This window comes from Electrophorus electricus, chromosome 16 (assembly GCF_013358815.1).
Source record: "Electrophorus electricus isolate fEleEle1 chromosome 16, fEleEle1.pri, whole genome shotgun sequence".
NCBI lineage: Eukaryota > Metazoa > Chordata > Actinopteri > Gymnotiformes > Gymnotidae > Electrophorus > Electrophorus electricus.
Window position 1 is genome coordinate 11975393 of NC_049550.1, and position 110000 is coordinate 12085392.

At 40.6% G+C, this 110000-nt stretch overlaps 8 protein-coding genes across 21 annotated transcripts; 6 read left to right on the plus strand and 2 right to left on the minus strand.

Moving 5' to 3' along the window:
• The first annotated feature begins 8041 nt into the window (after nt 1-8041).
• fgf8b (fibroblast growth factor 8 b) lies at nt 8042-13094 on the plus strand. The gene is made up of 5 exons (XM_027009644.2): nt 8042-8569; nt 8664-8700; nt 9404-9590; nt 11778-11884; nt 12160-13094. Exons 1-5 carry the CDS (start codon nt 8538-8540, stop codon nt 12433-12435), a joined length of 639 nt encoding a protein of 212 aa, XP_026865445.1. The 5' UTR covers nt 8042-8537; the 3' UTR covers nt 12436-13094.
• Nucleotides 13095-15283: 2189 nt separating this feature from the next.
• dpcd (deleted in primary ciliary dyskinesia homolog (mouse)) lies at nt 15284-18827 on the minus strand. 3 transcript variants are annotated; one of them, XM_027009617.2, is made up of 7 exons: nt 18460-18535; nt 17806-17907; nt 17527-17607; nt 17322-17446; nt 17029-17162; nt 16467-16569; nt 15284-16024 (listed from the first exon to the last, which is right to left on the minus strand). In XM_027009617.2, exons 2-7 carry the CDS (start codon nt 17894-17896, stop codon nt 15920-15922), a joined length of 639 nt encoding a protein of 212 aa, XP_026865418.2. In that variant the 5' UTR covers nt 17897-17907; nt 18460-18535; the 3' UTR covers nt 15284-15919. The 3 variants fall into 3 exon arrangements, with proteins under 3 accessions (XP_026865418.2, XP_026865434.2, XP_026865426.2); XM_027009633.2 differs by lacking the exons at nt 17806-17907; nt 18460-18535 and adding an exon at nt 18811-18827 and having other exon boundaries at nt 17527-17577; XM_027009625.2 differs by lacking the exon at nt 18460-18535 and having other exon boundaries at nt 17527-17577.
• Nucleotides 17901-23733, plus strand: poll (polymerase (DNA directed), lambda). The gene is made up of 9 exons (XM_035535036.1): nt 17901-18339; nt 18416-18550; nt 18956-19253; nt 19704-19812; nt 19998-20330; nt 20558-20731; nt 21180-21308; nt 22162-22330; nt 22712-23733. Exons 2-9 carry the CDS (start codon nt 18448-18450, stop codon nt 23071-23073), a joined length of 1677 nt encoding a protein of 558 aa, XP_035390929.1. The 5' UTR covers nt 17901-18339; nt 18416-18447; the 3' UTR covers nt 23074-23733.
• Nucleotides 23734-24318: 585 nt separating this feature from the next.
• Nucleotides 24319-33135, plus strand: wbp1lb (WW domain binding protein 1-like b). Of its 3 annotated transcripts, none has more exons than XM_027009586.2 (4): nt 24319-24743; nt 28275-28390; nt 28953-29114; nt 30983-33135. In XM_027009586.2, the coding sequence occupies exons 1-4, from the start codon at nt 24676-24678 to the stop codon at nt 31582-31584; spliced, it is 948 nt and encodes a 315-aa protein (XP_026865387.2). In that variant the 5' UTR covers nt 24319-24675; the 3' UTR covers nt 31585-33135. The 3 variants fall into 3 exon arrangements, with proteins under 3 accessions (XP_026865387.2, XP_026865371.2, XP_026865381.2); XM_027009570.2 differs by having other exon boundaries at nt 24320-24743; nt 28303-28390; XM_027009580.2 differs by having other exon boundaries at nt 24321-24743; nt 28306-28390.
• A 9268-nt stretch (nt 33136-42403) lies between these two features.
• On the plus strand, nt 42404-52911 carry as3mt (arsenite methyltransferase). 5 transcript variants are annotated; one of them, XR_004777008.1, is made up of 13 exons: nt 42405-42610; nt 42822-42858; nt 43129-43256; nt 43524-43674; nt 44473-44609; nt 44917-44986; nt 45068-45149; nt 45374-45505; nt 46127-46269; nt 48906-49037; nt 51401-51526; nt 51910-51948; nt 52404-52522. XR_004777008.1 is itself a non-coding variant. In XM_027009510.2 (12 exons), exons 1-11 carry the CDS (start codon nt 42591-42593, stop codon nt 51500-51502), a joined length of 1134 nt encoding a protein of 377 aa, XP_026865311.2. In that variant the 5' UTR covers nt 42405-42590; the 3' UTR covers nt 51503-51526; nt 51910-52381. The 5 variants fall into 5 exon arrangements, 2 of the variants coding, with proteins under 2 accessions (XP_026865326.2, XP_026865311.2); XM_027009510.2 differs by lacking the exon at nt 52404-52522 and having other exon boundaries at nt 51910-52381; XR_003410585.2 differs by adding an exon at nt 52791-52911 and having other exon boundaries at nt 42406-42610; nt 51401-52488.
• Nucleotides 52912-53194: 283 nt separating this feature from the next.
• Nucleotides 53195-79307, plus strand: cnnm2b (cyclin and CBS domain divalent metal cation transport mediator 2b). Of its 4 annotated transcripts, none has more exons than XM_027009448.2 (7): nt 53195-54819; nt 71433-71576; nt 72035-72172; nt 74114-74283; nt 74634-74727; nt 76584-76762; nt 78601-79307. In XM_027009448.2, the coding sequence occupies exons 1-7, from the start codon at nt 53340-53342 to the stop codon at nt 78811-78813; spliced, it is 2418 nt and encodes an 805-aa protein (XP_026865249.2). In that variant the 5' UTR covers nt 53195-53339; the 3' UTR covers nt 78814-79307. The 4 variants fall into 4 exon arrangements, with proteins under 4 accessions (XP_026865249.2, XP_035391084.1, XP_035391085.1 ...); XM_035535191.1 differs by having other exon boundaries at nt 76709-76762; nt 78601-78776; XM_035535192.1 differs by lacking the exons at nt 76584-76762; nt 78601-79307 and adding an exon at nt 75374-75731.
• A 4226-nt stretch (nt 79308-83533) lies between these two features.
• Nucleotides 83534-102673, minus strand: nt5c2b (5'-nucleotidase, cytosolic IIb). 3 transcript variants are annotated; one of them, XM_035534775.1, is made up of 18 exons: nt 102520-102673; nt 100444-100573; nt 96184-96257; nt 91512-91629; nt 91254-91349; nt 90871-90962; nt 90319-90376; nt 89620-89713; nt 89370-89423; nt 89154-89237; nt 88952-88993; nt 88656-88763; nt 88218-88284; nt 87829-87999; nt 87362-87413; nt 86932-86992; nt 86396-86572; nt 83534-84921 (listed from the first exon to the last, which is right to left on the minus strand). In XM_035534775.1, the coding sequence occupies exons 2-18, from the start codon at nt 100542-100544 to the stop codon at nt 84682-84684; spliced, it is 1689 nt and encodes a 562-aa protein (XP_035390668.1). In that variant the 5' UTR covers nt 100545-100573; nt 102520-102673; the 3' UTR covers nt 83534-84681. The 3 variants fall into 3 exon arrangements, with proteins under 3 accessions (XP_035390668.1, XP_035390667.1, XP_035390669.1); XM_035534774.1 differs by lacking the exons at nt 100444-100573; nt 102520-102673 and adding an exon at nt 96970-97560; XM_035534776.1 differs by lacking the exons at nt 90871-90962; nt 91254-91349; nt 91512-91629; ... (1 more) ...; nt 100444-100573; nt 102520-102673 and adding an exon at nt 89818-89861 and having other exon boundaries at nt 90319-90356.
• Nucleotides 102674-104084: 1411 nt separating this feature from the next.
• inab (internexin neuronal intermediate filament protein, alpha b) lies at nt 104085-109615 on the plus strand. Its single transcript, XM_027009493.2, has 3 exons — nt 104085-105623; nt 106264-106388; nt 106709-109615. Exons 1-3 carry the CDS (start codon nt 104583-104585, stop codon nt 106962-106964), a joined length of 1422 nt encoding a protein of 473 aa, XP_026865294.2. The 5' UTR covers nt 104085-104582; the 3' UTR covers nt 106965-109615.
• Nucleotides 109616-110000: the final 385 nt, after the last annotated feature.

Genomic DNA, 110000 nt, shown 5'->3' on the forward strand with positions numbered 1-110000 from the left:
ACCATCACCTTTGCTAGGGACAGATACTGCCAGTCGGTAAAAAAAATTGTTGCTCTGACACTGTAACAAAATTTAGCTTACACATATAATCACACCTGAGTATATAATCACAATCACTTTTAGAGAAATCTGGGCATACTGAGTCACGCTCAGCATGCACAGCAAGCACACATACCCCACACACATACCCCACACACCCCACAACTGACAGAGCCTGTCAAGTGTCCCTTAAGCCCCCATATCAAATACATCAACCTCCTCCCCAGAAACACACACACGCATCCACACATGCATGCACAGACCAAAGGCAATGTCAGAAAGTGTGAGAGAGCAGCGGCAAATCACAGTCAGGTGCTTTCAGCACCTGCGCAGCATGCTTCTGACTTCTGCACTGCACGGAGGGACATGTCTGACATACCGGCCCAAAGCTCCAGAACTCTCTTCTCCCAATCCAAAACACAGAAAACACCAGAAAACAAAGGAGAGGAGAAGAACATAGATGGATTTTACTATTGTCACTTGTTTTAAATACTCAGTCTGTTTTAATGGGAGCTGGGAGTTCACCCAAATAGGTTTTACTGATAGGCCAAGAAACTTTTACTGAGAGAGGTATTTGAAATCATTGATCAATACGATTGATTTCTAAGATTAATCACTTTATGTTTTATTTGAACAACTCATTAATAGACTTGTGGGAAGCAAGCATAAAGCTGAGCAACATGTCTGTATCACTATGTCAGTACGTGTGTGTGTGTGTGTGTGTGTGTGCATTCTTTAGTGATTAACACATCGACAGTCCCAAACTGAGCCTGTTGAACGATGTCATGTGTGTGTGAATATGAGCGTGTGTGTGTGTGTGTGTGTGTGTGTGAGTGTGTGTGGGTGAAGTGAGACGAGATAATGGATGATGGACATCTGAAGAGGGACAGAAATATCCAGGAATGCACCAATATGGGGAGCCTCACATTCTGCTATGTCTGTCAGAACCTTCTAAAATAGTATTCTATGCCTCTTAGAACCAACCAGATATATTTACTTAATAACAGAAACAGAATTCACCCTAAAACAGTGTACTACACATATCAGACAACTCACAGTCTATTGGATCATGTGATTTCAATCACAACAAAATCTGCAGACTCCGAAAGCTAAGGTCACGTGACAGCAGATTTTAGAGATGACTTCAATGTATTGCTGGCATTTGGTAATGCAGTAAAGTTCATATGTGCTGTAGCATTGGCCTTTGGGTGAGAGAAAGCAGAGTGGACAGATCAGATGGAGGTGGTGTCAGCTGTGTTAGAGCTGGTGGTCTCATAACTACCTCATGACAGTCCCCTTTCCAGATGAGGGTCACAGCACAAGTCAGAGTCCTGTTTAACCCCCTTAGTCACACATCCTCACGCCCATTCACACACACATCCACATCCCCCCCTCCACACACACACACACACACACACACACACGTGTGTGTGTGTTGGAGGGGTGATTCATTCCCCAGGTTGGTTGTGGATGAGGAGGCTCGATTCCATGATGCAATAGCTGATTGTTTTTTATTGTGACTTTTACAGCTGCAGAGAGACTAATGCATCATGGGATAGCTGGACGCTGATTAATCAAGCATCTAAAACCGTGTTTAGAATCCTTATATGTGAAGTGAGAGGCAAAAACAGATCCTAGATCACATTTAGACTTTACAATGTGGAAAAATGGCATAGGAGAATGTCATCAAAATAAATGTGTGTGTGTGTGTGTGTGTGTGTGTGTGTGTGTGTGTGTGTGTGTGTGTGTGAGTGTGAGTGTGTGTGAGTGTGTGTGTGTGTGTGTGTGTGTGTGTGTGTGTGTGTGTGTGTGTGAGTGTGAGTGTGTGTGTGAGTGTGTGTGTGTGTGTGTGTGTGTGTCTATGTGGGTGAGATACTGATGGGCTGTCAAAAAACTGCCAGTAGCAGCCAACGGAAGACAAGTGATAGAAGACTGGTGGATTTGGGTAAAGGAGCCCCTTAACGAGGACACTTTAGAGGAATCAGCAGGGAAGAGTCCAGATTGACCCATGGGGGTTTGGCGCAGTGTGTGGGGTTCAAATCATAGATGCAGAAGCACTAGCTGAACCTGCACATGGTAAAATAATTAGGGCCGCCTTTGATGGGGAGAAAGCAAACAGCACCACTCTCAACACCCCTCCACATCCACCCCTCCACCCCAGATCACTTTCCTCTGAAATGCTGCCCAGCCGACTCCCTCTCTGCTTTCTCGCTTTGTTTTGCATGCACACGCACACACACACACACACACACACTCACACACACACACATACTTTCTCTTTCCTTCTCTATCTAGCTAATCTCTTGATTCGTGTTGTAACTTTTCAGGATGGGCCAGTGAATTGGAAAAATCCAGTAAAGGCTTTGATACACATTTCATATTCAGGATCATTTTATGGGATTGTTCGATCCTAATGCTAGCCAACATGATAAAATTATATCACTTTTTATGATGTCATCTTTCGTTGTTATAAATTTTAGGACTTAAAATGTGAAGGAGTAATCCGTCATCCAGTAAATATTACATATGCATACATTTTAAAGATTTGCCTCCGTGAAGCGCTTTAGTTTTTTTAAAAGATGAGTATTAAAGTTACATGTCAATCGATAGCTCTCACTCAGTAACAAAACAACTCAAAAGACAAAAAATTGGCCTACAAAGCTCAAAATATGCACTTCAAGAGTTGCCCGTTTCATCTTAGGCCTTGCGTGGCGTTCTTTCCTCAGAGGAGGAAAAATGATGTAGCAGTGACAAGGTGACCTGCTCCAGAGTGAATTCTGTACCCCTCCCACAGCTTATGAAGACTTCAACCTTCCTGCAGCCCCTCAGCAGAGGACAAGCGTACAACCGTTCAAACCAGCCCAGCGCCGATCCCATTTACCTCCACGCTGGCCGCCCACAGCTCAGGCAAAAGGGGATCATGGGCTTTTTTTCAAGGGTTGTGTGGATTTTGCAAAAAAAAAAAAAAAGATCCAGAAATGCGGTCACATGTGAGGGCCCCTGATCGATGGTGCACCTGGGACAAATCCAGTCCATTTTTTAAACACTTATTTCTCTCCTGACTTGCAGAAGCTCAGAGAGAGAGAGAGAGAGAGAGAGAGAGAGAGAGAGAGAGAGAGAGAGAGAGAGAGAGAGAGAGAGAGAGTGGTGGTGGGAGGCTTTGGCTTGGTTGACGATATCTGTAAAAGTAGTGTAGACAAGCATAAGTGGTGAAAGAAAGAACGAAAGAAAGAAAGAAAGAAAGAAAGAAAGAAAGAAAGAAAGAAAGAAAGAAAGAAAGAAAAAGAAGATAAGTGTGGGAAGAGAAACAATGACCAGAATGAGTGAGACTGAAAGAATGGGGAGAATAAGAATGTGAAGACAGAATTAAGGAGGAGAGACCTTGGATGGAAAGAGAGATAGAAGGAGAGTGTGGCAGAAACAGATAAAGCCCCAGAGGGCCATTGAAGTTCCACCTTTTCTTCTCAGCCCTCTGTTTGGTGCTCCTAGGTCTACACAGCTGTTTGGACACCAGGGGCCACTTTTCTGCACCCAGATGAAAAAGAAAAAGGCTTAAAGCAAACTTGCAGGTAGACCTGCAAAAGTAATCACCCCGACCTGCGCCGAACTGAAAGTCACAAGAGAGGGGAACAGAGGAGCACCAGAAAGTGAGGGTGGCGTGCGCTCGTGTGTGTGTGTGTGTGTGTGTGTGTGTGTGTGTGTGTCGGTGTGAGAGTGAGCATGTGCAGGGTTGGGATGGGGGGGGGGGGGTTGTAGACCAATACCAGGAATGGTATCTGCTTTTATTGACTTTGTTAAAGCATTTTCAATGCTACTTCCTATGTGTTTACAAGACAGTAAATCAGAGTATTTTCGGAGGAATGGTGCTCTGTGGGGGGGGGGGGGGGGTGTCTTCCCGGTCAGAGGAACTGGGATGAGCTATGGCTAGCAGCCTCCAGCAGACCAACCTTACTTCACCATCACCCATTCACCCATCACCCATCACCCATTCACCCATTCACCCATTCACCCATCACCTATTCACCCATTCACCCATTCACCCATTCACCCATCACCCATTCACCCATCACCCATTCACCCATCACCCATTCACCCATCACCCATCACCCATTCACCCATTCACCCATCACCCATTCACCCATTCACCCATTCACCCATCACCCATTCACCCATTCACCCATCACCCATCACCCATCACCCATTCACCCATTCACCCATCACCTATTCACCCATTCACCCATCACCCATTCACCCATTCACCCAACACTCATTCACCCAACACCCATTCACCCAACACTCATTCACCCAACACTCATTCACCCATCACCCATTCACCCATTCACCCATCACCCATTCACCCATCACCCATCACCCATCACCCATTCACCCATCACCCATTCACCCAACACTCATTCACCCATCACCCATTCACCCATTCACCCATCACCCATCACCCATTCACCCAACACTCATTCACCCATTCACCCATCACCCATTCACCCAACACTCATTCACCCAACACTCATTCCTGGCTCAAGGTCTGAGGGACAAATACGTAGGCCCACCACATGACAAATTGTAATGGAGAGTTTGTTTAAGCACGCTGTTGTTAAGAAACTATTAGCTGTGATGGGGTGTTCACAACAAACTTCTGAACATGTGATGGGGCTCTCTGCCCTATACATGATGCAGTAAATTGAACCAGAAATAATAGTGTTGAGTGCATTTGGCTAGCCAATGTTAGCCAACTCTGACTGAGCCAGCACAAAGATGCTGAAATGGAACATATGGAGTGATGAGAGAGAGAGAGAGAGAGAGAGAAAGAGAGAGAGAGAGAGAGAGAGAGAGAGAGAGAGAGAGAGAGAGAGAGAGAGAGAAGGCCTCTCTCCAAGTAAAATGAGAGTTCACTGTCATTTAGCATACCAACAAAACTTGAGCACTTAGTCACTACAAGTCTCTCCTGTAGTTATATTAAGTTCAATAGCAGACTTAGGGCCTAGGACCTATATATAATGGGTATAAACATACACACATATGCATACAGTATATATATATATATATATATATATATATATATATATATATATATATATATATATATATATATATATATATATATATATATATATATATATATATATATATATATATATACTGTGTGTGTGCGCGTGTGTATTCCTAGTGATGCCTTTAACATCACTTTATAAATCTTAGTAACACTTTTTCTGCTTATACATCTAAAACATTTACACTAAACATCAACATATCTATAAACATAGAAATACATTTTAATAATGGAATTGTCTTTGAAGTGATTGTGACGGTGATGTCAGCATTGTGCTGCCAATTAATTAAATGCTTTCATGCCTTCCTCTCAGTTGTGGCATAATCTTCTGTTTTGTCAATCTTGCTCTGTAGGGCCTCAATTTCATAGTCTATGTATTTTCTTGGGGTTTGTGTGTGTGTGTGTGTGTGTGTGTGTGTGTGTGTGTGTGTGTGTGTGTGTGTAAAGGAAATAATACTTTAATAAATGGAGTCTACTACTAGATGTTTCAGACATTCAGTCACTCCACTCCTCTTCTAAGTATAACCAAAGTCTACAGTGCCAATTCTCTCTCTCTCTCTTTGTATGTCTGTGTCTGTGTGTGTGCCTGTGTCTCTCATTCTGCTGTATCTATTGATGCTGCCTTCTTGCTCCATTGATACCAGGCTTTGTAAAGTACGAAAAATGTGAATACCAGTGGGGCCTAGGAGGACTCCAAAAGAAATGTGATGACGGACAACGTTTGATGATAATGATGATGCAGTGTTTGGCTTGGTGTCAAACCCTCAATAGGCTAATTTCACACACATTCAGATCCAGCCTCATCCACTAGCAGGATCGCAAAAAGTAAAAAAACATTTAAAAAAATAAAAAATAAAAAAGCATTGTCTTCTTCCCAACATCATTTCTGGTTAACCACTACTGAATTACTTTTGCCTGTTCAGCCACAAACGGGAAGCAGAGAGAGAGAGAGAGAGAGAGAGAGAGAGAGAGAGAGAGAGAGAGAGAGAGAGAGAGAGAGAGAGAGAGAGAGAGAGAACTCAGAAACTTAACATTTTATGATGTTGGAATGAATTTTAAGGACTCAAAGACATTAGAAAATTTCATCACCCAAAAGGAAAGTTTTCCTCGGCGTGATTTCGGCGGTGACGTAACGCCCACTTTGCATGGTCTTATTTGCATAATACTATACGCCTTCAAACGTTACGTACGTCGTTAGCGACTTTTAATTTCTTGGGTGAGATCTCTTTAAGTAACCAATAGCCAGCCTCAAAACATACCACAAGTGTTAGCGTCTAACATGACCTGCCATTTTAAACTATAGCATCTATAGCATCTAAAGTGAACGAAATCTCCAAACGCGCAGGCTGTAATGTAGCCTGGAGGCCAATGTGAGATCTAACCAACTAGTAAAGCGAATCACTCCAGGTGGCAAACTCACTTGGTTCTCCAGCCCCTCTGGAACTAATCACGCAGGTACACGATCACTCTCCAAAGACTGGTGGGGCTGATTTATAGGGGCGACGAGAATCCTGATCATTACGTTTTCTGTACCGGCGAACTGCTGGAGTGCCGGTCTCGTGAATACGAAGGTGTGAAAATGATTCCCTTTCGAGGTTCCGTGCGTGGGAACCGAGGTGTGGACGGGCATCTGTGCTATGCTGCTTATTGATCCATATCATGATTTTCTTTTTGTTATTCAGGCTTAGTAGCTGACAGTTTGGTAAAAAAAAAAAATCTATAATGGTAAATGTGAGCAATGGTTAATGTCTCCGACGGCCTTTTATCAACGACTGCCACTGACATAAAATGGGAAATAAAAACATTTTTAAAAAATCATTGTTTCTCTGCAAAATCATACTTCATACGTTACTGTCGTTAAATATCTATAAATATAAAGCATACCATACCTTCGCCTTTCATAGCCTATAAACTGGTGAAAAGGGCAAATTAAACATTAAACGATAATTATATTGCTAAGATTCAAAACTATGGTGAACGAATAAAAGTAACGCCATTTTTGTCATGTGTTTTCCTTGGTTGGTATAAATATGCAGAGGCTAATGAAACACGGAGGTTATTCAGCAGTGACATGACATAACATCGTAGCCTATTTGTGGCCAGGTGATATAATAATCGCGGCTGGAGGTGGTAATAAGTTACCAAGGAATTCTTCTGTAAACAATCTTATTGTTTAAATTCAGTTGAAGTTCCCAATTTTCACGTTCGTTTTGCAACCAAACGTCTGCAGCAGTGGGGTCTAATTTTATAAACGAGATGGCCTAGAAATGACACGTTTAACAAAGAGTTGACATCCTACGTCAAACTATATAAAAATGGTCTATTTCTGCTCCCCACAAATGTGCAGTACTGATACGAAGTGGATGGGGTGCTTTAATTAATACTAAGGGAAAAACATGACATTTCATAAATAAGGCTTAACACAATAATTCCTTGATGCGTTTATTTTTCTGAAGAATGGGTCTCAGATATCTGTTATATAAAATATATTTAATGTATAAAATATGCTTAATTGATTCATTCTCAAACTATTTAAACTACTCGGGGGGAAAAATGCCCTGATTTATACTGGAGTTTCTGGAATAGGTTTAAACGAACCTGTTTCCGTGTGAGTCATATTTTCAAGCTATGAAAATGCTCAGATATTTTAGAAATTCATTGGAAGTTCGCTCCTCCTGCAGTCGCGCCGACTGTTTTTTCTTCTTCTACACCACTGCTGGGGCTTAAACGTTGAGGGGCGCGTGCGCTGCTGTTTTGGAAGGAGCGCGAGCGCACCGCGGTCGCGTCCTTGCAGGTCAAACACGTGAAGCGCGGGCGTGACGTTGGAGTCTCGCGAATGAAAAGAGGCGCTTGCGGCATCGTTCGTTTTGGCGTCTCGCTAAACTGGACAAGTTTTTAACCGGGCCGTCATTAAAAAAAAAAAAAAAAAAAAAAAAATCTCAAAACGGGGAGTGATCTTCTACTGTATAGACTGACTGTTTAGTTAAAGTGTTCAGTTAGGCCTGTATTATTCGTGGGTAAATTAGGATCGTAGAAGATAATGCATATGTTACTGAACGATCATCATATATGCGACGCAGAATACTGGAGATTATTTTTGTTCGTAAAAAGTTATATATTCAGGTCTTCATAGTTTTATTGATAATATTGATGTCAAGATAGGGCGAAAATTGTGGACGCTCTGGAACAACAGTGCTTTCATTCGCGACCTGATTTTTGGATGACACTGTGTGAGAGGGGTACGCTGGACGAATGAGTTCATGGATTTACACAGACTGTCATCTTGTGAAATGTCATTCAACTAAACCGTATATGATCAGAAAGCAACGGAAAATATATTGTAGTTTAAATTTTCAACGGGACAAACTATCCTCTCAGAAACAACGGAATCCATGAGGGATTTATATCAGGGGACAGTTGCAAGGGATTCAAAATGAAGCTGAAATCTTCTCGATTAGGTTATCTGTAAGTACATTTCATGACTTATATTTACCCAATTAATTATTTTAATTATTATAATTATAATGATTCACTCATTAACAACCGCCCCGTTTTTCAGGTTGCTCCAATTAATGACGCTGTTTTTTTACACACAGGTAAGTTTCTGCAACAGCATATAACCTCCAAACTGGAATAAAATACTGCTTGTTTTTTTATTTGTGGAGTGCAATTACACTTCGGTAAAACAAGAATCGTGGGAATTTTTTAGACTAAGGGAAAGCTTTGTTGCATAATAATAATTTGATTGCGGTCTATGTGTCTAATAAATGTGTTATAAACGTTCACTCGTAATTACCGAAGTCCTTGGCAAAATGTCAAACATCTTGAAAAGACGTAACCACATACCCTAAAGGTAATGGTAATAACATGTGGGTACGGCGCATGGCTGAAATGAAAAAGAATCGTTAAGGGAAATGGTCCAGCGAGACAAGGGTGAAAGATCGCTCGTGGTAAAACAGCCTATCAGAGGCACGTCATCCAGTGAGAGGACAGCGCGCTCGGTGCACTCCAGCTCCCAAGCGCACTTTTGACTTGCTGTTTAATGTCTCCTAAATCATTTCACCGTCTAAATATCATAGGCTGCGGTGTGCATTATTGGACTACTTCATTTGCAGAGGCCAAATAAATAATTTTGATAAATATAAACGGTTTCCCCAAAGACATTTATATTGTCATCTGGTTTATCGTAGGTTTAGGCTTAGCCTATAGGATTTAATAAATCACGACTTTAGAGGGTATTGTCGTTTCCAGTTTTTTTTTTCAATGTATTTAACATTTGCCTCGCGGTTTATCCTATAGACAGCCATGCAGTCTGTGTCCGTCCCGAATTTCAAGCACCATGTAACGGAACACAGCCGTTTATCGGACAGGATGAGTCGAAGATTAACGAGAACGTATCAGCTGTACAGTCGGACGAGCGGAAAGCATGTCCAGGTCCTTGGAAACAAGAGAGTCGTCGCAAACGGCGAGGATGGTGATATCCACGGTGAGTGACATGCCCAGTCAGGCGGTTTTGACCCTTCAATGTATGTAAATCAATACACAGTTATTTCAAATTAGGAAATTACCGAACATTCCTAAAACATTCGAGAATTGGAATATATTTAGGGGAGACTATATCTTAAGTATTTTGAAATGTAATCCGTATTTTTAAATTTGGTGTTCTCGGGAAAATCCCAGTGAGTCTGGAAAAGACATCAATACTCATCTTACCGCTACCTTCCTAACATTTCCCGAGTAGCTCTCTTTCTAATAGAATAGAAATATGACCAGCTAATTTCTAACCTTGAAACAAATCTTTGTACATTCAAAGTCTGAAAACAAATGTGGTTTATACATAAAAATATGTCAGGATATTTATAAGCATCTCTAAATGTATAATTTAAAAGTTAAATTCATGCAAAGTATTTATTCCACACAAAACTTGTTTAAATAATGATTCATAAAATGCTTTTGATGTAAATATGTTATTTTAAAAGTCAAGTAAGCTTATAAAAGATCTTTGTAGGTCTACTGTGTGGAACCTGTTTTACGGGTAACTGAGTGAGAGGGCTTTTTGTCTAGCCAAAACAGAATGGTTAGAATCCCATCCTCTGGGAAGGAATTCCTGGCTCCAAAGTATTTTGGAGTTGCTAACTCTCTGTGTCTCAGTGCCAGCCACACCATTTGCCTACCTAGATGTGTTGGACACTGATGCTTTCTGACTCATTCAAATTCATTTATACATATTTAATTAGATCCTTTAATTATGCATACTTCAAAATAAAATTAACCCGTCTAACGCAAGAAAGAAAAAAAAAACAATTTAACAACAACAGCAAAATAATAATGATGATGGTGATGATGATAAAGATAATGATAACACCAAAATCACAACAGAAGAAACAAAAAGGTTTTGGTATATAACTTTTAATATCTTAATATTTTACACCTTTCAATTGATCATGATTGCTTTTAGAGTTCAAAAACAATAAATGGTTTGCTATTGATGTTATAAATCCAGTTATAAGGGCAGTAAAGTTCCAGGTAATCACATCAAAATAATAAGCAGAAAATAAGACAGTAACATAAAAAAGCAGAAAACCATTTGGCACAACGTAAGTCCACATCGCAATTACTACATTTGTTGACCTTTAGGGTATGCTACAAAATTATTTCTACGAACACCAGGTTAGAGAACTATGTGAACTAGACATAGATGGTCTTTTTCTTTCAGCATTTGTCCATGGTACAAACGTATCAAGCTACTCCACATAGTCTTAGCTCACCTAGAGCATAGCACATCCACACACTTACCGAGCTACTCCACATAGTCTTAGCTCACCTAGAGCATAGCACATCCACACACTTACCGAGCTACTCCACATAGTCTTAGCTCACCTAGACCATAGCACATCCACACACTTACCGAGCTACTCCACATAGTCTTAGCTCACCTAGAGCATAGCACATCCACACACTTACCGAGCTACTCCACATAGTCTTAGCTCACCTAGAGCATAGCACATCTTCTTTTTTGCACCCCATGACCAACTTTGGCTGCCAAGAGGGAAAATGGTGGGCATTTGAAGAGCGTGGTGATTGAGATCTCCCAAGAGCCAATAGAAAGCAAAAGAGTACATTCAAGCAACAACACTGTTTCAGGTTGCACAGGAGAGTTCAGTCTAACTAGATAAGAGCTTGTGCTGAAAAATGAGATCATATATTAATATATTATTATTTTGAATCATATATTCGAAATTAGGATCACAAAAATCATTGACAGAGAACTTTATGCCTCGATCTGTCAAGTCTTACATGCGCTATTAACTATTACATGATCATTTTATTTCCACCACATTTTATAAACTGCTTTATGTCACTGGATTTATCATCTTCTAAGCTGCATTATTTCTGATTGTTGTATAAAAACAGATCTTTAGAATTATACGAAAACTTGAATTATTTTAAATTATATTCAGCAATCTGTTCATTTATTAATCTAGATTGAAAGTACAATGTTATGCCAAAAATATCAAGGATTTGCTTAATATTTGTCCAGAAACAAATCCGTTTCAGTGACTGCTATATCTGACATTTCCAGCCAAACTCATTGTGTATCTGACGTTTCCAGCCAAACTCATTGTGTATCTGACATTTCCAGCCAAACTCATTGTGTATCTGACGTTTCCAGCCAAACTCATTGTGGAGACGGACACGTTTGGGAGTCGGATTCGCATCCGCGGGGCCAAAACAGGCTTCTACATATGTATGAACAAGAAAGGAAAGCTGGTTGGGCGGGTGAGGCACATCACCATTTTTTCTGGCTCAGTGGGACAACTGAGCATTTCTTTTATGTTTCAGTCTCTTTTATTTCAAGCGTCAATTTTAATGCAAACTTACATTTTAAAAATTACCAAAATTTGACGGTACATACTTGAATTCATTTAGATTCATTTTTTGTTGTTGTTGAAAGAATCAGCTCGTTGGACTTTCCGTACTTTCCCACAATACATTGAAAATCTGCACAGTGATCTGACCTGTCTGACTCTGACCCGTTTCTGCCTCCTGTGCAGCGGAAGGGCCGTGGCAGGGACTGCATCTTTACTGAGATTGTCCTGGAAAACAACTACACGGCATTGCAGAATGCCAAATACAAAGGCTGGTACATGGCCTTCACGCGCAAGGGCCGGCCCAGGAAGGCCGCACGTACCCGTCAGCACCAGCGGGAGGCGCACTTCATGAAGCGTCTGCCCCGTGGGCACTTGCTAACGGAGCCCAGACCCTTCGACGTCGTCCCCTATCAGTTCAGCAAGCGGTCTAAAGCAGGTCATCGGCCTGGCGTGAACTGAGGACAACCACTGGCACATGCATGCACACTAACACACACACACACACACAAACAGACATGTACACTGCCACTTATTGCAGAGCAAGGAAACACTTCTCTATGAAGACCTCTCAGTCCTCTTGTACAATAGCTTGAACAATCAAACAAGAATGCTATCTTATTTTGAGTGTAAGTCTAAGTTAAATGCAGATTTACAAAACATCCCCACAGACTCATGAAGAGACGAAATTGTTTTTCTCCTTGCTGTTGCTGTCTTTCTTGAGCAGCTGTAACAGAAGCAAAATTAAGAAACCTAGGCATAAGCCTAGAAACTGTTGTGAAATCAGCTTAAATTGAGAAGACAATGTTAAACTAATCAGGAAAGGCCACTGGTTAATTAATAGTTGTCGGCGGATCTCTGGGAATGGGACAGTACAATACACACATGGCAGCTACCGTACACTGATCAATCGCAGTCACATGATTCAGCAACCTCTCCGGTGAACTTACAGAAGTTCATTTATGAAGTCTTTCAAGATGCATCCGTCTCCTCTCCATTCTCAATTTGAATATATATTTTTATTAGAAAAAGTTTTAAAAGGATGGAAATATTTATTGTAGAGTGTGTATTAAATCTGTAAGTGTACTGATTCAGAATGTTTCTCTTTTCATTTAGAGTGAATGCCGCTTCTTGTTGAAATGTTTAAAATATAGACTATGATTAAATTAATTATTTCCTATAGAATATGAGTGTGTTGTGCATGTGGAGTCTTTTCAAGTCCCTCTTAAATGTTTGTGTGACTGGTTTTCTCATAAAACTCCCAAGCTTTGTGCTGAATGTGTGTGGGCACCATTAAAAACAGGAGGACAGCAAGCAGAGGTTAAAGTTGAAAAGCTCTGGGGATGCCACTTGGGCAAATTAGGAGCCAGTTTCTTTCAAAGATTGGTAATTCAACGTGCAACCATACGGGGTCTGAGGGAAAGGAATGAAAAGCAAACAAAACAACAAGGGGCATACTCAGGTCTATTGAAAAGGTATACCTCCATGACCGTATAGCTGTCGCGGGGGGGGCGGGGGGGGGGGGTTCTGGCAGCCAAACTCCTGGCAAAAAAAGGCGGTTAGTCCCAGATAACTGCGAACCAATATCTGTGACTGGCTAGGCCCGACTGAATGTGCTCAGCAAGTGAGACTGGCCCTTTTGAATAGCTCTGGGCCTTTTGCTTTGGAAGTGCTGAGGTCAACCCAGCAGTGCAGCCCACGAACAAAGGCTACCACCGTGTAGTCGCATTTCTGCGACCCGCGCACCGTAACCCTCTGATCAAATGCCCCCTTTGTGGGCGGAAGAGAAAAGGAACATGTCATACAATGGCCGGGCCCCGAATAATGACACAAGAAGGGGTCAGCTATCGAAGGAAAAGCAAAGTGCAGTCGCATAGGGGGGGTGGGGGGGGGGGTAGAGAGAGAGAGCGAGAGAGAGAATTTAGGGGTGTTGCAGGGTGAGAAGTGGCAAAAAAGTTTCAATGATGGAGAATGGCTGGGAAGAGGCAAAGGGGGCACAGATGGATGAAAAGGAGCGAAAGAGAGTGTCTCTGTTGAGGCAGCTGAGCATGACCATTGGGGCCTAGGGAGAAAGAAGTGAAAGAGAGAGAGAGAGGGAGGGAAAAGTAGAAAGAAGAGAGAGAAAAGAGGCGACAGAGAGGGGGAGAGAGGGAGAAAGAGAGAGAGGGAGGAAGAAGAGACAGTAGACAAAAATCACATCTTGGACCCTGTCACTCTGATGCCTTTTTTCCTCCCCAAGTAAGTCGGACACGTTTCTGCGTACAGGACTGCATTTGTGAGTGGCTTCGAAAAGCAACACAGGAACACTGAAGCAGTGTAAATCATGGCGTTGTTCTAGCTAGTGCCAAAAGCTGTCTGGCCCAGGCCACTCTGGCTCCATTCAGAAAAGCAGATGACTTGTGTTTGTCATTCGGAGGAAGGGCTGGTTCTGTCACTGCTGCAAACCTTTTGAGAATTTGCGCAATTCAATCAATCAAATGCTACAGCACCAATTTCCTTTGGAAACATGAATTAACAGCTTTTCACAACTTCCCCTATCCAAAATGTTTAAAAAAATATTTTTAAAAATCACTGATTTCACCAAATGACTGTAAAAGCAGAAAACATTTAAAAAAGCTCTTCTCAGTCAGAAGCCAACTCCAGCATGGAGGTCATAAATGTTGTGCAACCACCCAACGCTGGAGATGACAGTCAAACATAACTAGCAAGCCAGACGGCTTGTCACCACATTGTAAGAGGAGAAAGCTCTTGGCTATAAGTTGGGACAGGGGCTGGGGGATTTATAAGATCCTCCGTCTCTAGACAACCTCTCAATCTTAATGTTTGTGCGTAAGAGATTTTAGCCTAATCTGTCTCAAGCATCAAGCCAAAGGTCTCCCCTGGACATTAACAATTGGTTGATTCTGGAAGCTATGATGGCTAGGAACTGGAGCATTCCATCTTTGGGCAGAGGGAGTGTGAGTTGAGGGCTTAGCCAAGAGTAGATCTGTTTCTGGAGAGCTCCAATGATGTGTGCAGATGTTTGGACAGCAACTTTGCTTGTCAACACAAGCTGGATAATGATGCACAGTTGCTTCTGTCTTTTCATGGACAAAATAATCACTCACACATGGGTTTTTGATTTCAGTGTTGCAATCCTGTTACTGTGATATGTGCAATTGGTCAATAAATCTATAGATTTGAATGCAATAGCATATATTTTAAAGAAATAATCTACATAGGAAGAATGGGTTGCCCTCTAATTTTAGTAAATGTGCTCTTATTTTTTTATATATTTTTTTAATGGAATGCAAAGCAGTGACAAAAATTCTCAAAGGCAATTGCAGGTATTTATTCCTAGATTTACAATTCATTGACACTGACAAGACTGTAGAGAATTGGCTATGATAAACAATCACTTACCAACCTACCAAATCATAAATAATCCATTAATAATCCATTTCATCCCCTACAGTACACAGTTTTACATTTTGATGACAGCAGTTAAATCAAACTAACCTTTCCTTGTCTCCTATGGTCGAACAAGTTATTGTCTTGCAAAACATATGTTAAAATGCATTAAAGTAAATAAGTGAACTTCCTGAAATGCACATTTGGTTATTAACCACTGAGAATAAAACGGTATTCTACAAATGAAGGGAGCAAATTAGAGGATTCTACACACTATGTAATAAACTGATGAGATAAAATTCACACCTTGTTGTTAAGGACAGCATCCAAAATGATCCTTCTAACAAGCCTTCAAAATCCCTGTACATCTGAAACAAAATGACCACCAAAAAAAAAGAAAAAAAGAAAAAGAGAACATCTATTTCAGCAAGATACTATTACATGCTTTGCCCACACATGTAAAAGACCTTTTACATAATAGAAGGCAACACAGATGCTGTACAGAAAGGCTGTGAACAGATTCCCATAGTTCAGAAAGTGAAGAGTCCATGCCAGTTCACTGGGTTTTGCAGTCCACGTCTCCGTCATTGGTCCCCTTCAGTTTTCTCAGCTCCCTCATCAGCTCCTGCTCCAGGGCTAAAATCTCCTTGGGCTTCTTATACTACCACAGAAATGAAAGAAATGCTAATAAAACCTGTGAACGCCACTAGGAAAGACATAAAAGCAGATCCGGTCGAGCATTTCAGGAAACACAATAGGTTTTGCTAGCGTCTCTCCTAGGTTGCTAATCTGAGACTGTATCAAACTAGTAATAAGGCTCAAATGAAATCTGAAATAAGTCTTCCCCATTTCATACACAAAAGGTTTTTAGGCAGGCAGACTACACACTGAAGGTTTTAACACTGAAAGTTGAAAATAATCTACACAGACTTTTGCAGATTTTAGGGTAAACAGAAGATGAAATTACTTTTTAAAAAAGACCATTTTGCTTGGGCCTATTTATCAGCCTGCTCTTTGAATATAAGAGCAAAACGCGATATGAAAAACAGTCCGGGATTACCTCTAAGCAATTGTGAGTAAGGAGGAGCAGGCTTTTAACTTACGCTGATGATTAAAGTGTTGTTGGCGTGGGTATAGCTCAAGGCTGAGCTCTCCAGAGGCAGCTGGCAACGGTCGAGGTCTGGAATACTGAACTTTTTGTAATACCTGGGAAACGAGAGTATGAATAAAAGCTCTCAATCGCTCACTTAGGCCAACAGTGCCATCTATAGGAGTAGCATTGTAACAAAATTTTCTGGGACTCAGGAATGGTGTGTTGTGGGAAATATTACAGAGTAACATACAACAATTACGCATTTGAGTGATGCAAACCTTGGGGAACCCCTGTGATCTATACATCAGGAAAACCATCAAAGGCAGCAAATACATTGCCCAAAGTAATTATTTCAACGCAGTTCTTCAATCACACATCACACAATAAATGCATAACTAACTAAGAAAGTCTCCAATGCAAATTAAGCATAAGATTTGAAATGAACTAGTAAAAGGGTAAACAAAATTCAGAATCTGAGTTCTGGGTTAGAACTAACCCTGACCTGAGTATGAGGAACATCGTGTATATTTATAAAGTTATGAAATGAGATAAAGATTTATTGGTTAAATTACTTTTTGTTTGTGGTCCGGATGATGCAGCATCGTTCCGCAGTCTCCACTGAAACGTTGTAGGTGTCCATGGGGTAGGAAATGTTGCGAACTCTCCACCGGAAACTGCTCTTTGTGTCCTTACGCGCGAACAATGGCTGCGGAGGTCAAAATCAGTAAACAATAAATTAAAAAAAATTAACATTATGCAAGAGGAACATCCGCAGCAAATTTTTGGGACAATTATATTTCACACAATGCATGCATGTATGTATTCAACAGCTAACTTTTTAAAAGAGGCGACCAAACATAGCTACATTAGAGCTGTTCTCGCTTATCGTGTCTGAGTCCACGGAAGGCATCGCGTTGTGGCTCGTCTCACCCACTTCAGTGCGCCACTGGCCCTGTCCTCCGAGGTTGTTTTTAGAGCGCAACCTTCGCGCTGCCAAAAAAAAGGAAATTCATTTTATCAAATGGAAACGGTTTTTATTTTTAACAAATCAGTGTTAGATTTACACTTACACACAAGTGCGTCAGTATTCATGTCGTACTCTTCAGCCATTTCACTGCCATCTGTAAACAAGTAGTGTATTTTCCTTTTTCCTGTAGAGGCATTATCAAAATACCTTTAATAACCACACGTTGGTCATGTTCATTAACCTAGCTATCATAACTAGCTACTAGCTAGCAGGGTGATGCTCATTTTAAGGTAATATATAAAGGTTATATATAAAACATTGTTATATAACATTACCGCGTGTTCAAAATTATTTTACGGAACAAAAAAAATCCAGCACATACCATCACAAATTAACGCCGTTTTCTTAGAAGTCTTCAAGATATCTGACCAACATTGTACAGCCATGATGCAAAAGTTCCTTGACACAACCATGCGAAATGTTTCTATGGTAACGGGAGTCAACGAAATAAATTCATATTTCTAACACATATATTTACATCTCGATATATATTTTTCATGACAAAATAAATTATTATTCTGATGTTTCTTTCTTTTTTAAAACTTTCAGTAATACGCGCTCTACCGGTTGCAAAACTAGAATGACCCGGAAGTAGAGGACACGTTTCAAACGTATTAACTAGCTAGCTAGTACGACAAACATGTCGTTAAAACGAGAAAAAACGTGAGCTAACTAGAAAATGTGTACAGGTTAATATAAACACTACATAGCTAGCTAGCGCCATTATTCTCCGGGATCAATGACACTAGATAACTAGCTAACCTAGATAGGTAATCCCAGCTAGCTTTAAGATACAAAACCAGTCCGCTCCACTGGTTATAGGGTGTAATGTCTGTCTCTGACTACTAGCCTAAAGGTAAGAGTAGGATTTTGTCCAGTTTGCTATCGTTATAAACACTGAATGATTCTACACTAGCTAGTTATTTGGTTAGTTCTGTACAGTGTCCCATTTGCGTTGCCCGAGATGGAGACTCACGGTATTGTGAAAGCCTTCCCAAAAGTGAAGAGACACCGACCACATGAAGCTGACCCTCCGCTCAAGAAGATGTCGGTTGAAACAGCGACTGGTATTTTTTTTTTTTTTTCACTTATTAAGTATAATGATATTATTTGCTATTACGAAAAAAAAGATCTATACTGGCCCACATCCTTTGCACATCTGCTCACTTAATGTAACAATGATATGTATATGCATTTATTTAGTTGTAACTAAGAAAAACAGTAAACCATTTGAAATGTGTTTAGCCTACCATCCATGAACAAGTTGTCACATCTCCCAGAAGTGTTTGAACTCTGAAATTATATAATGTTTGGGGAGCAAACATGCCTCCAGTTTGTGATCCCTTGAAAATATGATGCACTGGAAAGTGTAGGTTAGATCCCTTCAGTTCACTCCACCACAGAATAACCCCCCTCCACCCCAGCATAACCCCAAAGCTGTTCTCATGACATCTTTTTTTTTTCTGTTCCAGGGAGTCTGTTTCAGGATCTCGTCATACACATTGTCCCTGCTGGCATAGGAAAAGCCCGTTCAGATATATTCCGCCAACAGCTTGTCCAGAAGGGGGGTCAGGTGGAAGCTGCTTTCAGTCCTAGTTGCACTCATGTGGTTGTGGACGAGTCCGTGGCTGGGGAGAGGGCCTTGAGGCTCCTGGGAATGAAAACACTACCCCCTGCTGTGCAGCTGGTGAAGTCTGCTTGGCTCAGTGCTTGCATTTCGGAGAAAAAGCTTCTGTGCACCAAAGACTACAGGCTTCTTCTACCTGACAGGTAGTGCTCATTTAAAATCTTATGAAAGCTGGTTGTTCTTCCATTGTTAAACAATTTTATGCTAATGCCTTTCATATCTCTGTATGAAATGTAAGGAGATGGTGAATAATGGAAAATGTATATCTTGCAGAGCATAAGAGCTGTATGTATGTATGTATGTATGTATGTGCTACCACTGATGCTAGAGAAGCTACAATTTCTATAGTAGAGTTTGAGAATTACACTTTGCAGTGTTTTGGTGGTTATTTGTTATCAGTGCATTAAACCTATGCCTACATTCAGTGATGGAGCACTGTTTGTAGTATGGATACAAGCTAGTTGTTAATACCTTGTTAGAATGTGCCGTGTTGTGTTTTTATGTGAGTAAAATGAAAGCACTGAATAGGTGTGTGCATGAATACAGTAGGGATGCTGTTGGTGATCTATTCCTGTTATGTGCTTTGTCTATAGTGTGCATGTTGAACAGTCCCAGGAAAGTGTGCTGGGCACCATCACTTATTCTGAGGAAACGGCCCTGCCAGCCAGAGTAGTCCCAGCTGACCCTGGAGTGATGGCAAACGTGAGTGATCGCTCTTGTTTGTATAACCCATCTGCCATTTGTGCTTGTTTACTTCTTTGGGTTACTGAGTGTCTTAGAGTGACAGAACTGATCAGCCCTTGCTGTTTGTGTGCGGATGTTTGTAATGACCATGGGGCAAAAGCTGACGCCGGATCAGTTTAACGAATGCGGCCTGTGTCCCACAGACTCCAGAGACCCAAGCTGAGCATCTCGAGGAAGACGGCGTGTCACAGAATGACTTGGAGGCTTTAATCAGTGGGGTCAACCAAGCAGCAGGAGTGCCAGATGCTGCATCAGGGGAGGCCCTGAAAAAAACAGAAAAGACTGCCTTGCCAGGAAACTGGGTTTGCGCCCAGTCATCAGAAGCCAAGGCCAAAAACCACAACAAGTGCATTACAGACAAGCTGGAGCAGCTTGCCAAGGCTTACACCAGCACAGGAGATAAGTGGAGAGCCCTGAGTTACACTAAAGCCATCAATGCACTCAAGCGCCACCCCAGTCCTGTCACTACATACGAGGTCAGTCCAGCTCCAAACTCAGCCACATAGAATTTATAGCACAACTTTTGAGTTATTAAAAAAAAACAACAACTCTAAGTAAGAGCAAATGCTCATGCACATCTCACCGCAGCATAAAATTTACATGACTAGATCGGATCAGCAGCAAAATGTGCGATTTGTGTCCCTAAGTTAATAGCATCTGTAGCATTGCTAGTGTGTCATTGCTATTATCTCACTGCTGACAGGAAGCATATAGCATCCCTGGCATTGGCAAAGCTATGGCATGTAAGGTAGTGGAGATCATGGAGAGTGGCACCCTGAGGAAGCTGGACAACTTTGGGGAGGCCGTGACCATCCTGGAGCGCTTTACCAACGTCTGGGGTGCAGGTGCCAAGACGGCCCAGCTTTGGTATCACCAGGTGAGAGTTGTAAGGGGGCAAAGAGTCCCCCAGTCTGGAGTGACCACAGTTAATGCTGCTTGTAGGTCATGATTTTCCTGTATCCTGTACTTGGGTATAAAGTAAAAGCTGAACAGATTGTTAAAGTTGTGTGTGTGATTTGTGCTTTGCATCTTGATGACTGGCCATTTTTTTAAAAAACGCACATATTTTGTGCCTTCACATACAAACAAAAACACCATTAAGAATACAAGTGCACTTCTGTACTTGAGATTTGGAGTAACATTTTGTCACGGTGCCAGTTAAGTTGTCCTGTGTGTTCTTGGCTGGATGCAAGTATATCTTTTGAAATTCAGCTACTGTTGGTTACCTTTTGTTTTGAATGGCCATCTGCGACAACAAAGGGCATGAACCTAGGATGCACATTTTGGAGTTCACCTGACAGTCTGTACTGTGCTTACAACTTAAGGGCTACCGTACGTTGGAGGACATTCGCACCAAAGCCACCTTGAATCATATACAGCGAATCGGCCTGAAGCACTACGACGACTTTCTTGATCGGATGCCGCGAAGCGAAGCAGCTGCCATTGAGGAAACGGTCTGTACCATCATCCCAATCGCCAGCTGGCTATAACTATAACCGAGTCATGAACTACCATTATTCTAAAAGGCTCGCTATGAAGGAAACAGCCAGGTGTGCTCGTCTAAAAAGCTATCTGGTGGATTTATCAGTGTCGTATAATAAAACTGGTTTCGCAATGTGCAAGCAATAAGAAAAAAGGGGGGGAGGGTGTAAACATCTAGCTGGGAGAGGACTGTCAGTCATCCTGCCTGCTTGATGGTAAAAGCAGAGGCTGTGAGTGTATGTCTCCTCCCGGAGGGGCTCTTGAAAGTTGGCGCATTATTAGTCAGAAGCGCTCTCCATATCCTGCCATGTCTAGGGCTGAAGCCAGTTGTTTTCTTACACCCCCCAAATCAAATGGATAGAAAAGCACAGATGAAGAAGATTAGGATAGCATGTGTCTTCACGTTATGACAGGATGACATGTAGCGCATGTAACCTTTCCATCTCAAGTGAGCACAGGCCCTAAGGCACGAATGCAGAATAGGGAGACCAAGAGTATTGCAACACTTCTTGGCTGGAACATAAATTAGACTTCAATTTAGAACGTTCACATATAATTCCATTAGCTACTGTAGGAATCATGATATGTGTGAACTTCGTTTAGCACTTTTCAGCCAGAGGTGGTAAAATGTCATGAACATAATTAAGTAATGCTTCTATTGTTAGATTGGTCCTTTTTATATAGATTTTTTTTTAGGTATATCCCCTTCCAGGGCTGCATACTTCTTATTTAGATATTTTGCTGCTTTGCTACAAACAAGAATCATTAACTCTGTGTGAACTCTGAGTGGATAACAGTTATGTATATGTAGCTTCTGATTGGCAGGTGAGGAAGGCAGCCCTCAGCGTGAATCCGGATCTGCTGGTGGTGGCATGTGGCTCGTACCGCCGTGGGAAGCCTACTTGCGGGGACGTGGATGTCCTCATCACTCATCCAGATGGCAGGTCGCACGAGGGTGTCTTCAGTAGAGTCCTCCGCATTCTCCACAAGAGCGGTACGGTATTCAGCTGTCCCGTGTAGGTTTATTACGAGTATGCGTTTTAGATTATTGTGAAATTGAATCCACAATAAAATGCAAGATTGCTTGTTGTTACAGTTCTGGGTTGATGACTATAATCACTATTTCTGATGCTTGTCTGCCATTGCAAGATTCATTGCCTCCAAACATAAACATATATCATAACTGATCATCAAGCAGCTTTGCTGCACATGGAAATGTTTCCTATATGTATTTACATGTTTTTCATGGTGGATAAGGAACAAAGCTGTTACTACCTGACAGCACTTTTGCTTTTCACCATTACCAGTGACATTAGGAATGCTGAGTTTCCAGCGCCCCTGTTCCCAAGAAGTGCTCTTTTATTTTTTCTTGCAGGCTTCCTGACCGATGACCTAGTGAGCCACGAGGAGAACGGCGATCAGAAGAAATACTTGGGCGTGTGCCTTCTCCAGGGAAACGGCTGGCGCCACCGCAGACTGGACATCCTCACGGTGCCACACCAAGAGTTCGCCTGCGCTTTGCTTTACTTCACTGGCTCTGCCCACTTCAACCGCTCAATGCGCGCGCTAGCCAAGACCAAGGGTATGAGCCTGTCTGAGCACTCGCTCAGCTGCAACGTGGTACGGCAGCGTGGCGTGAAGGTGGCACCAGGCAAGCCACTGCACACGCCTGCAGAGCGCGACGTATTCCAGCACCTGGGCATACCCTACAGGGAGCCTCAAGAGAGAGACTGGTAGCAGGGCACCCCCCCCACCCCCAAGAACTGCTCCCACCCACTTCTTGATGTCGGCACTGAGAAACTGAAACCAATCTCAGAATGGCATGGAAGGGTTGCATATACAAGATGCTGACAATTTTAGTTTTTAATCATGATTAGATTTTTTGAACGCAATGTTTTAGTTAATGCAGAGTCTTAGGAACCACATGCTCGGTCTGTCTGTCGGTCGGTCTGTCTAATATAATATAATATTTATAATATATCTATCTCCGAGCATAAATGCATGCATAGATTAAAGTGAACTACAAAGGTATTTCCTACAGCTGGACCTGAGACTTGTTGCTATAATAACTGTTTGTTTTTATGACTACATTATGAATTGGAATGTATTTTGGTATTTTGTATCTTTTATTAAAAATAAGGATTGTAGGGGCCATAAAGATTACTAAAATCATGTGAATAAAAAAGAATGGCTAGTTAATAAATTATTAAATAAACTAAAATAAGCGCGGGTCAGTGTGTCATAGTATTACAAAATATCATTATCCTCGTACCATTTCTTTCCCAGGATTTTTTTCACACTAATATAATTTAAATGCTGTGAATAAATGTCAAATCATTTGCAATATACATCAATCATGTTAATCCTTCAACAAAATTAAAGGGATCTTTTATCTACAGAAAGATAAAACTGATTAATACTGCTTTGTCTGTCTGTCTATATCAGTGCATCTATGTATGCATTTTTATAAATGCATATGTTTATGTAAACGAGTGTTTGTCTGCTCAACTTTGGTTAATTCTGATTGGCTCTCCCTGACCACCTGAACAATTCTTTGAACCTGTATTTCATTTTTGTCCTTTCAAGATGTGTACGTCACTGGATATGACTACGGCACACCCCAGTCACTGTGCGTCACTGGATATGACTACGGCACACCCCAGTCACTGTACATCACTGGATGTGACTAGGACAGACCCCACTATTCCAGAGTCTGTTAACGTCACTGGATATGACTAGGACAGACCCCGCTATTCCCAAGTGTGTGTTAACGTCACTGGATATGACTAGGACAGACCCCGCTATTCCCAAGTGTGTGTTAACGTCACTGGATATGACTAGGACAGACCCCGCTATTCCCAAGTGTGTGTTAACGTCACTGGATATGACTAGTACAGACCCCGCTATTCCCAAGTGTGTGTTAACGTCACTGGATATGACTAGTACAGACCCCGCTATTCCAGAGTCCGAAGAATGTCACTAGATATGACTAGGACACACCCCGCTATTCCAGAGTCCCTTTTAAACTCACTTGCTATGACTAGGACAGACCCCGCTATTCCAGAGTCTGTGTTAACCTCACTGGATATGATTGGGACACACTCTTCTATTCCAGAGTTGACGTTAGAAGGAGCGTCTTGTGTAACAGCTGGGACGTCCCGCGGCGCTGAAGGGCCTGTAGATAACCCAGCACGATGCCATTCCTGCTCTTATGGTCGAGTTATAAACGAGCAGGAAGGCGCGCGTGTTTGGGTTTTTTTTTACGCTCTTTTTGATGAATAATCTCTCTGTTTTTATCTCAGTGTTTGTGCCTTGACCAAACCCAAATTTAATAGCTGTATGTATGCAGTATGTCCTTATTTTTGTACGTTGCTGGACCTGTCAGCCAGACAGATGCAAGTGTTGAGGTGAGAAAATTTGCACGGTGTCTCTTCAGTCCGTCGGATCAAAGTCCGCCTGATGATCTTAAAGTCTTGTAGGTTGTTAAATCAGAATACAACGTGCACGTTAAAAAAGGGGGCGCTAGCTAATTAACCCAGTGTAGTGTACGAAGAACCCGAGACGTGTTGTGCTAGCTAACCTAACTAATAGACTTGCTGAACGCTGACGGGCCAGTACATTTTTCACGGATGTAAATGAGACCAATATACCCAGGTTCCAACAGAATAAAGTCGCTCGATTAATTTGTCATCTTATATCGACTGAATCGTCTAGCTAGTTAAATGTGAAAATATTCGACTTTTCTTGCTGACTTAGTCTATCTAGCTACCCATTTTGAGAGCTAATAAACACGCATTATGGTACGGAAGTTGTACACCAGTGTTGTAAACAAGTATTTTCGAAGATGCGGTGACTTTGGTTGTATATCGCTAATCACTTATCTGCGTTTTTATTACCACAAACGACCAGTTGTGAACAACGAACACTGATTTAACACACATTGCAGTTTCTGCCATTCCACAAGAGAAAGTCGTATCGTACATATTATAGCTACCGCTGCCCATGTCTCTGAACTCTTGAGCCCTTTTGGAGAATAGCAAAACCAGCTAATACTAATACAAAGAACGATATTAATTTGTCTTTGTATGGTTTAGAACAATTTATTGTGAAGCACTTAGTCGTTTGGAGTGTTGTGCATTGGTTCAGTAGCCTCCAGTGTACTGTTTATTTGTTTAGCAAATCAGATGTCAAACCCAGACCCCCCCCCCCCCCCCCCCCCCCCCCGAAAACTCTTAAGCTGCTTAACTTTGGTCAGAAACCAGTATAACTCCACTTACAGTAGTAATGAAAAGGTTAACCCACTAAATTCTGTCATTTGCATACAAATGTGCCACATGCCAGTTTCAACAACAAATTTGCCCAGCATTCTGAGACAAGAGTCAGAAACATCTAACATCAAAACATGCCATGATGGCTTTTGAAAGATGTCAAAGAGGAGATCAGACTTTTCATGGTACATGGTACTTTGGTACATGACACATTATATGTGTTTCAAGTCAGCAGGTTTTTTTGTTATTTTAGAGATATACATTGCAAATGTAGTATATATGCTGTAATGTAGTATATAAGGAAAGTACTGAATAGTACTGAGGTATTCCTTTAAATGCATACTTGCCCAAATCCTTTATGGTGGGTGTTCCAATGGCTGTTGGTGTGATCATTCAATGTGTGACAAGCATGATTTGTGAATAGTGCAACCTCAGAGCAGGGCTTTCAACGTTTCTTATCCCACCATTAAAAGATATGCCAGAAATTTACACACAAAGCCACTTTTTAATTTTAGCCACTTTTTTTGATATTTGGCCTTTTGATTTACTCTGAATTTGAGTGAAAACTAAGATGTGGATTATTGGTACAGACACTAGGCAGTCCATTAAATAAACTATTAAGTTGCCAAGGGGAAGCAGACATTTCCAGCAGACATTTCCATTCAATGGCACTTCATATTTTGTCCCTTACACCTGAAACACTCTGTGTACTGGCTTGAAAACAATGCTAAGCAGTGATATTGGACTGGTTAATGTTTTCCACAGTTTTCAACGGCTTCTGATTATAATTATAGTTTAATACATTTTCTGATATGACATTTTCTGGCACTGAAACTTAAGATGGTTAAAATACCAAAGCCCAAATGAAATTGTTGTAGATAAGTTAGAATGGATCCTATACACCAGAAATTATTCCTGTTTTTTGGGAAGGGTTCCATTCATCTTGATTGTGTTTGTGTGGCTGTTTGTGATACAGGTAGTAACACAACTTGCTTCTTGTGGAAACCTCTCATGTGAACATGAATGTCATGTTACGGTGGTTGGTTGTGGACTTGAAGCAAAAGAGAGGCAGAGTAAGATGGGTCAATCTTAGAAGGAATCTTTTGAGTGCAAAATTGCTTAACTTGATCTCTAGAATGCTTTTTTAAAACTCGGTCAGAACCTGGTTTGAAGGAGTCACACCTTTATGCTTCATACTCGTAGTTGCGCCAGTGCTGTGTGTTCATGGTGGGTGGTACACCACGCACACACGCACACACACACAAAAAGTACACTCCCAAATAATTAATGCAGTCTTGCTGTGCATCACTTGGGGGAGTGAAACATCCAGTAAGAATAGTACAGATATGACTTTGGGAACAGAACACTATGTTTCTTAACTAGGCACATGAGGAGGCCTGATAATGAAACATTGCAATATTTTGTATATTTGTGATTGAGAACTGTGGGACATGCTTGTGAGTGTGTGAGAAAGAGACACAAAAAGATTGGGATGTGTGTGTTCATCATTCCTCTGTTACCCCTCTTCTCCTAAAAAGGTTCAGAAGAGTAGGAGTAGTACACACACACACACACACACACACACACACATACGCGCGCATGCACAAAATTCTCACTCCTCTGCCTTGGAAATTTCCATAGAACAAAACTGGCTTCTTATATGAGGTGATGGTTAGTGAGTGAGTGAGTGAGTGAGTGAGTGAGAGGGGGAGAGAGAGAGAGAGAGAGAGGAGGGGAGGGGGAGGGAGAGAGAGAGAGAGAGGGAGGGGGAGAGAGAGAGAGAGAGAGAGAGGGAGGGGGGAGGGGGAGAGAGAGGGAGGGAGAGAGAGAGAGAGGGAGGGGAGAAGGAGAGAGAGAGAGTTTGTCAGGGGGTCAGGGATGGGTATTTGGTAGGTGAGTGAGTGTATGTGCCTCTCTCTCCATATCTCTTGTATACCTGTGGACTGAAGGGACGTGTATGAAGTGGACTAACACTGGAGTAGCATGTCTCTGCTACAGCTGCCACTAAACATGGTAGATGGCTAAATAAGTGTTATTAAAATGTTATCATTAACTCGCCTCCTTCATGGAACCAGACGCCCACGTGATGGGAGTCTGCTTTCATTGAGCTTCTTTTTGTGAACAAACTTTATTTTTGAGGGAGTGTGGGCCTTTCTAGGTTTAGGGTTTGAGATTTGAGTTTTTGTATGACTAAGAAGTGCACTTGAATAAATACAGATCTACACAAGTTTTGGGTCACTGAAGTTGTAAGACCTTATTATTTTCTTACTGTACAGCACAGTTGTTAGCATATTGTTGCTATTTTTTTCTTGTTGTTAATGTGTATTATTTCTAGAAGATAAGTTAATGAAGGACTTTCAGAGAACTTTGTATCTATGTTTTTTTTTAAAAAAATGTAAGTTTTATTGGTGGTGATATTCAGTTTTGCCAGCTTGTTTTTAACGTCTTGTTGACAGCTGGGGGTTTGGTTAACGATTTGTGCGGTTTCAGTCGTGCAGTAACAGCAGATAAGTGACTGAGTTGCTCCTAAAGGTATTTAAAGCTCATCAGGAAACTGCTAATTAGAAATACACAGGCACGGCTAGATGGTTTTGGTGCATCTGAAACGTCGGTCTACTTTTCCCGTTTTTGAACCGTTTCCTTGTCTAACGTTCCCTTGTCTGAGTGTAGTGTGGTTGCCTCCCCTCCCCCGCCCCAGCAGGTACGGCAATGTGCAGGAGGACGCAACCACAGCCACGCGTGTGCGGATCCCTGTTGCGTGGAGCTTCACTACTACCAGCTCTGGTGTGAGTCCCGTTTTACACTGCGCCTGTCAAAACAGCAAAAGGATAAAAGTGGTTTTAAATAAATAAATGCAAGTTGGAAGTCTGGTAGTGGGTGGGAGGATTATTTCAGATGGAATAAAGAGCTTGTAAATTAGCTGAAGAATCTTGCATGTGGATTGCTAGTTACAAAACTTGATCTAGTGAAGATGAATATTAGATTTATTGCCTATACTGATTTGGAAGCACTAGTTTTGTAGCTATGTCGCTCCTTGTAATTATTTTCCTTATAGTCATTTTTTAATCAGAGCAATGTATTTGCATTATTTTTATTGAGTGAGCACCTAATGGAACCAGTCTGGAATGCATTTAAGATTGTACATTTCTTTAACTTTAATTGGATAAATCAGATTTGAACTACACAACCTGCCTTAACCTACAACCTGTGTCGTGCGCATCTGTGCATGTGCTTGGGTGTGAATTTGCGTTTGTGTGCGCATTTGCATCCACGTTCATGGATATGTGTGTGTGTTTGTGTGTGTGTGTGTGCACGCGCAAACGCCTGTGTGTATGCTTGTTTCATCAGGGTTCTGGCTAGTGTGGGCCATCATCTTCTTCCTGAGTTGCTGCTGTGTGTGTCATCACCGTCACGTCAAGCACAGGTTACAGCAGCAGCAGCGTCAACACGAAATCAACCTCATCGCCTACAGGGAGGCTCACAACTCCACCTCCCCACCCTTCTACCTCCGTAAGAGCCTGTCCTCATTTCTGCTACATGGCCCAGACATGACAACATTGTGTGGCACATGTGGTAAGGTATGGTGTAACGAGGCAATATTCCTGCTTTTTCTACACTGGAAGCTTGCCCAAATCTTGCACTGGTTAGCTATATGTACAGTTAAAGCCTTAAGCACCTGCAGGTTACACTGCTCTAATTCCATGTGTGTTTGAATGGATGTGGCCATAGCCACTCCTGTGCAAGCCAACACGTGCTGAGTTTGCCGCTGCCTGCGTCCAGTATCTGTAGTGTCGCATACCGTCACAACACCAACAGTGGCTTTTATGGTAGGCCAGAGGTCATTTCATTTTCCTACTTTGCATTTTCTTAGGGCCACCACATTTCAATTGTGTGTAGACACTGTTTCAAAAGCTCAGTGATGACATTTCACACTGAAATATTTACCCAGTTTGTACCAGAAAAAATCTATTTGAGGCTTTCAAGCCTGTTAAGGATGACATCTGGTCATTGCTGTTGCATGCTTCAGTTATGTAACATGGGCCACTTTTACAGAGTGCACTGACATGATTTTGCATGGGTGTCACATCACAAACGGTAAACTTTGACCACTGAGACAAAGTGACAAGCTTTTGTGTAGTAAGAAGGGGCTGATTAATACTGTGCTGGGTAAAATAGGACCAGCGTAGAAGGAACCTTCTGCTCATGTTATGAGATGTTACTGGAGTGTGTTTTTGAGTTGTTGTTTTTTTTTTTCTTTGTACTGTAGTGGACCTCACCCTGAACAGCAGTTCAGAGGTCAGCAGTCCTGTTCTTGACCAAGTCCTTCTATCAGTGCGTCTGTTTGTTTTTGGATCGATGGGCCCGCTCCCAGAATCCTGTGAATCTGCAACTTCCCACGTGTTTTTACTGGTAGTGCATCATGGGAAACTGACAAAAGCTGAAACCAAAAGAGAGAGAGATACAGCAACCAGAGCCTCTGTCAATGTTGATGTTGTTGGCTGGTGTACCGAATGCACGTGTTTGCCTGCTCCTACTTAAAATATAATATGATGAAAAAATTTGTTTAAAAAACAGACTGTATAAAAAAACATTTAATCTTCTCGAACAGGTTTGCAAACTATGTATCTGGTTTAAATGTGTCTTGGTTTAAAATTAAGTTTAAAATTGGTTTAAAAAGCAATTTAAAACAATATTGAAGGTTGTTTACTATCCTCCTGGACCTTGTTTTAAAGTCACTGTAAATCAGAAATCATAATGCATTTTATTTCCTTACTGTGAAGTATTTCTGAGTGAAACTGAAATGGATCTTTTTTTATCAGTAGGCATTTTTTTGGCTTGTGAAAAGCAGGTGTTTCAAAACTAACATGGAGTCAGATCTGGACACTAGCTTGCACTCTATCGTGGAGGATAATGAATCCATGTTTACACTCTATACCGTTCAGTATATAATTCCGTATGTAATTCAGTGCTAGATGGTCAGTAGTTAGCTGAGGAAGATTATTTTAATTTTATAACATTGAATAAGAAGGCAGAACGTTGCTAAAGGGTATGCTTTTATGTTAGAATTTTTGTATCAATCGCAAAGTGTACATGAGTTGTATTCTTAAAACAAACAAGTAGAATGTCTTGAACACAATCTGGAATTTTACTGTACATTTACTTCCTCAAAATGTAAAAATTCAAGTCACCGGAGCATAACCATGGTATTTTAGGTATTGGGTACAAAAATATTTGTCGCTAACAACCAAATACACACCTCCTGGTATTAACACCAACTAGCTAGGAAAACATGTTATGACATCGGTTTGGTTTTTACCCACTTTCCTTCCATTTTAACGTAGCGAAGTTTTAGAAATGATGTTTTCTGTTCATTTCAGGGTTTCTACCAAACACCCTTCTCCCTGACTATGAGGAGGTAATGAATCGTCCTCCCACACCACCACCACCTTACAGTGCCTCAACCTCAGCACCCACAGCCTGTACTACCAGTGAGCAGCAGGAAACACACTGCTCATCGAGACAGGTTCCTCCACTGCCCCCAGCATCAGAACTATTGTGCTCTAGTCCCACCATAACGGGCTACCATGCTCACGGAGGACACTGCTACAAAGATGGCAGCAAGCCCCAGATGGGATCAGAGCAGGGCAGCTGGAGGAATGTTACTAAACCCATGGAGGGGAGCTGCAGCACGAGGAAGCAGAATGTGTGCAGGGAGGGCCAGCGGGAGGAGGAGGAGGTGCCAGAGGAGAAGGAGTGGAGCTCGAGGAGGCAGCGACACTTCACAGGAGACTCTGGGATCGAAGTGTGCAAGTGCACGCGAGGCGCAGAGGGCTGTGAGCGCAAAGAGCTCAGAACCCTACGGAGTGAGGAGCACCAAGAAGGCTTTGAGGAATCCTGCAAGGGCTGCAGCCTCCACGTCTGCTGTGCTGAAGATCAAAGCAGGGTTGTGGCTGAGCAGTGGGAGGGGCTACTCTCATAACCCCACCCACACTGTCATGTTCACATATCATTAATAGAACTGGAGAGGCTTCACCGTACTGACACAGAGTCTCAGAGCTGAGGGTGGCAGTATCAAATAAGAAGTAAAAGAAAAGGTGTAGATCTGATGGAACAGTGGTTTCATCGTCACTGACCTCTGTTGTTGTGGTCTTTGTGTTTTGACTAGTTTGTGTGAGTGTAAGCAAACTGACAATCAGAGAATGCCTGATGACATTTTTCTTATGACGGCATATGACTGATGCGCAAGCTCATATTTTCAGCAGTCTTAAAATAACAAACATGGGTGAAGTGCAGATTGTCTTTAGTTCAGTTTCTCTCTTTGAGGTGATGTCACCCACTGGCTCAGAGAGATAACTCCTCCTGTAGATACCAGTATGGTTTGAGATGGACAGTGACTTGAACTTCAGCTTGGGACAGACCTCACAGGCCAGACCAAGCTGTAATGTTTATATAAAGATACCAGTAAAAGTGTTTGTTTTAATGTGCCTAGGGAACTGTGATTTAACTGAGCGTTAAATCATACATGTGTAAGACAAGGCAGAAGCATTCAAGTACAGCAGTGCTGCCATTATCATGCTATACAGGTTAAACTGATGTTCTAAACATCAAACTGATGTTCTAAACCTGTAATTCCAACCAACATTACTATAATTTAGGGTTTTAATTGTTTTAGGATGACTTGCAAAAGGCCCTTAATGTAAGTGTATTTTAACAAGCGTGAAAGTCAGTATGTATTAAGCTAAAGTGTGTCCATGACAATAGAGGGGAGGAATCCACCTCTGCCAGTGCAGAGGATGTCCCACAAGCATGAACTCAGGTGAGTTTAAGGTATATAAAGTCCCCACTGGAAATTGCTCAAATCAAAAGGTAATCCCAAACATAAAGGAAACACAGAAGAATGCACTTCCAAGTTTAGGTTCTGTGCCAACCACAAGTCAACCACGCCCATGTCCCTCAACACCTTTTTTTCTTTGATGCCATTAGGAGAGGTAACCAGAGGCTGGAGGGTGAGATGTGATTATAATAGCATGATGCCTTTATAAATGCACTTTAACTATCCTGACAAATAGGACAGGTAATTCCAGTAACACACTCAAGATCTGTATTTTACTGACAGCTCTGATGACAAACGTGTGTTAACAGCACAATGACTTCTTTATTTTAATTTAGAATCTGTTCTCCTAATGCTTATCGTAAACAACTTTATTTATTTTGATGTTGGGCATGTCATGAATATTTGTGTAATGAAAGATTGTAAGCCTAGTAAGTGTGTCCTATAACTAACAAAACAAAAAGTATATTAAAAAAAAAATCCAAGATGATGTTTATCTATAATTAGCTATATTCTCAATTACCAGTTTTGTGAGCGACCTCAGACTTGTTGAGATGATAAAGTCTAATTTATGGGTTCTTTCCTTCATGTGCCAAAGTTTGCAGTTTCAACAGCCCACTTATGCAGATGGGGATTTTCATTTGCCCAGAAAGAAAACACCAGTTATTATAAAAATAATAAATTATGCACTAAGATTAAGACTGTTTGTGTCTGTTTGTTGATGATTTAAGGTACTGGTCAAATAAATACATAGTAGATGTTGCAGACCTTTGTGAAGGAAACAGATTTCCTGCATTATAGTATCTACCATAGATAACGGATGAGACTTGGGTTCTGTGACTAACGAAATCTATAAAATCTCCATGGTTTACATTAGTACTTATTTACAACAGCCATATCTAAGCACTTTACCAGAATGTAGAGTAGCTTTTTAAAACACAACAACAACAAAAAACAATATGAAGATGGTGAGTGATGTTAAAGTGCATTTTAATTTTGATCAAATTTTTGCAAACAATTTAATAGCAAACCTAGAATTTGATTTTAAAATAGAATTTCCATAGGCAAAATCAAATCACTCGAACATGTTGATTAACAAAGTTTTCAATCAAGCTAGAAATGGCTAAACTAACCCCCATAAAAAAACAAAACAAAACAAAAAAACCAATCTTTTGTTTAAATGTGTGAAATAAGTAAGCAGATAATCGAAATGATGGAACATAGTTAAGACTCTAAAATGATGGGGGTAGAGGGTTGTGGGCTGGGTTTGCATCAGTCAGCGTAGCTGGGCAGTGCTTGTGTGTCGGTGTTAGTACATTGATTTTCATAACCTAGTCCCACTCTGTTCTTTGTTTTACAAAAATCTATAATAAGTATTGTCTGCCCAGTTTAGAAAACTTACTTATATTTTATCCTTGATGTTGTTAGTGATTTGCTCATAGTATTAATACTGTGAGGAAGCTGAGAGAGATGAAGATGACAAGTCTTGGGTGCTTTGGGTTGGTCTTAAGTATTCCTCCAGCCTCAGGCGGATGGCTGCAACATTTCTCCCCAGTTTCCTCGGATCGTCCACATCCGCTGCCTCCGTTTTCTCAGAGTCACCAGTTACGTCAGGCTGCACCATTACTCCAGCAGACGAGCCTGATGGTAATGTGGGAAGCGGAGCAGTGCAGAGCTGGTCATACCCAGTAGTGTGTGGGAATGGACGGGCTTTCACTGGCAGCTGGAATACGTTTCCTGATTAAATCCATGTTAAATGACTGTGACATCCTGAGAATGCTAACATTGTTAACTGTATATTATCAGACATATATTTAGCACATATTTAGCATATATTTAGTGAGCCCCTGGGCCCATGATGCCTCATTCCGCAGTAAGAGTGGCTGGAGGGTTAGGCTTGGACAAAATGAACGTGAGTCCTGACAGGAAATCTAGTACTACGATGTGGAGGCAGCGGGGGACTTTGAGGTAAGAGGCTGAGCTGGTGCTGAGGTTAACAACGAAGATATTCTCCAGCAGACTGACCACGATTAGTGCCAAACATATAGAGAAGTATACATCTGTGGGGGTGGTGGTGTATATGTTAACAAGGCGTGTAGATGTGCACGCACATACTTCTCACTGAAAGTCAATTTGTGTATTCAGGTGACTTGTTGGTTAGACCTTATTTTGACCCCAGCATGTCAGAGACATTGTAGGAAGCTGTATGTTATATTGTAGGCCAGTGCAAATTAATACTCTGGACACTCCATACTTATAAGGGGTGTGTCTTGGCTTGTGTGAGGGAGGACATCGTTTATCATTAGTGGGAAGACGGTGTAGACCAGGATGAGGGTCATTCTGACAGCAGAGCGATCCCGGTTTTCAGGAGTTAAGAAGAAGCTGAACAGGTCCAATGTGATGAGGAAGCCATTCTGGATTAACAGGTTAACCACACAGAGTGTGAGCACCTACTTCACATTAATCTATAACAGTGTAATGAAGAAGCCACTTGAGATTAACAGGTTCACCACATAGTGTGTGGGCACCCATTTCATGTTAATCTATAACACAGCCAAACAGGTAAATGACAGAAGTGAAAGCCAGCTATTATGGATTTGTAGACAATGTACAATGCACACCATTTTCTCTATTTCACATACGTTAAATCATAATTTATGTTGGACTGTGTATAATATTTGTCATGGTGTTCTGTAATATAACTACATGCACCATGGAAAACAACGAGGGATAAAAAGTGTACATTTCAGTTTAAGATGCACAAAGCAGTGAAGAACATGCTCTCCATCCTGTCACAATAGTGAAGAATACACCCTCCATTACATCACACTAGTGACACAAATCACACCAGTGTGTGGGATATAAAAGCACCATGCAGTATGTCCAAGTGTTCTTGGATACAGAGAAAGGTGCTGTATATTTGTAACTTTATATCATATCACTAGTGAAGCAAACATACCCCATCACGTCACACTAATGAAGAACACAGGCTCCATTGCATCACACTAATGAAGAACACAGACTCCATTACATCACACTAGTGAAGAACACACACCCCATTACATCACACTAGTGAAGAGCACACACCCCATTAGGTCACACTAGTGAAGAAAATGCACCCCATTGCGTCACACTAATGAAGAACACACACCCCATTATGTCACACTAGTGAAGAGCACACATCCCATTAGGTCACACTAGTGAACAGCACACAGCCCGTTAGGTCACACTAGTGAAGCAAACACAAGCTCCATTACATCACACTAGTGACTGTACTGCTGTTGTAAGGTTAATGAGATTCTAGGACCTTTATTTTAGCTTATCATATTTCATTATGTTGCTTACATCCATCCCTCTTATAGCCCATGCATTATCACTTCTCTCTTTTGAGCACATATTCAACCTGAAATAATTTTTAAAAAGACGGAAAGCATACTAATTGTTAGAGTGCACACTTACTCACATAGTATATCATTGCAGAGTATTTCCTTTGGGAAATGCTTAACCTGGAGTTGGTTGCTGTCACTCCTATCCGTTGCCACGCCCCTTCAGTATGACTAAACGTGCTGGATGTGGTCATAATAGAGTTTTCTGATTTAGAATTCAGTCGGATATCATGCCCTGAGAGAAACATGACATCATGACTTCCACAATCAAATAAACAAACATTTTTTTGTGGCACGTCTTTAACAATTTGAAATAAACTAAAAATGACATCCAGTGTCATCTTCATGCAAATAGGAAGTGAAGGTAAGTGAACAATTCTGGACATCAACGGGAAACCTGTAGATGTTCATCTTACACAAGCTGACAACTCATTTTGGCTCATCAACATGAACTATCCCCCTGGAGGAGACAGAAACATATGGTACAGCTGGACTTGTCTTCTTCCACACTGCAGTAAATGAGAAATAAGCAAGTATCAGTCTTTTTCATAGACCCATGAAATGCCTTAATAAAGGACCTTTGCCAGAATATGAGTTACATGTCCAGTGTATTTTCTTTCTCTCTTTTCCTTCAGTATTTTCCTGTTTTAGATATTTCAGTTATACTAATTTAACAATGAAACATAACAAAAATGCTCATCCTGTCTTTACTGTAGAAATACACCAGACCCTTCTGGCCTACTGACCTTCCTGCCCCCAAGGAAAATGTTTTTTTAATCTAAACTGTTTTTATGATAAAGGCATTTCTCATAACTAAATATTATGAAGCTCGGTGCAGAAGTCGGAAAACTCTTTCTAATAGAGCTCCGCTAGTACATTTGGTGTAGAAGGTTGAGCATGGTGCTGGTAATACTAAGGTCATGGGTTAAATCTCAGAGAGCATACTGTTATACTGATAAAGATGTAAGTCACTCTGGATAAGCGTGTTTGTCAAATGCTGTAAATATAAGTTGTTGAGCACAGCAGAGTTCTCTATGAACACAATATCCAGTACATGACGTTCACTCACAACTCAGATATAAGTATATCGAGCATCCACAGCTCAGACTTTGGGTGGGACATTTTCGAGGTTCCACACTGAGTAGCGTTCCAACTCAAAAATGGCACTGTCCAGTCCTGTCAGGATTCAGTAATGTTTTGTTCAATAGTGGAACAACAACTAGGTGATCAGATATCATCAGAAAAGCTAATGCGAATAAACAAGAGTTCTGAAAATGTATGTTGTCAGCAGCTGCTTCTGTACATCCTGAAAAAAAAAGAACAAATTTGTCCTGAGCCCTCTAACTGCAGAAATTAAATCAAATGAAAGGCATCGAATTTCTATGGAATAGATCCTAAGCATATTTCTCCTGATGGTTCAGTAAAGATAAGGAAAACATGGAATGCTCACCACCTCCAGGATTCCAGCAATAGCAAAGCCCAATGTAATGTTCAGTGTGTCGCATATCTTACTGACAGGCCTGTCAGTTCGATATGCAGATGCTGCTGTACAGTAATAGGCATGAGGTAGGCTTGTGGTCAGAAGTCCTGTGGTCAGAAGGAGACCACTGAAGAAATGTTACATATGTTCTAACAACTCCATTGAAGTCAACGCAGTACTGGTTTATTAAATGCTCTTTTCACATATGATTCTGGGTCCATATACACCACAATCAGTCTACATTCTTGAAAATGAACAATTAGTCTTGAGTGGTTGAGAATTCTAAATGTTATAAATAATTTTGGAAACTCTGTTGTGGATATTTTATACTGAATGTGTTACATAGAGTAAATTTGTTTTGAGTAAGTCAAGTTATAATCATTTCTCTTTTGGTTTTAACAATAAAAAATTAATAAAAACTGCAGTGTCCTGAAGTTAAAAATGTAGAAGTAAAATTGTACTTTGCTTGCACAACTAATGAAGGACCTTGGACTAAAACATTCTGTTTCTACGTCAACCTTGTGTACTCTACAACACTACAATTTTTACTACCTCTCTCTCACAATATATAATGTAAGACGTACACACACACAGTTACACAAACATACAAAAGCTCCTAACGTAAAATGATGCCAGTACAATGCCGGTACAATTCTTACCAGTACAATTCTCACTGCCATGACAAGTTAAGTTGGTTTGGATTTTTTAAAGCTCATATACCTGGGAATAGCTGGTTGTACAGTCTGCTCCCATCTATCGAAGCAGTTCCCTTTGTTCTCACTTTATATATGGAAACTCAAATACAGGATTTTATTTGGAAAAAGACCAAACGTGACCCATAAGGGTGTAAATTCTTGGTAATCCCCTACTTTACATGATATTTGACTTCCCCTTTGTTATGTTTACAGTGCATTAATACACTTATTTGAAGTGATCATTGATGATGTGTCTCATAAGTGCCTCATATTTGTTTAGAATTACCTCCACAGACATATTTTAGCTATGCAGTACAGCATACAAGTGCCTCGTGATCTGCCCTGACCTAAGTGTCCAAAGTGATCAAGTGACAGTAATTCAGTGGTTGAGGTACCTGCCTTATAATCGGAACGTTGCTGGTTCAAACCCTACAAGTGGTCAGTGTCAGACCCCTGAGCAAGGTCCTTAAGTTGTAGTCTGTCATAGTTGTAATTTGCTTTGGATAAAAGCTGCAGCCAAATGCTGTAAATGTAAACAAGACAACTTCAGCTGACTAACAGCCTAAATGCAGATTTGACTGTTGGGAGGCCACAACACATGCTCTCTTGGTAAAACACATTGTTACAATGTATAGCTAATAAAGTAATATAAAATGTAATTACACAAAAATGAACAGGAACAAATTCCTGAAGACACATAGCCATTTTATATGTAGTGATTTTAATCTTCATATCTATTCAATTTAGACTACCTCATGCAGTTGTCAATGCATATCCAAAGAGTTATGTGTACAGTCACAGCAAATAGCATGTACAGATGAGCATGGTGTAACCAAGGCTTAAAAGAAACCTTCTGTGATTTGGATAAAGCTGAATAAACAGGAGATGATGGCCTAAGCAACAGCGAGTTGAGATGCAATACCTCATGTAGTGATGCGTTCTCTATAAGTGAACTGACTTCCATAAATATGACCCATCCTCATGTGATATTAAACTCCTTTTTAATATTCTTAAGTCATAAGATTTTATTTTTCTTACATCATAAGTATGTGAAAATGATGCACGAATTGAGAGTGGGAGGCCAGAATTCAATTCAATATACAGGGTACAAAGAAATTGTCACGGTTGGCCGGTCCACCACCAAGAGGGACACACCCACATCAGACCGGGCCGTACCGTTTCTCTACCTAGTTCCCAATCACCTGAGTACTGATTGGAGACACCTGCTCCTCATCAATGTGTCTCCCTATTTATGCACCGGCAGGTCCCAAAGAACAATGCTGTGCATTAGTGGCCAAGAGGACTATGGAGCTCTCGCGGTGTGTCTCACATGAACTCTTGGTGGATTACTTTATTACGTACCTTGATTGTGATGGAAAATAAAGAGCACGTTAGCTCAACTTCACCTCTCTCTTCCTCTTTGCCGTCAACGTCACAGAAACACTGTTAGTATTTTACAATTATTAATGTTGATTATGTGCTGTCTGATGGCAGATGAGTATGATGGTATCACTGAATTCATATATCTTCCTTAGGACACCCCCCCCCCCCCCCCCCCCCCCCAAAAAAAAAGAGTGTGTGAAGTATATGAGATAGTTGCATTGTTTCCTTATCTTGAGGACCCATATTCACAACATGGATATGGTAGTAAAAGTACCATTGCAACATTATGCATATATTCATTCTTTGAAATGTTTATTTTATGTATTAGTATAAGTTTATATGTAAATATGTAGGAACATCACTACGATCCAGAGAGCAGGTCTGAATACCTGGCATGCAGATTGAAACCATCAGTTACATATTCTTGACTACTATCATAATGATATAATGACCTGTGAATTGTGATGACGCAGAAGAATCAGCAGATGCATTTTTAGCCTTCTCATGCTTTCTGGACACAACAGTATTTCATTTTACACTACCAAAATACCCAGTACTGCGTCAGGTATCGCTGAAGAGTATGGTGTGTTTTTTCATGTCTATGTTTGTTGCATTGACGATAGAACAAGACTACATACTTATGTTTGATGAGGTTTCAACCAACAAATCCTTGGTGAGGTGTTCTACCACCTTTAAGAGAAGACTGATGGAGGAAAACCATGAACTTGTACCCACCACAGAATTGTTGGATGTGCTGCACAATACTGAGTCAGCTGCTAACACTGTGAAGGGTCTGACTACTACTGTTTTATCTTGTCAAAATGGTTTACTTTCGTTTACTGCTTATTGTAGGTGCACAGTGTGAATTTTGGTAATGGTAAGAGTTCTTAATTGAATGTAATTGTGGTATTGCGTCAACTTGACATTGGTTTAACTGATCAGTATGCCAGGACAACGACATCTGCTGTCTTGCTGCTGCTACATCTGCTACCACCATCTGCACAAGGCCTAATGAGACTAGGAAAGACGTCTGTATCTCAAATAGTAAATCAGCCCATCGCATTTCAAAAGGTACGTTGAACAGTCATCTGAAATCAGAGGTGATCTGATGCATCTTCGGAAGTTACTCAGTACCTATACTGAATATCTCTTGTAGGTTGGAATCAGTGCACAGCAGCAAATAGACAGGTATCAGCCCAAGGAATCAGCCCCACCTGCTTGCCCTTGGATTCGCAATGAGCATTTGTTCTTCTTTCATTGTGATTGACAAGCATGTGCTTCCATGCAAGGCGACAGATTCAATGGGAGCCTTTGACAAACTCTTTCAGGCCCATTTCGTCTTTGGTAAATCCTACAGTTCATACTTGAACATTTTACAGGTGGGAACCTTTGCATGCTGGAAACAAAGGAGATACAAAGAGTTGCTGGGTTAAGAGCAAGAATGGTGTGATAGTGAAGATCTGTTGAGGTGGGGCATTTTCTTAGCAAAAGTATAGGGTATTTTCTTTGACAAAGTGACTGTGGAAGTCCAGTCGCGTCAAGCACCTTAAGGCAATTTGTGGACTCTATACAGGGAGGACACTTAATACCTGTAGTGCTACTCATGTTGAATTGTCAACTGTAAATGTAGGTATCTAAGTCGGAGTTATCTTTGCCAGGGATTGTAAATAGTTGTGCATCTGTAATTGCTGATCTAAAGGCAGCAGATGTAGGTCAAAGTGTAGAGAACTCTGTTGTGATTTTCATGGAACATATTGTTCAAGATATCTAGCAGCATGCCAAAGAATTTGCTGTATGTTTTTGATCAGTTTTATAGAATACTTTCATAGTTTTAAATTCTGAATACAAGTCATAAAAACTTGACAGAGAAGTGGGAAACTGTAGAACAAGTTGCATGTGTAATGGGCTCAGGATTTGACAAGACAAAACAAAAAGACTGAAATATATGAACTCAGATAGTAGTGCAAGGCAAATTCAGTATTCATGTATGTTCTAATTTCACCTACATTGCAGTCAATATGTTGCAAAGCACAGGTGCCTGAGATTTTTGTGATGGGTCATTTATTAAGTAACCCTCTATTCACACAGAAAGATACACTGAACAGATCCAGATGTTCTAAGACTATTATGAGGTTGCAAACCCTCTTGGTTCCAAGTGAGGTATTCCCAAATTGGGCACTATATATTTTACTTATATATAGGATCTTCTCTCCAAAATGGAATTCTTGTCTGGCTAACATACTCCTGTGTGCCTCATTTCCTGGTCAAGGTCATAAGTGTCAGTGTTATCAATACAGAGATATCATGAAATGTATACCTGCAGATAAGTTCATTGACAAAAGATAACGAAGGATATCATAAATTAGAGCCATCTAAGAGCTAATCTCTGATGGAAGTGGACACCTATATATTAAGAATAGCAAGCCTATAACAACCATGTGACTCTGTTGCACTTTCTTCAGCTACTATGGAATTATTGTAATAGGGAACCAATAGTTTCCATTTAACTACTTACTAAACTATTTCCCTATAGGATATGCTAGGAGTGATGTTACTTTGTATTTATGGAATTCTCATTTTTAAATCTACTCTAGGCACTATAGAAGCAGCTGACCATAAAATTACTCCAACTATTGTATGATCTAAACCTGCCGTTTATATTATCCCGTACTCATTACATATATATATATATATATATATATATATATATATATATATATATATATATATATATATATATATATATATAAAAATCAAACTTTCAAATTAAAAATAGTAACCAATTACTGAGAGGTTTAATGGCGATTTACATTCGAACAGGTGTATTAGATATTTCGCGGCAGCAGTTTTGTGACTTTTGAAAAGGATGTACATGCTTGCACTGGACTTTCCTATTCCTAATAACTGCCACAGATATTCGTCTTTACACACAGCATAGCGATCCATAACACCCTCATATACATGTAATTTCGTCTGTACACAAATGGTCCACTGCACAAGTAATGTTCAATTGGCGTCCATACTGTTGAATCTTGCCCTCTAGCCAAGCAAGAATGCGCGCGTTTGCAATAATGCGCGCTCTGGAAATGTAGTCAGCGCCATGGCTTCCTGTGGTTCCTCTGCACAAAATCTGCCTTGACAGTACACTAGACTACACGAAGGCAAAGACTTGAAAAACTCGTAACGTTTAAAAATTCGGAACGATCTGCCATGGCGGACACATTTGGCAGGTAACTTTTGAAACTAATATGTAGGCAGGCTATGCTGGAAGATAGGTTTACAATATCATCTTGAGTTCTTTACGACTTGACATGCACAAGTTACTTCGGCTATTTACCATTAACTTATGAGATGGCGAATATAAACATTTAAGTCTTCCTTGATAGTCGTATTGACTTAAAATTAGGCTACTACAAAATTCATTGCGTTATGTTTTCGCAGTAAACAGACTGACGTAGCGGTCCGTGACGACGTCAAGGTAGGGTGTAATTTTGAAGCCAAATGCTACAAAAATCTGTAGGGACGCCTGAAAACGTCTCAACACTGTTTATAAAACGCAGGCTACACGGAATAGCATGGCAGATATGGCTAGTGGCTTAGTTTCATCGTTGGAAAGAATTGTGCCAGAACACTGAATAAATTATAAAAGCTGCCTAAATGTGTTGCCTGTGAGAATCAACAGGAGAGTAGCCTACAATAATTGTGTTGTAAATAAAACGTTTTTTGTTTTTTTTTGTTTTTTTTGCAGGATTACTATGGTAAAATACTGAAAAAAACCGCTGACCTAAAGAGCAAAGCGTGTGTCCCGGGGGCAAAGCCCACGCGTGGCTACATCCGAAAAGCTCTCGATGAATTGCACCCGGAAGTCATTGCGAGGTGGTTACACTCCGTCAAACCTGTCATGATAGGTTTACAGTCTATATAAGCAGCATCATTTTTGCACGTATGATTTGCTGTAGGCCCAAAATGCTCAGGCTCCCTTAATATGATTCAAAGTTCTTTATGTTCTGAGTTTGCCAGCAGCTGTCTTTATTAAAGATAAAGCCACAGTTGCTCGTTAGTTATTTGGCGCTTGCAAGCCTCAAAGTCCTGTCGCTGGGCTCCCCCTGCTGCTCGTCCAAGTAGTGCCACTTTTGCTCTTAGGTACTACGGCTGTGGCCTGCTGGTTCCCGAGTGTGTGGCGGGCTGCAGGGTGCTGGATCTGGGTTGCGGCAGCGGCAGCGACTGCTATGTGCTCAGCCGCCTGGTAGGGCAGAGCGGACACGTCACTGGAATTGACATGACAGAGGAGCAGGTGAGTCGACTACAGTGGTTAACGAAGATTGTGTCCCATGTAACAACCCCCCCCCCCCCCCCCCCAAAAAAAACACCCCCAACAAATCCTTTTCTTGTGTATTTTTGCATTTCATTTTCCAGATTTCTCTATTTCACATATTTCTTTTTGTTTCATTATACTTGTTTCTTTATGTATAGTGTGTAAAAGTAGTCCTAAGGCAAGTGGAGCCCCTATATGGTGTCAGATTATTGCAGAACACTGAAGAGGGATGTTCCTTAGGCCGAATATAGATGAAAATCATACACCTGTGCATTTTAGGAGTACACACCTTTGCGTGTATTAACAGCCTTATATATGAACAGGTAGTATATACATTTTGTAAAATCAAATTGTGCTATCATTTAAAACACATACCTGACAGAAACATTCTAAAAACAGATTCACAGTCAGTGTAAATTGTATCACTTTTTACACCTATTTTAGTTTATGAGACAGAAAAGTTAAACTTTTGTTGCCCAGTTCTAGTGACATCAAACAGCTAACTGGGGGTTCACACTTTAGACTGGACATACTGTAACTGGGGGGGTTCACACTTTAGACTGGACATACTGTAACTGGGGGGTTCACACTTTAGACTGGACGTACTATAACTGCGTTTTTAAGACATGACCAGGATGTTAGGGCAGGACAGGTCTCATGAAACCAGAACAGTACAGTTGGTATATTTGTTTAGAAAAATGAAAACATGTAAGTATGGTCTCATCACTGAGATACTCCATTCTATGAGTCTACTAACCTTGGGCATCTGTCTCATAGCTGGAGGTCGCACGGAAGTACATGGACTATCACACACAAAGGTTTGGGTATAAAAAGCCTAATGTGGACTTTGTTCAAGGGTACATAGAGACTTTGAGAGAAGCAGGAGTGGAAGAGGCATCCTATGACATAATAATGTAAGACTTTTAACATCTCTCTTTATTTATATGCACATACAAGTAATATGGATGCAAAAACAAAACAAAATAAACCAAAAAAAATGCATATTCATATCAGAAAAACATAATTTTAATCATGTGACATTATAATGACGTTATAATAATGACATTATTGTAACATGTTAACATTATTGCAGTTTAGTGACTCTGTCATCACTAATACCCAGTATAGTATTTGATGGAAAAAGCAATGATTCTGGTAAGTCAAATTATAATTTTATTTATTTTTCATTTTTATTTTATTTTATTTTATTTTTATCAACAGATCAAACTGTGTGGTGAACCTTTCCCCAGACAAGGCTAGTGTTCTGAGAGAGGCCTACCGAGTGCTAAAGGTACTTTATCATAACAGTAAACTCATCCTGTGTATTACTGTATAATAGGAAAAATGACTGTGGTGTTTTGGATGTGTTCAGAATGGAGGAGAGCTGTATTTCAGTGATGTTTATAGCAATGCCAGAATCTCAGAATCCCTCAGGGCTGATAAAGTGTTGTGGGGTAAGAAAGTGAAATTTCTTTGTGACAGTAGTCTACAAGATTATTATATACTGTACAAATAATGTACAAATAATCTATAGGATACCTACACATGCACAAGGAATTTTAGCATTTTTTGAATGCAGTTTTACGCTTAACAATCTTTACAGGTATGGTAAATGTAACACAGACAGAATGAGAAGAACTCAAAGATGCAGTTAGTAAGTTTTGCATATCTAATGCAGGTGAGTGCTTGAGTGGAGCATTGTGGTGGGAGGACCTCATGCGATTGGCTGAGGAGATTGGGTTTACTGTACCCCGATTGGTCTCTGCCAACATCATTTCAATAGGCAACGAGCAACTAGAGAAGATTCTAGGTAAGAGGCTCATGGCAACAATATTTTTCTTGATATTATAACAATAGGCTTTTATGGATTATGTTACTTCCGTTTCAGTGCAGTACAGTAGTAATTTGTTGTCTTGTCCTATTTTCGAAGTGTCACGGTACGGCCTCCTCCTCCCCTAAATGTCTCTGTGTGTGTGTTCATCTGCTTGGTCACGCCCCCTCGTGTTTCTCACCTGATCCTTGTTATAGTACTTGTATACAAGTCTGTTTGTATAGTACTTGTATATAAGTCTGTTTGTATAGTACTTGTATATAAGTCTGTTTGTATAGTACTTGTATACAAGTCTGTTTGTATAGTACTTGTATACAAGTCTGTTTGTATAGTACTTGTATACAAGTCTGTTTGTATAGTACTTGTATATAAGTCTGTTTGTATAGTACTTGTATACAAGTCTGTTTGTATAGTACTTGTATACAAGTCTGTTTGTGTAGTACTTGTATACAAGTCTGTTTGCATAGTACTTGTATATAAGTCTGTTTCTGTTCACCGTGCCTCATCCCCACATCCTGCTTAGCCTCCTCCCGTCACACCAAGAAGATGCTTTCTTACAGTAAACGTCTAATTACTTAATATGATGTGAATTATATTTAGGTGACTACAAGTTTGCCTCTGCCACATATCGTCTCTTCAAATTGTCAAAGAATTCTGAGAAGAAAGGCTGTCTTGTCATGTATGATGGAAACATTATGGGCTCAGAAGAGAAATTTGAGTTTGATGCTAAGTATACTTTTAAGGTATGTATTAAAGTCCACAACATGATACAATACTTGAAAAATACACAAGATACTGAAATCTAATGTCAAATTATTTGCTCCCAAACTACAAGTTCATTTGTATGGAAGTATATTGTATTGTATTTTGTCTCATTTATAACATTTGTGAAACTGCAGTGACCTGACATTAGGCTGGATATCTTGAGAATTTAATATTTAAATATTTCACCTTTATGGTGACTAACTATATATTCACTTACCAGCCACTTTATTAGGAACTCCATATTAATAATCAGTGGGAATGCACAATGAGTAGCCTCAGTTCTTTGTGTCGTGGATTCCGCAAAGTGCTGGAAATATTCCTCTTGAGATTTCGATCCATTCTTCTGCGTCATGAAGGAGCTCTACTGGATTCAGGTCTGAAGTACAGCGTACTCGTGGTGATGGAACAAGACTGCAGTGATACGGGCTTTGTGTAATGGCCAGCATTATCATGCTGGAAGTAGAGATTATGAGATGGGTAAATTGTGGTCATTGAGAGATGCACATGGCCAGCAACAGTACTAGGCTGTGGCAATCAAACAATGCTTAATTGGCCCAAGTTGTTGCCCAAGAAAACATTCTTCACACCATTACACTATCACCAACAGCCTGAACTGTTGACACATACACTTAAACAGATATTACATTCTTTAGCTCAACTGTTTATGACTGAGTGTGACGTAACCAGGCTCAGTTTACTGTTACACCATTTCTCTTATTGAGGCAAGTTGCATCCATGCCTTTGTTTGGTTTATGTTAAATTCTGGCTATACCATCTGCATGTCACAACAGAAATTGAGTTTCATCTGGTCATGTAATGATTTTCCGATCTTCAGCTGTCAATCTTCAAATTCCCATTCTGGACAGACAGAAGTGGAACCTGATGTGAACTTCGACTGTTGTAGCCCATCTCTTTCAAGGTTTAACCTACTGTATGTTCTGAGATGGTTTTCTGCTCAACATGGTAATAAGGAGTGGTTGTTTGAATTCCTGTAGTCTCCTGCTCAAACCAACTTGCCATTCTCCTCTGGCAGTCCATCCTCAAGGCATTTTCATCTACAGAACTACCGCTCACTTGATGTTCTGCTTTCTCACACCACTCTTGAGATCATAGATGATCAGCAGTTCACAGATGATCAAACCCACCAGCTGGCACCAATAACCATTACAGGATCAAAATTACTCAAATGGCATTTTCACCTGAAGATTAACTGAAGATGCATTTGCATGATTGTTTGCTTTGTGCTGCAGCCACAGGATTGAGGCTTTATTGGAGACACTTTATTGGAGACACCTATGTAATAGCATATAGAACCTCCTTTGGCCTATCATTTGTCATGGTATAGATTCCATTAGGTGTTGAAATCGTCCTGCAGGAATCTTGGCCCATGCAGACAGGATAGCTCTCTCTCTCTCTCTCTCTCTCTCTCCCTCTCTCTCTCTCTCTCTATATATATATATATATATATATATATATATATATATATATATATATATATATATAAAACATTCATAGAAGAAAGTTTAGAGTAAACAATCAACCTGAAATGTTGGAGGAAACCCACAGAAACACAACATGGAAACTCCACCCAGATAGGGACTTTAACTCAAGACCCTAGCACTGTGAGGATAGCATGCTAACCACCAAGCCACTGTGCTGCCTGGATCAGGGAAGCAAGGAAAATTGACTGTCATGTTCTTTGAACCAATCCATGACTATACAACCCATGTGACATGAGATTGTCCTGCTGAAAGTGTTCTTCTGCCTGAGGGTAAACAGCTGCAATGAAAGAATAAACTTGGTCAACCACAATGCTTATGTGAGTCCTGCTGTCCAAAAGTCCATCCACAGGCATCAGAGGACCCAGGATTTGCCAAGAAAACATTCCCACATCATCGCTTCACCTCCACCAGGCTGTTGACAACTGATTGGAAGGGCTCATCGATTCAGGCTGCTTGCGCCAAATTCTGATCTTCCTGTCAGCAAGGTGTAACAGAAATCTGGATTCATCTGACCAGATGATGCTTTTCCACTGCTCAGTGATCCAATTTTTGTGCTCTTTTGCCAACTCTAGACTTGCTTGTCTGTTTCTCTTAGACAGCAACGGCACTCAAACTGGTTGTCTACCTATTATAGACCATTCATGCTAAGGAACAATGAGTTGGGCATTATTGGACATGTTATTGGAGCAACAACATTGTATTTGGCTGCAAATTGCTTGACTCTGCACCGCCTGTTCATCCTCCACTGACCCCTTTTGTTAATAAGTTGTTTACATCCACAGGATTGCCTTTCACTGGATGTTTTTTCTTGATCACATTATTTACTGTATACTATTGACACCATTGCACAAGAAGGCCCCACAACATTAGCAGTTTTTGAATACTGGCCCCGGTTAGTTTAGCACTGGTGATACTTGCTGCTTGATGTCCTGTTTCTCTCTCTCTCTCTCTCTCTCTCTCTCTCTCTCTCTCTGTCTGTCTGTCTGTCTGTCTGTCTGTCTGTCTGTCTGTCTGTCTGTGTGTGTGTGTGTGTGTGCGTGCGTGCGTGCTGTATTGTAGTTTCATGGGTGGGCAGCCAACCACAGAATGTTGGCCTGTGTAAATCTTTGCAGGTGAATGAGGTGGTGGAGGTGGATGGGGATACAGCGGAAATCTTAAAGAGCTCCAGGTTTGCAGAAGAATTCACATTCCAGCCTCAGCCGGGCTGTAGGGCAGCATCTGGAACATGCAGGGCTGAACCTGAGGTTTGTGCTGCATCATGAGCTCAGCCTGGTTATGCCTCAGTGTAATGTCACCATATTCTGTTTGCTGTTACACAATTTGTCTTATTGAGATTTCACAATAAGGCATAATCCGCGATGAGGGTAGGGAAGAGCAAAATTGAGTTCTGTTAATAGAGAAACTTGATGCAAAATAAACATGATACATGAAACGTGAAACCACAAGTACAGTTCAGTTTAAAGAAAGCCCACTGTGCACAGGAAAATGACACAAAACAATAAGACAGTTTAATATCCTCAAAATGTTTTTTTCCAAAAGACATGCTGGATCTGAACACATAATATCTACTAAAGGGCAGGACAATTTTTCTTTGCTGTTATAACTGAATATATGCTATGCTGTTTTGTGACTGTGAATATAAGTTTATCGTGCTTTGTGGAGAACCCCAAAGGAATAAGGTGTATACTAATCTAATACAATTCAACCTAATATATTGGGTCAATAAAAGATCTGATGGTAGCCGGTTATAGAAAAATGAGCTGCAATGGAAAAGTTAAATAAAGAGCAAAAGGTGGTTTATCTAGTAGCTCTAAACTAGTATAGGAACAGATCTGGTGAAAAAAACCCCACTGGCGAGGTCTACTGATAAGTGTCTGTATTCATTTTCTGGAAAGGTTACTGGTATAGTCAATAATCACAAAACTTTAATGTTCAAATTTTACGATGTGAAAAAACTCATCCAGTCCTGGTGATTCAAATTTTTCCTGGATTCCATGGAGCACATAGCACAGAGTTCAAAGCACACTCCCAGCTTGTGCTGCTAGAACGCCAAAAACATATTATGCCCTGGCAGTTGCCTGCCTGTCCTGGAGTTTGTTAGCTTAGTTGTGTCTGTCTTGCCACGAGGATGGGAGTTCATTATAGCCAAACCTGTGCTGCAAGCAGCACAACAGGCACAGACGTGCAAGGCCAGACAGCTGTCTCATTGTCTAGCGCAGTGGCTACACTAATAACCTTCTAAGAACATCGCCTTTTCTGAATTGCTCATGGTCACCCAGGCCATTTAGACACAAGACGAAGGGACTGTTTGGAGTGTGGGACTATTTATAATCACACAAACACATATACATCCTTCAGTTTAATCTGTCATAGGAGCAACAAACAAAGTCTCTGCCCTTAGTTCACTGCAGATTATGGCAGTGCTCATCTGGGGATGTGGCTAAACGAGTTTGATTTGGTCTCAATTTTATTTGATAGCCCTAGACAACAACAACGACAACTATATATATATTAAAAAAAACCATAATGTAGGAGGTGTCTGAAATGGAAGCTTGGTGCTCTGTGAACATCAAACTTTTGAAAGCTTCCCACACAGCCAAATATCTTGTTTTCCTATCCCTGACGAAGGCATATGTTAGTCATGGTAATTTACTCATAACCAAAAGCTGAATGAATGAAGACATTTATGAGCTTTGTTTTGCGCTTAACACGTCTTCATATAGAATACACACACTGTGGGCAGAGCCAAAACCTTAGAGTGATGTGAGTGTTCACACAGCATACAGTGAAACGCTATACACTACAACAAAGTTCAGCAGACAGTTAACGTTGGACTCACTGCTCTGTGGTGGTGAGGCTCCAGTGGAGGTTGGCAGATGCTTGTTGTATATTTGGATGCTTGTGAGTGCTGCCATGGATTTCCATTAGCCATATTATTAACTTCCACGATTTTGTGTTTGCATGCCCCCGTATGACTTGTGGAAACAGAACGTTGCCGTGTGCGGAGCAACCCCGGCATTGTGTCATGGCTGCTGGCTCTTTTGTAGGAGCCGCTGGTCTGTGGCAAGCTGCACCTAATCTCGCCAACAAGATAAACAGTGGCAGACAGTAAACTCGTTTTCCTTGTCATGGAGGTTTCATCAGTGTGCAAATCCCTTGTCTTTTGTTTAAATGACACATAAGTAAGCACCACACACACACACACACACACACACACACAATTCTTGATCTTTACCTCCAATCAGAACACCCTGAAATTCTGAAGCAATTGTACATTGAAACTCTAGAATTAAGGTTTATAGTAGAGTTTTAAGATCATGGCCATCACACATTACTTTGAAGTAATTTTCGATTTATGGAATCTTGCAGGCTTTTGTGTTGATTATAAAACAGTTTTTAAAAGGACAGAAGAATGATGAGTGCTCACACAGCAGGCTGTCCCTATCAAACCCAGTACCCTGCTACTAGGTGTTCATTCACTGGCATTCCACTGCAGTGTAGGACTGTTCATTGTGGTATGATTAAACTGCTGTTCAGTTACGTGGACACCTAAGGCTTAATGGTATTCATTTGATCCACTGAGAAATATTCTGTGGTCTCTCTTTAGGTCATGCTGGATCCATTTAAACAGGCACAGCAGTTTGGAGGTGTCACTGTGGCTTCATCCACCGGGGGGTGCTGTGGTCCCCAGGAGTCATGCTGCGAGTAAAGATAGAATAAAAAAATGCCACAGGATAGTATTATTAGTATCTGTATTATCGCTCGGCATGAAATATGCAACCACTTAAATGTGTTATATGATTTGGTAATATAACACACACATAATATTGGTATAATACTAATAATTCTCCATGTCAATTATTAGAATGGTTATACGAGAAAAGCAATTGTTCGTGTATGGCTGTCTGCATTTTTCACACTAAAATTGTAATAGCTTTCATAGCACATAGTCTAATTCATCCATATCGGATGGGGAATTATTGCCAGATGTTGTAATGTAATATATATGTAATATACATCTCTTTCGCTTTCTTACAGTATTTTTATAACCAAGTGGTTATTATAGTGGTTATAAGTGGGGTTTTTTTGTTTGTTTGTTTGTTTGTTTTTTTACAGAGGAGACAAAGCAGATGAATTAGCAAACAGAATAAACAGGTGAGCAGGGGCGCAAGCTGCCCTTCACTGCAGACCTGAGGCGTCAACTACACAGGCTATCCTGTTGGTAGCTGTTGGGGTACAGGCTGAACCTGGAGTGAATTTTGTGTATACATCTGCTATTCTGTACTGTAGGTTTAGGCCAAAGAATGTGGTGTTTGGTGGGATTATTATAGAACTGTATTGTTATTCATGCTCATATTCGGTGGGTATGTATTCATTTTACGGTGTTTTGCACGGCTGCTGTCCAACAGAGCCTGACGAAGACCAATCATAAAGACCAGTCATTATTCAGTAAAAAATGGGGGGCGCTCAGCTGTGCAGCTGTCCTGTGTTTGTCAAAGAACTCCTCAAAGACCATCTGTTGTTACTCTGTGTGATAAAGCATTCTTTAATTCTACATAAAAGCAAAATGTCGATGGGTGATCACATACATTTGGTGTCATTAATTGCAGCAAAGGTCTTTGTAACTGTTGAACATCAAGGGACAGAAGAGTTGCACTCTATTCAGTGCTGATGTCAAGTGTAAATGCATCACAGGTAGCAACTCATTCTTGTTTGTACAGGTTTTCCCACAAAGTTTTTTTTTATATATATATATATATATATATATATATATATATATATATATATATATGTGTGGGTGTGGGTGTGGTTGTGTGGGTGTGGTTGTGTGTGGGTGTGTGTTCTCTTAAGTAGAGGCCACAAATCCTTCCTTAGAAATATAAATGTGTACTACATTTATATTTCTAAGGAAGGATTTGTGGCCTCTACTTAAGAGAACACATTATTTTAGATTAAATTAATATGTTATAATAAAGTTTTATTACTTTCCTTTTCAGGTTCCTAATATCACCCCAGTTTATGCTTTAAAGGGAGTTCACAGAAAGGTTGCTAATAATTAATGGAAATTTTTCTCGTAACAACGTAACAAATGGGGGGAATTAAACTGTTAAAATGGAATATTGTGTCGATATCGCATCATTTTATTATCCTTAATTATTTTTATTGCGTCTCATCTCAGAATGCTGTCATATTTGTTAATTACTTACCCAAGGTATCAAAAAAGTCACGAGGAAACTTCAGTCAATGGTCATTTGCATTCACTGTCCCTGCTGGGCGTTTTCATTCGCTGCTCCAGCCGTCAACTCCCCGCCCCCCGAGCTGCGGCGCTGCCGGATTGGCTGCTGGGGTCGCCTGTAACCGGGACTTCGGGAGAGGCACGAGTTTGCGCCGCTCTCGCTGAAGTGCAGTCAGTTTCAGCCGCGTTGTGGAGCCAGGCTGGTCCCAATGCACAAGGCAAGGCAACGCACAGCTGCGATGAAGCCGGACTCCGATTGGCTCTGATTTTTAAAAAGCCATTTTCATTCAAGCGGTTGCCCATTATCAACATGGCAGAGCCGTCGGTTCCAGTACCCACTGCAAAAATGGCGTCACTTATCCGGGTCCGAGCCCTGACTCTAATTTTCTTAACTGTCAGCAGTTGCTTAATTACCCCGACGAGAGGCAAAGAAGGAGGGGGAGAGGAGACCGTTATCATTGGTTTGAGACTGGAGGATACAGACGACATTTCTTTTATGGATAAGGGATATTTGCGGGTCAGTGAAAGGTCTCGGGTGAAATTGAGGGTGTACGGGCAAAACATAAACAACGAGACGTGGTCCAAAATTGCCTTCACAGAACATGAGCGGAGTCGTGTTGTCGCGAATATCGACAGCTCCTCAGGGGACAACAAGAGCCAAGAGGAGACGTCGGTTTTGAATCCATGTGGCATCCGGACATCGGATATATTAATTCTCCCGAACATAGTTTTAAATCGCAAGACGTCCGGGGTTGTGGAAATTGAAGTCAAACCTCTGCGAAAGACGGAGAGGAGTAAAGCTTATTACCTGTGCGTCGCAACCTCGACACCTGCTGGCACGCACGACCCGTGGACAGAGAGCACCTGGATTTATCACGAAGGGGACGACACCAAAGTGATCGTGGTCGAAGAAAAAAAGTTTTTGCTTCCGTTTTGGCTCCAGGTGATCTTTATTTCAATGTTGCTCTGCCTTTCGGGTATGTTCAGCGGTTTAAACCTGGGGCTGATGGCACTGGACCCCATGGAGTTGCAGATCGTCCAGAACTGTGGAACAGAGCGAGAGAAAAACTACGCCAGGAAAATCGAGCCGGTGAGGAGTCAAGGGAATTACCTGCTTTGTTCACTTCTGCTGGGTAATGTTCTGGTGAACACTACTCTGACCATTCTGTTGGATGATATAGCCGGAAACGGACTGATAGCTGTTGTGATGTCAACTATCGGTATAGTTATATTTGGGGAGATTGTGCCTCAAGCCATATGTTCGAGACACGGGCTTGCCGTAGGTGCCAATACAATATTCTTGACCAAATTCTTTATGCTGCTAACTTTTCCCGCGTCGTACCCGGTTAGTAAACTTCTAGATTATCTCCTTGGACAAGAGATTGGGACCGTCTATAACCGAGAGAAACTTTTGGAGATGCTGCGGGTTACTGATCCCTATAACGACCTAGTGAAAGAGGAGCTGAACATCATTCAGGGCGCGTTGGAACTTAGGACTAAAACCGTGGAGGACGTGATGACTCCGCTGCGCGACTGCTTCATGATCACTGCTGATGCCACTCTGGACTTCAGCAGCATGAGCGAGATCATGGAGAGCGGCTACACACGCATTCCCGTCTACGAGGAGGAGCGGTCGAACATCGTGGATCTGCTGTTCGTGAAAGACCTGGCGTTCGTGGATCCCGACGACTGCACCCCCCTGAAAACCATCACGAAGTTCTACAGCCACCCGCTGCATTTTGTTTTCAACGATACCAAGTTGGACGCGATGCTGGAAGAATTCAAGAAAGGTGAGAATCGTTTTCTATAACGGGAAATGCGGAGGCGTGGGTAGCAAAGACCTTCGGAAAAGACACATATGTATCAGTCTTTTTGAGATTATCGCCCTTCAGGAGCGTGGAAGCACAACAGCGGGCGATTTCTCAGTAGAATTGTACGCGTCCATATTCACGTCCTTGGTACGCATGATATTCCTTTGGTTGGATAAACAACATCAAGGCTAGAATGTGATGCTTCTTACAGCACCGAGAACTTACCTCTTTAAAAACACAAACGCACTGTGTACATGGTAGTAATTCCGGAAGCGACTTATTCACGGTGATGGCCAGATCATGATTCTAGTTGCGATAACAGCCCTTTGATAGTCGGTTTGACACATATTATGCTATTGCAGCTATCAAGCAGTCTGAAAGAGCCTAGATATTTCATTATTCTTGAGGAAATTAATTCGTTTTGTTTGAATGCATTTATTTTCTCATGAGTATATGAATATGGACTTGGTTCTTCCAAGCAGGTGGTGACAGTGGTTCATTAAACAACCCAACAATGGCTTCGTGAATTACACATCAGATGGTCAGATGGTGGGTTCATCCCAGGATGAACCATCAGTTCAGGACCTCTGGGAATAGATGACTTGGGTGCCAAAGGCCTCCAGAAAGTGAAATTGCACACGAGTTTCCAAACCCATGCCAGAAGCTTTTGGTAATTCAGAGGTTGCACAGTGATCATCACCTCCTCGTCCCTTGCTTCTGTTTAGATTGTGTGTGTGTTTTTATTTAGCGGTAATGCTTACAGCTCTCGTTCTTTGTTTCTTTTAATATCTGAATGCATTACTGATTTGTGGGAATAGGACAGACTAAGGTGATCAGATAAGGTGACTTAGAGCCCCCCCCCCCACTGTCTCTCTGTCTCTCTCGCTGTCTCTCTCTCTGTCTGTCTGTCTCTGCCTTCTGCTACTTTCCATAGCAATTCATAACCAATTAAAATAAAACATGACAGAAGTAGTATTTGCATGAGATACTTTATGCATACACATCTTTTTAGGTTAACTGACAACTTCACCCAACCTTCCTTTCTGACTTGCCCTCACGTTTTATCACTGTCATTACATCTGAGTGTGTTCGAATATAATTTCCAAAAATGTCTACAGAGTATCTCATCATGTTTTATTCATCAATGCCTTAACTCTCATGGGTCAGTAAGGGTAGAATGCTGCTATACAAATGCATTAAAAAGCATCTGACTTCAGATTATTCATAGAATGAACCTTAGATGTAACAAAGTTAACATAAGTTATGGGTTATACTTAATAGTAGATGGGCAATAAGAACCCATAATTTATCCTGATTTATGTGTGAGGGCCTGAAAACTGAAGAATTTATGTATAACATATGTGTGTGTGTGTGTGTGTGTGTGTGTGTGTGTGTGTGTGTGTGTGTGTGTGTGTGTGTCACCAAAGATTTAAGATTCGGGACATATTTGTTAAATACTTGTCATACATGTGATTTCACACATATTCCATCTCAACCCATGAAATGTTACTCATTCTGTCTTTTGTACATTAAAGCAGAATAGTTCATAACAATTAGTTTAGTAATTATATGCATATACATGGACTGAGTCACACACTTGTTTATTATAAAACAGAATTTCAAATGCAATTTTTATAAAATGTTTTCAGTTTTGTTGTTTTTTTGATACATGTAGTTTTCATGTTTTGTCTGCGATCTGAGACAAAACGTAGCTTAGCCTTGAGAATGAGCTCTGAGTTCTGAATTGCTTGTGTCTTAAGGAGTAGAACATGGGGCCATTACAAGAATGTTAGAAACCTGGGGTTATGTCTGTGTGTGTGTGTGGGGGGGGGGGGGGGGGGGGTGTGTATGTGTGGGTGAGTGTGTATGTGTGCGTATATGTGGGGGTGGGTGTGCATGTGTGGGTGGTTGTATATGGGTGTTTGTGGGTGGGTGGGTATGTATGTGTGTGCACTCTTTTTTTTGGCAATTTTGGCCTGTCACCAGAAAGAACCTCGCCATTGGCTGTGTGTATTCTAATGAGTGATTAAGGTGGTGGGGGTCAAAGTTTCACGTCACAGTGGCCGTGGTCAGCACACACACTCTCGGTTCAAAGTGCTTTGTATGGTAAGTCACTGTTAATTAATCTATCGCCGCTTGTGGAGCAAGGCAGCCCTCAATAGCAGGAACAAAAACACCACGTCCCACCAAGGAATAACCATGCCACTTTGATGGAGCTTTTTGAGTTAGAAGATATTGTTGTCACTCATCTTTTCTTAGTAGTTTGAAATAAAACCCACATGGGCCACTAAGACAAAAATATGTGTGAACACATTTAGGTTGAAGGAGAAAAAATGTTTGTCTAAGGTGCTGACCCAAAAGAGAGTGCCCTCATGATTTCATAAGGCAGACTCCAAATTCTTGGAGCAACATTAATTGTTCCTTTATGAGGTATGACAGTAAGTTTGTCATACAAGAAAATGGCTACCTAGCAGCGGTTTTTGCATTTAAATAGAGTCTGGACCTGGCTCAATGCAGGTCTTTGAAGTCAGTTGTGATTTGATTAAGAGCTATCCAATGGTTATGATTCACAGCTTTGTGACTAAAAGTGAAATTTTAAGCCTTGGATTGTGGAGCAACCTGGTTCCTAATTGGGATGGTATTGGGGCAAACGGCAGTAATGTTTTAGTCAGCTGCAATATTACACGTACTATTCAGTCAATTCAGCTGAAAATATGAGTATCATAGTGTGCAAAATATTATAGTTCCCTAACTTATAGACTATCCTTATGACTTTCTCTGTTTATCCATTTTCTTCTTTAGTTGAGGTCAGCGCTCTTTAACTGCATTAATGTAATTTACATAAAACAAAGGCATTTTGCCTGGAATGTGTGAGCAAACTGCTTTAAACTTTATTTCCCTCTATTATGTGGACTGATATGAACTTTTCAGGGTAATTTGAGTCCTTTGCAATATTGTTATCAGTGACACACAGAGGCTACTCTGTGTGAATTCGTGCCAGGTGAGACAACTTATCACCTCAGATGGGGCAATGATCTCTCAGAGGCTCAGGACGTGCTTCCTGACTGGTTATTTTCTCTCTCCCTCTCTCTCCCTCTCTCTCTCTTCTTGCTCATCACCTTCTTTGACCTTTTTTTTATAGTCCCCTTGTCCACTATGCTTTCTCACCATTTTCTCTCTGATGTTTCCTCAATTTTCACAGTTGTACTTTAGGATCAACTTTAGAGTAATTTCTTACAGGTTTAATTATTGAACATTCACCTTTTGAATGTGCTTCATTTGGGGTTTACATGTGCTTCTTGAGCACTGGGTAAAAACATCCAAACGGTTCATATTTTTGTCTTGTCCTTCTACAGCCATTCATTATCTGGTTCAAGTGTGCTTGGAACTAGAATATGTACTGCTCTTGAACCGGTATCGTGTTCTTAAAGTATGTGTCTTAATTGGTTCGTTAAGATTTTAAGATGATAAGGTGATAAGAAAATATAAGAACAAGATCACAGACTCTAAAGCCTTCCAGGATCCTACAATAAGATTCTCATATCCTGTCTAGAATTGGGTGTCTGTATTCACAAATAAGGCACTAATTGTGAAGCTAATCCATAATCAGAGTTAGGGTTTGTCATTTTAACACAGTGATGTGAGCTGTGATTTAGAGAATTCTAGAGCTCTACATAAGTTGTGGTTCTTTACAGAACCTCTTTAAAAAGCTTCCTCGTACAGGAACGAACTGAAGTACCATACATTATTTTACTTTCAGATGTTTTCTTGTGGAAATCAAGCAAGGCATGACATTTTAATCAGATTTTCAACATTTACCAAGCAGAGGAGGCTAAACATCATAAACTTCTAAAGCTTCTGTAATCTCTGAACACACATCCACTGTAGGCTGGATCGGTTCTGTTTTGCAACAGCAGAAGCCATGAAATAACCACAGTGCAACATTTAATCTCCTAGAGCAACAACAGAAAAATTACTCTGTTAGCAAACCCAGAGCTAGATTAGCAAAGTCCTCAGAGTAATGCCTTAATTTAAATATATACGTGTGTATTCAGGTAATGCTCGACCAAATAAAAGGGAAACAGTAATGAGCAACGTTAAGGGCAAGAATATGGCAGTGATGAAGGTGTCTATGGACAGGTGACCATACCAAATTCAACAGCTTCTTTTATGTGCAACAGTCAGTGGCTTGCTGTGAAGTTTAGTGATGTAATGATCATGACTATGGTCACACCACTGTCCACATCACTCCACCTAATGGATGCTTTTGTTTCATTATAGCCTTCAACATAACTCAGGGTTTACATTACATTCCTTGCACATTTATTAACCTATAAAATATCTCTGCTACAAACCCTATATGTGATATTTACAAACCATATATGTGATGCAACCATATTCCTGTATGTAATAACTACTGAAACAAACTAGTTGCTAGGAAAAGTCTTTTAAAGATCTTAGTATGTGTCATTCTTTTTTTTTCAGTAGTCAAATTCATATTTTTGTACTTGCAAAAATGCAGGAAAAACGTAGAAATGCAACAAGCTAATGAGGCCGTAGCCCAGTCAGTGAGAACCCGACGATAATATGTTAGTGTGGACAATTGGAAGACAGACATCCCCATGGGACGTTCCTGATGAGCAGTCTAGTCCACAGTTTGGTCACGATTTGGTCATATATGGAAGAACCTCTTCTGGACAAATTCCTGAGAAAAGAGAATATGCATCATCTGGGCCTTTGTATTTTCTAGATGCCAGAGCATTAGGCAGCTAGTGCTGGCCCCGCTGGAGGTCCCTGACAACTGGGGTGCCTACCGTGGTTTTAGCATGGTTCCTCTGAATGATGCAGATTTTGCCCTTGCACGACAGCCTGTATTGCCGCCGGCCTGCACTGCACCTGTGCACCATGGTTCTTCAAAGGGATGACTTGGATAGATTGCAATGGGGCTTGCGCAACCCTCACTGCTCATTCCTATTAAGTCAGCGTCTTGCGTCTCCAGTTCTTGGTATGTACACATTTGCACTCTTAACTCTGATAATGGCCATCACGTCACAACCTGGCAGCCTTTGAACATGAACACTTTCTGTCATTTAACCACAGCCCTAAAGCCAGGTCATTTGCACAGTGCCACCTGTACAGCCATCATAAACTAGCTGTTATATATCTTTCATATCATGTTTATGGTACTGTGTTGTGAATCTCAGTGCAAAGGCCTTGTGTAATCTAATAAACCTATAGACAGGAGGCCAGCAGCTTCGTCAGTATGCTGGACTGTTCACATTTTGTTTGTATTGTCAATGGCATCTGCATACATAAAATTATTTTTAAGCAGAATTTAGAGTTAACAAGTTGGTGTAACTAGTGACGTGGTCCCCTTTTCTCCAATTTCCCGTGCATTGCTGATATCTGGTCAGGCAATATTGCCAGTGAACCTAGACATGCAGAAAGATCATTATACCAATAACAGGAACACATACTAACATACAACTGGAATGCAAAGTCAAACAACAAAATGAGTACAGTTCTGGCATTCGTAGACAGCATTACCTTATGAGAAAAGTGGTCTGAAATAGTTTGTCCTGTGAATAACTTCAGATGATTAATCTATTCTGCTTCACCACATACTGTATAATGTTTTATTGCATTTGTAAAAAAAAACACATGTAATCTCAGTTTTTTTACTGATGAGGAGGTTGTTGTAAGAGGCGGGCCACTGTGAGCTCTCGCACTTATTGAACTACTGAGCCTGTGTCCTCTCGTCTAATGTAAGCCAGTCTATGGATAAAGGACCTCTTTGCAGGTTCTCTCGCCAAAATGAGAGGCTTCTCTTTTAACTTGCCGCTCCAGTTATAGGTTTGTTGTCACCACAGTTAATGACTGTTTCCATTTCCTTAACCACACGTGCACTTTTCAGGTCCCTCACTGACTCGTGCTGAGGCCTGGGCTCTCCTCTTCCTCTTCTCTTCTTCACCAGTCTTTTATACCCGGGTGGTTGGCTAATGCAGGCAGACAGGCTAGCCTGCCCATGCTGTTTCTGAACACAGTGAAAGTGAAGTTTTGCTTGATCCTTTTGCTTAGTAACCCTCGCCTGTGCGGGACCAAGCGCAGGGATTATGTGGCGTCATGTTTGCCTGTGCGGGACCAAGCGCGGGGATTATGTAGCGTCATGTTCGCCCATGCGAGATCAAGCGCAGGGATTATGTGGCTTCAAGTTTGCCTGTGCGGGACCAAGCGCAGGGATTATGTGGCGTCAAGTTCTCCCGTGCAGGACCAAGCACGGGGATTATGTGGCGTCATGTTCTCCTGTGCGGGACCAAGTGCAGGGATTATGCGGTGTCATGTTCTCCTGTGCGGGACCAAGTGCAGGGAATATGCGGCGTCATGTTCTCCTATGCAGGACCAAGCACAGGGATTATGTGGCGTCATGTTTGCCTGTGTGGGACCAAGCGCAGGGATTATGTAGCGTCATGTTCGCCTGTGTGGGACCAAGTGCAGGGATTATATGGCGTCATGTTCGCCTGTGCGGGACCAAACGCAGGGATTATGTGGCGTCATGTTCGCCTGTGCGGGACCAAACGCAGGGATTATGTGGCGTCATGTTCGCCTGTGCGGGACCAAGCGCAGGGATTATGTGGCGTCATGTTCGCCTGTGCGGGACCAAGCGCAGGGATTATGTGGCGTCATGTTCGCCTGTGCGGGACCAAGCGCAGGGATTATGTGGCGTCATGTTCGCCTGTGCGGGACCAAGCGCAGGGATTATGTGGCGTCATGTTCGCCTGTGCGGGACCAAGCGCAGGGATTATGTGGCGTCATGTTCGCCTGTGCGGGACCAAGCGCAGGGATTATGTGGCGTCATGTTCGCCTGTGCGGGACCAAGCGCAGGGATTATGTGGCGTCATGTTCGCCTGTGCGGGACCAAACGCAGGGATTATGTGGCGTCATGTTCGCCTGTGCGGGACCAAGCGCAGGGATTATGTGGCGTCATGTTCGCCTGTGCGGGACCAAGCGCAGGGATTATGTGGCGTCATGTTGGCAGGACTTTGGCTGGGCACCTCGAGCAGGATCCCCCTTTGGTCTCTACATGACTCTACGATCAGGCTTTCTTCTCTTGCTGCTTTTTTGCTGCCTCTGCCAGAGGCTTTCACCTCATGTGTGGTCCCACTCTCCTCCTGTTGTTGTTCATTGAAAATGCACACAAAAGTGATTGTTCCACACAAACATGTCTGTGTTCAGAGCACCAGCATAAGAGTCATCTTTTTACTTTCTCTTTCGATAGTCCTTCCTATTTGAGGCGTGCAAGGTCTGTGTACTAAAACTTGGCTTTTAAAATGGCCTACATTCCTCAAATTCTGGTGCAACATGAAAACCGATTAGTAAAGCAATCGAGAAGTGTGAGTGCAGCCTGAGTGCCTTCACAAAGTCTATCGGATATCTCTTCTCTGTGTCTTTCTGATCTGTGCCTTGTCCTTTGTCCTTTTAAAAGGCTTTTTAGTTTTTATTCACTTGGTATCAGTTTTATTCAATGGCATTGTGATTTCCAGTGAACAAATGAATGTTGGCTAATGGTTATTGTTTGACTGTTTTCTTTCTTTGTCCATTAAGCGATTTTTCAATTCAATCGTCTGCCCATGTTCACATGATAAGATGTCCTGGAAATTGGCTGGCATTATGAAAACAAATTAATAAACCAATAATTGGAATCTTCCACATTTCAGATTTGTTTTTATCAGTCTCATAGAACACACACACACACACACACACACACACACACACACACAGAGACAGGTGTTAGCATGAAGTTCAAAACACGATTCTCATTATCTCATTCATTCTTTGAGGTCAAACCATTATGATTAACTATAAATATGAATATTTAACAGTTATTAGTAAATCTCACTGTGGCTTTTAGAGATTTTAAGTCTATGATAATGTTCTGGAAAGACAAAAGCCACTGGCCATGAAGACATCAAATTGTTTTATTATCTTTTTTAAAGCTACAATAAGGGTAAAACATTAATTTACTGTTATGCTTATATATAAATAGAACTACCTGTTAAAAGTTCTTTCCTGCTTGGAGTCAATTATAGATAAATATGGGTAGCAATTTAGCTAATGAAACAGCATAGTAGATTTACTAAGATGTAAATGTTGATTTACTAATCATACTAAAGTCATTCGCTGCATATCCTGTCTGCTCATAATGAAGACTGATTCATAATATTAAACTAATTCAGCAATCATCACCCTTTTAAATATATATAGCCATCACCTAATATATAATATATATCTCCGAAGTTTGTCTTTATTGTGTTTGACTATATAAAATTCATTGAAGTATTAATTGCAAATGCTTGCCTGCTCTGTTTCCCTGGACGTCTGCTTTGTGTTAATTAACTGTTGATTTTAGCACGACACTTCTCGTCTTAGCTCTCCAGCTACTCTCTGCTTCTCCCACTTACTCGCTTCGCAACACATTCAGGAGCAGAAAAACCCACTTGGGTTTCAGAACTGCCCCTTTGGCATTCCCAAGCCCCAGAGTTTCAGTGCCATCTCCCCGTTAACACCCCCATCGCCTTTTCCACACCCCACCCCAACCCCCAATCCCACATTGTCCTTTTGCCCATTTCCCCCAGTGTTGTAAATTACAGGCGACACAAACCCTTGCCTAATGCTCTGGCATGGAACCCTTCCAACCAAAACCCTTCTTTTTTCAGACAGTCTGTGGGCTGGCATCATTGATTATGGTGAAGCAGACCCTCTCTCTCTTACACTCTCTCTCTCTCTCTCTCTCTTGCTCTCTTGCATTCTCCCTCTCTCTCTCACATGCTCTCTCTCTCTCCCTACAGGAAAAACAGCCATGCCAGACAGGCAGTTCAGAGTGACTATAAAACACTTAGAGACATGGCTAAACCTGAATGACTTAATTTCAATTGTTTTTCATGTGAGCCCTCACAGGTGCTGTCCTTGACTTCATTGATAGGATAGGACGTAAAGTAATTTACTAGAGAGTAGAGAAGAGGTAAATATACTAGTAGAGACTTATAAAATATCTCATGGATATTTATTTCCAGCCATACATAGTTTCTAACAAAAACATGCTAGATGTATATTAATTTCAAATTAGCTATCATTCAGCCATTTTCTTTCACTTTGCCTTAATTATCTACATATCGTATTTTTGTTGGAAAGCCTCCTACTTTCCTTTGATACGTTTTCAGTTTAAATTCTAGTGAGAGGACATATGGTTATTTTGGCTTTTCACATAACCAGTCTTGATACTACTTGCAGATTAATTAATAGAACAGTCATAGACCAATCAATAACCATAAACATAAGAACATAAAGGCAAGGTCAAACACTGAACTAACTAACATTGAACTCGGAAAAACATGATACTGATTCTATAAGCAAGTCATTGCAATAAACTAAAGCAAACTGAAACTGCAACTTTATTTATAGACTATAGACCATTTGATGGCAATAACTGTTTCTTAACAACCTGCTAACCAGTTCATTAGGGGTCATTTGCTGCCTACGGGGCCATTGCCGATTGGATCATTTTTACGTGGTTGTATCATTGTCATTAATTAGTACCACTGACATAGTAGTGGCATAGTGTTGCTAGGAAGTAGAGTAGTCATAGTTGTTGCTAGGGAGTACAGTAGTTGCTAGGTAGTAGAGTAGTCGTAGTAGTTGCTGGGGTTTTTACACATGTCACTGCTGGGTTGAGAATGGTCTTCTACACAAAAACATCAGCAGCAGCCTTGTGGTCAGAAACAAACCACTGATAAAGGCAAAGTGACTGGCTATTGTAAACGGTGCATGAAATCAGATGGGCTATAGTCTCTAATTGTAACTACAAGGTAGGCTTATCTAATGATTACATAATTATGAGTTGATATGTGAGTCATGAAGAGTGCACAAACAATATACAAGTGTGGCTGTAATGAACAGTAGGTGCCGGGATGGAGCCGGAGATGGCATCATCTAGTCATTGAGCAGAAGGACCAGTGTTGAGTGAATGGAGCTTTCCAAGGACACCCAGAGGTTTTCGTGGGAGTGTTGGAGGGGAGTGGAGTCCATGATGATAACAGTTCCAAGATGTGGTATTGGATTGGTATCTAAAGGAAGTGCCTGGCAACAAATATGTTCACAACTCAGTTCATCCAGATCAGCATCTGGCTGTAACTCAGTCCACATTCTGTGCAATTCAAAGGAATTTTGTTAATCTTGGTTTTGTGCTATTTTTACACCTCACCTTCATCTAATCTTTCTGTTCAACTCTAAAAGTAAGCGATACAGTCCCCATGTTTATATATCCAAAACCGTAAGTCGTGCATTTAGCAGCTGTGGTTTTGAATTAGCAAGCTCCTGTGTCAAGGTACATTTCTACAGGCCCTTCAGGAAAAGTCCTGAAGGGACTTGTCCGCATCATTTGCAATTACTGTGCTTCCTGTAAAATGTTCTTCATCATTAGCTCACGGCCACAACCCTTTTCCATCCATTTCTCCCCGGCGTTTACACAAGGTCTTACTGTTGGGAGGAACGTCTAGGCAGAAAGAAGCATGCTGGCTAACAGCATCGGGTCAACCATTGGTTTGGTGCTTTGAGTGGACTTTGGCTCAGAGCACACTTGGTACACACCAAAGGACCCTGATCATCTGGGCTCATTCAGCTTGATGTCAGCCTTCTATCCATGTCCTCATAATGGCCTGGAAATAAATGATCCTATGTGTGGGATAAATGAATTTTGAATTGATCTTGGTCAGATTCCAGAATAGGTCTCTATTTAATATATATATTACTAATAAGATCATGGCCTATGTACTATAGTGCAATGTTTGGAAAGTGGGAAAACGTGAGTTGGTGAATTTATTGAATGTAATAATTGCAAATTAAATCATTATAGTAAGATTCCATTAATGGATTCCATAAATGCTTTAGCCACACTGGTCTTACAAATTATGCAGTTTTTAGAGTGATTATAAATAAGAATGTTTGTTTAATATTAATTTAGCATCTTTTTACATGGAGTTGCATTAAATTATAAATGCAGTATATTTTAAGAAGATATACTATGTTGAGTTAACAAGTGAAATGATAATGAATTCTGTATGTAAGCGAAATAAAAAAAAAATCCCTAGACAAAAGTAGAATAATTTAGAGTTTATTTGCAAGGTTTAACAAGCAATTTTGAATAAACATATAAGATAACATTGTCTTTTTTGCTGCTTTAACTTCTCTCTTCTCTAGATTTCTTTTGGTCAGTGCTATTATATTTGTGTAAAAGGGAGGATGTAGTAGGTGAGTGAAGTACTACTGAGTCATTGGTTTTTTTTGCTCTGGACTGCTGTGATTGGTTGGTTATTGGTTTTGGTTTGTCTTGGCTGGAATTCAGAGTTGTGATTTGAGTTTGAATTTAGCTCTGACAAAAAAAAACAATTTGATAAATCTAACCTGTTTTCAGTGAGTCTGGTTTTTTAGTCTGGGTGTAACTAGTGTCCAGTGGCATGGTTATTTCTAATGTCACACCTCTTCTCTGGCCTTGGCTAATTATGCTAATCTCACACCTCTTATCTGGCTTTAGCTAAAATTGCTAATCCTGTGTGTGTGTGTGTGTGTGTGTGTGTGTGTGTGTGTGTGTGTGTGTGTGTGTGTGTTTGAAAAGAAACTCATGTTAGAGCTGCATAGCTTAATCTATGTTAAAGAGTGCTTCACTTTCACATATAGGTTTATTTGTACTGTATGTGTGACCCAAGTTAATCAGAAAATGTGTCACAATTAATAGTGCTCGAAACAATAAACTATACTAAGATTATCTTGTAGAATTTACATATAATTTTTTCTTTTTTCTTTTATCATTTCACAGGGGTAGTTATGTACATATCTGATTATTTCAAACTTATCTGTTAGTAAATTGTTTTTTTTATATATATATATATATATATATATATATATATAATGATTATGATTATCTTATCTGATCTGTGTTGTTATGTACATATCAATTGTGTGTGTGTGTGTGTGTGTGTGTGTGTGTGTGTGTATATATATATATATATATATATATATATATATATATATATATATATATATATATATATATATATATATATATATGTATATATATATGTGTGTGTATATATATATATATATATATATATGAAATTCTATAATTAGGTACTGTCATTATAGTGGTCACAGATATTTTTCAGCTTCAAACATTTTATATACGTCATTCCCATCATACAAAACAAACCAGTGCTTAGGAAAATGACGAGGAGTAGTTACTCAGTGATTTCCCATCATCACTTCACAATGTCCCAGTGGTTGTCAATGCTAGAACATTTACTGAGAGTGCAAATCGGTGTCTATCTCAGATGCTGGCCCTGTGCCTATTTATGTGCCTATTTATAGTGGTAGCTACGCTATGGAAAAATATGACAAAACACATTCCAGAAATAAAGCTGGGAATGGTGGAAAAGAGCGAGCGAAGAGTCTCCAAAGGGCTTTGGGACACACGAGCACGTCGTCGAGGCCGAGGTGATATCTGACATCCTCTGTGTTCTCTTGCTTCCTCACACGCCATCAACACAATGTTGCTATCACATGTAAACATATCGTTGCCCCTGCTGATTCAATCAATGTCAACTGTATGCAGGTCTATCTTATCAGAGACAGACGATTACGCTGACAAGTTAAACAAGTGCAGCTCCAGCAGGAAATGCGGTGTTTATTTTATTGATGAGTGCTATTGATTCCTTTGTTAAAGAGAGTAACTGGCGGGACCTGATGATTCTGAGGTCATAAGATTATATAATGACTCCTCTAATGCATGAGAAATAGTAAACTGTGGTATATTGCTTATTTGCTGAGTCAAGTCTATCCTCAAACCTCTGTTAATAGTTAAGCATGAACCTAATGTTGATACCAAAATGCAAGCATGTAAACATAAACTTTAAATTACTGCAATTCCTAAGGGTTTTTTAATTACCATTTTAACATTGTTACTTTAGCTTTTCTTAACATTTAAGACCCAAACATTGAGTTAGTTTTTGCCCTGAGTAGTATAATTAACTATGCTCTCATTAGAGAGAGGTAAGGCAGTGGCCCACTGTGTGGCAGGGGGCTGAGCAAATGCTTAGTCATGTTAGTGCCAGCCGTCTGCCAGTTGCTCCAGTGTGCGTGATCCCAAAACTGACGGAGCCACTGTGTGTGGGCAATTATGTAGAGAACTGAAACACTGATACCTATGTAACTACTAACTTCTTCACTTGACTGTAATGCCCAGAAGTGTGTATATATATATATATATATAAGTTGCAGAATGTGAGTTTATATATAGTATATAAACCATGTCAGAGGACTGACCAAAGAATACTTATCTCATTGCACAGAAGGAAAACATTCAGAAGGAAAACTGGTGTGAATGGCAAAAACTGATCCTAGGTCAGGACCTAGAGGAGGTTTACACAGCCGCAGGTTTAGGGTTATAGTTTGAGGGTTAGGGCCTGAAGCATCATGGAAAATCTCTGTTTAGAGTTTACCCGTTGATCGCCCTATCTCTGTACACCACCCTTTAATGTTGCGGAGGCTGAGAGGGCTCGTCCGAACCACCCATTCTGCTTAAGAAAAGATATATGGACATTTCTAGCAGTCCAGGAGCTATGAATAAACATGGTGCATTTGTGTGGTTTATTTGTGGTATAGATGTTAGTCACCTTTGCTTATTCCATGTTTTTTGGTGGGAAAATGCAAAGTATGGGGCCTATTATGAGGGATGCAGATAAGGCCAAAAAGATCAGCAGTGTGTGTGTGTGTGTGCGCGCATGTGTGTGTGTGCATGTGCACGTGTGCGTGCGTGCGTGTGTGTGTGTGTGTGTGTGTGTGTACGGGTGTGAGTGTGTGTGTGTGGTGTGTGTATGGGTGTGTGTGTACGGGTGTGAGTGTGTGTGTGTGGTGTGTGTATGGGTGAGTGTGTGTGTGTGTGTTGGTCTGTGTTTGTATATGGGTGAGTGTATATGTGTGTATATGAGTGTGTAAGGGTGTGTATGGGTGTGTTGTTTTAATTTTGAATAGTCTCCAATTGTAATGTATATTACTATTTCTAGTATTCGCTGAATGCCACTAAACTAAGTCAGAGGAAAACATCAAACTTTAACAGAATGCATCATCATACAGCAGTGCAGATTTATGTCAATGTAGCTGCAAAGACAGTAAGATCATAAGGGCTAGACTTTGAGTTACAGTTATGAAAGTAAACATGTTAGCAGTATGAGACCGGAGGCGTCATGCTCTGTCCATCTGCGCCGCAGTCCAGACGGAATCCTCTGAGAACGCTGCACTTCTGGATAAACTGCCTTCTCCAAAGGGGGTGAGAGGTCTGTCTTTCTATGCCCCAGGGATCCTCTCCGAGGAAAAAAATACAAACAAACAAACACACGAAGCAAACATGTTTGTGTTTGCCGCTATAGCGCCAGATAAACCACCCTCACTGCTGTCGTGCTCTGAACCGTCACACTTCACTGGCTATTTAGCCGCGTGAGTTGCTGAGAAGTGACCCCTGCCCTTTGCTGCAGGGACCTGTCAAACCGGGCCTGCTCAGAAATGGTTCGTAAGAGCTAAAGTTGTTCACAGACAATGCTCTTCTTTACCACCAAATTGTATGTGTTTGACCCTTAGCACTTTTTAGTGCTTAGTTACAGCCTTCTAAATGAATGGGTTTTTTTTCATTATTGTGGTGTATATTTGAGTATGGCTTAACATTGTGTGGAAATAATTGCTTTGAATGATTTTGCGAACTTGAGGTCAGATGAACAACCACTTTACTTTTTTTAAAAAAATTTCTAATGTATGACTTTTCTTGTTTATATAATCATAGATTTGCATTTTCAATATGACTGTCAAAATTATTGATTACTGACAATCCCATGAGTCATTTACATCTTATAGAGAGGCTTATGTGTTTACTGAAATATTGCTTAATCAGTGTAATACGGGTTGAGATTGCTGAAGTAAATCCTGTGTACTAGATTAGCAACCCATGCTAATGTGAAATAGTTTAAATTTATCTCAACACTGGCTGGTTAAGCGCTAACCCTGCAACAGTTTAGACAGTTCTGAAATAGACAGACATACAGAGGTCGCACATGCTCACATGCGAGCACACACACACACACACACACACACACACACATCTCATTGTGGGCTTTTTGTCATGGCATTTGCTGTGAGTGCGTCCTGCTTCCTACTATTCTAGTGAATGGTCATCTGCATGTAAACGGCCAGCTCTGAGACAGAGCAGGTCAGCCAGCAGTGGCTTTGGTGAGAATACAGCCCAAGTGGAATGGAAACTTCATCTCAGGGCTAATATTAGCCTGGCCCGCCGGAAAATTCCTTTTAAATGATCGCAAGCTGAGAAAAGGCAAAGTATTTATATAGTGTTTTGCTTTTACATTATTTGCATATATTACATTTTTGTTTGTTTGTTTGTTTTTAATTTCCTTTTATTTCTAATGATTCTTGGGGAATGTAAAGAAATGATTTTACTTGTACAACTAGAAAATGCCATTGTCAGATGCCTGCTGTCTTATTGTTGTTGTTGTTGGTTTTTTTTTGTTGGAAGGACGGTATTTGTGCAGTACATGTATATCCATGCATCCACACATAACCATAAACAGCAGAGTCCTTGTGTTTTCTGTGTACTGACAAAATAAACATCAGAGAGTAGAATTAGGATACTTGTACTTTGCAACGATGTCATTGCTGGAGTGGCTTAATCCAAGTCACTGGAATGGTGATTGTTTGCATAGTGCTTTGTGGAAGTACATGAATGAAACTGAAGTCAAGACACTCTCTGTGAGAGACAAAACACTGCCGTGTTTGGGGAAACAGGGTCAACAGGGACTGTTGAATTTGGTAGTGAGAGTGTGTGGCAAAATGCCAAGGACATTGTAATACATGTTCTCACGTGAGACATTCAAACCCTCAGCGTGAAGTTTGAAACAGACTCAACAGTGCAATACTGAAATACTGATACAAAACTGCAGGACTGAACCCCATCAAGAGAAAGATCTAGAAAGATCTAGTCATATGCAGGTATAGTTCTAAGATTGTTGTTGTTGTTGTTGTTGTTTTGTTATTGTTATTATTGTTGAAAAATAATTGCTATTTCCAGGTCTATAAAAGGATATATTAAAGCCCTGGTACTGAGGGAAACGGCACTACTGTAACTGCCTAGTGGTTTGTTAGCAAACTATTCCAGCTGCTTAAAAACTGAAAACATCTGTTTGGTGCATATCCTTTGTGGACAAATTTGTGTGTGCTGTTGAGGAATGGTTGAAGTAATAAAACACTAGTGATAGCACTGGCCATAATGGTTCATCATTATCATTAGTCATTGAATTAGTTATTCAAACTTGTATCATTAATTATTCAAAGCTGTCCAACTTGGATTGCTTACAAACATTCCTGGCAAAGAGTAGCACCATTGTCATGAACTTCGGTTATAATTAATCAGATCAGTTGAGTTTGAGCTTGCCTCCATAAGCCGCCATCACCATGACAAATGTGATCTTTGTGTTTCTCCCCAGGTAAGTCACACCTGGCAATAGTCCAGAGAGTCAATAATGAGGGAGAAGGAGATCCGTTTTATGAGGTGCTTGGGATTGTCACCCTGGAGGATGTCATTGAAGAAATAATCAAATCAGAAATCTTGGATGAGACAGATTTATACAGTAAGTGTCTCTTACACAACCTGTATAATACTGGCCATATTGTGATGCTCAGTGTAATGTAGTATACATTATTTACTGTAGTAGGCTACTGACCCTAGATAGCACTTATATATTAAGAATAATTCATTGTCCTACATTTGGCATAGTAGGGACAGCAATAGGCCAATGGAGTGTATTTCTGTCAAATAATCTGTTAAACAATGTAATTATGTAATTGTCTTTTATATTAATTTGTTCACATATTCAAGCACTTTAAGAGGGATTTCCCTTCCTTAATACAGTCTTTATTTCTATCATTTTTTTTGGTAGGCAAGGTCAATTGTCCATCTCTACTTAACATTCTTTTTGTATGTTCAGGTCAAGATCAGGATGCTTTGATGCTTTTGATCATCTCTTTGCCCAGTAATTTCACAAAAAAATGTACCCGTTTTTTCCTCTCACTCCAACTTCCCCGTTAGCTGACAACAAAACAAAAAAGAAAATCACCCATCGGGAGAGGAAGCAGGATTTCTCTGCCTTCAAGCCCACAGACAATGAAATGAAGGTTAAAATATCACCTCAGCTTCTACTGGCTACTCTTCGTTTCCTAGCAACAGGCAAGTGCTCTGCGTTGCTGCTTTATTTCTCCCAGTGTGTCTTGTGACTAAAAGCGGTAGCACGCTGGCCCAGCACTGGAGGTAGACCTGCGTCGGACAGAAGTTGCCCTTTTACACTGACCTGAGGCCAGTTCTTGGGCTCTCTTCTAGTCATTGAAGGTAAGTGTTGAGGTTAAAGGAGCTGGTCTTAGATCAGTTTAGCAGTATGTCTACCTAAAGAAGGCCTCTGGGAAAAGGCAGCTCAGGAGGTCGAGTGCTAGTTAAGAGCTGAAAGGAAAGCTTCATTTGTTCACCACTACCAGAAATCTGAGCTGTCCAGTGGGTTTATAGTTTTGTTCATGTTATACTCAGGTCATATACCTTTAAATTGATTTACAAGAATTACACCTACATTAAAAACTTTATACTGTCAAGTAAGAATTCTTTTAATTTTTATTGATTCTTTAAAGATATATGTTCTGAGATATTCTAGTCATGTGTGTAACTTTTGATGGTGTTATTGGAACAAACTGTATAATTGTCTATTAATTATTTTAGTAGCCAGTTAGGTAATTTTTGGATTTTACTTTTTATGGAATTTCCCTTAATACCTTCATTAGGATTTGGTTAGAACTGTGACCTTGTAGATAAATGCTAATCTTTGCTTAACACTGGCCCAATACTATTAAAGGACTCTTTTCTTGGAGAGACCAGCTGCCAGGTGACACAGATACTGTAAATACAGCTAAGCCAATTATAAAAGGCCCAGAGGCCAGAAATGAGTGGAGATTCCACTTAACCTCAATAATAAAGACTAGCACACAAGCTAATGATTCAAACAGGGCACACTGACTTACCGTCCAAAAATACTAGAATGGCTACCAGTAGCCAATTATGAACATTGCCTCAAGGTTATGCAGTGGCACAGCAATGCACAGTTTAGGTGTTTTCTCAGCTCCAACTCACTGGATTTTGCTCATCAAGTAATTCAAGTCGAGCCCTTTTCTGATATTAATCAAGTATATTGAAGCAGGGGAACCACATTTGTGCTGAGTGTGGATGTTCCCTATATTGTCAGCTTGTAGTGTTTGCACATGCATTTGTTCACAGGATTTTGTGGATATAATCAAAGCAATTTTAATAAATCAAACCATTATTATATATGTCATTTGTAGTTAAATGTCCAAACATTTTGTGAAATTTGTAATGTTGCCTGTTGATGCCCAGCAGCACGTATCTTTTGAATGTTTCCAAGTATCCAACAACCTTACGTGCTGCTTTTGTGGTAGATGCAGCATACAGTCTGATGCTGGCCTACGCTACAGGATAATTGGCTCGATTGTGAGAGTGATTTACTTTTCCCAACAACCGCAGAAGGTCTCCTGATATCAGGGTGGGGTTAAATGATTACTTTCCCAGATTATCCTGTGGTGTGAGATCTGAATAATCCAGTTTTTAATCCTCCAGTGTACTCCCAGCCCAGTCAGGGCCAATTGTGAATCATAAATATTAAACATGTTCAGCATTTACGACTCAGTATCCTGTAGTGTGGGGTAGACACAGATTCTCTGGTGTGAAATTCTGTGTTGTTGTCATTCCTGAAAGACCATCAACGAATAAATGCTGAGCTGAATTTCACTTATCAGTGTGTATGGAAAAAGTTGTAAGCATGGTGGCTAAATCAAGAACTAAGTGAACTGTGGAGAAAGAGGATAAACCTGAGTTGTAGCAAAAGCATGAATGTCAGTATAATGTGTGCTGTAAAACATATAACAGAAGCGACAAATAAAGGAGTTTGGCAGAAATTGTGACAACCATCCATCATGTCTGTTCAGATCTAAGTCACATTAATTTTCAGGAAAACCAGGCAAAATATAGGTCAGGCCACGAATGCTTGAGGGATAGTACTGTTATCACCATCATTCATCACAAGGGGGCGTTGTGTCTTCTCTGGCTCCACAGAGGTGGAGGCATTTGGCCTGGTTCAGATGTCCGAGAAGATCCTGCTCAGGCTGCTGAAGCACCCCAATGTCATCCAGGAGCTCAAGTTCAACGAGAGGAGTAAGAGGTCTCCTGAGCATTACCTCTACATCCGCAACAAGCCAGCGGATCACTTCATCCTTGTCCTGCAGGTCAGCTTGCTCCGCGCAGGCCATGGAAAGACGGGGGGACTGAGACGGCTGTTAGGTGGGAAGGAGCTGGGATTTTCAGAGCTATGAAACGTGGCTGGTGTGCAGCGTTTTTAACCTGGTGGACGGGAAGGGGGTCTTAGCGGCCGACACACATTGCTGTGCGAGAAGTGTTTCTTGGAGCTTTCGGGCTTGTGTGGTTTCCTAGTTACCGGCCAGCAGTTCCACACAAAGAAATTACACTGTACCACTGTGACCTGTTAAACTAGCGTATCTTTACAGCATAGTTAAATCTCCCTGCACCATATATAGAGCAGAGGTTTTCAGCCCTCTGACTTTCTCTGGGCCCACAGGGTAAAGTGGAGGTGGAGGCAGGGAAGGACGGGATGAAGTTTGAAGCCGGAGCGTTTTCATCCTATGGAATGATGGCCTTGACCATGTCTCCAGGTAAAAGGCATCTCTCCACCTTCATAGCCTGTGTTCTTGGTGTTTACATTTATGGCATTTAGCTGATGCTTTTATCCAAAGCAACTTACAATTAGGACTGAGTACAACTTGAGGGTTAAGGGTCTTACTCAGGGGCCCAACAGTGGCAGGGCTTGAACCAGCGACCTTCTGATTACAAGTCAAAGACCTTAACCACTGAGCTATGGTGGTGTTGTTGAGTACTAGAACAGGGTTGAGGAACTCCTGTCCTAGAGAGCCGAAGTCCAGCTATAAAGTCTGACTCCCTTGCTTAAATATAGTAGGAGTGTCAGAGCAGGGATATCACTGAACTGTGGTGGCTTCTGGCCCTAGCGGACAAAGTTAGACACCCCCTGCGGACACCCCTAGAGTCTCTTATGTTTGCCATTAGAAGACTTATAGAGGTCTTACAGGTTGAGAACATTACCACCAGTGTTTTCATTCACAAAAAAGGAATCTATGTGTGGCAGGAGTTATGTGACCTCTGCTGGCTGGAAAAAGCTATTGCACTTGCACTATTTTGCATGCTTGACTCCATGTAATGAAACTTTCCCCTCCGCCAGATAGATTTTCTCATCTTATCTCTCATCCTTCTTTCCTTTTCTTGCCTGTGACTTTCGCATGATAGTGTGATGAGCAGAGTGCGAGCTGCCCACAGGATGCTCCCACCACTGGAAAGGTTCAGCACTTGTTTAGCCCTTCACCTCGCTGGGAGTGGTTCACATACAGAAGGGGTTTATGTATGGGAGTGGTTTAACTGTGGAAATGGTTCACATATAGGAGTGATTTAACTATGGGAGTGATATGCTTGGAGAGCAAATTGATTCAAATAAACTACAACATGAAATGAACGTAGTTGTTATGAATAAACTGTTGGGCTTGTCAAGAAATCAGGGGCATGGTTTCATTTTACATTTTGAATTGCATCTATAAATCTAGGCCTACAAATAAAAAGTGAAGTAGTAAATGTAAATCTAAAGTACTCCACTGAAATAAATAAGATATTCTATTAACAAAGACATTTCTCTTTCTATTATAAAATGAAGTGTTCCAGTTTACCTTCTCAACCTCCTTGCAGTTCAGTAAATTCATAGTATCCCTCCCACTGATTTTGCCAGAGTAAGAAAAATAACCATGGCATGTGCGCACACACACACACACACACACACACACACACACACACACACACACACACACACACACACACACACACACACACATACATACACATGCGCTGATTCCAACATACGCCTACACACACACACACACGCTGACCCCCTGCACATGCACACTGACCTCTTGCGTACAAGGCTGTGAGCAGGGCCCCTCAAGCCAGCGACAGAGCCTCATTCTGGGTGAGCGACAAAGGGCCTCCCTGCTCCAGCACTCAGACATCCAAACACGGATTACATACATTCCAGCCAAATTGTGGCATTAACGCTACCCGCAATTCTGTGTGTGTGTGTGTGTGTGTGTGTGTGTGTGCTAGTGTGTGTAAGTAAGAGAGAGTATAAGAAGGGAGCAGAGAGAAAGCAAGTGTGTGTGTGTGTGGGGGGGGGGGGGGGTATGTGCTTGTAGGCCGGCCCCCTTTTAAGAAGTGGAAAACATAAGCTGTGTTTAATTAAAACAGAGCTAGTCTTCTCTCTGAGGCTTTTAAGACTTTTTATCAATCTTTCTCCAGCTGCTGCCAGCATTTTAGCAAGCCTACCTGCACTCAGATACCCCTTCTGTGACTGCTGTTATGACTCCTCTTTCTTTCTTTCTAACATGGCAGTGAAATAAGCCGATGCCGAACTTTAACCAAGCCACTCCGTTGTGTGCTGTGGTGTGTCATGCAGAAAACAAGTCCCCTCCTTGCCCTTTTGGGCTGAACCACTCGGACTCCCTGAACCGGAGCGACCGCAGTGAAGTCATCAATCCCCCGCTGGGCAGCAGTAATAACCAGCTCAACTCCTTCCTGCAGATCTACACGCCGGACTACACAGTCAGAGCCATCACAGACCTGCTGTACATCAAGGTGAATATACACGAAGCATCAAGGGTTAGCTGAATCCTTAAAGGTACGCTTCAGAGTCTCTCTGAATCCTTAAAGGTACGCTTCAGAGTCTCTCTGAATCCTTAAAGGTACGCTTCAGAGTCTCTCTGAATCCTTAAAGGTGTGCATCAGAGCGTCTCTGAATCCTTAAAGGTACGCTTCAGAGCTTCTCTGAATCCTTAAAGGTACACTTCAGAGCTTCTCTGAATCCTTAAAGGTATGCTTCAGAGTCTCTCTGAATCCTTAAAGGTACGCATCAGAGCGTCTCTGAATCCTTAAAGGTACGCTTCAGAGTCTCTCTGAATCCTTAAAGGTATGCTTCAGAGTCTCTCTGAATCCTTAAAGGTACGCATCAGAGCGTCTCTGAATCCTTAAAGGTACGCTTCAGAGTCTCTCTGAATCCTTAAAGGTATGCATCAGAGTCTCTCTGAATCCTTAAAGGTACGCTTCAGAGTCTATCTGAATCCTTAAAGGTACGCTTCAGAGTCTCTCTGAATCCTTAAAGGTACGCTTCAGAGTCTCTCTGAATCCTTAAAGGTACGCTTCAGAGTCTCTCTGAATCCTTAAAGGTATGCATCAGAGCGTCTCTGAATCCTTAAAGGTACGCTTCAGAGTCTCTCTGAATCCTTAAAGGTACGCTTCAGAGTCTCTCTGAATCCTTAAAGGTATGCATCAGAGCGTCTCTGAATCCTTAAAGGTACGCTTCAGAGCGTCTCTGAATCCTTAAAGGTACGCTTCAGAGTCTCTCTGAATCCTTAAAGGTACACTTCAGAGTCTCTCTGAATCCTTAAAGGTATGCATCAGAGCGTCTCTGAATCCTTAAAGGTACGCTTCAGAGTCTCTCTGAATCCTTAAAGGTATGTATCAGAGCGTCTCTGAATCCTTAAAGGTACGCTTCAGAGTCTCTCTGAATCCTTAAAGGTACGCTTCAGAGTCTCTCTGAATCCTTAAAGGTACGCATTAGAGCGTCTCTGAATCCTTAAAGGTACGCTTCAGAGCGTCTCTGAATCCTTAAAGGTACGCTTCAGAGTCTCTCTGAATCCTTAAAGGTACGCTTCAGAGTCTCTCTGAATCCTTAAAGGTATGCATCAGAGCGTCTCTGAATCCTTAAAGGTACGCTTCAGAGTCTCTCTGAATCCTTAAAGGTATGCATCAGAGCGTCTCTGAATCCTATAAGGTACGCTTCAGAGTCTCTCTGAATCCTTAAAGGTATGCTTCAGAGTCTCTCTGAATCCTTAAAGGTATGCATCAGAGCATCTCTGAATCCTTAAAGGTACGCTTCAGAGCTTCTCTGAATCCTTAAAGGTACGCTTCAGAGCTTCTCTGAATCCTTAAAGGTACATTCAGAGCGTCTCTGAATCCTTAAAGGTACATTCAGAGCGTCTCTGCATATTCAGGTCCCATGTCACTTGCTCTCCACAGCAAGTGCTGAGTGCCTTAAACACGAGAAGATGAGCTTCTAAGTCCTGGGTGTAGAGTTTGATCTCATGTGGAAGTCTAGCTCTGTTGGCTCTAGAGCTACAAAGTCTCCTTCTCCTTCTACAGAAAAGATACCATCTTCAGTGGCATGATGTTTAACATAATTAATCTCATTATGCTGTAGTGTTCTTATGGAGTTCATCAGTATTTCAGATTGAACAACATCAAGATATTATGAGCCTTTATATATGAGCCTCATATAAGAATATACAGTATATGAACATATTTGAACATGTCTGAATGTTGCAGATATCTTATCTTCAGGTAAATGATACAGGAATTCTTTGAGGTTTTTAAAGTGAGTGGCTAAGTCATTCTGTGGCCTCATGCCTACTCCCCAGGTGACCCGCCAGCAGTACCAGAACGCCCTGATGGCATCACGCATGGACAAGACGCCACAGCTGTCGGATGGCGAGTACACCAAAATTGAACTGGCTCTCGCCGAACTCCATGATGGCGTGGCCGAAGAGACAGCCATCCTTCTTGGTCAGACGGCAAACTGCGTTGCACATAAGAAGCCGAATCACATGGCACACAACGAGGGCACCGTCTAGCCCCCGCAGGGGTAGGTGGGACCAGGTGGGGGAGGGTTTATGGGAGGGTGAGAACTATTGGTCCACCCCCCTGAAGCTTCCCTGCAGCCACACCATGGAACAAACAGTCTTGGCACCGTGATGCACTGCGCGGGAAGCCCCTGGCTGGAGCCGGCAAAATGGACCAGCACCGCTGGTTCCATTTCATACACCTCCTGCTGTGTGCCTGTCCACCAGACCAAAGAGTTTGGAGTTTGGACATCCTCCCCTCGCTTGTCACAAGGCCCTGATACAACTTCTCGACTGTCCCCTGTAAGGTGCCGGAAGGGATTATGGGATAGTGGAGGACCACAATTCAAATGGACTCATTTCTCCTTCGCTGGCTGATACTGTCTCGTATGGTGTCAAAGACTGTGCCAAATACCACTTGGAAGGAAACCATGAACCACGTACCAAGAGCATCATTTTCCTCCTGTATTTATTTATTTTATATATGTTTATTGTATATACATACATACACACATACAAATATATATATATATATATATATATATATATATATATATATATATATATATATATATATATATATATATATATATATATATATATATGCGCATCTGTGGATATAACTATGGGCATATGCCAAGAATACACCCTTGTAAAGTTGAACAGTGTGTGTGCGGCGTGTATATTTCTGTACATGTGCAGTGTTTGTGTGTACATGTGCCTTTTGAGTATGAATGTTATACTACGCACATGCTATATATACATAGTTGCAAATACATTACTGTATGTGTATTGGTGAGGGTCTTTTACATATATGTATATTACAGATATTGTTATTTTTACTATTCTAAATCAGGTGTATGGTACAGTACATTTTACACATTTTAAAAATGAATCACATTATTGCCTTTAAAAATCATATTAATTTTTTTAACAAGTGCAATGACGAATATTCTATTTAAAAGATGATTTATTGATTAAAATCAGTGTATTGTAAATTATAGCTATATTTGTATGCGTTCAATGTGTTTCTTAAGTTTGTATTTGGTCCCAAACGTGTGGCATATGCCTCCAGAAGCACTCTTCGCTACCTTTCTAAAAAGACGGACTTTAACAGTATCTGTGCCTCCCCGATGTGGGATACAAACGTATGCTTAAATGCAGTTTTGAATCTTGATCAAATTAGTTCTCAGTTCACATACTGCTGTCGAAGGCCAGCACGCAAATGATGAAAGAGTTCACTTCTATGCATTCCGTCTGTAAATTATCCATAGACTCCTTGAGGGTTGCATGCTTTGATCTAGCAACTCTCTACTTGTACCTCTCTACTTGTACAGTTACAAGATGTATGGCTTTTAAACCACTACACAAGTGACCCTTAGGAAAGACCAAGGACTCTAAAAAGATTCCAGTGTATGTATGTGTGTGTGCACTCACTCTGGGTAGTTTGTAGCCTCATAAGGAGGGGGTAGGGGTGCTTTGTGAATTGGCAGGAAAGCACCTTTATTCAGTCTACCCAGCACTGGTATGCTCAGCAAAGGTGTGCAGATAAAACAGAATTTACATGGCTTCAGCATTCATTATTTTCAGAAAAGAAATGCACTTAAGTTTTTTCCCCTTCCCCAGTCTAAAATTAACTTACAATGTGACTTATAATAAAATATTTGTAATATTATTATTTAAACTATTATTGCATCGTCATGTATGTTCTATGTCCTGAATGAATGTCAATCAACATGAGAAGATGAAGAAAGCAGTTATGAAATGTGACGACATAATTGTCAAAACTTAAGAAAATAATCAGTAATCATCTTGAACGGTACAAGAACAGATTTGCATTAATAAAAATAACTGAATTCTTGCAACACACATTCTATCCAAAATATTGAAACTTACAATTGCATTTTTCTCATCCAGATAAAACATATTTGACTTCTCCAATCTGACTTTGGAGAAGAAATCTGCAGTGTTGTACACAAGCTAATCAAAACCTTGTATTAAACACCTCAGTAAGTGAGCGTCAAATGTTAAAAGCTATTAATAGTTTTGTAGACAGTTTGTGGCCACTGGTTGGTGCTGTATTCCTGCATGTCCACATTGCTTACTTCCAGATCTCCTATACTTAGAATAGAAAAGAAAGGGCTTTAACCTTTTTGTCTGTTTGACATTAAGGTATAAATCTGCTAAAATTAGTTGCGGCTGAATCCTGAGGTCTGATGAACAAATGTAGGTCACTGTGAGGTTACTGGTATGTCCATCATTTTTGTCAATGAAGAAACAAAGCGCTAACAATTTATGTATGTTTGATGAAAACTGAAGTTTTAGAAATCTTACAATTTGAATACATTTTGATGCAGGGTTATTCCTGTCGTGCCATGAAGCCTTATGTATAAACCAAATTAAGATATTAAATTTAGTTTTTAACCATATATCTGTGGCCACACGTGAAGAATCAGCAATGATTATATTATTTCTGAATACAAGTCCTTTACACATGTTTAGGTTCATATGATGAATTTTGGAGAGACCGTGTTATTTTTCCAGAGTTTATAATGCTTATTTTCAACAAAAATTAAAACAGGGACATGCAGAAGTGAAATGTCATTGTATGATTCAACAACAAGAAATGAAGCACTTACAAATGACAGAACTAAAACTTTATGCTTACAGTATGTAAATAAAGTGTATGTAACTACATGAACAGTTTCTGTATAAATTTTAACTATGCACAAAAAATAAACTAGTGCACATGACAAAGACATAACTCAACTTAACAACCTAGGGCAAACTGTGAGTTTATGTAAAAATTATCTTTGTATTTCAATGCAACGTTCCCCAGATGTACAATTTTTGAAAGCTCAAGCACATGCAGTTACACTGTGAAATTAATACAAGGAATCATAGCAAAATCTTTTCCCCCATAGTAATGATTTTGACACCCTTTTTCTTTGCAAGTCTGACTACAAAAACATTGTAGAAAAAAAAAAATCACTTAGATCATTCAACTTCACAACACACCTATAACTGTTTCTGTACCTGCAAAAGATGTGAAGAACAGGCCCCTGTAATCCAGAAAAATGTACAGTATGTATTATGCATTGATGCCTATCAAATGTGCCAAAGAAACTTTGCAAACACTGGCAAAAATGTCTACAATGGCCCATGTCTACAGTGCTGTTCTCAAACACACAAGCTCTTCACATTCTTCTTTTCAGAATCACTGAAAGAACTGCCATCTCACTTATACACTGAGCAACATACAGAATGTTTCATGTAGCGGTAAGGTATGAAGCTTTCATAACTCTTTAAAAATAAAATATTTAAAAGAGCAAACGTGGAAAACCTTTTCAGAAAAGAACAGTTATAATTTTTGGTAGTCAGATGTTCAAAACAAGGTATGTGTATACTGTTTATATAATGATACAAACACATATACACAAAAAGGCTAGAAGGTCTTCTTGGAACAGTACAAGATGCATAGCATGAATTTGGAGGAAAGTCCACATCTACCAAGACACCTTTTTGAAGAGCTGCCTTGTATGAATATTTCCAGTTTCCATTTTAAAATAAAGACAGTTATTCATCAACTATGTTGCAAGCCATTTAAAATAACCTATATGAAATAAACCTGTTAGTTCTGAAATATTCACATTTCAAACATTCACCTTTTGAATTTGGCCATCTGACCAAGAGATACTTTTCTTATTGAACTGAGACAAAGGTTCTACATAATGCCTGCTTAAGCATAGATTTCCTTAAGCTGATCCTCAGCTACAACAAAACCATTTTTTTCTAAAATAAAAATAATATAGTTATAATACAGTACATATAGCAATATGCATTTTGCTAAATATACTGCAGCTTCATTGAAAGCTTCACTGTTAGACTTCTTTGTATACACAGTATTGCATGTTATCATACTTAAAACACCTTATCCCTCTAATTTGACCATAATGCTAACATTCAACAATTTAGCTAATATTTAACTGTGGGGAGAACATTTGTAGATCCTTAATTCTGTAATGTTATATGTAGCAGGTAACTTACAGGTGTTCTTAGATATAATGAAAATTTGATTTTGATCAAACTGTTAAACTATGTTAGACTGTAACTGTTTAGACTACTTCAATAGTTTTTCTACCCCAAAGAACAATATTAATTGCCTTACAGGAAAAAAAAAAACCTCCTCTCACCAAAAACCCCCCAAAACAAACAAGCAAACAAACAAAAAAAATCTCAAAAACATACAAAACCATGCATCCACTGTTTCTAGTGTTTGTGTGTTTTGTTTTTTTTATTAAGTCTATAAAGATCTTCTTGAGGTGAAAAGATCACTGGTCAGAGAGCTCTTAATGCTACTGGTCCGCACAAGAGTACATTCTCCAGGATGGAACTGGAATTGGACAAACTGTTGACAAAACAATTAATGTCCTCTTTGCTCTTAATTACATTGTAAAATTTGATACTAGTATATATCTATTTATATTTATTTTCAAGTTTATTTAAATCCTCTACTCACATGTAAAATACAGTATTTACAAGTGTATACACACACAGTCATTCATATATATTCATATATATATATATATATATATATATATATATATATATATATATATATATATTCATATATATATATATATATATATATATATATATATATATATATATATATATATATATATATATATATATATATAAAATTTATTTATTTATTTATTTTAAACACACACACAAAATAGCTAAATATGTATTCTAAGAAGAAAAAAATGACAGCGCGTTTATAAAGCCAAAAGTGCCTCGGTACACAACCATCTTTGCTGTATAACACGATCCTTGACACTGCTGCCATTAAAAGGAAAAAAAAACATCCAGAGAGGAAACAAAACTCCAACTGGCCATATGTAGTCTGGCCGGCACAGAGGTTGCCTGGTAACAGGGGTACTTGTGTTAGCCGCACTCTTCCATACCCGTCACAGAACTCCAGAGTTCATTCATATTCCCATCACCACCTTGGCTCCAGCAGGGACACACCAAACCCTGGCCGCCTTTCCTTTGCTTTTTTTAATACAACTCCAAACAAACACTTGCTTCTTTTTGTAATCTCCCCCTGAAACCTATACCAGGCCAAGCTGGGCTCATACATGGATTTAATTAGCAACAATAAGCCCATGTTAGTAAAGGTAATAATAATAATAATAATAATAATAAGTCAAATATGACCACAGTCCCATGAACGGGGGGGGGGCTGTGATTTGCTGAGTTGTCAAGTATGCATAGTCAGTAAGGGCTTCTTTAACCAGCAGAACTTCAACACAATTCCCCATGTTCCCCACTGCAAAATGATGCATAAGGTACAGAGGATGAGGCACAGGCTGAGGCCTACAAGACCTTACAGTGAGCTTACAGTGAGCTTACAGTGAGCTCCGCCCAGCCCATGAACAGAACACTTAATAACTACAAACTGATGGAACAGGAAGTGGGCGGTAAGCGGCCCTTGCACTGTCCTTCTGTAAATGAGCTCAGGCTTCTGTCTTAACGTAAACCCATGACAGCGCCTGCCCTATAGCAGCTTAGGCTAACTCAGAGTGAATGATATATGATTTAGCATCATTTGAAAACCACCTCATCTCAAATGGTTCAATAAGTATAACCTTAGATAAAAGAACGAAAGAAAATACCCACAGAAGTCTTCTGTGTTCTCATCTGATATATAAACCACCGGAAATGAACTCTACTGTGCCACACATTCTCAAGTAGTTCAAAAAATATATAATCCTTTTTTTCCCCACCCTCACACACTCTTCATTTTGCTTCGCTAAAACTAAACTTCCACTTTGAGCAACAAAGTGCACCGGCTTGAGGAGATCGGTGCTGATCTTACTCTTCCTCCTCCTCCTCCTCCTCCTCTTCGTCATCGTCCTCATCGTGGCAGTGCGTGATCTCCTGCGGGGCTTGGGGGAACAGCTTGGGTGGCTTGACCTCGCTGAGCGAACGCGCGAGAACGTTGCGCTTGCACTCTGCATCCTTGCAGTCCACGCAGTGGCGGTTGCGGGTTGCCAGCGGTGACTCTGTGTCCGCATCCACGTGTGTGTGCTCCACCGTGGATTCATGGGGCATCTGCGCAAACAAACAAAACTATAAATGAAGAAAATAGTGCTGCACTGGTGCGTTGCAATGAAGATGAGCATTGAATGCTTTTACACACAGGATGCACATGATCATGGTGTCCAAATGTAATCCAAGACCTCAGTAATAATACACCCAACATGATGACTCAGCAACAATATATGCATATATAACGATATGCCTTAATATGCTGATTTCTTCTATGCTTGCTTTCAGATTGTGCGTGCGCGCGCGCGTGCGTGCGGGAAAGAGGAAGTGCAGAAGGTTGATGTGTGTGCGCACGCATCTGACAGAATGTTTTCTCAATGCCACAAGTCAGTATTCCAAATTCACAATACGTACACTGTCTGTCTTATTTTTGTGCCTCACCACCTTTTCAAAGCAACCACTTCCTATACGTTTGAAAATAAGGTGTACACACCCTTAGCCCTCAATGCCTGATATACAAAATTATAGTTATGATAAATAATTACCATCAGTCATGACAAAGAGATGGATTGCATTCTATGAAGCAGGTACGGGTTTTGGGTTTTTTGGGTTTTGAATTAAAATCACACTTTAAAGAGATATAATCATTTCTTAATTTTCTCCTGTACAAACTACAACAAATATTTAGAGGGACAAGATGGCCAGACCAAAACAGAAAACCACATTGGTCAAGGCTGAGTCGCCTGGGTTTGACCTGAAGAGGTCATTGTAATCCAAATGCTGGTTAATTGTAATCCAAATGCTGTCTTCCAGGTGTTTTTTTTCTTTATTTTATTTTATTTTTTTAAAGAAAACAGCCATAGCTGCACGTAACAACCACCAAGCAGTGATACTCAGAATACCACTGCCCAGTCATGGAAAGCAGAGTCATGGTTTATAATTACCTAAACAAGGGAACCTTTTAAGCGCAACTCAATTTAATCCCTGTGCCAGTTAAAGTGCACAAACACCACAGCACATCACGGAACAGCCCGACATCGACCGACAATACAAAACCACTGTCAATAGCATGATACAACTAACCTGGCTGTGAACTGTGTATGCTGGCTGCACACTATAACCTATATATATATAATTACCCACATCCAAATAAATTGTATACATAAGCAAATTGGCTACTGATCACCTGATAATGCAATTCCTATGTCTTGTAACACCCCCCACCCCTCCACTCTTTGGACATACACTGATCTCATACATGGCCTCTCTGGAATCCAAATTGTGGAAATCCATGATAGTGAGGGAGAATTTTAATCCCTGTGTGTGTCATCTCACCAGTACATGTGCAGTTGTGAACAGATAGCTGAAGAGGTAGTAGAGCAGTTTGATGTCTGTGTGTGTGTCCTCTCACTAGTACATATGTGGCTCTGAACAGATAGTTGAAGAAGCAGTAGAACAGGTTGATATTTGTGTGTGTGTGTGTGTGTGTGTGTGTGTGTGTGTGTGTGTGTGTGGGTGTGTGTGGGTGTCCTCTCACCAGTACGTGAGCAGCTCTGAACAGGTAGCTGAAGGGGTAGTAGAGCAGGTTTATGAAGGAGGCAGCGTACAGGTCAGCGTAGCGCATCACCTGTGACGCAAACAGAGTCTGGCGAGACCCACTGCGGAAGAGGCTGCCCATCATCCCGTAGCACATGTCCATGTCATGGGTCACTTTCTATAGAAGGAGATGAGTTCCCAACAACCTCTTTAGAATGTAACACCTTCCCCAGTGGGGAAAAACATGGATTAGATAATAGATTATGTTAAAAGATAAATATTAATAGATGAAAAGATCTATAGATCACTGCTAGTCCACAGTACCTCTCAACTTATTCCATTATTTATTATCTTAAATTGTTTGACCAGGTTCTGGTTTGTGTTGCAAGAAACTTCATTTGGCTCAGAGCACCAAAAAAGATCCTGTATTCTAGGTCTTTTGAGTTCTTGTATGTGACAAGTTATGTTGGACAGCTACTGTGTGTGTGTGTGTGTGTGTGTGTGTGTGTGTGTGTGTGTGTGTGTGTGTGTGTGTACCTTCACTCGTCTCTGGATGGCACTAATGTCCGGTCTCTCATTGCTGCTGCTGTCCAGATGTCTGAGAATGGAAGAAGGCAGGAGAGAGAAACAGGTCATGTCAAGGAGAGTAAGAGGCATAGAGTGAAAGAGGGACAAACAGCGAAAAAAAAAAAAAAAAAAGTGAAGTTAAAGAATTGAGAAATTCTCTGAGAGAGACATGTGTACTGGACAGAGTTGAGAAACTCCCTGAGCGATAATGGTATTTGAAGGGGACAGCAATATGGTGAGGTCACTCAGTGTAAAATAACCTGGCCTGCAGGAACCCCGAGCTTTACTGATGGCTACACCTTTTGACCAGTGCAAACTTTGTACCCAGAGCTCACGCATACACATGCACACACACATACCCCATTCAGGTGGAGAGTACTACAAAGAAAGCTTTACTCACTTGTATAGCTCTGCCAAGAAAATGTCCAGGCCCTGCAGTTCTTCAAACAGTGCTGTGAAAGACAAACAGAAAGACAGCTGTGAACAAGCCCTGACAAGTAACCCTCTCTCCTGTGTTTCTCCCCCCCGCTCCTCCCCATTTCATGCTCTCATCATTCTAAAAATGACTCCATTCATCTTCTGTCAAAAATGTACTCTCTCTTTATTCACTTTTATCTTCATTCTTTTCCATTAAGACTTTGAAGCACTGGAGGTCTACACACATTATACAGCTGCACCTTAAAAATAAAAACTTGGAAATACTGAAAACAATTCTACCGATTTAGCCTGATTAAATTCGCTTGCAGTTCAAGCCATTTTGCTTCACTCAGTACATTTAAGTTTCATGTGTAAACTACTGTAGAGGCAGTGAGTCATCTGTGCTCGTGGCTGGTGGAGCCTCTCTGGCTGGCGTGGCCCCCCACTCACAGCTCTTGTCGGTCCACACGTGCAGCTCCTGGGCAAGCTCAGGGATCACAAGGAAGGTCCTCCATCCCTGTCGCTTCTTGGACTTCAGGATGTCTCCAAAGATGTGGTCACCAATGTAGAGGATGTCCTTCCCTTTAGCGCTCAGCAGATCACACACAATGTCGGAAGAGCCTGTGGGCAGAGAGCCGAGCAGAGGGTGTTGTGTGTAGGGAATAAACATAAGCATTTTGTGGTACTGGGGTGTGCATGATGTATGTGGGAACGTGTGAGGTATGTCTACGGTATGCAGAAAGTATGGGTGGTAGAATTTAGTATTTAGATTGTGTGTTAGATTGGTGTGTTAAAAGTGGGTGTGCATTTGTGTGCGTGTGTGTGTGTGTGTGTGTCACCTCCAGAGTAGACTATGCCATGCTGTAAAGGCCCAGTGTAGGTTCCAATCTTCAGCCTCCCAGTGGACTATGACAGAACACAGGAATCATTATTCAGAGCCTCTTAACCTACACTACACACATATACACACACCACCTTAATACAGGTACTGTGTAATGCTTATACTTTCTTATACTTCTTTTCCAGCAGTTCATTGATCTTAGACCTGCTGGGACTGCAGGTTTGTTCTGTGAAAGCACACCACCTATTAGCTAGTCAGCACAGGATACTGAGTGTTGCTGAAGACCTAAAGTGTAGTCATCGAGAAGGCCTACTGCGCTGTTGTTCCAGAATGTGGAGCAGTGATTACACTGGCTGACTGCATGCCTATGCTCGCACGCACGCACGCATGTGTGTGTGTGTGTGTGTGTGTGAGAGAGAGAGAGAGAGAGACTCACCGTATCGACCTGTCTCAATACTGTACCCTCTCCGAAGAACAGCGGCTTCCGTGCGTCTACCAGTATCAGGTCAAAGTAGGACTGCCAGGGCCGGTGAGGAGAGCCATGCTACAGAAGAAAATGTGGCGTGAATTCAGCAGTGTGGAAAAAGTGTAGTGAATCCCAACACAACATCCCCTTCTCCAAAGCAGAACCAAGTTCACCCACATATGCTTGTTCAAATATGAGTAAACATTGAGAGGTGCTGTGTTATCCACTCTGACTGAACTAGTACAAGTGTTAACCAAACTACTTACCTTTGGCCCGTAAGGAAAATCAAACAGGTAGGTCATGATTTTCTGCAATTTAAAACGGATACACAAAAAAAAATAAAAAATAAAAATCACTTGGTGAAGAATTACACGTGTATTTCTTGTTTACTTTTTGATGATCATGTAGGCACACGTGCATGTGTGCATGCGTGGCTGTGTGAGTGTAACGTGGTATCTCTAAACTCACGTCGGTGTACTTGTAGTCGCTGTTGGTGGCCAGGAAGACCTTGGCGACCTCATTCATGCGGCTCAGCAGTAACGGCAGCTTAGGCTGTGGAGCAGGGAGAGTACTGGGATTCAGCGCACCGTACAGACCCTCACCGCCAGTCGCTGTTCTAGAAACAGCACAGCGGAAAGGACGCAGGAAAAAAATAAAATGGAGCCAGCCTGAGGAAACACTTACATCTTTCACCACATACTTCTCCAGGTTTTCCACGGTCTTCTCCTTCAGAGTTCCCTGTGGACAGGAGGACCCAGAGCATTCGATCTCTGTTCAGGATAAATATCAAGCTAATAGACCTGTGCATGGTCCATCATTAGTTTGCTGGGACCCACTGTCATTGCTGAGAGGAAAAATATCAATGGAAGCATTCCGTTTTCGAAAGTTGCTATACATAAACTACTTCAACGTCCAACCCAGAATCCCTTGCTACCTTAAAGTGGACCCAGTCGACAGCGTCGCGCACGTCCTGGAACATGCTCTTGAAGGACATGAAGAGGTCCCCGTCTTTGAAGCCTGTCTCACAACTAAAGGGGTTCAAAAAGGGAGATGACGCTAAGACTCGGTGCCCTTCGAGTTGGCTAACACACACTATCGACAGTCAGACATGGTTTAAATGGGACAGTCTTCCCTTGTTTGAGGTTGTTCCGAGCCAAACAGGAAAGCCCTCTCCCCCTAAAAGGACCAACAATCCATTTCAGAGGACATGCATCCATACCAGAACAAATCACACACTCAATTACATCTGCACGGGCTTAAGGCTATAAGGCGGAGTGTTGAAATTATGAGTGTTATTCATTACATATGTTCCTTGATTCTGCTCTTAAAATTATTGCTTATTTGCTCTATGAGATACATGCTATAGGATTAGTTATTATAGATTAAGATTAAAATTTTAGTTGTCATGCCTGTACACAGTTCAGTGTACTACAACTGTTCTATAATAATAGGCTTTTAAAGCATGCCATAAAATGATTTTGCCACATTGTGATTTGCTCATCATCAGTTAACAGACGAATATGCAAACCACTGATAAGCCTTCCTCAGCTCGCATGTGTGCGCATGTCCATACATGTGGATGCAGTATCCAACATAACAGTTGTCACAGCAGTGCTATCAGAGAAATTCTCACCTGGCATAACGGTCACAATTGGAAAAGAAGTCAACCAAGCAGGCGTAGAGGTAGGTTTCTATGTGGCAGAGAAAGGAAGACAGTGGCAGATATTGTAATGTCATAAATAGCTTGTATACTAGCATTTAATTTGGCCTACTTGTCATTGCTAATATACAATTTAAATTTACAGCAAACTTAAAAAGTAATTCAAACCTGGCACAGTTTGGTCAAATACACATAAAGGTAAATATAAAGCAGTTAAAAATATGAACTGTGAATTTAAACAAACAAACCATCAACAAGGAAAACTGTAAGCGGCTCCAGAGATATTCAAAGTATTCAAAGTTTTTTTATTTGTCACGTACATAGTCATACATGGTATAACTCGCAGTGAAATGCTTTTGTGACTGCTCTGTCTGAGCTGAGGGGACACAGGGATACATACAGTATATGTATACTATTATATATGTATATAAATACACACAATGTACAATGTATATTTATATGTATATATGCGTATATGCCAGCAACATGGCTGGTCGGGATGAAGGATGGTGACCAACAGCCTACCTGGCAGGTTGAAGAGAGTGTTGAGGATGTAAAAGCGCTCAGTGTCATCACGCTGGATGAACTTGTTGGGGTAGAGCTCTCTTATGTCAGGCCTGGCGTAGGGCAGAGGAGCACTATGAGAACTCTGTACAAATGGAGTGCCTCCGTATGGGAAAAATATACTACAACAACTTACAAGTTACAGCACCTCATGTAGTGCTATAGATTGTGACAAAGCAGACGTACGTGAGTGTGCAATTAGTTAGGTTACTTACTATGTGCAAATTACATGCTAATGTTGGAGAATAACATGCAATGATGTATGCCAAGTTAGATTTATGTGGGGTTCAGTTACTGGGGATTTTGAGGATTTTATTAACATATCAAGTAAGATGTTTTCTTACCCCCGCAGGAAGTTAAAGCCATGTACACAGACCAGGATGTTACCATAGGCGTCCACCTTTAGAAGGTTACCGTACAAGGTATCAAACACCAGCCCTCTGGAGTAAAGCAGAGAATGCAATGTTGATGGTTAAGCTTATTTGTGGACTCACTAACACTAAATGACTCACCATGACTCAAAAGAAATCACACATCAAGAGGAACTGGTGACATTGTAGTAGAACCTCTAAGCAGTTGTTTATAATCTTAGAGTGGCTTACCTAGTAGGGAAGGAGGGGTCATAGACAAAGCTGAGCAGTTCCTGTGGGTAGCCAATAGAGACCAGCCGTTCCACAGTCAGGTCAAAACCCAACGACTCATATTCTGGAGATTTGTACACTAAAATAGTACAAAAGCACAATACAGTTCATTGCACTGTAAATTATCAAATGTTTGAGTTTTCACTTGGTAAAGCATGTTCTTTAAATCCTAAAGGAACCATTTTTGTGCATTTGATGCAAATTTTTAATTCATTTAAATCCAGAAATAAATTACACTACTACACTACTACACTACTGGGCTTCATAGCACTACAGCCATTGTCAGTTATATTCCTGAGTTATATTCCTAATGGTTCCTGAGAAACATTATATTTGATGCCTCGTTCTTAAAACAGCTCTCATTGCTAGAAATAAAGCTGCATGTCAAAGTACAAACATAAGAGTATTATTTTAGGGTCGTTGTGTTGCAGCTTCACCCTGGGCACCCGAGAAGAGTGTCCAACACCCCTGTGGAAAAACATCACGGAGTGCAAAGCTAACCGAAGTATTCACATTGCATTCACATTGGCTTAGTGGGATCCCCAAATGTCCTGTGATCTAATCTGGAGTGATACTGGATACATTCACCCTTTTACATTTAAACCCGATTAAAGCCCCATGCCTGTGTAGGAGGCCCTGCTACCATTTCAGAGACAAAAGACCCAGCAAAGAACTTTGAGTCCTCTGTCTGTTTTTCCAAGCCAGAACTCAAATGCAAGCAGGATAAAAATAAGAATAAGAGGGACATCAACAAAACAACATATGACAAAGCACAGAAAGAGACTCTGTCCAGCTCTTGTCGCTCATTGCTATGAAGGAGAGAGGAATGTGTTTGCACTGCTTGTGGATGCTTCGTCAGGTCACGCTTAAGAAAAATTGATGCAGCTAGGAGTGCCTCAGGAAGCAGCATTGGGGCCTCTAGAGATCCTCAGGGTTAGATGCGGCCAAGTGGCAAACAATTATGGAAAACGAACTTTTATTATCAGAGTTCTCTGTGCCCATGACAGGGTTCTATCTGAACGCTTAAGAAATGCCTTAAAATAGCTGTATTTTATCTTAACTGTTGCTAGTTATATATAGCTTATTGCCCATTTTATGTACACTCTGCAAAAATGTAAGTAGTGTAGTGTGACAGTCTGCTTTGTATGTCACATTTGCACTAACCAAATGTGTAGCATTCCTAAATAAAAGCGATTATGTTCTGGATTCAGCATTTACCTTTGTTAGTGTTCTACAGAAACAAGTATTTTTTCCTATGCCACCTCACCTGTTGTCTGAATGATGAAAGATTCAGGGTTTAAACTGCCATATTTACTTTCTCACCAGCCAGCATTTTTTTTTGTGTTTGCTATTACCAGCTTCTTGACCTATTTAAGCGTGAACAGAACATGAAGGCATGTAACACACATACAGCACCACAACAAGCAGAGCAGAGGCATGCTGCCAACAAAGTCCTACAGAGTCTGTAACTCAGACCAGATTCCTTTATCCAAATAGCAGACCTACATACGCGCATCCCCCCCGTTTCCAACTAGCTCCATGGGCCTCCCAGCCCTCTTAAGCTCTGGGCTGGTACAAAGAAACCTATTTTGAGCATCTTTCCCTTTCTGTCATCGCTCCCATCAGCACCCTTTTGGTAATCCACAGTCCTTTGCAACCTTGGGACCATGACAGAGCTAGCACACTACAACTATGCATCATGGAAATATTTACTGACAGAAAATGTTGGTAACAGCAGTTTAAGATTAGACTTACTAGTGTGGGCCAAAAGAGGAAAAAGATGTGCAACAAATAATACCAAAACAACATGGCTGAAAACATTTCTAATCAAGATGCAAAATGCAGAACAAAAGCATAATTAGCTGGCTCATGTCTGCACCAATTTGACCATGATTTCATCTGAGCACGCAAGATCTTAAATAGCAAAGTTCACTTTGAACTCTCATTCTAATAGTTAAGATGGTCTTAACCTTTTGTTCCTTCATGGGAATGCTGGCCTTAATTAGGACTTTTGAATGGGTTGTTAATATCAGTGAGGTTTAAAGTTGCTTTGAGATGTAGCAATACCTGAAATTCATCTGCACAAACAGTCAAACACATCAAGCAAAGGGAAAGCGTGCTATAGGCTTGTCTACAGTTCACTCAGTGTAAAGGGCCTAAGGTTTCATTTACTATAACACTGCAAACTGGTGCCACACTGATCAGGGACAATGGCCTACCCAAAGTGCTATCTGATATTATCTTGATAGTGTTAGCTATGCTTTACGTCCAAAATTAGAGTTAAAAAAAAATAGATAAAGGTTTCGTAATTCACCTTCTATACTCTCTGCAAATTCAATCCAACAAGTCTCTAATCATTTTCCGTGATCTAAAGCTTTCTATGGATCACAACAAAAACAATACTACCATTAATAATTTAACTTCCAGTATAAAACATTAGACTGATTACAATATGAACATCAGCAATGCGGTTCTCCAGTCTTCATTATAATTCTGACAGAAACATTAAAATGGAAATAAACCTTAATCAGTCTTAATCAGTAGTAGGTACATAATGTCACAATTAATTTTTTTACTATGGTACTGGTCGGTTGTTGGGGATTCCTATTCCCACTATGTGGAAGTGTTAGACTGCATTTTTGAGCTTGTGAAGTATATCATAATTTTTTTAATCATCACAATATGACAATATGGCAAATAAATGGTGTATCTATGAGAAGCCCTTCTCTAGTTCATGAGAATTTCCTGTGGCAGGGTATAAGAGCAGCCATCTGGCCCCTCAGGCTCAATTATGTTCCCCTTTAGCCAGAGCTTCACTGACAGATCATTATACCCCAGAAGCATGCATGTAGGTTTGCACGTAGAAATGCTGTCTGACAGCCTAGTGCACAGGCCCACAGCCAGGGAGTAAAACACATACCTGAATGTCAAAATAAACAGTTTAACATGCTTGATGCAACATGAATCTACAGTTTTCAGAGAACAAACTGTTCCTGTGGTGAAGAGGGTCATGTACAATATGCATTCAGTTTTGGAATAAATGAATGGTAAAGTTTTTCAAAAATCTTTTGAGTGTTTGAATGGACTGCATCTGAATGGGAATGTGAATAGCCACATACTGAATTCAGATGTCATCAGTTCACATTGATTAAGTCTGTCAATCTGATTAAGGCCTGTCAACACCCTGCTGGGATGGAGAACCTGACCTTTGAACTTTCAGATTGTCCAACAAGAGTTCTCACATTATTTTTATTGCAGCCACCAATCTCAAACATGGCAAGTGAACTGATTAATCTTGAACCTTATACATCTGAACTAGGTGTTAAAGGGCTGCGGACACTCTCAATGTCTTGCTTAGGTGTGTATGGAGCTGGAACACAGTGAATATGTGGACTGGCTGGGTATCCTTAAAGATCAGATTGAGGAACTCTGATTTAGACCACCTGAACTGGAGAGGAAATGTAAAGTAAAAAAAAGTAAATGATCTCTACAGCAGAGGGACTTTACTACGTATTATGAATATGTTATATGCTATTAATATATTTGAATTATATACTGAATTGAATTATATTGTATTTAAAAAAGAAAGCCAGTGGAAATTCAGTTTTTTGGCTGATTAGCAGTAGCAATAACTGGGTGATAAACATTATAGCTACATCCTTCATTATGGCTCTGCGCTACACCGTCCTGTGAGGTTCAGAGGCATAGTGTCAGTGACCTAAGAGAACTTGGTGAGGTTTGCGGTTGCAACCTGATCATGACATGTGACAACATGATAGCCCTCACTCTTGTAAACATTACTACTAGGTTACAGGCAGCAGCAAAAGCTGTGGATGATGACAGCTGAGCACCCACAAAATCTCACTGGGGGTTCACAATGGAAGCAGACCGTGGAGAGCGTTACCCCCTCACGCCAGTGAGCCATCAGCACTGGTGCATCATAGCAATGGTCCGCTCTCCTAAAGCAAGCAGTCCAGATTTAGTGTCCAGTCGCCCTGCTAGTCACGAAGATGCAGTACAGAATGCAAGGAGATGTCAGAAACCCTATGCATCTGGTCCATGTTAAAAATGTTGTGCAAACCAAACCCTGAATGGTTTTGGTTTGCCAGTAGATCCAAACGACATTAATATATCAATATATAAACAAGGTGGCCTAATTTGCTGATCAACATTGCGTGCAAAAGGAATTTTAAAGTATGTTTCTAAACAAAATGGCCACTCTGGGATTTGATCCCCTTGGAAAGAGACATTTTAAAGGTTAAGAATGAAATAAATCTTTGTATGATGGGAAATATTGCATGTATTTTTCAAATTCCTGAACCCAATGAGGAACATCTAAATATACCCAGGAATTCTACTGTATGTTTACTCTGAGACTCTGAGTATCTGTGTTGCTGCCTATTTTTGAGTCAAGGAAAAGTTACCTTCTCCCTGGTAGGTGTAAAAATTTCACAGCAGTAAGGGACTGTGGTCAGTTTTAACAAGACAGAAATGGCACTGATTATACACCAGTGAGCCTCTGGCACCCAAAATGGCTGACATTCACAAAGTAAATGGCGGCAAGTTGGTTAAAGAGGAATGTGTCAAACTCCTGCAAACGAAATGGTTTAGCATGGAAGACATAGGGGCTTACCTGCTAAAGTATAATCCATGTCAAACCCAAAGCATTTGATTTTCTCCATAGCTAGACTTCTGTTCACAAATACTCTGAAAAAAAGGAGAAAGTAGGTGCTTTGTTATTTTATTAATATAAAACACACAATAGCAGTATTATACCTATAAGACCTCTAAAGTACAGCAACAGAAATAGACTAGAGACATCCTGTTAAATACATTTTCCTTGCTAATACAAATACTGGATGAGGGGTGGGGTGGACTTTTACTACTGTCCTTTAAATTCCATAGCTTTTACATTTCTGACCTAAAACCTAAATGTATCACATCACCTTTCCGAGAGAATAAAAAAATTCCAAGATTAAGCTGTAAACTGTCCAGACTTAAGAAAATCAGCTGTAGAATTTTGAGTAAAAGGCTTCCTCTTTGATAGGGACCGTGTGCTAAGATTGATCTGTGATGTTGTGTCAAGAAAACACAACTGATCGTGAACACTCCAGTGATGGCCCTAGTCAGGATAATGCCCATTGATTAACTCATTTTAATGTTTTTGATCTTCAAGTAAGTGAATATCCTATCAAAAGAGCATTTTTTATATATAAAACTGCAATTACTGCATATGAAACATTTTATCTTAATGTTAACACTATCACCCATTAAATAAACAGCAGCAATTATAGGCAAAATATTTTAAGGTTTCATCATATCCATACACAAAAACAAGACTTATACAAACTTATACAAGAACAAGACCAGCTCCCGAAGTATGTTTTTAGCATTCAAAACTATTTAATTTCCACCCTACCTCATAGCTGTACAAGTACACATGCGATCCATTTTCAGGCTGGATGTCACTGTCATACCAAGGCTGTAAAGCCCAACTACCTGTCCACAGCACAGCCACTCCTCCCCTGGCCCCAAAACAACGGTCCACTCCATTTGCTTCCTTGCCATTCAATTTCTGGTCTGCTGCAAAAATGACTGTGACAGTTTTGCTAGCTTCTCAGTTTCTGATTCTGTTTTTGACCTAAGGGCTGTTTGCTTACCCTCAAAAGACTTCTAGAACAGTAAACCAGGCAGCTCATTAACAAGCAATGCAGACAAACACTTACAAAAAAACGTATCTTCTTTTACTTCCACATTCTCATGGTACCATTTATAACTATCAAGTGATGACTAAGACTATACTTTAAGACTATGGAATTAATTCAGTTGCAAAGGAGATCAGGGTTGATGTAGTTCATATGTAGTTAGCTTATTGAACCATGAACCTAGAGGTGAACCAAGTGTAGCATAACTCAGTTCAGATAACACAGTCACCTTTGGACCTCAAACAAGCAGTACAGCCAGAGGCATCCTTCCTAGAACTGCGTGACAACTCACATTTTAGCTTATCTTCCATCATTATCACATGGAGAAACGAACATGGTGATGCCTTGCTACACACTAAAACCTAACAGGTTACAGAAGTATGTTACACACTGTAAATACATTATAAATAATACTCTCCCATTTCCTTAAATACAGACATTGTTAAATGTCAAAACACCCGAGCGTGGAAAAAAGTGAAAGACATCATGGCTACCTGAGTGACGCCTGCCCTGGCACCATGTGCAGGAAAACTGCTGGACCTAAAGGGCATTACATAACGCCAGTGGGATGGCAGTCTTGTCCTGCATTCTTTTCCTCCATGCTCCTCCTCACTGAGGTTAAGCATCTGCACTCTGTCGTTTGTGTGTCACATGTCCCACCATTGGTCCTGCTCTGCGGCTCTGCCCAATTTAGCTCCAAAACATCAATTTACAAGTCAGCCCACTGCCCACACCCTGCTGCCTATTGTGCCTATGTTTATGAAATGGTGTGTCACATGCAAAAAGACTGAGTGTGTGCTGACTGAATTCTAAATCAAAGATGCTGTAAAAATGTCTTTAGCTTAAAATGAGTTCAAGCCTCATTGCCCAGGCACAAAAATATGAGGAGAAACAAAATGGGTGGCTCCATCCCCTCTGAGGCCAGCAATTGTGTCAGTAACAAACTCAGTGATACTTTTTTGAGCCTCTGAAAAACTACTGACAAGCAACTATGCAGGCCTGCTACTTTAAAAGCAGATTACAGAGCCAGGACACACATCTTCATTAACCCAATTTGGTGGGTAAGCCCAGTTAAATCACATTAATTATGATTGACAACATATGTAATAAATCACCACCCTCCCCCTTAAAATCTGAGACCATTACCAATCTTGTTTTTTACAAAAAATCCAATAATATAAATTCTCTTTTTATACTTAGGTGGATCAGTTCTGGCTTTCTGTTTAGTACAGAATCTGAAGCGATCTGAAGTGATCTTCTAGAGAAGCACATACACACTCGGGAATATTTATACTGATAATGATCCTGTTTTATACTAGCCTTCGCAGCTCTCTTCTGCAGTACATGAATGCATAACTGAGATTATTTATACATTTATTTATTTAATATTTATACATTTCCTTTATTGGAATATTCCATGATTAGCATGGCTATTGCCAGATCTGAAGCCATACGTGTGCTCACAAATTATCATAGGTATGGTTGACTGAATCTCACAATACAGATTAGCAGGTATCACACTATGATTGGACAGTATGAAGGTAATGCAGTACACCCCAGTATTTAACAATGATGATGGTAGTTCAAGTTAGTCATGGCATGTCAAAATGGCAACATCCCAAATTTCTGCTACATGCTTACATTGTAAACTGCCAAGTTAACAGACTCAGCACATTTATGGGGGGACCGGACTGATTAGTGGTTGAAGTGCTCACTGTTTGAGGTCACACACTTATAGAAAGGGGGAAAAGCCAAAATGGCTGACAGCTAGTACATTTAATAGAAAAATGCTACTGCTGCACTGGCAGCATTTTGGATTCTTTCTCAATGAAAAAGGAGAACCAGCAAATCTTGATGAACAAGTATGTATAAAACACTCACAGCTAAACATGAAGCAAATGAAAAACAAAAAACCCTTTAATTGCTTCATGGATGCCATCAACCTCAAAAAGCTGGATGGTCACTGCTGGAAAAGCCGCAATGCAACTATCACCTTTAATGGGTGCTGTTGCCAAATCTACAAAATATACAAGGGACAATGGACAATGGAAGGCATGCACATTAGCGATTACAAAATATCTTGCTAATGAAATGGTGTCATTTCACACAGTCAAAAGAAATGTCATTAAAAGCCATGAACCAAATACTTGATTGCCAGTACCAGCTGTCTGGAAGAAAATACAGCCATTGCAGAAATATGTAAGTTCCACAGGATATACACCTGCTGCGGTTGAGGGCCAAAGCAAAGAAAACAATTTCAATATTAATTATTACAAAATTTAATAAAATGCATTTTATTAGGCAGATGTGTTTTTTTTAAATTAAGTAGTACACAGATTATATATGAGTTTATATAAAATATTTGGCTCAAGATTTTCTTAATATTTTTTGACAGGACTGTGCTATACACTTGGGGTCTAAGCAGCCAATGACGTGCCTGTCCAATGGTCAGCCTAAGCTGTAAGACATGTCCTGGCAGTCGGAAAATGAAGCAGTATCTCCCTGACATGGCAAGACACAGATGTTACCCAGACTACCAATGCTACACTGAAAAACCTTCCATTTATGTGCCAGCTCCTCCATATTCCTTCATACTTTAGCTGTGCAATGAAGATCTATTGGCAGCCTTAGGTGACAATTTTCTGCTGATTTCTTCTTAGCCAACCCTTGGATTTTGACCTTAAATATTACTGCTGACCAAGAAAGATCCCGTGCTTGGATCCACGAAGCAAAGAGCAAAATAAGACAAGAAAGAAAAAAAACTGCAAAACAGAGTATAGTATAAATAACACTGGATAGTTTTTTTTACCAAGTTGTACCAGTGTCTCAAATGCAGCCATCTTACACCACGTCTTAGCATTTACTTTTCAGTCATTCCCTTTTCAACCCAATTAGATATTACATATTTCCCTGAGGAGTCTGACAAAACTTGGACTGGGATTAAGAACCCTGGGATTAAGAAGTGTGATGGTTGGTTAAATCAACACATGACATATTGATTTTAATTTAATTGTTTTCCTCTGCACAGACTCCAACAATCTGTTCTGCAGCTAAAACCTAAAGGAATGTAATTTTTGCCATAGTAAGTAAACTGAAATTATGTTAAAAGGAAATTATTAAATATTAAATTAATAGTAAAATATTAACAGAATAATAGGTGCTTGTGTAATAACATCAATGAACCATACCTGTGATATGCTTCACGCCTGTATTTCTTCATAGCCAAGCCGTCCATATTGGCTGGGAGGTCTGCGTAATCCTGAAGTCGGTCGCTCCATGAAGTGGTCATATTTAAATCCTTCAACCTCAAAATTCAATCTGAAGGAAAGAAACAAGGTGGATATTATGCGGACCATGCTGTGATGTTAAGAGAGATGATAAGGACATATCTCTTTTCTCAGTTGTCTCTGAGAAAGGAGCCCAGCAAAAAGCCCATTAACAGCAAACTTTATAAAACAGCTTTTGAAGTCATTGACCGCTGACAGACTTCAATCACTGAACTGTCCTCCTAGCTCTGGGACATCTTGTAACTTGATTAAATTACTATACAAGAAAGGAATGGCCTTATCTATGACTGAAAACACTCTGAAATGTTAAAGGAATCTGGCCTTGTCACACAGAAACAAAGCCAAACTCAGCATCTGTGAGAAGTCATAACTGAATCTGATACTGAGGCTTTGGGCAAAATGAGATTTACATCATGTCCAGTGCCACAGCTAGTTTCTTTGGCCAGGTGAGTAGCCCCAAGCTTGAAATACCTCAGTGTCTAACATCAATTATTGCGTTTGAACTACCAGACTAAAGTAACCAAAACAAAGCTCATTGTTATCAGCTTATGACATAAGCTGAGCTGTTTCTGCCTGCATTTCTTTAAAAGAAGGTAAACTAGCTCGCATTTTACATGATGGTTAGATAACTTCCTAATCTACCGAAGCAAGATAAATGATTGGCACTGCCTTAGTCTGAGTCAGCATTTCCTTGACCCTGTAAATCTTGATGACTGTACTTGTACAAACAAGCTGGAAGGCTAAGAGGCAGAGGACAGAGGCTAAGGAATAGAGGAGTGACAGGGTTGAAATAAAGCTGCCTCAGTGAACAGTTGACTTTGAAGAAAAGTAGACTCTTTTTTCTTTCAGATTTTAGACAAATCCCATGGGAGACAAAGAATGAAAGAAAAAAAAATACAGACCCTGCTTTTGACTTAAGAACTACAAGCAAAGATAATGACCAGAGTCCTTTTTCACAAAATCAACTTCGTGTTAAGATCATCTTAAATGAGTGCTCTGAGTAAAACTTACTCTACATTTTAAAGATGATCTTGTTTTAAAACGCTTTTAGATAGGTTAGACAGTCAATGAGCGTCTGCCACATGCTGTAAATATATATATTAGTTTTTCTAGCATCCCATGTCAAGCAGCACAGTAGTTATCATTTTTGCTCAAGACAGTACTACTTGGATTTGTATAAGGATTTCAGTTATAGCTACACAACGTTACAGTACTCTGAAAACATCAATAAAATTAACATTAAAATCAATTTAGTGACGCAAGTTAAAAAGATTCAGGGTACAATAACAAATTCGGAAATACAAATATGAACTGAAACTTTGTATAAAACTTTTTCGACATTAATCAGATTATCTCAGTATTTAGCTAACCTAGCTAACAACCTAATTTATCGTAGCTAGCCTATTACTGTGAAGATGACTGACTTAACGTAATCAAACAGATTTTTTTTTTACCTCTGGGTAGCTAATTTACATTACCTATAGCTAGATATTATCTGCATTTTAGCTCGCTGTCTTTATTCTATAGCTAAAGAAATAACCTCTAGTTAGTCAAATACGAATAATACTGGTGCAGAGTAATGACCCAGTTAACGTTACCGAGGTGAACAGACTAGCCCTGACTGGTTAGCTATGGATAACGTTACCTGACAAACACATTTCTCAACTCGGCTGATTAACTAGCTAACTAGCTAAGTTATTCTAGCTAGCTAGCTAGCTTGGACACGGAGTACAGACAAAAAGAGCCTTGGCTTTGTGCAGTGCAACGTCCAACATCGCCAACCTTTTATTTTTGATTTAGCTAAGATAGTTGTTAGGTTAACGTTTCATCTTACGCTTCTTGAGAGACCATCAGAAGAGCGATGAATATAAAACACCACAAAGTAAATAAACGTGAGGCAACCTTACCGCAAAAAAAAAAAAAGAAAAAGCTGACAACTGTAGCTGGCCGTTTTAAATTCGATTTTCGCTCACTCACCTGTTTCTGAAGCAAAAGCAATACGTGCACAATCTGGAAAAGCTGAGCATTCGCTTTTAACAAGTCCTGAAGAGAAAATATCAACGATAAACGCAGTTCTGTTGCCAGCGTCTCGCTTCTGCCGTACAGTCAATAAAAACCTGTCCCTGATTCGCGGAGTAACGGGCGGTACTTTCTGCAGGGGGCGTGGTAATCTGTCACTCACATAACACAGGCCACGCCTGTCGTTAGATGTGTGAAGATCCGCCAGCATCACAAGACAGAAAAACGGATCGACTTGTAGCGCAATGTATTAGTTGTGTTGAAAAAACAAACAAACCACAAGTTCAAAAATGTATCAAATGGAAAAAACAGTAGCTGCAGTTTTTAAATGCTGCGAAATATAAAACCGTGACCGCGCTGTTAAACTATGTTATTCAAAATAGGTTCCGAGATGTTCCCTTCTCCTGTTAAAAAATAAATAAATTAGTTTCTTTCCTTTCGAAACTTCAAAGTAAAAAGTTGTAAAGGAGTAATCCGCGTCGCGATCATTAAATTAGGCTGCAAGTAACATTAAAACTTGCAGCCTAAAATCAATTTTAGACGAATAGTATAGATAAGTATAATGACGTATGTGAGGATTTTAGACTGACGCTTAGAAAACACTAGTGTGTTATAAAACCTGCAAGACTATAAAGACTATAATCTGCAATATAAAATATAGCCGCTTTAAAACACTAGTGTAATATAAATCTGCAAGACACTCTTGAAAATGTTTTTCGATGACAGCAATGATACCACAACAATAACTAATAATATCTCAGAGTGCATAGTGCATCTCTCATAGATTAAATAAGACATTATAAACATGAAAGCCATACAATAAATAAAACAAAAGAAGGTAACTGAATAGTGCGTAAATAGTAAAAGGCACACGGTTCATTAGGGTGTAGATAATACAAAGCTAGATAGATAGATAGATAGATAGATAGATAGATAGATAGATAGATAGATAGATAGATAGATAGATAGATAGATAGATAGATAGATAGATAGATAGATAGATAGATAGATAGATAGATAGATAGATAGATAGATAGATAGCTTTGTATTAGTCTAGCCTAATGAATAAAGTTTAGACTAATGAATAAATGGCATGCAATAGGAAATAAAATAGTAATTGTGTAAATGAAAGAAATAAAAGAATAGATTGGAAGATGTATGACGACTATCTGGGGGTTCCAATACTAACTATTTTTCACCTTTTTGGCGCTGAATTCTTTATTTGTGTTAAAAATATGTGTTAGTTCAGGACAAACAAAAAGGATCAGTTTGTTTCCACAATGCACTTGGATTGTATAAGCGTACGCCAAAAGAGGGCAGCAGCGTATTAGTCCAAAGTTATTTCTTCATCTTAGACGATGACTACACAGACTTGGATGGATGTTACTAAATTTAGCTATGTGAAAGCTGAATGATAACTAAAACTGATTACCAGTCATGTATGTTTATGAAAAGCCAGATACAATTAGTAATCCGAACAGATCCCATTAAATATAAATAATGTCTAATACTGAATAACTGAAAAAAAAGTCCATTATTAAAACAACATGCTGTAGCCTACCTACAGAAAGCATCTGTTCCGTTTATTATTTAATTTGTCTGCTTTCTGACGGGCAGTTCTGCTATAGCTTTTATCAAGTTCTCTCATTACATGCCGAATCGAGGCGTTGGCTGTTCTTCATGGATGCCGATGTCAACAAATGGGAAAATGTTCTTTCTGACATCAGCACTGCGCCAAACCGGACAGTTCCATCCGCGCAGTATATTGTCACCTTAGATACACTTTCCTTAAAGGGAGTCAGTCATGCGTGTACAACCTCGAGTAGAAATGCTCGCAGTGGTCTTAAAAGTTTAAAGTACTGATGTAGCTGTTTCAGCGAGGTTTGCCAAGGGAGTTGCGCATTCGTCTGCATTCAGGCAGGTTGCGGCTGAACATAGGCAGTGTGAATTATTTATTGGGACCGTCCTGCTATATAAGGGGGGCGCAGTCGGTTTTCTGCTCTTTATCTTTAAACGACGAAATGAGCTACGGATCGGACATCTACTCTGCCTCTTCCTACCGGAAGATTTTCGGGGACTCGCCCCGTTACTCATCCTCTCCATCACGGATGAGCAGCTCTCGGAGCGGATATAGGTCCATATCCCTCTCTCATTCTAGTACCCCATCTCTGGTCTCCTACAAGCGTTCCAGCCGACCTGCCTTTTCCTCACCTCTGACTCTCGATACCGTCGACTTCAACCAGAGCACGGTCCTTAGCAATGAGTTCAAGATTATTCGCACGAACGAGAAAGAGCAAATGCAGGGCCTCAACGACCGCTTTGCTATGTTCATTGAAAAAGTGCGCAACTTGGAGCAGCATAACAAAGTACTGGAGACCGAGCTTGTGGCGCTGCGGCAGCGACAGTCAGAGCCGTCTCGTCTGGCTGAAGTGTACCAGCAAGAGATCCGCGAACTGCGCTCTCAGCTCGAAGAGATAAACGGAGAGAAGAACCAGATGATGTTCGAGCGCGACAGCATCGAAGAGGACCTCCAGAAACTACGGGAGAAGTACGAGGATGAGATCCGAATGCGCGAGGAGGCAGAACATAACCTCAAGGCATTCAAAAAGGACGTAGACGACGCCACAATGGTGCGTTTGGACCTGGAAAAGAAAGTCGAAGCTTTGCTGGACGAGATCAGCTTCCTCAGAAAGGTGCACGAAGAGGAAGTGGTGGAGCTCACGAACATGATCCAGGCTTCTCAGGTGTCCGTAGAGATGGAAGTCGCCAAGCCCGACCTTACCTCTGCCCTCAAGGAGATCCGCAGCCAGTATGAATCACTAGCGTCCAAGAACTTGCAGTCGGCTGAGGAGTGGTACAAATCGAAGTTTGCCGATCTGAATGAGCAGGCCAGCCGGAGCAACGAGGCCATCCGCGCCAGTCGGGAAGAGATCAACGAGTTCAGGAGGCAGCTGCAATCCAAGACTATCGAGATTGAGAGTCTGAGGGGAACCAACGAATCATTGGAAAGGCAGATCCGGGAGATAGAGGACAGGCACAACCTTGAGGCTGTGGGCTTCCAGGTTAGTTCGTTTTTTTCATTTTGTCTTATTTCTGCAAAAAATGTCCAGCGGTGTAACCTGTTTTCATGATTTTAGGTTATGTCTTGAGAATCAAAAAATAAGTTAGTAATAAGTTACATTTAATTTCAACTTAATTACTAATATTTCAACTTAATTTTGAACTCAATGCATTTCTGAGTTTAGCTTCGTTTCTTGAATTCAAATACATTGAAATCAACGGACGTCATGGGCGTAATTCTCACTGTTACCACAATGACCACGTCACCCTTCTCTGTCCATGGTGCTAAAACCAGTCGGACCTCCAAAAGGGGGATAAATACTCAAACTTAAAAATGTATCATTCGACAAACGCCCGTCGAATAAAATAGCTTCTAAATATAACAATGTTACAACGATCATTTTCACGGTGCCCCACCCATTTCATCTCTCAAATCTTTTATAGGCTACGCGAAATTATTGACAGCGTATCGAGTGATGGTGCTTATCACAAGCACACATTTGTACAAATGTGAATAAATGTCACGAGCTGTAAGCTTTAGCAGTTTTTTTTTCTCAGAAGCTAGTCTGCTAGGAGAAACCTTTTTTTTAATTAATGAGACAATTGTAACTGTAAGTTTTGGATGAATTTTGCTTTGTTTAGGATGCAATTGGGCATCTTGAGAATGAGCTAAGGACCACTAAAAGTGAAATGGCTCGTCATCTTCGGGAATACCAGGACCTGTTGAATGTAAAGATGGCACTAGACATCGAAATTGCTGCTTACAGGTAAAGAAAAAGCCCTATCAGTCAGTAGCTTATGTTCACTATAAGCAGCCATAGATATAAATGGTGAATTTATGAGTAATTTATTACAACTAATCCTGCTCCCTTGAAATCCTCCTATCAGTAACATTCAGTAACATTTTTTTCCTCTCACAAATCCCTTCTCTGTCCCCTCACCCCACCCCAATTTTCTCAACTCCCCTCTCTCTCCCTTTCTCTCTCCGTTCCTCCCTTCTCTCCTGCTCTCTCTCCCTCCCTCCCCTCTCCCTCCCTCCCCTCTCTCCCTCTCTATTTCTTTCTTCCTGTCCACGCCCTTATTTTAGGAAACTGCTAGAAGGAGAGGAGACCCGCCTCAGCACAGGCATGAGCTATCCCATTCCGAGCTCCGCTTCCAGCAGCCCGAGCTACACCTACCAGAGCCGCATGTACACCAGCTCCAGCAAGAGCATCAAGAAGGATGGAAAAGACGACGAGGGTGAACAACAGCAGCAGTGGGGTGGAAAGTCCGACAGCCCTGCCTCCAAGACGGGTGACAAACATGACCCTGGAGATGTCAGCCCCATTGGCCAAAAGAACTAGGCTTCCACCCACTTCTCCTCTTGCTTCTAGCCCCACACCTAACTCACATTCCCCTTCCCCAACTAGTCTCCTCCACTAGGGATGTCTTAGAGAGGAACCTGATGTGTCAGCATATAAACTCTCTCTTTCTCTCTCCACATATTGACCACAGCATTCTCTGCAAGAGGGTGTGTGCACCCCATTTAGATATACCGTGCACTTCTGGACACGCTTCAGCTGTTGTCTGGCCACTCCCTGCTGCCCTCACTGTTAGCTGATCCAGGTCTGTGTTCTGCATTAGATGCTGTCTGAAACCTTTAAGTGCACTGCCACAGGCAACTATCACTACATTCCAAAAACCGATGTGTGTACTGTGTATGCGTGCGTGTCTGTGTGTAAATGTGCACAGTATATTTGAATCAAAATCCAAACCAGTCAGCTCACTAACTGTAACTGCATAGATAGACACAAATTTAGGAAAAGACCGAAAGTACTTTGTGACTTCGCACAGGACAAAAATCAGAGATGAGAGTTAGTGTTTATGTTGAACAAAATAAGGTTTTACACCCAAAAACTGGCACAGATCTTGACCTGCAATACTGTCTTGTCTGACCTGCAATACTGTCTTGTCTGCACTGTGCCATGGCGGTGCTGTTATGTGCTGACTGTACAACTCCCAGGCCCCTTTGTGAAGTCCATCACCTTTTATATTTTGTATGATCTGAGGTCAGGTCATACCATATCGCTCATCTTTAGCTGCTTCAAATCTTAGTTCATGTCGACAGAGGTGTGGATTTCAATCCATAAACCCAGTTCTAAAAGATCTTGAACACCGCTGTTCTGGTGCTAGAATGTTCCCTTTTCAAAACCTGACTCATGGTGCCTGTCTGAGTCTCCCCTTCCTGAAAATGTGAATCACTGGAGCAAATGTTGCAGCTTAAACCAATGCATGTTGTTTATACTTTGTTTGCATGGCCATCCAGCAGTTGTCTTTTACCATGTGGTAAGAAATTGAAGAGGGCAGTAGTGTGCCCTCAGCCCATCACAACATGCTAATCACACTATGACTACAATCCATTCGAATACGTAAGGTCGTGTCTGCTAATTGGACAAAGTGTCCGAGACCTGAGAGTAAAATGGAGTTGGCGAGAATGCTGGGGAGTGCTGTTGATGCCTTTATTCCCCTCCACATGCTGCTTGTTATTTGTGATTCATTTTAAGGATGGAAATTAGTTTGGCACACATTTGTCTGAACCCAGTTTATCTAAACACGAACACATTCCTATGAACTGTCAGCCAGGGAGACACAGTGCTTTTGGGGATGTCAGTTGTGGAAATAGAAGGAGAGATGGGTAGCTATAGGGTTGTTTAGGAAAGAGGTCTGAAGGAAAGAGGCTTCTTATTTATGAGCTTTAAGGCCTTACAGTGCTTTTGAGTTTGTCAAACTAAAAATGAACCGAATGACAGCACAAATGCATGGAGCTATTGATCTAAATGCTTTAAATGTTTTGAATGGAAAATGCAATCTAAAAACAAGCTATACCATGAATTTGTATGCATCAATACATCACATCTGCGTAAATGCACCATATCTACGTATTCATACCCACATACCAATGCATAACAGCCTATTTAAGTTAAGCAAATGTTTCACAAACCCACTGGACCACGTACTTCTCATAAAATAGACCTCCAACCATGAAAGGAAAGGGTATTTATCTTGATAATCTCAGACCAAAATGCAAGGTCCAAAACACTTTCAGAATAGGGCTGTAAACAATCAGTTGTAATTGTTGTAAACAATCCTCTATCTAAAGCTCAACAATAGGCATAATACGCATAGATATAGCTATACTTTCATTGCTGTTTGTAATGGTAATCTCACAATAACTGCTAGAGACCTTTCTCTAATTCCATTTAGCACTGCCAGGATTTGACACCATGTGTACTGTCTTGCCTATCGCATCCGTCATGGCTCCGCTGGCCTTGACGTTCTGCATTCTTTGCTGTGAACAAATCGATTGTACTAGGCGGATGTGACGTGGTAGTAGTAAGTTGTTTTTCGTAATAAAGCAGGCTTGACGTAAAGATTCCCAAGCGCTGAGGTGCGATGGAGTGTTAGGCAATTTAGGAAGCTTTTCCTTCCATTTGCTCTTGAGCATAGGTACCAAAACCAGGCAATTCTATTTCTCAATTTCCAAAATGTACCTATGAGGACCTTTATGTGTATGCTCGCTTATTCGGAAGACGAAAGACGAATTGTTAAAGCATCGCGATACGACTTAGTCGAAAGAAAACATTGCTATCGCGCACAGACGTGAATAATAATTACATGTGTGAATAATTTTAATCGAATAGCAGTTTTCAGGCAACACCAAACCAACACCCAACCTTCGTATACAAGATGCTAATGGACGTAAAGGCTATTTAAAACGTACGAATACTGTAGATTATCAAATGCCTTAAAACAGGGGCTTGCTGAAACTGTTCGTGTGTGTTCGTGTATTGTTTCCGCGAGGAATACGTTACTATGGTCTTTTTTCTCTAACGATTACATGCTATAATAGAAACCTGCTGAAACGAAATCACTGAACGTAGGCTATGTACTCTCCTATTTATTCTGTATTCTACTGCTGTCTCCGACGACCAATAAAGATTTGGCAAGTCCATCACGATCTCTGTCATGCTGTTCCATTATCAAAAAAGTTATTTTTAAGCAAGCTGTGGTTCAACGTTTATACATGCTAACAGTGATGCAGCCTTGGAGGTTCGTCATGCAAGGGTCAGCTACGCCTGCTCACCTGTGGTTATTTTAGTAACATACCGTGTAGTTCAGGAAATTTAATTCATTTAAAGTAAAAATGAATTAATCTAGTTAATCTAAAAGGGCATCTAATTCCAAAGGGTATTTTAATGTTTTAGATGATGAAAGAGAAACAGAAACCGCTGCCCTTTATCTTGCATTAATTAACGTCCACTGCAAGCAGTCATAACGTAGGCTACTTTGTTTTGTTTCCTTGTTCCCTTGGTCGATAAACAGAGGGCTTTGTGTTGTTG

Excerpts from the sequence above, each read along its gene's own strand:
- dpcd (XM_027009617.2), bottom strand. The coding sequence starts at position 17,896 with ATGGTTGTGTCAAGGAACTTTTGCATCATGGCTGTACAATGTTGGTCA. Across the intron at positions 17,447-17,526 it reads GAATACTGACGCACTTGTGT|CGCGAAGGTTGCGCTCTAAA; the intron begins GTAAGTGTAAAT and ends TTTTTTTGGCAG. Across the intron at positions 16,570-17,028 it reads ATCCGGACCACAAACAAAAA|GTATTACAAAAAGTTCAGTA; the intron begins GTAATTTAACCA and ends CTCGTTTCCCAG.
- wbp1lb (XM_027009586.2), top strand. The coding sequence starts at position 24,676 with ATGTATGCAGTATGTCCTTATTTTTGTACGTTGCTGGACCTGTCAGCC. Across the intron at positions 24,744-28,274 it reads AGACAGATGCAAGTGTTGAG|TGTGGTTGCCTCCCCTCCCC; the intron begins GTGAGAAAATTT and ends GTCTGAGTGTAG. Across the intron at positions 29,115-30,982 it reads CTCCCCACCCTTCTACCTCC|GGTTTCTACCAAACACCCTT; the intron begins GTAAGAGCCTGT and ends TGTTCATTTCAG.
- inab (XM_027009493.2), top strand. The coding sequence starts at position 104,583 with ATGAGCTACGGATCGGACATCTACTCTGCCTCTTCCTACCGGAAGATT. Across the intron at positions 105,624-106,263 it reads TTGAGGCTGTGGGCTTCCAG|GATGCAATTGGGCATCTTGA; the intron begins GTTAGTTCGTTT and ends TGCTTTGTTTAG. Across the intron at positions 106,389-106,708 it reads ATCGAAATTGCTGCTTACAG|GAAACTGCTAGAAGGAGAGG; the intron begins GTAAAGAAAAAG and ends CCCTTATTTTAG.
- cnnm2b (XM_027009448.2), top strand. The coding sequence starts at position 53,340 with ATGGCAGAGCCGTCGGTTCCAGTACCCACTGCAAAAATGGCGTCACTT. Across the intron at positions 54,820-71,432 it reads GCTGGAAGAATTCAAGAAAG|GTAAGTCACACCTGGCAATA; the intron begins GTGAGAATCGTT and ends GTTTCTCCCCAG. Across the intron at positions 72,173-74,113 it reads TCTTCGTTTCCTAGCAACAG|AGGTGGAGGCATTTGGCCTG; the intron begins GCAAGTGCTCTG and ends CTGGCTCCACAG.
- poll (XM_035535036.1), top strand. The coding sequence starts at position 18,448 with ATGGAGACTCACGGTATTGTGAAAGCCTTCCCAAAAGTGAAGAGACAC. Across the intron at positions 18,551-18,955 it reads GTCGGTTGAAACAGCGACTG|GGAGTCTGTTTCAGGATCTC; the intron begins GTATTTTTTTTT and ends TTTCTGTTCCAG. Across the intron at positions 20,331-20,557 it reads GTCCTGTCACTACATACGAG|GAAGCATATAGCATCCCTGG; the intron begins GTCAGTCCAGCT and ends CACTGCTGACAG.
- as3mt (XM_027009510.2), top strand. The coding sequence starts at position 42,591 with ATGGCGGACACATTTGGCAG. Across the intron at positions 42,611-42,821 it reads ATGGCGGACACATTTGGCAG|TAAACAGACTGACGTAGCGG; the intron begins GTAACTTTTGAA and ends ATGTTTTCGCAG. Across the intron at positions 44,610-44,916 it reads GCATCCTATGACATAATAAT|ATCAAACTGTGTGGTGAACC; the intron begins GTAAGACTTTTA and ends TTTTATCAACAG.
- fgf8b (XM_027009644.2), top strand. The coding sequence starts at position 8,538 with ATGAAGCTGAAATCTTCTCGATTAGGTTATCT. Across the intron at positions 8,570-8,663 it reads TCTTCTCGATTAGGTTATCT|GTTGCTCCAATTAATGACGC; the intron begins GTAAGTACATTT and ends CCCGTTTTTCAG. Across the intron at positions 9,591-11,777 it reads CGAGGATGGTGATATCCACG|CCAAACTCATTGTGGAGACG; the intron begins GTGAGTGACATG and ends TGACGTTTCCAG.
- nt5c2b (XM_035534774.1), bottom strand. The coding sequence starts at position 97,118 with ATGGCAAGGAAGCAAATGGAGTGGACCGTTGTTTTGGGGCCAGGGGAG. Across the intron at positions 90,377-90,870 it reads CACTCTCTTCAACCTGCCAG|AAACCTACCTCTACGCCTGC; the intron begins GTAGGCTGTTGG and ends TCTGCCACATAG. Across the intron at positions 88,000-88,217 it reads TGGCATAGTCTACTCTGGAG|GCTCTTCCGACATTGTGTGT; the intron begins GTGACACACACA and ends CTCTGCCCACAG.